General features: G+C 39.3%; 3 protein-coding genes across 10 annotated transcripts in view; 1 reads left to right on the top strand and 2 right to left on the bottom strand.

Moving 5' to 3' along the window:
- REEP5 (receptor accessory protein 5) overlaps window positions 1–23126 on the bottom strand; it is a 33755-nt gene extending 10629 nt beyond the window's left edge. Inside the window, exons 1-3 of the mRNA XM_039848464.1 lie at window positions 22921–23126; window positions 22085–22178; window positions 6187–6325 (exon numbers count right to left, since the gene is read on the bottom strand). Of these exons, the coding sequence (XP_039704398.1) occupies window positions 6187–6325; window positions 22085–22178; window positions 22921–23038 (351 nt within the window). The 5' untranslated portion in view covers window positions 23039–23126. The remainder of the gene's footprint in view (window positions 1–6186; window positions 6326–22084; window positions 22179–22920) is intronic.
- Window positions 23127–57589: 34463 nt separating this feature from the next.
- On the top strand, window positions 57590–106586 carry DCP2 (decapping mRNA 2). Of its 2 annotated transcripts, XM_039848473.1 has the most exons (11): window positions 57623–57846; window positions 67773–67924; window positions 73032–73159; window positions 73577–73675; window positions 84712–84864; window positions 84985–85097; window positions 85201–85308; window positions 87207–87342; window positions 93123–93233; window positions 95310–95361; window positions 97060–106586. In XM_039848473.1, exons 1-11 carry the CDS (start codon window positions 57794–57796, stop codon window positions 97221–97223), a joined length of 1269 nt encoding a protein of 422 aa, XP_039704407.1. In that variant the 5' UTR covers window positions 57623–57793; the 3' UTR covers window positions 97224–106586. The 2 variants fall into 2 exon arrangements, with proteins under 2 accessions (XP_039704408.1, XP_039704407.1); XM_039848474.1 differs by lacking the exons at window positions 67773–67924; window positions 73032–73159 and having other exon boundaries at window positions 57590–57846.
- A 2670-nt stretch (window positions 106587–109256) lies between these two features.
- The window catches only part of MCC (MCC regulator of Wnt signaling pathway), a 376346-nt gene continuing 341423 nt past the window's right edge, over window positions 109257–144179 (bottom strand). For all 7 annotated transcript variants that reach the window (XM_039848467.1, XM_039848466.1, XM_039848468.1 and 4 more), the window contains 5 exons: window positions 133791–134025; window positions 128722–128928; window positions 125052–125152; window positions 111931–112053; window positions 109257–110564 (listed from right to left, as the gene is read on the bottom strand). In XM_039848467.1, the coding sequence (XP_039704401.1) occupies window positions 110384–110564; window positions 111931–112053; window positions 125052–125152; window positions 128722–128928; window positions 133791–134025 (847 nt within the window). In that variant the 3' untranslated portion in view covers window positions 109257–110383. The remainder of the gene's footprint in view (window positions 110565–111930; window positions 112054–125051; window positions 125153–128721; window positions 128929–133790; window positions 134026–144179) is intronic.

The raw sequence follows: 144179 nt of genomic DNA on the forward strand, positions 1-144179 counted from the left end.
TTATCAAAACGTAATCCCATCATAAGGAGCATCTGGATTTGGACAGCAGTAAGTGTTTTTAGCATCTACCATCCTAATATGATATTTGTTACATATATACAGAGATGTCTTGCCGTGTTTTATTAATATTTAGGAAATTGATATGGCATTTTAGACATGTAATACAATTTAATTTTTTACCATTTAAAATTGCAAGAAATAGTCTCCTGGCTGGTATTCCTATGTAGAATATGTGATTTTCAGGAATGGATTATTGATGTAGAGACAGATGTTCATCCCCTCTAAGAATTAATTTTTTCTTCTGCAGGACTTTAGAAAAGTCATAAATTAATGTACTTGAGGAAAGTATACAAGACAGTAGTAGTATTACCAAGTTCTTACTGTTGTTGAAAATCTCTGAATTATCATCTACCTATGTAGATATCAACCCTTCAGCAACCTATAAAAGCTGTTCCATTCACCTTTTCTGTATAAATTAAGGCAAGACTACCAGACAGCACCAGAGCCAAGTATCTATATATTTTTGCATCTCTCCCATGTGATTACTTTGTAGGCTATACTCCAGACTGTTAATTTAGTTCTTTCCAGTAACCTCTGGCTATTGTCTTGAGAGAGTAAAATAATTACTGCTCTCTACCTACATCCTTAGCATTTTCCAGTTCTCCAATGAAATAATGTTCTTATATTAAAAATAAAGTTAATTACTGTTCAACTCTCAAGGTGATATTCAGCTGTCAGATTTTACAACTCCCTTTTTAAAAAATCTCTGTAACTATTCTACAGCTCAGGAGTACCCTGAGCTACACAGTTCTTGTCATCCTTTTAATCAAGCTGCCCTCAAAGTGCCAGGTGACGATACTTCCTCAAGGAAACACAAGGCCACCCTTAACCTGCAGTTCAAAAAGTCCCTGTTATTTAACTGAACTCTTGGCACTATTAGCACTGACACACTAAATCTTTAAATTACAAATGATAATAGGACAGATAATTCTGTCTGTGATTCAAATGCTGTCATCATCCAATTTTCCCTTAGAAAGGATATCTCAAAGATAGAGATGTGCTTAATATGCAGTTTGGGACGAGCCTGGTCAGAACTGAGAGTTAATGTCAGAAAAAAATATATTTCAACATTGACCTCTTGATATGCTGCAATCACTTGATCAGAAACATAAATCTTCAATGCAATATACACATGATCTATTATTGAACTGTACACTAGAAACCTATTTGGTTTTATTAATCGATGTCACTCCAATAATTTAAAAAACCCATAAATCTCAGGAAGCCTTTCCAGTAGAGTCACAAAACTAGTGATGGGCTAAAGCTAAAACAGACTGCTCAGAATGCACAAACAGAAGTTTAAAACAAACATGTGAAGGGGGAGATTTCTCTATCTTTTTTGCCAACTACAAAATTAAGTAGAGAAATGTTATGCTCTGTCAATAGGTGAAACAGATCCAGACAGGTGACAGTCTGGATTAGGACTTAAAACTTGCTAGAGTTTATTCAACCTTGTTTTAAAAATCTAAAATAATGATTTAAATGAGGCTGAAGATGAGGCGCAAAGATATTCATTGCACATTAGTTAAAAGAGAAAAATGAATCTAAATATCTATCTATTGGGGAGTGGGTAAATTATTACCTATAAGGAATAGACAGCTACGTCAAAGAATATTAAGTAACATGAGAAAATACTCATTGTGTATTTTCATAGTCTTAACCATACATATATGGTTCCATACATATACGGTTAAGACAATAATATATATATGCACTTCTACTTGTATTTATGTATATAGACCAATATATTTGCAAATTAAAATAGGAAGATGACCCAAATGTTAACAGTGGTAGAATTACAAATGCTTTTTTCTTCCTTCTCTAAAACATGCGTCCACCTCACCCCAGCACACATAAATGTAAATGTAAACAGGATAACATCAGGGACTTTGTTTTATTCACTAAAGTGTCCCCCAGACCTAGGAGATTCTGGCACATAGAGATTCTAAATAAATATCTGCTGAATAACGGAATGAGTATATGCTATTTTCATTATCAGAGAAAAAGGGGATTTTACATTTATTTTTAAACCCTTCTGTTCAGCTCATGATCCACTGTTTCTCGCTCAGTCCATTGTATGTGATCTTCTCAGCTCACCTTTGATGTCAAACCACTAGTCCCTCTTATTTACCTCCAATTTATAGGCTGCTTTAGAAAAATGAAAAACAGTACAAAACCACCAATATTAATTCTGCAAAAGATAAAATATTAAAACACGTTCTTATTTGCAGGCCTTTCTTTACCCTCCCATACAATCACCAGGTGAGTATAGCAATGGCTTCGGTAAGATCTATGCTAGTCCTTGACCTGGGATACTCTCCCTTAAAACAACTTCTACATACTCTGCAACTCAGAGACATTCTCAGTCAGTTCATTAAAGCCACTCAAAATATGTTACGAATGCAGGTGGAAAGCATTTTGATTGACAGCATAAACAATTTTAAATCATCTCAAGTATATTATCTACTTGAAACATATGCAGCAAATTCACTCTCATTGCCATACAGCAAAGGATTACTAATGGACGCACATTCGTTTTACTGTTAGGGAAGAAAATTTGCTGCCAAGCACTTTTTGTAATGTATTTCAAAACAAAATATAAATGATTTAATGATCATCTCTTATTTTGGATCCTCTCTCTACCTCTCCCATTAGCAGAGGTGACCAGGAGCAGGCTGTCAGCCGTGCTCATGTTTCAGAGGTTTGAGGTCAGACACCGGCCTGATGGTTCTGCTAACAAGATACCGTCCACTGCAGCAAGCAGGTGGACTCAAGGCAAAGGCCAAGTTTCTTTCCAGTAGAGAGAGTATTGTGATGTCACTACCATTAGATGGATCTTATGAAGGGGTTCAAAATTATTTGAATTTTAAAATATATGGAATCCAAATTAAAGATTATAAAAATATTTTTATAAGTGCTAAATGTCTTTGAATAACAAAAACAAAAAATATCTAGCAAGCTCTGAAATCTTAAATCTTCCCATAGACCAATTTTTTCCATTTGTTTAAAAGGAAAATTCTTCAGCTGTCTTACGAGGCCTTCTGTGGTAATGTCATTCAGAATTAAAAAGATAGATATACTATAATGAGCATGTTTTCATTTAAAATTTTAAACTATTTAGCTTCTTGTTTTTATTTTTACCATGAATGATGTCATACTGTATATAACGTTCTGTAATTTATATAATTTTTAAAAATTTCTATATCCGAACATATGGATCATTTCCTTCCCCTTAACTGGATGTACTATTAATTCATTTAACCATTTACCTGCTGATGGACTTCAGTTGTTTATAATTTTTAGTTATAACCAACAATGCTGTAATAAATATCTTTATACAGCTCTCTTATGCAGAGCAAATATCTCCTTAGGATACATACTTAAGAACTGCTAGAAAGAAAATTTTCAATTTGACAAGTAACTGTCAAAAGGTCCCTTAAAAGGCCATTCCAATTTATACCGTGACACCACCACCACACATCCATTTTCCAATATATTCACCAAAAACAGACAATATTAATCTTTTAAATATCTGTCAATTACATAAGCATAATATGATACTTCACAATTTTAACTATCATTTCCCAGGTCACTAGAGAGATGTTAACTGGCTACTCATATTTTTCTCTTCTGTGAAATGTCTATAATTTTTGTCCATTTTCTTTTATCTGTAAACTTTTTTTATATATTCTATATACTAATTCCTTGTTGTAAATGTTGTAAATATGTCCCCCTAGTCTGTTATTATTTTAACTTTGTTTATGCTGCCCATTGTCACATAGACATTTAATTTTTAAAAATTTTATCTAGTCAAATTTATCAAATCTTTTTCTTTGTGACTTTTATGTTTTGTCTTTGCTCCATTACCTCCAAGATAAAAAATTATCTCATATTTCTTTGTAAAACAAAGGTTTTGGCATATTAGTCCTGCCTTGTATGGCACTGAGGAAAACAGATGGGGACTAAGTTGCCAGGGCAGTTCCTTCTCAATACCTCCTGCTCCAACCCCTACAGATGTGAATTGCAATTTAACAGTATCTCCTTCTAATACTGTTTGGGGAGCAAAGGGTTACACCTTGACCTGAAAAGCTGTTTTCTGAGGGAACAGTGATTAACTGTGGTTCCTCTGCTGCCTGGGGCTCCCTACCCCAGAACTCACCCAGCCCTACCAAGAGCTTATTAGGACTGGCACAAATTGGAGTGTGGCCTTTCTCCCAGTACCCAACAGAGTAGCTGATAACCCTGGAGGAAAATGGGCTTAGAGGCCAAAATAAGAAGGTATTTGAAAAGTACAACCATTTCAAAAGAAAGACAACACAATCAACATGGATCCTGTCAGCGGCAGAAATATTAGAACTGAATGACCAAGAAATTTAAATTGGATCACTAACTATATTTTAAAAATGTACAGCAATATGAAACAAACAAAAAACAAATAGGAAAGAGCCAAGCAATAATATTAGGTATGAAAAATATAATAGTTCAGATAAGGAACACAATGTATAACATAAATAACAGAATGGAACAAACTTGAAAATTGGAAGATGAGACTGAGAAAATCTCCCAGAAGGAAAATATAAACAGATTTCTAAAATAGCTAAAACCAAAAAACAAGAAAAAATATATCCATAATTACCCAGAAATAAAAATTGAGATAATATCAACATAGTGGTGGTTACAGTGAGGGAGACCAAAGAATGAGAGAGCTTCCTGTATCTAATTTCCTAAATCTAAATTTTTTTAGATAAAAATTTTAAAAAGTAGAAATGCAGAAAAAGTAGGACAAATTGAAACAATAAGGACATGAGACATAGGTCTCATAAATAAGAAAACAATGATTAGTTCTAGGGGAAATAAAATACTGCAAGAATACTACATGTATACTAGAAGGCCCAACTAAACAGTATTTACAAAGTCATAGTAATGTAAGTGGTGAATGTCTGCCTACCCAAAATTATGATGCAGACACCTGAGGAAGATGGGGATGTGGGAAGACTGCACGTGTTTGGCCGGCATAAGAAGAGAGCCAAATCTTCATCTTCCAGTGAGAATCAAGAGCTAAAGCATAAAATAGGAAAACTAAAAGATGACTAAACAAGAATGTTACTTAGACACATAGCAAAACAATCTGCCATAAATGAAGGGATAGTGGTTGCTTTTAAGGAAAACAATACATGGGGCACAGGGATGCAGAACTGCTGTTCTTAAAAAATCTTATAGAACTATTTGAGTCTTTAAACTATGTGATGCAAAACTTGTATTAAAACGAATACTTAAGACTATGAAGGGAAAGAAGAGGACCTAGAATTCATAAGGGCTGGACACACCACCCTCTCCAGCTTGGGAAGTCTGGCCCTGGGAACCAAACTGTTTACATCTTGTGCAACTAATGGGAAGCAGGGCCGCTTCCATGGAAGACACTTGAGGAATCAACTGAAGACAGCTTGTCCCATTTAGGGAGAAAGAACCACTCTATGAAAAGGTGTGAAGTTTCTTATTCTCATTAACCTCTGGTGCAAATCTGGAGTCGATACAGGCCCCATTGGGAATGAATTTCAACTTCCTACTCCTTTTCCACACATGGTGGTAAAGGGGCCATTCCTCTGCCAAACGAGGTGTGTCAGGCTGCACCTGCCAGCTATTAAAATGACTTCCTCAGAGAGCCAATTTCATATTTTTCCTCCCAACCTATATAAGAAATAATGGGGTATGGCCTTCATCACTACAGAAATAATGATCCCGCTCCCCATTTTGAATAATCAATGCCCTGCCAACATTTGCAATGCCTTCTGCATGAAATGTAGATAACACTGCATGAAGATAAGATCTTGGCAAACAGCAGTGTTTGTGCTAAGTCTTAGTATTTCCATCTTTTATCATTATCAAACACATCTTAAACACACAATTGCTTTGGCTGTTTCCAAGACAGCATACAAAAAAATGTTAGACATGTTGAATCTTGTCTTTCTGTTTATATGATCTAAGGCAGAGCCACAGATATCCAACATTCAAGCATTCGTTCCTATTCTTTGTTTATTGGTCCTGAGATGGAGTTTATTTTAGGGGTTGGGAGCAAATCAAATACATAGATGGAAGGAAACAGCAGTTCAGGAACAGCCGACATACCTTTAGCATGTAGTAGAAGGGGAACCATGACAGGAAGAGGTCGGAGAAGAATTCGGCAATGCTGAACACACCATACACCACCCAGTAGGTGAGCCACTGGGTGTCGTCTTCTTTGTTCGGACTCTCTATGGCTTTAATTCTGAAAGGCAACACAAAAGCAAGCATACCATGTAGTAAGATGTCAATGAAACATTTTCAGACATTACACTTTCACAGCCTGCCCACCAACACCAACTGAGAAACAGGAAAATGTATGCAGTGTGTCACTATACACAAGAGTACAAGAGACAGAAAACAATGTGGAGATATCAGATCAAGTCATTATAACTACATGTTCCAGTCATCTTCTGGTCACCAGGGAAACAAGCACCAGCCGTCGCCTGAATCTCCACCCTGCTCAGCATCCACCTGGGCCCCAGGAGATGCCACCAATGACTGGGAACCCGGGGAATTCCCACTCCCCAGGGGATTCCCACCACCAGGGATATATCAAGAGCTGTCTCATGGTAACTCAATTCTTCTGCACTTTTAATAACTGGAGTACAGCATGGGTGAGTAGGAATTTACATAAAGGAACTTCTGGAACACAGTGCAGGCACTGCCCAAAGTCCATAACATAGTTCTTAACAAACAGTTGAAAACAAAAAATCATGGTGTCCATGCTGTTCTATCATTATGCAATCCTCAGGCTATGGTCTTTCCTCCCCTCACCAGTTAACAACATGATTTTTCTCGGTACCAACTACTGCTCAAACAAAATTCATTCTAAAAATGAAGAGAAATAAATTTAAAATAATCTTTTACACTTTTTTTATTACTGTCCCCTACTCCGTCTCCTTTGGTAACCATCAGCTTGTTCTCTATGGGCCTGTTTCAATTTTGTTTATTCATTTATTTTGTTTTTTTAGATTCCACATATAAGTGAGATAATATGGTATTTGTCTTTGTCTGACTTATTTCACTCAGCATAATACCCTCTAGGTCCATCGATGTTGTGGCAAATGGCAAGATTTCATTCTTTTTTATGGCTGAATAATATTCCATTGTGTATATATACCACATCTTCTTTATCTATTCATCTGTTGATGAATATCTAGGTTGCTTCCATATCTTGGCTATTACTAGTAATGCTGCAATGAACATAGGGGTACAAATATCATTACAAATTTGTGTTTTTGTTTTCTTTGGATAAATACCCTGAGTTGGAACTGCTGGGTCATAAGGTAGTTCTATTTTTAATTTTTAAGGAACCTCCAAGCTATTTTCCATAGTGGCTGTACCGACTTGCAATCCCACCAACGGTGCACAAGGGTTCCCTTTTCTCCACATTCTCACCAGCACTTGTTATTTGTCGATTTATTGATGATAGCCATTCCGACAGGTATGGTTTTAATTTGCATTTCCCTGATGATTAGTGACATTGAGCATCCTTTCATATGCCTTACATCTGTTTGTGTTCTTGGGAGAAAGGTCTATTTAGGTCCTCTACCCATTTTTTAATTGGACTGTTTGTTTTTTTGGAGTTAAGTTGTATGAGTTCTTTGTATACTTTGGATATTAACTCTTCATCAGGTGTATAACTTGTAGATATCTTCTCCCATTCAGTAGGTTGTCTTTTGGTTTTGTTGGTTTCCTTTGCTGTGCAAAACTTTTTAGCTTGATGTAGTCCCATTCGTTTATTTATTTTCTTTTGTTTCCTTTGCTTGAAGAGATAAATCCAAAACGACATAGCTAAGAGTTTACTGTGTTTTCTTCTAGGAGTTTTGAGGTTTCAAGTCTAACATTTAAGTTTTTAATCCATTTTGTGTTTATTTTTGTATATGGTATAAGAAAGTGGTCTAGGTTCATTGTTTTACATGTTATCTGTCTAGTTGTGCCAACACCACTTACTGAAGAGACTTTACCCCCACTGTATTCATTGCCTCTTTTGTCATAAGATTAATTAACCATATAAATGATGATTTATTTCTGGGCTCTCTATTCTATTCCATTCATCCATATATATTTTAATGACAGTACCATACTGTTTTGATTATTACAGCTTTGTGGTACAGTTTGATTATCAAGGAGCATGATACCTCCCACTCTGTTATTTCCTCAAGATTTCTTTGGCTATTTGGGGGTCTTCTGTGGTTCCCCCACAGATAAATTTTAGGATTAGCTGTTCTAATAAAAAAACAATCCTCTTTTACTTCTGAAACACAGAAATTTCTTCCAGTCCTGGGAATCTCTTCATTCTAAACCTGAATTCCATAATTTTTAAAATCCTATCCTAACATATGCCTAGGTATTTGTAACTGAGCTCGACTAAAATAGTAAACTAGAAGAAATATGAATCTTGTGTAGCCCATGATATGGATTAAGTATTGAAAATACATTGACTACTTGGTAAAGTGGGTTCCCCAAAGAGACAGGCTACTGGATCATGCTGAGTCATTCACTAAGAAAGACTCTGAATTAATTAGAAACAGCAGTGGGTGAATATATGTGCGTGCATGCATGCGTGCATGAGTGTTTTAGGAAAATAACCAAGAGGAGGGGAGCTGAATGAGATGACTGTTACTGACATAAGGAAGAGAAGGAGAGGAGGAAGTGATAAAGTGAATGTTGCTTTGATATCAAGACTGGACAAAAGTTTTTTCACTTTAAACACAAGAATCATATAAAATGAATTTAAAAGAGCTAATTATAAAATAATGGCTTATAAGATGTAGACTACATTTATGTTTTAGCATTCCTCAGATAGAGCTAATATAATAGAAGACCAAAGAAAAGGTGTAGGCAAGCATGTTAACCAAAGAACTTACAACAGTACACCGTTTACACTTAAGTTTTTTCCCTCTGTGCTTTTATTAGAGTATGGTCTAACACACATGATCTAGAAAATACACATATCCACTTATAAACATAAACTGCTAAACATTTCATGAAATCATTCTAAATGTGATATCTTCAATTCCATTCTATCATTATTTTTTAAGATAGTACTCATGATCTGCAGATTCAAAAATAGAAAAACTACCCTAACAGTTCAAGTTCAGAGCTTCAAGGAACAATTAAAAAAAAAAATGGTTAGTTCCTTAACTTATCAACAATGTGAATTCAAGTTTCCATGTTAATATACCTGGAACAAGATAGAGTAACACTGAAAAGTAGAAAGAAAAGAACTCAAAACTGAACATACACATTGATCACTACTTTATAGAAAACCAAGGCAATGAAAGAAGACAAGAAAAGATCAGGGTCTTCTTAAAGTGAAAAAAAATTTTTTATAGCACTTCTCATATTATTGAAGCATTTAATTATTGTTTTAATTTAAAAGAGCACAACATTCCTTTTAAAAAAATGTCTACATGTCATAACATAAGCTAGTCAGAACAAGAAAGAACATTACAGACAGTCTCACCCACTCAGTTTACAGTTGAAGAACCTAAAACTCAAGAAGGAAGAGAATAAAAGAACTTAAAACGGGGAGTTCCATAATGCTGTTTACTTATACATTTTCTTGTCCAAGTGAGCAAATATAGGTGATTCTTCAACAATACACTCTACTGCCTTGTACATATACTGAATCACATTTCATCTCATGTATCAGGAAGAGGATGTATCAACTTAGGCAACGTAGGAAATTCAAGAAACCATGAGATTTATTCTATGTCCTTAGGTCATCTGCAGTCCAGCCAAAATGGCAAAGCTAAAGAACAGGAGGGGTAGGAGCCTTATAATTATTTAATTTAACCTTCATAACAGCCATATGGAATAGGTGTTATTCTCATTTTGAGAGGAAGAAACAGAGATGTGGCCAGAGTGCAGAAGATGGGTGGCAACACTGTGGGAGCAGTTAGCAGTTCTAAAAATTCTCTGAGCAGAACTGGAATTATAGAATATGGAATTGGAAGATATCTTAGAGGTGGACCAGTTCGAATTCCACATTTTACAGACAAAAAAAATAAAGTTCAAAGAAGGAAGATTGATATTAAAATGAATTTCAACTCAAACTTTAAGATGACAGAAGCATGCGTTCACATATTTTTAAGGGCAACAATGAACCATTTAAATGCATTTTCGTGTATCCATACACTGAACTATTCTGAAGGCTTTAAAAAAGACATTGATGGGGAAAGAGGTCCAAGATACAGTGTTGAGTGTACAAAAGATTACTAATTTTGCATTAAAAAAATCCCAAAACATATTTGTGTATGTTTACAAATTAAGAATGGTGTCCAGAAATATTTATTTCAAATTGTGTAAAGTTAATCCTGCGTATTGGAATTGCAGAATTTTACTTTTATAAAGGTCTTTGCAGTGAGCATGTACTAGTTTTTATAATAAAAGGAAGGAAAAAGGTTTCTATTTGGAAAAAAAAAATGGGCTCCAGACTTTCTATAACTACTTCCTCCTGTGAGATTAGGTCTCTCTTTAGGGCTTTGTTAAAAACAAACACTAAAGTGAACATCAGACACATTCACTTAATTTCTCTCTTGAGGAAACAGCTCATGAAACAAAAATCTCTAACAACGACCAGACACATTCTGTTGTGTTTTACAGCATTAAAAGGACGTCAATACACACACATGCACAAACAGAAAGATACAAAGAGTCATACAGCCCATCACATGAAACTGACTCATTCTAGTTTTCTATTTAGACAAAACAAACTATCAAAAACTATTAATTACACTGAACTATGAAATAGCCAGGCTCTTTCCTTCATTTCTTCCCAATGCTCCTCTGGCTTTACATCATTTTCCCATTCTTAGCTTGCAGCTTTCTATCCTGGTTCTACCTCTTAATAGGTATGTGACCTTAGGCAAGTTATCCTGGGCTTCAGTTTCCTCATCTGTCAACTAGGGATGAGAAACCTCATTGTGTTGTTGTGAAGGTTAAATTAATACATGTCAAGCACTTAGAAACAATGGCTGGAACAAAGTAAGTATCACTAAATATTACCTTAATAGGTAATAATTACGATATGGTAATAATTTTTACCATCACAAGGCAAAAGATAAAAAACAGAGCGATAACACTCCAGGCATTGCGGCTAAGCAGAGCTAGTAAAGGATTACTAGCATTGTTAATAGGCTAAAAGAGATTAGAGAATTATCCATGGATTTTAATTATACCTCTCTCTCCAAATCCCAAATGCTACAGAGAATAAAGAGTTAGCTGAAATCCCCAAAATCCTATTCGCAGGTCAGCGGGAACGAATTTGACACTACTGAAAACATTTTTCAAGGCACACGCTGGAAAGGTGCCTGGCCAAAATTCTTTACATTCATATTGAATTGGTACAGATATGTCCATAGCCCACTGGCCAGCCCGCATCCAGACCACTGGGCCCCAGTGACTGGTACTGGCTGCCTCCACCGTGGCCCATCTGTTGTTCACATCTTTGCTGCTGTTTTCTTAAACCAAGCACGGCTAAAGGACAGCATTAAATGCAAAGTCCATGTTTGTTATGTGTAACATGTAATAGTATTCAGAGTTTTAAGCAATTAACAAATGCAAAAAATGTCCAAAAACATCCAGCTCGACTTTTACCTAATATTTATATTATAAATATTCTATTATTATATCATGAAGAAATTAAAAGTAGCAAACAGGAAAAACAGATATGAGAAGGGAAGCGATTTTTGTTTTTGAGATGCTTCTCAGTTATAATTACTGATATTTCCTTCTTTCACCAAAGACAACTTCAGTTATGTTCTACCATTGGGATGAATGTTATATTCTGTCACTTCGATGTAGTTATAAATTAAGCATTTCTGACATTGTATTAACTCTTTGAGATTCAAGCTTATTCCTGGTTAATGGGTATTTCAATACCGTCGTTCATGTCATTAAACTGAAAAATGTCAATTTCCTACATTAGAATGGAGTATATTCTTCATATATATTATATTTATGTATTATACCCACACACATGTATACAATGAAAGACAAGCATAAGATAGATGATAAATCCAAAAAGTTCACTGGGAAGTTTTACAGATATTCATTCCTATATCTTATATTTCAAATGATATAAAGATAACTTCTAAACAGGAAATATGACTATTACTTTAATCTTCTTTACTTCGTTATAATTTTTCTTAAGACAAAAAGGAAATGAAAAAAATAAGCAGTTATTTACGTATTATTTAAGAAGTAATTATTTACTATCAGTACAAACCAAAAACTTGACTGGCTATACTTTTCTCCACTAAATTCTTAGTGGTGGGGAATGAAGTGAAATGGCCAGAGAAGCCTTGTATAGCTTATCCAGCAAGATGCATTCAGACATAAGTCTATACCAAAAACCGACAAAGTACCTGACACTGTGCTTAAGCCCTGGGGCCAAAACAATGATTATCAAGGACCTAAAGTCAACAGTCAAAAAATAATTCCACTCCTAATTAAGTAGCACATGTGTGCTTAGGGAGGGGTCCTGCGAAGGAGGTTAGAAAGGTGGAGTTACAGAAACCTGGAAATCTCAATGGAAACAAAACAAGGTAAACAATGGATTTAATATTTTTAAATGTTCTTTAAAATTATACCCCATGCTTAGGAACATATGTACCAAAAGAGAAGAAAACCACTAGCCATACCACATATTTACAACTGGGAAGAACAAAACTTTATTGTACTTTATTGTTCTTGAATGGTGTTAAGCTGCTGATATAAGTAAAAAAAAAAAAAAGGAGTACATGGAAAAAAATAAATGAAAGAAAATAATTGGGAAGGTTTTCCTTAATCATTTGAAAGTTCAATAACAGTTAGAGAACCATGACTGTGATTAAGTCAGTTTTCTTCTCTGTATTTTAAAAGTAACCATGCTTAATTAAGCACTTATTGAATGCTTGATTCTATGCTGTTTGACATATTCCCTCCTTTTACATGTGAGAAAATTGAATTTTGTAAAAGTTAAGCTATTCGCCCAATGGTTAACATAGCTAGTAATTACCAGCTCCATATACGTGGCTTCTGATCAATCACACAAAAAGCAGCTCAGGTATATACTACCTGTACTGTACATGGTTCAGATGAAACTTAGTCACTACAATTGAAACTAGCCAAATGACATAAAATTAAGTAATATTAAATGTCTTCAAAGCATTAGCTTTACTACCATAATCAGTCGTACCCATCGATAGGATTTTAATTTTAACAAGTTGATTTATATTACCACACTGGCAGTGCATCAAAATAAGCAGTAAAACAATAAAAACTTTGAGATGTGCTGTTCGTAAAGAACAGAAAGGAAATTGCTTTGTGGTCCATCTGCTTTATTTCTAATGTGGTAAACTATGTTTAATAACAAATAGTCCAGAGTTCAAAGTAAATTCTTTGAAGCTCGAATATGAAGAATGTGAACCATAATGTTTAGAATCCTTTTGATACAGCAGACACATTAACATGACCATCTACACACGGGACACTTTTGGTTGTATTTATCAGAGAATGTGAAGAATTCCTGATTAGCTCAAAATGGTTTTCTTATTACCTCTGTTTAACAGTTTGCTGCTGCAAATCTTATTTGATGCATATGTACATCGAATCAGAAGGAAAAAAGTCATGTATTTTAAGACATAAACACTAATTTATTTCTATGCCAATAAGGAAAAGATTTTTCTTTTTCATGGAAAAAAAGGTCAGAAACTATGGGTGCTCAGAAAGTTACACTTGTTTTTCACTGACAAGTAGGTGTGTTTCAAAGCAAGAGGAAGAACAGAGCGAGAGAGACTAGTGAAAGAAAACAATATATAATAAAACCAATCTGCTTATGTACTATTTATATCATGCCCAACCCTCCTCCCCAACCCCAAAGATATGAGATAGCTAGTGGCAAATATGCTTCTTAAATACATAAACTGTCTTCTAAGATGACTATCTATATACAATAAGAAACATATCATGCTCCTTTACTCTTGAATATAGTTTCTACCATAGTATAAAATGACCAATTTAATGAAATGCATAACATACAATAAGCTAAATTTACAGGCAAATACATTTGAAGATGAGTCTATAAAACATCTCTAATGGAGACGAATTAAAAAAAAAAACAAAAAATAGTCATTCAGTGGACTCTATACCTATATCTGACTTTGCCTTAACAGACTTGTGACCCAAGTCTAGTAACTCCAGTTTGTGGCCTTGGTTTCCAGATCTGTTAAAGATGGCTATAACCCCAGTAGCTTGATCTCTAAGACCTCTCCCAGCTAACATTTTATAACTCGAATCTGAATGCATTAAACTATTTGATAGCTAGATGGTTAAAAACAATTAATGCTCAAAGCAATAAAACAGCACATGCAAATCCTACTGGGACAAGCCTGTCAATAAAATTGATGGCTCTATAAATATATCTATAAGTTTGACTTAAGCTCAAGTACCCTTACTACCAACACAGGAACAACCTAAACTGACCTTTCTCAAACAAAAGGGACACATCAAGATGTAGATAGCAGTCTAGCATTACCTCTGACATGTAAGCGATCCTTCACTAGATCACTTGGCATAACTATCAGAAGCAGCAGGATATATATAGTGGCCATGTGACTGAGAGGGGCTGATGATAAGCTCTACTCCCAGGAAATCAGAAGCATGAGCAAGTGATAGAAGGAAGTCAGGATAGTTTTCTACAGCCCCCATTTATATTTCAAGTGCTACAAAAGTAATTTCATTAGCAATTTTTGAAATTTAAACTTCTGCTGTACTAATTAATTCATTGTTCCTCAAAATTAATTAACTGGTAATGTTATTGATAGACACTAAATACCTTAAAATGTCCCATATGTATTTACACTTGTTTTAAGTGCTATATGAGGGTTTAAGTTGAAAACTAAGTCCTCATTCACAGTCCTGAAAAAGAGAACTCCAGGACAGAGGGAAGATGAAGGCAGCTCGAAAGGAAAAATAGACCGAATATCCAGGGCATTCATAAAGAGAGGAAAACAGTTCACTAAAGTTCAAAGGGACACTGCAGAACAGGAACGAGATCTCCTTCCACATTGGCATTAGAGTCCAGAAACTATATCATGAATAAATAATTTAAATCATTATTTGCTCCTCAAAACGTCCTTTTCTCTATGACACAGGCAAAGGGAAAAAAAAATAAGAACATAACCAAAACACTGGCTCTAATTATCTACAAAAATAGTCACAGGGTTGTTATAAGGATATTTTATTATTTTTTCAGTTTTCTCCACAACTCCTCCATCTTAAAATAGCTCAGCAATAGTAGCAGTATTACTAAAGTGGAAACATAACTAGTAAAAAGCTGACAAAAGTAAAATATTTAAATGTTTAAGGTTTCAATGTTGCTGAAGGCAAAATTTGTAGAATGCCAGTTATGGTTTGATCCAAGTTCACAGCTGGCTAGAATATTTGTATGTGCTTCATACTACCCAGAGAAGGCCAAGTGTGGGCGGTCGTTTCTCTGCTCTTAAGCACTCTAATGAAGAACATAGTTGCGGAGAGAAAAGCTAGTGTAATAGGAACACAAGCAGCTTAGTAGAAAATATTTCTGCTCCCAAGTTCTCATGAGTAAAAAAGAAAGAAACATTAATTATAAGTTCTGAAAGGAACACAAGAAAACAAACACACCCCAGACTAATGAGTCTATAAAGAGAACCACATGCGCGCACGTACACACGTGCACGCGCACGCACACACGCGCGCGCGCGCGCACACACACACACATGCACATGCACACACGCACTTCCTCCAGCGCCGTTAGGGGAGGCTAGCTCTGTTTCTGATGACTTGCTCTTCTGGGTAAGTAACCTGTTTAGGAGTCTGCCATTGCAAATCTTATATTAGTAGATTTCAATCCTTCCTTTTTCTTTTTGATTTCAACCCTTTCTAACGTATATTCCCTTACTTTATTTGTTGTGCATAATTACCTAAGAAGATGCTGTAGCTTTTATCTGTGGTTAATTGTATTGAAACTCTCGTAATTATTTTGACAGTGTTTTTTGTTTTTTTCAAATTTTCCCCCTCACCATCCCCTTCCCCATCTGACCTCAAGGGGTCATACGCAAACATCTCCCCTTGAGACTTGTTGGCTAACAAAGAACTAAAGGCAAGGCTACACTCCCTCATAAATCCAATCCACTGTGCCATCTTCAGGTGAGCTTGTCTTGTTAAAACAGCAACTCTGCAAATGACTATTAATATTGCTGCTGTCATAAGTCAAAGCTACAGCACAGACAACAAGAGAAAGAACTTGTTAGTAACATATTGTAACTCATGTTCACAAAACAATGGAAATGACATTGTGTGCAAATATATTATTTGGGATGGCAGGGCCTTATTTGAGTAGAAATATACTGCATGAAGGTAATGTACTAACAGTGTCAAACTGATACAAGAAAGAGTTAACATTGACAGTTTTATTTTCATCTCTACATAAGGTTATGGCATATCTCTGTGGGGCACTCAAAGAGCCACTTGAGAAGTAGTATAACATTAAAGTTAAAAACATGGACTTTGGAGCCAGACTCCCTGGGTTTAAATACCAGTTTTGCCATCTACTAGTTGTTAAACCTTAATCAAGTTACTTCTTTTTCTGTTTCCTCATGTGTAAAATAGAAACAATCATAGTACTTATGTTGTAGGGTTGTCAAGAGAATTACATGAGCTATATTTATTTGTAAAGCACTTAAACAGGGATATATAAGTGTCTATTAAAGTGTTGAACAGGTGTTCGGCAGCCATGCAAAGAGCTAAAAGCTGTTACACTCTTTGTACTGATGGCAAAGCTTAAAAATGGGCCGGTGAGGACACACAGAAGAGAAAATGACACATCCCTGAAGTGGGCATGAGATTTCCAAAGCGTGACCGAACATTAGATTACATATACACACCAAAATGCTGGACTCTAGACCTTTAATTCTTCGACCTTGGTGCTAGAATGTACCTAATGTGCTTTCACATTGCTGTGTAGTCACTGACGGTTCCAGCCCAAATGGCCTGTATGACCTTGAGAAACATACTCTATCTCTCTTAGTCCCTGGATCATTTCAAAACTAAAGCAATTAATCCCCTAAGGCCCAATTCTGATAGTCCCAGGAAGGTGGCAGCCTGATCCTTACAAAAAATATAAAGTAAAAAGAAGACAATTAATAGACATTTTTTTATAGAAATTTAAACTAAAAGGTTGTTGAGTAGAACAAATAGAGCACTGCCTCCCTTTCCCTTCTCTGCAGAGCAAAAATAAAAGTAGAAAATAAGTTATTAGACTTTCCTTCATAATTCCATTTGAATAAAAGAGCAAGGAGGAGACTGGCACCCATACTCAAGGACTACTGGGAGGGGGTTACCTCAGGTCCCAGGAAACAGACTCTGCATTTAATCTCTAAGGCCCAACTCTGATAGTCCCGGGAAGGGCAGCACAGCACATGCTCCTGACAAGCCTCTCAGAAAGATTATCTGTTCAATGTCAGTAAAAGCAGGGCTGCACATAAACAAAAGACTACAGATTGTATGATTCCATTTATATGAAATGTCCAGAATAGGCAAATCCATAGAGACAGTAAATGAACTGGTGGTTTCTGGGGATTAGAAATGGGGAGTGACTGCTAATGAGTATGGGGTTTTCTTCGGGGCTGATAAAAATGTTTTGGAATTAGATAGTGGTGATGGTTGTACAACTTTAAGAACATACTAACCACCAAACTGTACATTTTAAAAAGGTTGCATGTGAACTATATCTCAGCAAAGTGGGGGTGGGGGGGCAAATCTGCCTTAATAATGGAGGTTCCTATTATTATCCAATAGTCCATCTTCTCTTATCAGGAATAGAAGTAAGGAGATTAAAGTAATTGTGTCAACAGCTCTTAATAACGAGAAGGCTGGAATTAGATTTCAAACTGTTTATACAGGGTGGCCAAAAAGTCTGGAAATGACGTAGAATTTTAAAAGCTCTGCTCTCAAAGAGTTTAAAGGGAAATTACACCGAAAATGAGAGTAACCAGTAGCAAGTGGGCACTTGATAGGGTGCTGGTTGCTCTCCATGAGCACCAGCCAGGCCTTTGGATTCTGTGGGCTCCAGCACACCAAGACCTGACCTACAGCCAGGTGCCCCTGAGCCCCACCCACAGATTTCCCACGGTGGTGAGTCATGAAAAAAGTTAGGAAGCCAAATGAGCTTTTCCAAATTTTATTTCTGCACCCTTCTAGAAGTCATAGCAGCCAGAATGACCTCTGTATGGTATCATCTCACCCCCTATTTAAAACTGAGCCACGGTGATCAGAAAACATGCAAACTCCCTAAAACCACCTGGAATAAAATGCACACTTCATGTCCCAGCCACCAGCCGTGCCTGGTGGCGTCCGCACCTCTCAGGTCCCCCACTGCTCTTTCCTCTCACAGAGCTTTCACTGCACCAGTTCTTCCAACAGCCTAAGCAACTGCTGCCATGGGGCTGGCACAGACTGCTGCTGCTGCCTGGCTCTGCTCTTGGCTGGCCCCTTCTCACTCCTCTGGTCTTAACTCAAACAGGATTTCAGATAAATACAAAAGAGTCCTTCCTGTTATTCTCTACCACAGCTCCCTGCTGATTTTCTTTGGAGGGCTTACCACACTCTGTCACTACTTTACTATTTATTGTGTTTTGTTTTGTTTTTTTTTTCTGGTAGACTGTTCAAAGAGGACAGAGAACATGTCTACCTTAGGCCCTGACTGATGGCTAGCATTTGATTTTTGCTAAATAGATGAATCTGTAGTTTTAAAATCAACTCTGGCTAGGGAGCACATGGAGAATTACAAGAGGCAAGAATAATAAAGTGAAAGTGATCACAAATCATACTTTAAGTAATACTAATTAATTAATGCTATTAATTAATCCTACCATTTTCAAGGACTTTTTCTGACAATTATACAATCACATTGGTTAAGCCGTGAACAGACTTAATTAGACAAATGTAACATGGATTGCCTGAATGTTTACTAACTGGGGGGGCTGTATGCTTTATACTGTGCACGTAGTCCCATGTCTCCTTTTGCGGGGATGAAAATGTTTTGGAATTAGATAATGGTGATGTTGTACAACTTTATGAACTTACAAATCAGAGGCCAGCTAGGTTTCTGGACTATTCCCAGGGTCAGCAGGCCATTTTCCCTTCCCTTTCACCCCATCTTCAAGTGTAACAAGCGCAGGTTACTGCTGTCACTCTTCACCAGGTATTCTCAATATTCACTGCACATTAGAGTCCTTTAAAAATTTGAAAAGATCGAGGAGGCTTTAAAAATCTCAAAACCGAGGCCACACCTCAGACCAATTACATCAGAATCTTTGGGTTGGGTCCCAGGCATGGGTACTTTTTAAAGGCTCCTCAGATAACTCCAATGGGCAATCAAGGCTAAGAACCACTGTTTTAGGGAAAAGTCCAAGTATTCACAGTAACCAACCTCCACTTCATTCTCTTACGGTCACAGAATCTTGTATTTATTTTAAAGGTAAAAGAGTTGGGTCTACCCAAGGAAAGTATCCTATGAATAAATACTAATCTAGAAACATTATTTCCTGACTTTTTGCTTAAATCATTAAATTCCTTTTATTAGATTTGTAAAACCTTCCCCAAGTCCTGTTAAGTATACTAATGTCACTGCCTCAGAATATTCAAAAAGAAAAGAAAATGTATGTACTTGATGAATAGAACTCTAAAATATGTAAAACCCACTTACCTGAACTAGTCAGAATATGACTCTACTATTTTACAGAATTCCTAGCAACAGACCAGGAACATTTAGCTTCTTCTAAGTAAAGAGAGCCAGAAATATTCAACTGGCTATGTAAAAAACATGAATGAAAGAATGACAAAAAAAAAATGATAAATTTGAAATTGGCTGGCTTGAAATTACTTTAAAATATGACTAAAAAAACAGCCCCTGCTGGAATTAATCCACTTTAGGTAAGGAGAAGCATATTCAAGTTGTGTCCAGATCTGTCATATCCACTTCTACACATACATGTATCTACTTATCTCACCTAGAAACAGATTTTTACCTTTCTAAAGCCCACAGCAATGATCTCATCACACGAACAGAGAAAGCAATGTTTCTCATAAGATTATATACCAAATGGCACTGATGTGGAAAAAATTTTAAGCTATTCAATATTTTAAAAAATCCATATGCCTTGCTAGAAAAAGTTTTTTATGCTATTTAGTGTTTTTAAAAATCTATATGCCTTGCGGATTCAATGTAATTCAAACAGCGAAGCAGTATTAAACTGCCACACAAGATTTGTTCTAAATGTGATCAATAACGTCTAGAGTACAAACCTGAAAAATGCTTCAAAATCTCTTTTTAGAAGAGCTCCTCCAAGTGGACCATACAAACCCAAGAAAAGTAAAGGTATGTACTACTAGATGATTTTGTCTCTTACCACACAGTGATATGCGAGCCATTTTGAATCAAGGTTGTCTACAAACTTTCTACATGTACCATATATCAGTAGATTATATTTTATGGAAAAGTGCTATTCTTGGATATTTTTCACTGATCTGAAAGCCAAACCAGTTTTTCTGATCTGCCTTCAGAATCTTTGGTATTCACATAAAACCTGGAAGGTGCTTTAGCAGATAATGCTGGAGAGCATAAAAGCTTTTCTCATCCTGAAGACTGAGCATCTTCAAATTCATAATCAAGCAGTGTCCTATATGTAGATAGACTTTCTGGACCAATGCTAAGTGTACCAAACTAATATAGTAACTATTACTTAATTTCAATTTCATTATTTAAATCAGAACTAACTTCTAAAACACGTTTCCTTCCTTCCAATGATAGACACAGATGAAATAATGTGTTATCTGTGTCTTTGCTTCCCAGCTGAATTTTTTTTTTCTTTATTTTTGTCCCTATGGTTGAGGAAAGTTACAAAAACCAATTCAATGAAAGTAAAACCCACCAGCTTTCTTGGAGAGAGCTGTATAGTAACACCAAATTCATTTGTGGTAGGGATTAATTCCTACTTCAATGAATGGAAAAATGAAATTGTAGAGTATTTCCAAAATAAACACACTGTAAAAACAACCTCAACAAATAAAAATTCAGCTCCTAATCTAATAAGATTTGTAACTTGGTTTAATTACAGAAGCCATTTATATAACCAAGGAGCTACGTTAGAGGAGATGCATTTCATAAAGTTTTTGTTTTTAATCTTAGGGTGTTTCCCATTTACCTGCAATAAGTGGCCTTTTTATTATTTTTTAAATTAAATTTATTGGGGTAACATTGGTTAATAACATAAGTTTCAGGTATACAATTCTATAATACATCATCTGTACACTGCATTGTGTGCTCACCACCCAAAGTCTCCTTCCCTCACTATATATTTGACCACCTCTACCCTCTCCATTCTCCCTCTACCCCTCTGCCTCTCTGGTAACCACCGCACTATTATCTCTACGAGCCTGTTGCTTTCTGTTTTATATCACGCACATGAGTGAAATCATATGGTTCTTGTGCAAGCCTTTATAAATCAAGAAGACAGAATTCTCCCCAGTGTCTGAATTAACGTTAATTCAGAATTAAGGAAGTCTTGATTGATGGGGTTTTAAGTATATGAATATAATGTGAAATGCACATTAAAAGAATTATTAGGGAGAAAGAATCAGCTTTCTGTACCCATTGAGAGCTCCCCACCAGTAAAGGCAGGGCGACTTAGTTGTAACACTTTCCATTTGTGCATCAATTAGAAGGTACACAGCTTGCCAGTATAATCTGATGAAATATACATTTCGGCTAGTCATCAGGAGATCAAGCACCAAGTTAAGGCTCTAAAATGTGTAACCTGTGGTGCTTTGACTGCTGTCTCAGGGAAATGGAGATATACGGTAACTAGGGCATCCTTAGATGGGGGAAGGGGAGTGGAGGGGAGGATGGATGGTTTCAGGGAGAGTCACTTACGAGATGTAGGCTGGGTAGCCAAATCCTATCAGGTTGCAGAGGAGAGAGGCTCCACAACCGAATACCAGGTACAAGGCCACCAGCCCGATGACACCTGGAGACACGAGAAGAGAAGTGGGTCAGGTGGCACGAGAGGCACTCAAGCCTGGCAGCCCCCCACCCCACCGCAAGGCTTAGCCTGTTCTAGGCAGGCGTTGGAGAAAAACATACCAAGCGAAGGTTGGGCCTGCGCCTTGGTAGGTTTTTGCCTTCCGTCTGGGAATACCGAGCAGCCCCCCAACTTTGTGCCCTTCCTCCTGCCCTTCCTCCACCATGGTCTCCCGCCGAGCTGCACACCAGCCCGGGAGTCTCACTCCACTGACAGTCCGCAAAGGCCCCGATTCCCGTGCACGCCCGCAGCCCTCTCCTTTGCCGAGGAGACACCGCTTCGCGGTGCAGAGCTCCACCCGGGCTCTGGGTGGACTGGGGACCTCTGCCACTGTGCCCGCGCGACCTCCCGCTGGGGGCCCCCAGCCGCTGGGCGCCCTGCTCACTGCCCCGGGGACACGGCGATCACAGACACGTCAGCGCCGGCCCTTCCCTGATCCTCGGGCGCTCCGCCACCTGGCCGCGGGCACAGGCCAACCGTCCCCCCAGCTCTGGCCGCCCCGAAAAGGGGCCATCTCCGGCCCTTGGCCTTTCTCGCGGCCAGTTCGGTCCCCAAGGATGCGCACGCCCCTGTTGGTCACAAGCGTCACCTACCCGGAACCCTCTCCCCGATCGCTTCCCCAGCAGCTGGTAGAGCAGCTGCTCCCGGGCCGGGGGAGCAGCGGGGACCCCCGGCAGCCCACACCCACCGAGTGCGATGTAGCTCCGGTTCACGCCGGTCTTGCCCTCGAGCTTGGCCAAGAGCTCGGTCATGCAGTTCTTCTCGTGCAGGAACTGGTCGAACCTCTGTCTCATGGCCGCAGACATGGCGGGGACCGTCGTGCCGCCGCCCGGGGCTGCTGCTAATACGGGTGGCTGCCGAGCGGGGTGACGGGCGGGGCCGGCGGCGTCTGCGCATCCCTCCTGCGCGGCCCCCTCCTCGCCCCGCCCGGCCTGCGCCACCCCCCGCCCCGTCCCTCCCCCCGCGCGCGCTCAGCTGCCAGAGCCACACCTGGGGCGGCGTCTGGGCTTGTGCAGCCCCCCGCAGCTGCGAGGTGGCGGGACCTGCAGCGGCTCCCGGCTGAGCGATCGCCCTCCGCGTCTGTTAACAAACAGCCTTAGTCCTTTGAGGGTAAAAAGGCTGATGACTCGGGCTAATCCGGCTAATGCAAAAAAGCAGATGGAAAAAGAGGCGAGCGCCCGTGCTCCTGCCTGCAGTGTAGTGGGACTGATTCGATGGACTTACACTGCCGTGCTCAACCTGCTGAGACATTTTAAATCTAAATATTGACATGTATAACCATCCTGAAGGAACTCTGGTTGCAGACCAGCTCTTTTCTTAGTTGCCATAGCTTTTCTCACCTACAGATGATAGTGTTTTTTAAAAAGACCCTTGAAACCTAACTCAACCTCCTCTGGGGGACACCTTTTCCAAGAAAGTACTGCACTACTTAAACCTTTTCATGGTGGGCTTGAATTTGCTTGATGTCTGATATAATGGAAACGTTTCCAAAACTCCTCAACGGAGACAACAGTTTGCACTTGCCTGCAAGCAAGAGTACCCTTAAGAAGGTCATTGCAAGCTGTAGGGCAGGACTTCACTTTACTTCCTTCAGAATGCTGTGCTCGCGCTCTCCACCTAAACCTAGGCTCTTGTTATTTCCCACCCGTATTATTTCATGAGACTACTTTGAAACTATTGTTTCTGACTACTATGATCTGTACACTACTGAAAAGTTTTTCTGATTGCTGAAGCTTCAAAGGCACTCCATTAATTATAGACTAGAGCTCCGATTCCTTCGCTTGGTATTCACTGATCCTGCACACAAACTAGTCACCAACAGTCTTTCTTTTTCCTACACAACTTCTCTGTTCTTTGAAATGGACTTAATCACCATATTGCCCTCTACTTCCGCAAAACATCTTACCCACTCCTAGCTTTTTCCTTTTACGTTAATTCTTCCTCTTTTCTTCCCCAGAGCTTCTTAGCTCAAGTGTCTCAGCGCTCCCACCAGCATCCAGCCAAATGAGTGAACAATTTAAATTAAACCAAATTAAAAATGAATGGGATTATTGTGATAGCCTCCCAACCGTGCTGTTCATTTCTGTCTTTCCACCTACAGTCAATTCTCGATGTGGCAGCCAATTGGATGGTTTAAAAATGTGGGTCAAGTTGTGTTAGCTTTTTGCCCTTCCCTCAAATGGCTTCTGACATGCCTAGAGTGGCCTCAAAGTTACAGGAGATGTGGTTCATCCCTCTCCCTCCTAATTTCATCTACTGCCTGTCTCCCTGCTGTGCTTCAAACAAGCTGAGTCCCCATTGTCCTCCCTATTCCCCCTAGTTCCTCCTCCCCACAGCTTTCACTTTTCTTCTATCTTAGTGGTTCTTAACCAACAGTGATTTTAGGCCCCTACAGGATATGTGCCAATGTCTGGCGACATCTTCAGATGTCAGACAGAAGGTCACAACTGGGATAGTAGATGTTACCCGCTACTGGCATCTAGTGAGTAGTGGCCAGGGATTGCTGCTAAACATACTACAATGTACAAGACAGCCCCCCACCCAATAAAAAATTATTCAGCCCCAAATGTCAGTAGGGCTGAAGTAGGGAAACCCTCCTACATCTAAAAAGCTCCAGATAGCCACATAACTGTCTCCTCCCATTCTTTAGGTCTTTGGTCAAATGGCACCTCTGTGAGGCCCTCTCTGATCCCAAATTGCAAACCTCAGCGCTATCTAGCTCCTGTCTTGCTTTACTTTTCTCCATAGCACTTATTACAGTCTTACATTCTATATGTTCTACTTTTTTAAAAATTTATTTTAATTAGTTTCAAGTATAGAGTACATTGGTTAGACATCTATATAGTTCGTAAAATGATCCCCCCAATTGCTCCCTCCCTCCCCGACACTCCACCTAGCCAACGTATTAATACTAACTGCATTTCCTCTGCCATGCTCCCCATCCCTGTGACCATCCATCAGCCACTAATTTGTATTTCTTTAACCCTTCACCCAATTCTCCCAGCCCCCCCCAAACCCCCCTCCTCTCTGTCTGTCACCAAATTGTCCACTATTTGCGAGTCTATTTTTGATTAGTCTATTTTTGATTAGTTTGTTCTTTTTATTCCTTAGATTCTGCATATAAGTGAAATCATATCGTGTTTATCTTTCTCTGTCTTTCTTAAATACCTTCTAGGTCCATCAAAGCAATATCTTTTTCCATCCCCTTCCTTTTAGTCTCTGTGCGTCTTTTAATCTGAAGTGAGTCTCTTGTAGGCAACATGTAGGGGTCTTGTTTACTTATCCATTCATCTACTCTATCTTTTAGTTGGAGCATTTAATTCTTTTCCCTTTGAGGTGCTTATTGATAGGAACATAGTTGTTACCATTCTTTATTCCTGTTTTCGATACATGTTTTTTCTTCTTAAAGAAGTCCCTCTAACATTTCTTGTAATACTGGCTTGGTGGTGATAAATTCCTTTAGCTTATTTTTGTCTGGGAAGCTCTTTATCTGTCCTTCAATTCTAAATGATAGCTTTGCTGGATAAAGTATCCTTGGTTGTAGATCCTGGATCTTCATCCTGTCAAATATTTTTTGCCAAGTCCTTCTGTCCTGCATACTTTTGAGAAATCAGCTGCCAATCTTATGGGTGTTCCCTTGTAGGTAACTATCTGTTTTTCTCTTTTGGCTTTTAAGATTCTTTCTTTGTATTTAATACAAAGAAATATTCAGCCCCAAATGTCAGTAGGGCTGAGGTAGGGAAACCCTCCTACATCTCTTTGGATCCCTGTGTTTGGGGGTTCTCTGAGCTTCCTGGGGTTTTATGTCTATTTCCTTCACCAGGTTAGGGAAGGTTTCCATCATTATTTCTTCAAATAGCTGTTCAACATCTTGTTTGCCTTCAAGTACCCCCATGACACGGATATTTTGACCTTTAATAGTGTCCCATATGCTCCTTAAATTATTTTTATAATCTTGGCCTCTTATCTCTTGCCATTCTGATTGAGTGTCCTTGGCTTTCCTGTCCTCTAGATAGGCCATTTGAGCCTCTTCTTTATTTACTTTGTTTATTCCTTTGTTTATTCCATTTAATATACTTTTCATCTCAGATAAAGTTCTTCATTTCTGACTGGTTCCCTTTTATAATTTCCATTTCCATTTTTATCCTTTTTATCTCTTTGTTGAAGTTCTCACTGAATTTATATACACTTCCCATAAGTTCATCGAGCATCTTTATAATCAGTGTTTTGAACTCTGCATCTGTTAGATTACTTGACTCCATTGTATCTGGATCTCTGTTCTGTTCTGTCATATGGTTTCTGCTTCTTTGTCTTCTCATTTTGGTTGCCTTTCCGTGTCTGTTTCTATGTACTAAGCAAAGCTCCTAAGTCTCCTGGTCTTATTAGTGTGGATTTGTGAAGTATGTGTCCAGTGGCACAGTCCTGAGAGGGGTTCGGCTGCAGGCCAACTTTAGCCCAAGCCTGTGCCCCTCGGGGGCCACCTGTTAAGATTCAGCAGGCGATCCACAGATGCTGTGCTTATAGTTGCCTCAAAAGGCCACACCAGAAACCAAGGCCTGCTGCCTCCAGTGTGAGTCTAGGCGCTGCTGAGCAAGGAACACTTGATTCGCTGAGGATAAACCTGGATGTGGCTTGGGTGGGGCCACGAGTAGGGGGAGGCGGGGTTTCAGGGAATCCTCTGGATGGAGCAACCTCTGTTATCTAGTTTGATGACATCTTGGCTATGGCAGCACTGTGTCCCTGCACTGGGAGTGGGGAGGGCTCAACAAGGAACAACGGATAGTTCAGGAACTTCTGTACAGAGCATGTCTCACCTCGGCCCTCACTCCAACAATGTCTCCCTGTAAGTCCCTGGTGCCCCTGCACACAGTCCAATCAGCACTGGTACTCAGAGCAATCAGCTCCATCACCACAAAAATTCACTCTTGGACACAGCCCCTTTAAGAGGCTTCTGCCGCTACCACAGCCTCCACCTCACTCAACCGGGTCGCCCCGCGTCCTTGCCCCGTCCTTGCAGGGTGATTTCTTGGATTTCTCCCTAGTCGTATGGCTTGTTCATCTAGATTTCAGGTGATTTTTCCTTACTTTTTGTTCCCTGTTTCCATCATAACTTTGATTTAGTCGCCAGAGGGATGAACAGAGCCTCTATCATCTACGCCATTTTTTTCCTCCCCCTATATGTTCTACTTTTTGTTTTTCTTTTCCCACTAGATTATTAACTCCATAAAGTTAAAAATTTTTTGCCTATTTTGTTTTCTCCTGTATCTCTAACACCTAGAACAGTGACCTGCACTTAATAGGTGTTCAAAGACTATTTGTTGAGTGAATGAATATTTGACATGTATTGTACTAACTCAATATTCTAATTCATTCATGCATTAATTCATTTAATCCTCACAATAGTATGAGGCAGGTACCATCTGTTTTATCCTCATTTAAGGGAAGGAAATGAGGTACACCAAGGTCTCATAATTAATTAATGTCGGAGCTAGAATGCAGACCTGGGCCCTTACCTTTATATTACACTGCTGATATAGATTGATTGTGGTCCCATTCCACCCCCCCAAAAAATATGTTGGAGTCCCAACCACCAGTACCTCAGAATGTGACCTTATTTGGAGACAAGATCTTTACAAAAGTAATCAGGTTAAAATAAGGTAGTTGGGTGGGCTCTGATCCAATATGACTGGTGTCCTTATAAAAAGGGACATTTAGAGACAGATAGACACTCACAGAGAAAAGACAATGTGAAGATATACAGGGAGAAACCCGTCATCTACAAGCCAAGGAGAGAGATTTAGAACAAATCTTTCCTTCACAGCTCTCAGGTGAAACCAACCCTCCTGACACCTTGATCTTGGACTTCTGGCCACCAGAACTGTGAGACAATAAATTTCTGTTATTAAAGCTACCCAGTTTGTGACGCTTTGGCACGGCAGCCCTAGCAAACTATTATAATTGCCTACGAAATAACTGAATTTTGAACTTTTTAACCACTGTGAGTTTGTTTGATTTCCCACTAAGTGAATACAGTAATTATTCCCTTATCTGGAAGCCAAGGTCAAGTTTTTCAGTACTTAAAATGACTCACAATTTGATAGTTTTATTTTTTAATCTAAGGAGAAAATTCTTTTAAGTTAGATATTCAAATCAGCCTAAATTTTTATCATATTTCATACAGTGTCAACATTTGTGCTATACGAACTATGTATGAAGTATCTGGAAATATACTAGTCTTTTGGGTATATATTGTATATTGTTCTCTTCTCAATTATCTCCAGAGATTCTAAATGCTTTCTTTCCTCCATCATTCCACCTAACACTAATAAGACGAGGCAGCATAGTAAGGCATAGTGTATGAAGCACTGTCTCTGGGTTCAGCCTGTATGGGTGAAATCTCAGCTGCACCATTTAGCTGTGTGACTTTGGGCAAGTTCCTTAGGTTCTCTGTGCTTCTGTTCCCTCATCTGTAAAATAGGGATAACAGTAGTACCTATTTCACAGGGTTGTCATGTTGATTGAGTTGTTATTTGTAAAGTTTTTGGAAGAATACCTGGTGCAACATGTGTTTGTTAAATAACTTTAAAAAGAAAGAAGGGGGAAAAAAACCACAGCTAGATGCTAAACTGAGACAGAGGAATATTACATAATTCTTGCCTTTAGGAAATTGCAATCAGGTTGGGGAGTATGGGACCCTTTGGTCAACTAGTCATCACTACAAAGTTTAGACTCTTTCCTAGATGAGAAAAGAGATGCAGAAGAACTCTGCTTGAGGTGTTAGACTATTTACTCACTCATATTTATGGAGTATATCTATGTGCCAGACACTTCTAGACCTGGGAACCAGATGGGCCAGGTCTCTGCCTGGAAAGCCACGAGGAAGGCTGGCCTGAAGCAGGTTGACTTTAGCAATTCCTAAGAAGGAAGTCAAACCAACTCAGGGTGATGCAAATGCTATTACTATAGTACCTTTCATGGGCTAGAGAAGAATTTTTGCCAGAGACCTACAGTCAGGTCACTTTCGTTCTCCACAAGCTGCTTCTTCAAGTTAAGATAATTTCTCAACTACTCATACATGTTCTAACTCTCATATATGTTAAGTAGAAGATATAGAGTGTAATTTTTTTATTACCATCCCTCGACCACACATTTGGAGGGGACCATGGCTTTTATTAGAACTGGGCACCGATGAGGCAGCCAGTCTTCTCAATCAGGACACCCTCAGCCACTGATGACACAGCCTTGTCGACATTCCCAGCTGATGGTGACATGTTATCAAAATAAAAAAGGGAAAAGACAAAGTAAACAAAACCTGAGACAGACTTGCAAGGTGACAGGATGGAAATGCAGAAGCTGAAAATAATTTAAGAAAGAGTATGAAAAGAAAGAATATGTGAAAAATTATCATGGCTCATTGAATACATTTGAATTACATTTTATTTGCCTCATTTGTCTTAAACATTTTCTACTGAAAATATGGACAAAGCATTTTATTATATGTTTCCATTTATCAAATGGGAAGTTGAATTTTAGAAAATTACTGTTCATGATTGAAAATAAATCAACCTGGAGATATCCTTTTGTTTAGCAGAGTAATTTTATTCTGAAATTAAATACCATATGACATTGTTATCGCATGTAAATCTAGACATTTTCACCAGGTATAACGTGCCTTCCGTTTCACTCTTTCATTTCTCTAATGATACCTGCATAGGTGATAAATAAACATACGTCTGTCACTCATAGGTTGTTTCTCTATGTTCCAGACTGGTTAGTCCAGTTCTGGACAAACCATGATGTTTGGATTCCATACTGGGGTAGTACTGTGTTCACTGACCTTGGGGTATGGTTTCAACCAAAAGAACAATCCAGATTCATTTCACAACCTACAGGGTGGCATGCACTTTTCTTTTCTTTCTTCATAAGAGAAAGACCAGAGTCAGACAATTTGTGCATTTCCCTTTGTGAGCATCAGAGGAATTTAGCTAATTTGAATAAAGGAACTGACTACTAGTTGTATTAGTTTCCTGTTGCTGCTGCAACAAATTACCACAAACTCGGTGGCTTAAAATAACACAAATTTATTATCTTACAGTTAATACATCTCTATGCCAGATGTCTGACACAGGTCTCACTGGGCTATAATCAAGATTACATCGGCGGGGCTGCATTCCTTTCTGGCGGCTCAGGCGAAGATGACATGGTTTTGTTTGTTTGTTTGCTCATTTTGAGTTGTTGGCAGAATTGAGGTCCTCATAGTTGTGGGACTAAGGTTTCCATTTCTTTCTTTATCTCCAAAGCCGGCATCATTGGGTTGATAAGGCATAGTGTGTGAAGCACTGTCTAGACGGACTAGATGCAAATATCCTAAATAAGCCACAAAAGGCTTGAGTGCAAAATTAAGAGGAGAATATGCCTATTATCTTGATAAATTATTATTATCTTAATAAATTAAAACAGAAAAACAACACTGGCTTAATTTCAGAGTAATGTTTTTGAAATAGGTTATTTAATGGTTACCTCAAATCACTTTTTCCAGTTTTATTAATTCAGAGGAGAATACTTCAAATGTCTCTTTTTCTTCTGTCTCATCTCTCTGATCCATCTGCCTTCCATTTCCATTTTTAAGGTCTCATGTGGTTAGATTGGGCCCACCCAGATAATCCAGGAAAATCTTCCTATTTTAAGATCCATAACCTTAATCACATCTATGAAGTCCCTTTTGCTATGTGAGGGGACACATTCATGAGTCCTGGGCATGGGCATTTTTTGGAAGTCATTATTCTGCCTACCACACCAGCCTTAGGTGGGGGCTCCATAACCAGCCTCAAGGTTTCTGGAAAGAATGAATACGTTGCAGTTGATCAGCTTGGTATAGTCCTACCCCTCACTGAAGGCCCACCCAGGACATGGAGCAGGCTTCAGGCACAGGCCTGGGAGCAGATGCCCTGCTTCGTTATTTGTTAGCTGTCTGATCTTAGGGAAGTTCTCAAACTGCAAAAGCCTATCAAATTAAGATAATGTTGGTTGAAGATACCATAGCCTGAATGCTTGTCCTCCTCAAATTCATATGTTGAAACCTAAACTCCAATGAGATGTTATTTGAAAGTGGGGCTTTTGGAAGATGATTAGGTCGTGAGAGTAGGACCTTCATGAATGGGATTAGTGTCCTTATAAAAGATGTCCCAGAGAGCTCTCTCACCCCCTCCACTATGTGAGGACACAGAGAGAAGATAGCAGTCTGTGAGCCAGGAAGTGGCCCTCACCAGACGCTGAATCTGCCAGTACCTTGATCTTGGACTTCTCAGCCTCAGAACTGTGAGAAATAAGTGCTATTTAGGCCCCCCGGTTATGATATTTTTGCTATTGCAGCCCAAGTGGACTAATACACTACCTCATGCAGTTGTTGGGGTAAATGACATACTCCATGTAAAGCAGGATATAGAGTGCCTAGCCTCATGGAATGCTGATGAAGTTCTAGCTAATCTGAAAGACTCAGATATAAATGAAGTAGACAGACATTAAAAGTTGATGCCTAAAATTCCTCCCTCTTGTCTGGCTCCTTTGATTCATGAATTTGATATTTGTGAAAATAAAAACACTCAAAGAAATAAGAGCATGTTTTTATCAATAATTTGACTTTAGGAAAAAGGGAGAAAAATGAAAATTTATACCAAGCACCTATTTTATGTTAGGAAATTTAGGTGCATAAGGATCTGAGAGGTATTTTAATGGGGTGGGTTCAGCAGGTGCTTGAGGATTAAAGCGGTAGGCTTTCCCCAGGCACAAAGTAATAAAATAAAATTGTTGATTTCCTAGTTTTGTCTAGGACCTCTTGACTAATCTGTGGCCAAAGGAAATAGATCCTTTAGGTATGCACAGATGGGAAGAAGGAACTGACCTAACAGAGTGTCAGGTCAAGTCAGGCTGTTCTCTGACATTCAACAAGCTGATTTATGCAGCTCCTTATCACTTAGCAGTCTCCAAATGCTTCCCCTCTCCTTGGTCTCTGTCTTTCAGCCTTTTTTGGATGAGTTTTAGCTAAAGTCATCCAGCTCTTGGCCATCAATCATGCCATTACCACACTGGTTGACTCAAGGACAAGCCTCTTCCTTTGAATACATAAATAACTTTAGCTTTATTATGAGCTATGCCATGCAGCAAGGAGAGAAATAACCTGATCATGTAGACTTTTGCTGATGACCCTTAAAAAGGATGAACTTTAAAATCGATTCCAATGTAGATATAACTAGCTAGTATTAGAGGATTTGGAATAAGGTTTGGGGAGACAGCCTTGATTTTTTTTTTTCACAGCTTTGTTTCTAACAACTGTTTATTGGCCACCGTAACAAAACTCTGCTGAAAGTGGGATTTTATTAGTCTAAAAAAAAGTCACAAGTGTTGATACTTTTGATCCTTCTTATGAAAACTGTTAGAACTTAGAAAAATCAATCATTATAACTGTAACTTCTAATTTTGTACAATAGAAATTAAACTTATGTTTAACACATATACCTAGTTTGTATCACACATAGTATATTTAGTATATTTATAACTGCAGACAGTGGTATATGGAATAGATTAAAAGAGGAGTCTCCATTTCTAGATTCTTTTGGAATGTGATTATTTATAACTTGAATCTTTAACATGCAGGAGGAACTTAGAGTGCTTGATATCAAGTTCACAACTCTTATTTAATATTAAACATTGCCATGATCTGGACTAGATGCAGATATCCTAAATAAGCTACAAAAAGCTTGAGTATAAAATTAAGAGGAGACTATACGTATTATCTTGATAAATTATTGTTATCTGGGTAAATTAAAACCGAAAAACAAAACTAGCTTAATTTCAGAGTAATGTTTTTGAAATGTTATTTTTTAATAGTTACCTCAAATCACTTTTTCCAGTTTGTATTAATTCAGAAGAGAATAAAGAAAGAAATCATCTTGTACTGCTGATTAATTCGATAGCCTTCTGAAAATGAGTATAAAATCCTTAACAAATTCAATCATCAGGAACCAAAACAGATAAAGTCCAAGTTTTATGGATCTCTTAGTAGATAATAACCATGGCAATATTCAATGTCTATCATTGAGAGATGGAAAAAAAACTTTAGTATCTTAACCCAAGATATATTTTTTATCACTAAAAAAAAACTATTATCAATTTTTAAAAACTTCTTAATTTGACTGTCGAATGATATCACATGATATCATTTGTAGTCTCTTTACCAGACACCGTTACTCTGCTGGCAGCACAGCCTTTTCAACTCTACCAGCTTTCTCTTCCCTTTCCCCAGATCTAACAGGAATTGGGGGAGTGGCGACTTCATGGTTGAGTCATCATTTTGCTGCATTATGTAATAGATTCATGGATACTAACAGTGGAAAAAAACTAAACAGTGGGGAAAAATCCACTCTTTACCCCTCATCTTCAGTTTCCCAATACTTTCCCAGTAGGGTCACTTGTGAAATGATGAGATCCACGAGGAGTGAGAGAAAGAGCTAGTCACTGACCTGACCAAGCGTCTGAGGATAATACACTTTTTATTCTAGAAGGAAACATTTAAAATTGTATAAATAGACATCTTATTGCTTTACCTTAATGTAAAATGTGTTAGCAGTTAGCAATTGTTTGTTATACCAGTCGACTAACATCTGTCAACAATGAGATTCTGGCATCCCATCCTATATGAGTAATTCTGAGGCAAGGAAGCCAGAATAGTAGAGTAGCGGTCACCCCAAAATAGCCCTGAGACTGCAACTTTGGGCAGAATATCCCAAAGGCAAAGCTCTGAGGCAAGCAGAGCTGTTTACCCACTGAGTCATCTGTTTTACACACATCTATATAGCGGCTGTGGTGTGCTAAACATTATACTTAAAAATGAACAAGATGCACTTCCTACCCAAAGAAATTTATAAATTTTAGCTTCCTTCTCCTGACTTTTTAAAAAATCTCTATACACCACATATGTCCAGTATCCTGGTATTCCTTGTTCTTTGCTCTTTTGATTTTCCTATTAAAAATTCTTCATAATTCGCTACAATTTGGGAAGAAACTAATCATTAAATCATGTTAATGTGTAAAAGACTAATGGTTTAATTTATAGTAGTCTACTACCTTTCTGAGAGGTGCTTGCATTTTCAGAGAAAGGAACCCCTTATTCTGAAGCAGTGAAATCAATGGTAGAACTTTAGGCACTAGTGAAGCAATAGAGGAACTTTTTTCCCCAACTATATGTAATTTTCCAAGGTCCATCACTCATGGATAAGACCAGGGCTGACCTTGAGCTCTGGATGCTCAGTTTACTTTTAGATATGTGCCCCAGCAAATTGTCAACTATGTTCGTGTGTGTGTGTATGTGTGTGTGTGTGTGTGTGTGTGTGTGTGTAATGAAACCAAAATCTTTCAGGTAGTAGTTCACATTTCTCGTTTAGTCTATAATTAAAGTTTTCATGGCTTTTAAAAATTTACTTTAATGTTCATTTATTTATTTAACAAATGCTTGTTGAATGTGTATAAAATGCCAGTCATGCTGTTAAGCAAAAATAAAATTTTCTTTTGGTATTAACACAAAACATAAAATACATAAATATAAATTTGACAAAACATGTGATAGATATATTTGAAGAAAACTATATAACTCAACTAAGGAACATAAAAGACTTGGCATATATTCAATATTATAAATATGTTAGTTCTCCCCAAATGTATTCTTAAGTTTAACACAATCCCAAATTTAGGATTTGGCAAAATTATTCTAAATTTCATCCATAAGAATAAACATGCAAAAATAACTAGCAGCATTCAAAAAAGAAAAGTATGAGGAAAGTTTGCTTTACCAGGTATACAGAATTATAGTAACTAAGACCATGGATCCTGGTGTAAGAACAAACAACTCGGAGAAATAATATAAGGACAGACACCAATAGAAACATGAAATTAACATGTGTAAAAAAGTGGAGGAGAGTGGTAAAAAAAGGCAAAATAAACAAAAATCTAAAGGACAAAAAGCAAATCTGGAAAAATAATTCATACATATATCATAGGGTTAATAACTTTATATATAAGCAGTTATTTTTAAAAAGTAGGAAAATTCCAAGAAAAGTGGACAAAGTACATAAATAGTATAATTCACAAAATAAGAAAAACAAATGTACAGCAAGCATGATAAACATATTTGATCTCACTTTTAACAAAAAACATGATAAAAACAATGAGACACTATTTTTGGCTAGTGGAAAAAAATATTAAACTTGATAATACACAGGGCTGATGAGAGAGTGCAGAAAATATGCACAAGTATACCCTATCAACATTTTAAATATAAAAAGATGGGAAACTGCCTAAAGGCCCATATGTAGACAATTAAATGATGCTGTAGTATAGCCATGCAATGGATTTGTATAGAACAATTGAAAATGGTAACATAAACAATTTTAATTGATATAAAAAGCTGTTATGTATGCTTTTATAATTTCCGAAGTAGTATATGCATAGTTTAGAATAGATAATACAAATACATGTAAAGTAAAAATTTAAAGTGTCCTTTACTTACCCCCACTTCCACCTATTTCTTGTTAAAATTTTGATTTGTATCCTGCCATATCATTTTCTACATAAACAAAATCATATATCTGTGTATCTAGAGTTATATTTGTGTCTAGGTATAAATATATAGAATTTTTAAACAAAATATGGGTCACGTTATAAACATAAATATTACTCAGTAACTTCCTTTCTTCATTCTACAACGTACTAGGAATATCTATGAAATGTTAAGAAAAAATAAGTTCTAAAACAACATATTTAGACTGATCCTGCTTTTGGAAGGTGTGTGTGTGCATGCATGTATGCGTGTGCATGCATGCACACACACATGCACATACTCATAGGCAGAGAAAAGTCTGGACATGTAGATTTCTTGGTGAAGAAAGTACAGGTGATTTTTAGTTTTTTTTTTAAAGAATACATTATTGTTTAACTTTTTAAAATAAAAGTAATACTTTTTAAATGTTATTTTTATAACTAGAATAAAATCTGGTTACAAAGAAAAATGATATTACTGAAAAATGAGACAGAATTTGGCTGAGGTCTTACTGTTAAATGGTGGATTATTGCTCCTATGATCTTCTATCCTCTCGCAGTTTGCGAATTCAAATTAATTTTCTATATCTTTGTAAGTCAAAATGTGAACTATATTATATAACATATAATTACATAATATACAGAAACTGTATATTTAAAATGAATTAAGACTACATTTAGGGTTCCTGTTTCCAGACGAGATGGAGCTTAACTTTTCGTGGTTTTATTGACTGGGATAATTATTTCTAATAAATCCAGCAATTACAGGACAAACTAAAGCTGCCACAAGAGGAAGAAATTTAAAACCACAATCATCTTGTTGCCTTCTTTGTTATTGCTGTAGGTGGTGAGATTGATTTCCTTTTTGCATCTAGAGAAGCGAGCTATAAATGAACCTTTCAAGGTGAACAGAGAGAGCATGCCTTTCCACTCAACCTTCTGTATTCTCTGTCAGCGTTTTGCTATGCTGCCTGGCTACAAGGAGAAGGTCCTGGTACGTCGAATCAGTTTGGGCTAAACTGGGGAATTTTCTCAGGCATCTCCTCAGCCTCTTCCACGTCCTTTCTCCTCTGGGGATGGATACTCTCTTCCACTATTATCCTCATTTTCCTTATAAAATCTGCTTTCAGAAATGTAGTCTGAATTAAGTGTCACTTTGACCCAAGGTATTTGTATCCAAATAGTGAAAAAACCTTAAGGCAAAGCAACGACTGGAATGACCAAGTCTAAGGGGTCTACAGACCTTGACTCTAGTGACAGCTGAAGAGGAAAGCTTCAGGGGAACTACACTCCTATCTCTATATAGAATCGTGAATTTGTAGCAGTAGTAAAAGATTTTAGGCCATGAAATTGTGGCCCTGTGGGTGTGGGTGTACCCTTATGCCTTTGTGGGTGTCTGTTTCTCCTCTATATCAGTCTTTGGCCTTGTTTTTTGTGCCTCTATTTCCTTCTCTCTCTTCATTTTTTTTCCTTTTTATCTTTTCTCTTTATCGGCCATAAATATTGAAAAAATGTGTTACTTATGGACTTTATCAAATTACATTTTCTATATATTTTCTGTTGAGTAAAACTCAGTTGTTGCTTATTTAGGGATTTGAGATCATCATACTTTATATTTCTTTATAGCAGTTATCACTGTCATTGCATTATGCATTTATTGGTTTATCTCTCTCAATAGGATGCAGACTCCCTGAGATCTGGACCCTTGGTCTTGTTCTCCGCTATACCCTAGTTGGGTCCACCCTCCAGCCATACCAGAGTTTCTGCATTTACCCTGTTCCAATCCCAGTCCTTTCCCTTTCTCCTAAAATTAATCACATCTTGACATTTATGGTCATTTCCTTGCTTTCTTTATAGTTCTATCATCTAAGATGTATCTCTGAATCCTATAGTTTAATTTACTTTTTAAAAAATATACATCTTTTAAGTCTCTTCCAATTCTCTGAGTACCTTTCCATTGTCCTCTTGCTCTAACTTTTTCTTTGCAACTTAGTTCCAGAACTAACTTGACTTGTAGAGTTTCCCATTTCTGGATTTCGATGATTGTATTTCCATGTAATTTATCATGTTCTTCTGTCTTCTGTATTTCTTATAAATTGGTAATGGGATTATAGACTTGACCAGATTCAGGTACAATTATGTGACAGAATACTTTGCAGGTGGCATGTAGGAGATATGTATAGCTCTCCTATACATGTACGTGATGTAGGCAGCCATTAATACATTAATTCAACAGGAGTTGCAAAATGATGATATTCGAATTATGCATTCCTTCTTTATTTAGTTGGTAAAATACTTTCATAATGAGAAACTTCTCAACTTCTATTTGGTTACTTTGTATAGCAAAGGCAGCATAAATGCTTGATGAAAATACAATTTTAGATATACAAAATATAGGCATTAAACGTACGAAAATAAAAAAACTTACTAACCATAGACCTATAATGAAGGATCTATTAAAAGGTGTACTTCAGTAAGAAGAACAGTAAATAACCCAGGAAGAAGCAATTAGATGCAAGAAGAAAGTTAGTACAGAAATTGATAGATTAAATGGTAAATATAATTGACTATTACTTTTTAAAAAATAATTCGAGGGTTAAAAAACAATATGAGTGTATTTAAAAGGTCGTTAAAGCATGTTTAACTCTGTGTCTTGTTTAGGAGAAAGAAAAAAACATTGAATAACTTAAGACATTGTAGGGAAAATACAGAAATAAATAAATATGCATATTAAAAATTAGAAATATAGTGCATAGCTTCAAAACCAACAAAAGAGGAAAAAAGAATATAGACACATCATCAGTCCCAAAGAAGAGAAAGGAGTAAAAAGAAAAAAAGAAAATGGATAATAAAGAGAAAACCCAAATTAGATAATAGAAATAAATCCAAATATACTAGGATCGCTATGTGAATTAATTGAATAGAACTCATTTATCAAAATGAGTTAAAAAATATCCCATTTGATTAAAAAGCAAATAAACAAAAAACAAACAAAATCATATCTAGAAGAGACACACTTAAAACAATCCAGCAATTTGAAAATAAAAGTAAGGGAAAATATAACAAATACAAAAGAAAAGAAAAAATATGCAGAAGAGTAATAGTATTTAATGTAATTACTATTAGACAAATGGAATTAAGATTAAAAACATGTGGAATAAAAAGCAAAGCTCTTTGATAAAATAATAATAATAATAATAATAATAATTTACCAAAAGATAAAACAATCAAGAACCACAGAAAGATGATTAACCAAATTACAATCATGAGAGAAGATCTTAACACCCTTTTAACTAATAGATCAAGTTGACCAGAAGAAATGAAATTAATGAGCTTAACTGAACTGATGATCTAAAACAGAGGGCTCAGAGCTTTCCACTTGGTGAGCTACAAGATGGTGATCTCCATACGTTAGTCAGGGAGGGCAGAGTGTGGGTTATTGAAGTCTGTGCACTATGACGGACTATGTTAACACTAATCACAAGAGAATGTGAGGCAAATGGGCAGTTTCATGTATTGCTGGTGAAAGTCGAAATCGTTACAACCATTTTGAAAAGCTATTTGGCATTATCGACGTTTAAGCTATGTGCACTCAGCAATTTCACTTGTAAGTATATACCACAGAGAAACATTTATGTATATGCATAAGGGATAGGAACAAGAACATTTCTTGTAGCATTTTTTGGAACCTGAGAAAAACTGTAAGTAATTTAAATGTGCATCAACAGGAAAATGGGTTTACTAAATTGATATTCTAGATAGTTGAAGTAAGTGATCTAGAGTTACCTTATTAACATGAGGTAAACTAAAATATTTATTGTAAAGAGAGAAAAGGGAGATTGCTGAATAATAAGTAGAGTATGATAACATTCAAAACTAAAACATGCATGCACAGCAATAGTATATATTATTTACGGATACATACTATTAAGGTAAAAATATGAAAAATGCATGGAAATGATATACGGCATTTATAGAATGATTTTCTAAGAAAGAGAGAAAGTAGAGGCTTTCAATACTTTAAAATAAATATATCTATAGAGTGATTACTTATAGAACAAGTACCATATTCTATAAATCTATTAATAGAATATGGGTAGGCTCAGTTATGTCAAATTTATACAAGTCTAAGAAAATAGCCCGTGGTTACTATAATGGCACATGAAAGTGTGTCAGTTTTTAGAAATGCTTTATCAACAAGGCGATAATCTTATTAAGTGGTTTTATCAACAAAGGCGATAATCTTATTCCTTGGGAAACCTGGCAAATGGGAATCACACATTGGTTTTAGCTGAGATGTCCTTCATTTATTTGTGGTTTATAAATAGTACACTCATGTTAATTCGGATTTCATGGCTTAAGTAGAATTAATCAGTTACACCTGGATTGAGTGTTATATGTGGAAGGTTCTGTAGAAAACTCAAAATAAATATAAAATATTTTCCCTATACTCAACTTAAAATCTAATTTTAGAGATAAGACAGAGAACAATATAACACCAAATGCAGGCTAACTTATATGTCGCATGTTATAAAAATTTAGAAAAGTTGGAGATCAGGACGAGCTCAGACAGCAATTGGTAAAGCTTCATGAAGTGAAATCCAAGCTGGGCTTTTAAAAATGAGAAAAATTTACTCTGGTGCAGAGATGGTATTTAAAAGCAAGGCTTTTCTTGGGCTGTTCTCTTTTTCCAGATCTAAGGAAGATTAATTTCCATCAACCACTGGCACTGAATTTAAAAGCAGCTCAACTCATAAACACTGGTCCAGTTGGGGAGCTGGGGTTGGATAACTTAGTGCTCAGCTCTTTGCCTGTCCCAGCTCTTTACTAGGTTGAGACTGAAATAAGAGCAAGGATCATGCCATCCCTCTTTCTGTCCTCCTCAAAGTCTGGAGTAACTTACAGCAGAGAGCAGAAACACACTCAAGCATGCAAAAGTTAAAACAAGAGCTTATTGAGCTGTTACTGAGGGTTAGTGGACATGAACAGCCAAGATTCAAAGGGCCTGTGAAATGGAAAGTCAGGTTTAAAATCTACTATCTGGGTCTCTCCTATCTCTTTGTTCCCTTCATTTTCCTGTTTTTGTCTCTTATCTTTGTTGTCTGGCTTCCTCTGTTCACTCATCTTGCACATAGCTCAAAATGATCTATCAAAACTTTAGATGTATATTCCTTTTGCTTTTGCAAATCAATTTCTTGGAACTTCTATTGTAGATATGCTCGCACAAGTGTGCAAAAATAAATGTGAAAAGATCCTTGAAAAAAATAAAAAGCTAGAAGCAATCTAAATGGCCATCGATAAGGGACTACTTAAATAAATTATGGTATATTCTTTCAATGACATATGTGTTATATGTTAATGGAGTTCACCAATATGTCTTGATCCATTTTCCTTCTGAGTCCATGGGAGAAAGATCCTTTTCTGCCCCTTTGAGGTTGAGTATGCTGATGTGATTTGCTTTGGCCCCTGAAATTTGAGAAGCATTTTCAGAGCCCCTGTGAGATTCTCCATGTTCTCTTCTGGTGCAGCAATTGTAGACCACACATTGGGGAGGGAGAGTCATGAAACAAAAGTAGCCAGAGCACTGAGCCTTCACAGCGGGGACAGCAGACTTCACATGCACAATCAATTAACTTTAATTGTGTAAAGCCATGGAGATTCTGATGTTTGTTATCATGGCATAACCTAGACCATCCTATCTGAAACAGTATACTGTGCAACCGATAAGATAAATGAGAGAGAGATGTATGTACTGAAATGGAAAATGTCCAAGATATATTAAGTGAGAAAGACAAGAGACCTTACTTTATATAAAATTATTCTATTTGTGATTTTATAAGAATGTTATCTATAGAAAAAGAAAGACTGAGGAACTCTTCCAAATTAAAAGAGACTAAAGAGACATGACAGCTAAATGCAATATATGATCTTAGATTGGATCCGGGACCAGAAAAAAATTATTCTTTTGCTATAAAAGACATTAGTGTGATAATTCATGAAATTTGAGGTAAGTCTGTAGATCAGATAATAATATTACATTAATGTTAATTTCTTGATTTTTATAATTATACTCTTTGTAAAGGAAAATGTCCTTGTTTTCCGGAAACACACACTGACATACTTAGTGATAAAGGGCATCATATTTGCAATCCAATTTCAAATTGTTCAGAAAAAAGTACATATAGAGAGACAATAAAGTAAATGTGACACAGTGCTAATGTTTGAGGAGTCTGGGTGAAGGGTATGTGTTTTATTGTGCTATTTTTATAATTTTTTTATATCTAAAATTATTTCAAAACAAAAAGCCAACAATATCTCTTTATACATATGTATATAAGCTTGTATATGCTTAGAAATTTTAAAAATATAGTTATCTCTGGGTAGGTGGATGGGTAGATGAAATTAGAGTTCTGGGGTGGAAGAAAGACTTACTTTTGGGGGGGTACCCTTTTATTGCATTTCAATTCTCTAGAAGTAATAAATGTTTGTTGCTCTTTTCAGACACAAAGTTTTGAGCTAATTTGTCTGGCAGCAATAGATAACTAATACACAAGATCACTCCTAGCAAAATACAGACTGCTGCAGGAGAAATGTGACAACCTGAACCACAACTGAAAAAGTAAGAGAATGTATCAAGATTCAATTACAGCATGTAAGAGGATTTCTGAAAACATTAAGCAGAAGTTCCTAATTTTAAAATTTAGTAGATAAATTTAAAGAAAAGACAGTAATGTTGAAACTTGAATTAGTGGTCTGGAAAGTGAAGGAATGGTTTCAAAAAATAGAGGAAAAAAGTAATGGACATGGTGAGCAAATAAAGACATGAAAGGCAGATACTGGAGATGCATCATATAAGTAATAAGATTACCAGAAGGGGGAAAAGGAACAAGTAGAGGAGAGGCAATAATTGAACAAAAAATAAGGAAGAAAATATATCCAAGCCAAAGAACATTTTGAATCTGAAAATTGAAAGGCCTTGCTGAATTACAATCAGATTGCTTTAAAAAATAATGATAACGACAAAACAAACCTCTACTCACAAATAAGCATATTCTGGTAAAATTCCTGAACTCTAAGAATCAAAAGTAGTAATCTTAGAATTCGTCAAGTATAAAGAGAAAGTTACTTAAAAAGAAAAATCTCAGCCTGTCCTTAGATTTCTTATTAAAAATCTGAAGCTGGAGAGAAAGAGATAAAATCCACAGATTATTGAGGAAAAAAATAAATAATCAAAAATCCTACCCAAGAATCTTCACCCAATTCAGATACCATTTATATGTTAGGGTAAACGAAAGGTCTGTGTGGATCCACGAAGCTTAAAAAAGCACACTGCAAAATCCCCCATAGTGATACAGCCAACAGCTGGATCAGAACTGGGGTCAAGGGGCCAGCACACTTATTATTTACTGTGAGATATTAAGAAACCTGACTCTGGTCCAGAACTCCTCATGTGCACATTCAAGATAAAATCAACAAAGATAAATATTAAAAACCCAGCAATCACTTTTTACCAAGATATGATGATTATATATATAATAACTTCTATGGCTGGTGGCAATAGAGGTGACGGCAGGAGAAGACACACTCTATACATTACATTTGGAACTATGAATCCAGTACAGTTTTATTGAGAAAGCAATCTGGCAGTCCTATTAAAAAAACAGATACCTTTGCCACAGTAATCTCACTCCTGCTAGTCCTTAGAAATAAAGTCACCAGTTTATAAGAAGAGGCATAAAGGACTTTTATTGCAGCACATTCTGTAGGGACAAAAAATTGGAAACAAAGTGTATGCCCATCAATAGAGAAATAATTGACTAAATTATAGTATATCTAAATCATAGAATATTAAGCAACACAGAATGTTATATATTCAAGAGAATGAGTGAGCTCTCCATCATTTGACTTGGAGAGATTTCGATGTATTTTTCCTGAGAAAGGAAATGCAGAGAATTTTATCACCCTCCTTTTATTCTGTAAAATAATGAATAGGAAATCTCTATGTATATATGTTTGTCTAATTAAAATAGTAGGGAGAAGGTGTGCAAGGACACACAGAGGTTGTAAATTTGCTCGGAGAAGGGAGGAGGAGTCATGGGGGAGGAGGAAAGAAAGAGGAGGTAAGCAAGATGAGGTCATACGCAGGGCAGGGAAAGTAAGTAATCATTCATGCAGTATTTCATGATAAGCTTAGCACCTGTACAGAGTGGGCTGATGCTTTGCAAATAAAACTTTAGATTTGTGAAAACTAACATATGTTTTTTGCATGGCTTTTATGGAGCTCTGGCAAAATGGCTGTTTTACCTTAATTAGGGATGCCTGCTGTACATTCCAAGTTTAGCGATGCAAATTCTCTTCTGTAGAAAATTAAATAAGCAGGTTTTAATGTATATACTAAAATAAGGCCAGACCAGTAGTTCTTTTGAAACCTGGCAGTCTTCTACCTGGTCATTCATTATATGCCATTCTTTTCCCCCCAAAAAAACACTTCTGAAGAAATAGCACTCAAAAGCCAGAAGTAGATAATCTTTAAGACTTACGTAATTTTGGAAACTGTAAGTTTATGACTCACATACCCCACTATCATGAAAATAATGATATACATGGGCAAATGTCTGGAAATTAACACTCCATTTTTGCATATTAATAATATTATGGCTTGGGCTTTTTAAGTATAAAAATTGAATATGTTATTTATTTTCAGAGTGAATCTTTCATTAATTTAAATGTATTTTTCATACTTAGAGTTAGGAATATTCACTTTTAGCAAGTCTTTTACTAGTAAAAACAATGAAGCTCATTTAAATGGTAAAGTAGAAGGCATTCAATTTTTGCTTAAATAAAAGAAATTTCTCAATACGAATGTCTTTATGAGTGATGAAGTTTAATGTATTACTGCTCTTCCTGGACATTCTGCATTTTTAGAAGGGAATGAGCCTTAGGACAAAGGAATAATATTCTATCATATTCTAAAACAGTATTTCCTACATTAGTGAAAACGGAGGTTTTGCCCCTAGTAGGCAGGGAGCCTTCTATCATGCAAAAAACTAGAAACAAGAGAAGTGAGCCCTGTCCTTTAAAGCAGCTCCACTCCCCAGAGCCCTACTGACAAAGGCCAAATGTGGACCCTCCAAGTTTGATTAGAACAATACCAAAATCTTTGTTCATTTCCAACCTGAGTTTTTATTACTCTGTCTCTAACTCAGAAAGTGTAACCCCCTTGCCCAACACCCCTCTTTCCAATTCCATACCTTTCCATCAAATTCTGGTTCTGCTTAGGACCATCCAGACCTGGTGTTTGGACCTGGTCTGCTAGGTGCAGTTTGACTTTCTACTCTCTCAAATGGTTCGTTTTGATCTGAACTCTACCCGCTCCTTTGCAGGGCTGTGCATCAGCCTCAATGGTGCTGATGGAAAGCTGCTTGGCACATAAAATTGTAGTCGTAAGGTTGCTTGAAGTTTGAATTGAAACGGAGCCTAAGTTCAGTGATTTTTATTTATTTATTTTTAAATGCCAGTTTATTTTTTTTCATACTATATATGCATAATTTTTTTAACATTTTAGTTTTTTATTTTCCCCCTCCCTTCTGGTAACCACTAGTCCATTGTCTATGTCCATGAGTCTCTGTTTGTTTGTCTCAGTGATTTTTAAAGGTTAACGATCCTATTGGAGCCATTATGTGGGAGTAGCGCCAAGCAGATGGTCAAGTTGGCTACTCAGTGAGTCTTCAGTCTATGGGACTTGAAGGGGCAGTGCCAAGTGCTGCATCTCAGATCTCTTTCAAGCTTTCCTCTATATCTTGTTGACTCATTGTTTTTTTAGAGATGTGAATAATGCTAGCCAACTCTCTGATTCAGTTGTTCCCACTTGAACTTATGAGATAGTTTTCTGTAGATATCATATTTCATTCATGACATATTGCTTTTATTAGTGTAATTGGAGTGTTCCTAAGTTCTCCAGGTCTCAGAGGTTATTCTTGTTTAGGGCCAAAGTAGTGGGGTCTAAGCTCCCATCTCCATCCCAAGGTTGCCCTCTTGCTTTGGACCACTGCTCCATTCCTGCCAGTCATCCCTTGTTCTCCTATAACTTTTCTCGTGTCTCTTTGTTCCCCTAATAACCACACAGTTCAAATGTAGATATAGAACTCTTCCTTGATTCCCCAAAGCACCACAGGACCAGACTTAGTGTGTTAGTTAGGACTCAGGGTTTCAAAAGGCAGACATTCAACTAAGCTGGTCTTAAGGAGTGACACCACCACCACCAGTAAAAGAGAGTGTGCTAGCTGTGGTAAGGACAAGCCCGAAGGCTACACATAGTCCAAAGCCCAGTGAGACTTCAGGGCTCAAATAGCACGATCAGAAATTGGTTTCTCTTCATCTCTTACCCTTGTTTCCTCTTTTTTGGCGTTGCTCTCAGGCAGAGTGTCCTGGGTAGTAGCAGGGAAGGCACGGAATCTCCAGGCTTATGTTCTTAGCACTTTAGCAAGCTGAGCAGAAAGAAAGCATTTCCCAGTAAGTCCAGAAAACATTCCAGCCTTGAGTCTTTTGAGCTTGGCTTGGGTTCCTACCTTATCCCTTAGATAATCACTGTGACAAATGCTCTTGGGGATTTAGGGCTAAGGTGAAGGAGTCGATGGTGAGGAATCGAACCCACCCAAATGCATGGATGAGAGTGAGGGAGGAATTACTCCTGAAGGAAAAAAGAAAAATAGCTTCATGTTACCAGAGGGTAATGGCTGCTGAGAAATTTAGAAAAAAAAAAACCCACACAGGCCCATACTCAAGAAAGAGGTGGCGGGGGAGGGGGAGGGGGACACGGAGGGAGGCTCACTACACCGCTATACTTGGACATCAGCAAAAACAATTACTGTGCAAAAAAGAAAAAGTACCCACTTTAAAATTAATACTTACCTGGCTTCTAGATTCATCTCTGCAGAGGGCTTCTGCAAAGGCTGTCATTCTCCTTAGGCACCTGGTGGCAGGGGCATCTTCGAGAGAATAGATGACAGATGTGGGAATCTTAAACTTAACTTTACTCAGGGTGCTAGCCCTCGACTAAACTTCCCCCTTTTTTCCTTCTAAAAAGAGAGGCAGTCCTTCCTTCCTGCTCCTTCTTCCTTCCTTCAACATTATAATCCCCTTTCTGTGGAGCCTCAACTCCACTCAAAGGAAGATAAGATTTTGCATCATTCCACAGAGCTGTTTACCTTCCAACCATCTCAAACTCTTCAGTCGGTAATCATTTCAGGCTTTCAATTTCCTATGATCAAAAGGCCTATTGAATTTTTTTTTTCCCAAATCAAAGAGCAATCTCAAGTCTCAGATGACAACTGCCTTTGCCTCCAGATAAGAAGACTGCTTATGTTAGTTTGGACTACTGTCTGCATATAACAAAAAAAAACAACAACTCAATATCATGGCTTAAACAAGCTAGAAGTTTGTCTCTGTCTCTGTCTCTGTCACTGTAAAAGAAGTCTAAAGATAGGCACTCCAGGGCCGGTTTGGGGGCTCCAAGGTCATTGGAGAACACAACATCTTCTATTTTGCTTCTGTGGCCAGATGGACAATTGCTGGCCTCAGGAAGTGCAAAGAGGAAGGACTGAAGAAAAGCCTTCCAATTCCTTCCAGAGACTTCTCAGAGGCCCTGCACTACCCTGTGCTTATGTTGTTTTAACCAACCATAGTTGCCACACCTAGTCAAATATAGCTGTGAGAAGGTCCAGGAAATGCAGGCTTTTAAATGAGCCATTTACTGAAAGGGAGGAGGAGAATGGATGTTAGATGAGGCAGCTAGCAGTCGTAGTGGTATCTGTCACATGGCTGATGACTTCTGGCTATCGGGGTGGCTGACACTGACTGCCCTGCCTCCCCACTGTGCTGCTCTGTCTCTGGAGTTCCCGGATGCCTCTCTGCTGTCCTTTGCACTGCTCCCAATTCCTTATTTGACTTTATATTTTGCTAGTCTGTCTATGGTTCCTAAAATGTAGTTAGTACAATTTTAGAATTATATCAGACAGTATATTTGACAGCTCTGAAAAATAGGTTTCAGTAATTTTAAGCAATTGTTAATAAGTTCCTAAAAAGCTGAGAGGAAGGCATATAAAAGTCATGAAAATGTTTTCATTTAGAATACACAATAAACATTTGATACCCAGACAGAAAACACTGGCAAAAAAAGGACGACATGAAGGATCTCTATGGTGATGAAAACGTTGTGTTGATGTTGATATCCTGTGTTGATGTCGATATCCTGGTTGTGACATCCTGCTGTAGTTTTGGAAGATGGTACCGTGCGGGAAACTGGGTAAACGGTACACTTGATCTCTCTTCTTGCAACTAGATGTGAATCTACAATTTTCTCAAAGTAAAAAGTTTAATTTTACAAAAAGTCAAAAGCATTTCTTTGTAAATTATATCTCAATAGACATAGAGAAGGGCTATAGAGCAAGGTTAACGAGTGTCACAAGCAGAGTTATGTTTGGCAGTGTTGCAATGACTACAGAACAGTGACGAGAAGTCTGACTTTAAAAGGGAAGTTTTCATTGTGTGGGAAAGGGGTTTTTCAGAGATCTGCGTCAATTAACCAGAAAATAATATAATTACCCAAACTTTTTAGAAATGAGGTCCTATGTATGGTACAACCTCAGTTTTCCAGTCCTGCTTTTGTGCTAAAAACATGAGTCAGCAATATGATGTAAAATTTTAAAATGAAAAAAAGGAAGGGACACCCTCTGCTGGTAGATATAAAACATACTTTTGGTATTTTGGATTCTGTTTTCTTTGTAAATCTGGGAAAAGTTAGGGCTGCCCTGGCCTGTTACAGGTTGGGCCTCTCTGTCTGGAGAGTGACAGACCCACTGTGGACTCTGAGCCCCATGTGGACCATGTAGAATAGAGTTATGAGGACAAACTGAACTGATTATTTCGATAAAGAGTGATTGAAGAAGTACTTGGATTTGTTTGTTTTTTCAACAGAATATCTTCTTTTAAGGAATTCAGTATGAGATGTTTTGAGACAAACAGCTTTCCCAATTAAGATGTTTACAAGGTCAATTATAGAAAGAAAAACAAAGCAGCCTCTAGCATGCTTACTCAACAATAAGATTTATTCAAAGATTCAACACAGTCAAAATTTTAGTAAAAAAAAAAAAGTCCTTTTGTCAGTGACTGGGAATTAAGAAGCTTCTTAAGAACTGCTATAGAAAATATATTTCTGATTTAAAAAAAATAAGGAATTAATTTCAAGAAGGAAAAATCCCAAAACAATTTTCTTTTTCCTGATTTGTCTCTCAGGCAAAAGAAAGTTGTTTACCACTAGATTAGAGCTTTTTTATTGGGGTCTGACAGCTTCATTTGTCTCCTTTCAATTGCCTCCTCCCATTCTGGGCAAAACCCCCAGAGCATAGGAGTTAGACATAGGGGGGTGGCAGGCAAAAGAAAAGGAAGATATTCTAGAGTTCTAGAATCTAGAGTTGTTTTATATACACACACATATATATTTATATATAATATGTTTTTATTTAGCATGCATAGTTATATATTCTACATATTTATTATAGCATTTCTATTTATATTATTGTATAACATATTACATATATTTATATAAAATGTTACATACATTTATATAATATATACCTGATATATACACACACACTTAGAGAGAAAGCGAGCCCTGTATTAATTAGAATTCTTTTGTGAAAGTAACAAAAACCCGTCTGAGCTAGAGTGAGTTAATCTTTTCCAACAGATTTCTAAGCACAGATTCACTTTTTTAAAAAAGAGATTCATGCTTACTCATATTAAGATTTTGCATCTCGTCACCTCCTCCTCAATAACCTCAGCACATATTTGGTGATAATTTCCTCATTTGCCTATTCTTTAGTTAGCAAATGTTTATAAAGTGCCTACTATATGTTGAAGATGTTCTAAGCACTGGGGATTCAATGAATAACATAGAAAAGATTCCTGTACTCTTGTAATTTATAGTATAGTGGAGGAGAGGGAAAAATTGATTGGAAAAAAAATTCAGATTGAGGAAGCATAGTATGAAAGAAACAAAGGAACGTGGTAGATAATGACGGTAGGGACTCTTTCGATAGAATGGTCAGGGGAGGGTTTCTGATGAGGTGATGTTTAAGCTGTACATAAAGGATAAAAAGGAGGGAATTATAGAAGAGGGTGGGCAGCATTCCAGGTTGAGGGGATGGTATGCAGAAAGAGCTTGGAGTATTGTTTGATGAATTAGAGGAGGACTACTGTGGCTAGAGTGTAGTGAGAGGGAGATGAAAGTAGGACATAGAATGAAGCTAGAGATAGGCAGGTGTCCCATCATGTACAATCTCTTAGGCCTTGGCACATACGTTCGACTATAAGGGCCATGAAGATTTTTGAGCAAGAGAGTGATGTACTCAGATTTATGTTTTAAGAGCATCAGTCTTGCTCTTGATAGGTGAAGGGTGAATTAACATGGAGTAAGAGTGGAAGGTGGGAGACCACCTAGGAACCTACTGAAGTAGTCCCGTGCTGGCTGGAAAATTACTGCTTGGCTATCGCCCATGGGAACATAGGCTATCACCCATGGGAACATAACATTCTAACAATAAGCTTTCTGCTTCTGTACCCCGGCTTGCACACCCAACCTGTGGGCTGACAGGTAGTGAATAGGAGAAAAATAGACCTTTGTGTTTAAGATAGAATGAGGGATGGGATTTAGGGCTTAAAAACCCTGCACCTTTACATTTCGAGGCTGCTTAATTTGGGGTCTGCGTACCCCTGCCAGACCCAGCTGGCTGAATAAAGAGTGTGTTTCCTATAACTCACTGGTTTCTGGTGGTCCGTGTGTCTTTCGGGGGCTGGCGGCTACAACAGTCCAAGTGAAAGATGAGATGCTTGGACTAACGTAAGGCAAGTGGAAGTGAGAAAAAGGGTATGGATCTTAGATGTGTTTTAGAGCTAGACTGAACAGGAATAAATGATGGATTAGACATGGTAATGTGTGAGAGAGACAAGAATCAAGGTTCATTCTTAAGTTTCTGGTCTGAGCTACTGGATGGCAAGCAGACATATCAATTGGAATGATTTGGACTCAAGTAACAGAAAGCTTTAGGTGAAACAAAAAGAAATGATTGGGTTCATGTAAGTTAAAAGGTAGGATGAGCTTCAGGGTTCACTTAATTCCAGTAGTTCTTGAAGTGGCTGGCTCACGGTTAAAGACCTATGTGTGATTACTCAGGCCTAACCATAGGCAATTATGAAAGGTATGCCTCACGGGGGATTAACTGCTCTCCCTAAGCAGACTTGGTGCACAGCCAATGCTTTGCAGGCCTCTCTGACTCATATTCTTCATATATTTGCATTCCTAGCTCCAGGGCTTTCAATCCTAGGTCTCTTTATCTTAGACCTTGGGCAGAGGTCTTCTTTAGGCTCCTCTCCTGAGCCCTTTTTATAGGGGAAGGAGAAGTACTTTTCCACTCCTAGCCCTTGCCCTTTGAAGCCTTCAGGTCCATAAAACTGCTGGAACCTTTGGCTCAGTGAGACTACCTCCAGTGGTAGGTGGATCTGCGCTGATCCAGGGCTCTGGACCAGGGCTCGTTCCATGGGGAAAATGAAGGGAGCCTGCTTTGTCTGGTTTTAACTTTTTGTTCATACCATCACAGTGATTAAAGGCTTAACTTTCTCATTTTTGGTCGGCTAGTTAATCAGCCACTCTAATACCTGATAGCTGAGCTCACTCTCGCTTGCTAGTTCCCAATCTCTCTAGCACTTGCTGGCTCGCTCTCTCTCTCCTCTCTCCTCTCTCTCTCTCTCTCTCTCTCTCTCTCTCTCGTCACCAGGTCAGGACATGATGTCTGAAACTGCTAGGGCGATCTCACCATCATCCTGAGGATAAATGTAACACATTCAGAAACAAAGCTGAAGACCTGTAGAAAAATGGAGCCAGAGCTGTCAGGAGCTCAGCTGAGCTGGGGGAGAGGCCATTTAGTACGTTAAGTATTTTTTTAGACTTGCATGACAACTTGTTTTGCTGTGTTAAAAAACAAAATTCAACAGAGTAAATTTGAACATCTAATTGGCTTTATTAAGTGATTCATGAATTGAGCAGCATTCCATTCAGTAACTAGAAGGGTGGTCTGAGAGGGTGTTCAAAGTGGATTTTATAGGAAGAAGGGTGGGGCTAGGGAGGTATTAACAAAAGAAAAGAAAGGATTATCCTTGGGCCTGGACATCTCTTCTTTTAAAGAAGAGAATGGAAATGTCCATATCATGCAGACTGTCTCTTTTTCCTATGGCGGGTGGAGAGGGCCCAAGTGACAGATTATCTTAGAGGTGCTTGACCAGAAAATTCCAGGCTGACTGATTAAATTTCTGGAAGAGTTTGAAAATCCAATTAGATAAACTATTAAATCTAGGTTTGATATTAATGTAGAGAGGAGGCAAGAGAACTAAAGTGTTAAATCAAGCTAAATTCAGAGACTGCAATATGCTGATCAGCCCTACAGCCAGACTTATATAACTAGGAAACCTGCAGAACAAGGAAGATTTCTGCTGGGATTGCAAACAGACCATTTCCCCACACCCTGAAAAGAAAACAGGAAAACAGCCTTTATGTCGTGCCCTACGCAAAATCATTCCATCCCTATGGCTAAAACCTTGGGGGACTCTATGGATCAAAGACTGAGAACTGCCAGCGGGGCTTTTCAAGTTACATATTCTTACATTTTGATGCTACATACTCTTATTCTTTCTCACTTTATGCCTATAATATCAAAGAAAATGGGTAAACAAAGTCTTTAAATTGTAATTCACAGAAACTAAAGAATGATATGTAAACTGGATTCTTGACAGTCAGGGCTTTTTTCCTTGTCTTGACTTTTTGTCTTTGCTTTTTCTGTCTATGGAGCATTACTCATTCTCTAATAAACTTTCTTTTTGACTCCAACTCTGCCAAGCATTTGAATTCTTTCTTGTGCTCAGCCAAGACTCACCCTGCCCCCATCTCCCCCACCCCCAGAGTCTGTCTCTGTGCAGGGTTTGAATTCCCCTCTGCTCAGGAAAATTTGCCCCATCCTGCCCATATCTTAGGCTTTTAGCACAAGTGATGCCATTTTGAGTTTGCGGGTTTTTTTTCTTTATCAGTTGTGAGGATTATTGTCTTTGAAAAGCATTTTACATTATAATATGTTGTACAGACATTAACAATTATTGTCATTCTCCCTAAAGCAGAATTCTTATTGTGAGTTCAGAAGAACTGAATTCTGACACTGGGCCCATTATATACAGTGACTTAATTTTTATAAATCACTTAATCTTTTTAAGCCTCATTAATCTGCCTACCCCAGGTAGTTATAAAGACTAATTGAAATAGCATATTTTAAAAGTTTAAAGGTGTTAAACAAAAAATTTTAATTTCCATGGCAGAGAGTCTTTTTAAGAGAGGGTTTATTAGGCCGTTGCTAGCAAAAAAAGACAGGTCTTGGGGCATGGGGTCTAAACCACCAGCAACATGGCTGGGTGGGAAAGAAATGTCCATCATCCCAGTTTTCAAGCATTTTTACACATCAAGTTGTGGGGAGAGAGGAAAAAGATGTAAGGCTTGAAAGGATTTTTATTAGCTATAGACAGAGGGGATGGGAGAAGGTGAAGCAGGGTTAGTTCTAAGATAGGCACAGCTGAGCCCACAAGGAAGAAGTGTCCACTCCCGCGGATTGGCTATGGGCAGCAGACTGGAAAAGTTCAAGTATAAATAAGAAGTGGAGACTCTTGGAGTTCTGTAGTGCCTGGCTATTCTCTCTTTTGGATAATTGAGGAAATAGCCACCTGGAAATTAATCCTAAATTCCAACAGACATACAGGAATGTGAACAGTCTTTTGTCAGTTGGCCCACAGCTATTAACAGGTGAACTGTTCTGTCTCTTTATCTCACTCTCCAGCTGTTGTAATTTTGATTGAGAACATCTCCGAATTTTTTTTGTCAAAAGATTTGATCAACCCAATTATTTAAAACTTGTATCACTATTATAATTTAAGAACCCTAGCATCTCCTTTCCCCTCAACTGCAAACTCCAATTTATCTGCCTTTCTCAAGACAAGCTCCTGGGGCCTGTGGACAGTTGGACTTGAATGAGGTCTTGGGTTCTATGGAAGTCACGGCTCAGAGGACCGCTATAAGGGCTGCTCAACTGTCCACTAGCCCAGCTCCTAGAAACATGTATGTGAGGAAGCAGGATTGGATCGGCAATGGGCAAGAAAGTAGCTGGGAAGATGCTTGCCCCTAGACATCTCTGGAACTCTTTGTCAGGGTGATTAGTTTAGCACTGTATGAGAGTTTGGGGAATTCCTGGCCCCTAAGAACCAAAAAAGGAGTTGTATAGCTGCCCCTAAGCTGGGAGACTACAAAGAAATAGGAGGAAGGGAGCAGGAAGACTTCCTCCAGGACCTTCAGCAGGAACCTGGTAATCTGCTTGTTTGTATACCATCTGCCCCTTGGGGGTAAACACCACTTTGCTTTCCACTGTTGTTTCACTGCTATCATTTAGAGCAGCAGTCCCCAACTTTTTTGGCACCAGGGACTGGTGCTCCTATGAGAATCTAATGCCTAATGATCAGATGGAGCTAAGGTGGTGATGCTAGCGCTGGGGAGCGACTGCATATACAGATGAAGCTTTTCTTGCATTCCCACCACTCACTTCCTGCTGTGCGGCCCAGTTCCTAACAGACCACAGATTGGTATTGGTCTGCTGCTTGGAGGTTGGGGACCCCAGATTTAGAGTACTCCATAAACTAGATTTGAGCTACAAGTATACAACTAAGAAAAATAGCCGCTACGGTGCCACCCAGAGAAAGAAAAGTTCAGGTAGGACAGGTAGAATATGCACCCAGCAAAACAGAATTACCAACAGGGCTCACCCTCACCTTTACCAATGCATTACACTACATTGCCTGGACTTCCAACTGCTAGCATTTGCATTTCTTTGCCTAAGGGCTTTTTCTGGCCACTAGAGCCTGCCTTGCTGCCCATGTGGTAGGCTGGGGTATAGGCACCAGGAGCAGCCCTCAAACAATGGCTGATTTTAAAGCTATTATGTAAATATTTCATCTTCCTCACCCCTTCAGTGGTATAACTCTAAGGTGTGTGTTTTATACTCTTGTCCAAAGTTCTCCAGCAGGATTAGTTCCAGTTACCCACAATGCTAACTTCCTTGATATTAATCTTTTTATTGGCTTTCCTCTCTTCCTTGAGTCACTTCCCTTTTCTGCTACCCATCTTTCCCAGGATCACCTCCCACTTGCACTTAAATCCTTGTCTCAGGGCCTTCTTCTTCAGAAACCCAAACTAGACTTTACAGTGCCAAGAGGGATTGAATAAAACAAATGGAATACTCCAGCCTGTTATACCCAGGATACTTCTAGGTTGGCCTGTGTGAATGAAAGAGGGACTATGTAATAAACTTGACAAACTTAGAGGGCCACGTGCCAGCCTGACAAGCTCATTGACCAGAAGTAACCACACAGGATGATCTGATCACAAATTCCTAACTGGGCAGGTAATAGCAGATAGTCACGTCCCAGGTCTGTAACTTCCTTAGCAAAGGTCAATCTTTACCTAAAGTGAGCTCTGTCCATTGTTCGTATGCATCTAGGATAATATATCTTTAAAATATCAGAGTAAATTTCTTTTCCTGTTCCTTAAAGTCACAACTGAGGGCACCAGAACATGAGACCACAGAACCCCTCATTGTTATCCTGTTCCTTGCATACTGTCTTTATGTGCTGTAAATGTGAATTACTAACTATCCTGTACCCACCAATATAAAAGAAGTATGTGTTTCTCCATTTGCCTTTTATCCAGTCCTAGAGCTTTCCCCACTATGCTTTCTCCTGTCTCCTTTTCTACCACGAACGGATTTCATGCACCTCTTTACATTTTCTCTTTTGATTCTAATGTATAAAATAAGCTGCAAAACTGCCATTCTTGGGAGTATCTGAGAGCTTGCTCCATGGCATATGTTGTCAGTTTGGCTCAAATAAACTCATAAAAATTTCTTACGTAGACACCCCGAAGGATCTTGTCTTTATGGAATTTCACCAGCTGAAAAGAATGTCCTACAGATACTGATGCCATGTGTTCCCAACCAACAGCCCAGCCAGATCATCCTACAGAGACGCTCTCAGGAAATGAGCCTCATCAACATGCTGGGAGCTTCCAATCAGTCTTTATAGCACTTAACTCATTTTTTAGTTCCCTATTGTTGAGTGAATACAGGCATACCTTGGAGATATTATGAATTTGGTTCTAGACCACTGTCATAAAAGAGTTTTGCAGTAAAGTGAGCAGTAATCTTTTTGCTGGTGTGCATGTAGGGTCTTGTCTTCAATTTGTAAAAACAACAACCAAAAAAAAAAAAATGCAACACCTATGAAGCTCAATAAAGCTAAGTGCAATAAAAGCAAACAAGGTACGCCTGTAGTTGAGGAACACCAGAAAACTTCTAACATGATAGACGGAGATCTAATTAATAGCAAAATGCAGCTGAGAGGAATGTGAGGCTATTCAGGAAGAGAACTTTAAAAATGTATTAATATCCTCATAGAGATGGGAAAATTTATGAAGGCTATGACACTACAACAGAGATATTTGAAGAACAAAAGAGAACTCTAGAAAAGTAAAACTTGGATAGATGGCTGGCTAGAAGATAAATTTGAGGAATTCTCCAATAAAGAGCAAAAAGAAAGGAAACAGGGTAAAATAGATAACAGGGCTCTTACATAAAGTTTGGGCTTGATCATACATCAGAAGCCGAAAAAATGTAACCTGTTCATATGTGAACAAAACCAAACAAAATGAGGTGGACAGTCGTACAGGCCAAGAATGGAGGCAGAGGTACTTGGTTTGGCAGCTCTTGCACTAGTGAGGAGAAATAACGTGAACCTGATGTAAAAGAGGGCAATTGGACAGAAATTAAGAGAAACAATGGGACATTAAATGGGACATTAAAAGAACGGACTAAACTTGTGACCAAGGGGTGTGTGTGTGTGTGTGTGTGTGTGTGTGTGTGCAGGGGGGATGTGAGTCTGACGTAAAAAGAGGAAGTAGGATCTCAGATGAGGAGTGAATGAGGACTAGCAGGTTGGAGTGAGTTGAGAGTGTAGAGGCAGAATGCAGATTCCCGAATTCAAGTTCAGTCAATATCTTCCAAGATCTCATTTCGTGTCAGATCCTGGGATAAAGCGCTTGTCTTCACCTACGGGGTTGGGTGCCTGAGAAGGGACAGAGGTGAACCACTCCCAAAATGACAGCCCTCTTCAGGAGTTTGTAGTGAAAGGAGGCACAGCCCTTGGCTTGGAGGCAGTGGGGCGGCTGCGGGTCGGCAGGATATTCGGTGACAGAAATGGTGAAGGCACGCTTGCGCAGAGCGGAACGCGCCCGCGAGGTCGGCGGTGGAGAGGAAGGAGAGACTACTCAGTCACAGAGAGGACGTACAGGCCACGCCCAAGTCCTCGTGTTAGTCTCGGGGTCTATAGGGAAGACCTGAGCCCTCTAGACTTCCTCGTAGCGCAAAGGAGTCCTGGTGCGCGTGCGCGTACCCACCCCAGGGCTCCGTCAAAGGCGGCGGGAAGTTGGTTTTCTGAGTAGCAACTGAGTCCCTTGAAGACGGATTGGAGACGACGGACCAATAAGCAAACGCCTCATTGGCCCAGCGTGCTCAGGCTCTCGATTCTCCAGCTTCCCATTGGGCTGTTCAAGCAGAACAGGGGCGTTAAGTGCCGGGGCTCCGCCCCGCGCCTCGGCCCAGCCTCGGGGGGTCCAGGGCTGAGGGTGCGGGACGGAAGTGCGCGGGTCTCGCCCCTTCCCCCGCTGGTCCTCGTTGGAGCCGCCGCCCGCTCTCCGGCGCGCCGGAGTCTCCGTGCCGTACCCTCGGTCCCCGGCCGCGCGGAGCCGGGATGCACTGCTCCTGCTGTGGGTCCTCATCATGGAGACCAAACGGGTGGAGATTCCCGGCAGCGTCCTGGACGATCTCTGCAGGTACCGCGCCGCGCCGGCCCTTGTCCCCGTGCTCGGATGAGACGACTGCAGAGGCCTCGGCGCCTGCTCCCGCCGCCCACATCCTTATCCTCGCTTTCCGGTCCCGCCGCTGCTCCCTTTCCCGCGGCGACCCTTTTCTGGGCCGACACCACCCCTCTTTTTCCGCCGCAGCCTCCCTGTTTCTCACGCCCCTTCCATCCTTCGCGGAGCTCTGGGATTTCCCCATTTCTTCAGTTCCGCAGCTGGTTCGCTTTCCCGCAAGCGAAGCCGCTTCGCCGAAACCTGGGTCGTTAGCGTTTTTCGGCCGCCCCCTCCCCTTCCCATTACTTTTTCTGTCTCTCTGACTTTTACAGACCGTTTTCTCCCCTTCTCCCTTCATCTCGTTCGCTACTACTGTCATAAGACCCCCCCAGGGTCTTAAACTTTAGAATTCCAGTTCCCCGGACCTACGCAGGGAGCAGTTTTCAAACGTACCCCTTTTCTCGTGGCATTTTCCGTAAATTGCTATAAAGAATTACTCTGTTGTTCATCTCCAAACTTATCATTGGAAGGAGAAAACAAAATCGAGTTGCTCTTTTCATCCCTTAATTATCCTTCTTAAAGGAAATTCTTAACCTCAGGGTTTTAATTCGATATACATTTACAGGAGAAATCTTCATTCTTTCCTCTTGTCAGTTATGATTTCAGGTAGCCAAAAGTGTAAAATAAACTTAAAATGTTTTTTTTTTCTTTTCTCGGAGCAAAATTTTTGGACAGTAATACCCTGAGGAGTTGTCAGGTATAAGTGGGTTGTGAAATAAATTATTTCAATTAAAAGCTCTGTTAAAATAACATCTTTTACAGTTGATGTGTTTTTATATCTAAAAGTCTGTGTCTCCTTCACGCTTTTTTTTTTAAATGGGAAAAAACTAATATTCGTGAGATTACTACTGTGTGCCAGACACTGAGCTCTCCCTTATCTTTATTTAATCCTCGAAACAACCCTATTTGGTAGGTGCAGTTACTTCTATTTTCATCTGACAGACCTTTGGAGGTTGTAATTTGCAAGGTAACATTCATTGTAATTCAGAAAATCAAGATTTGAAACCTAGGCCTTTTTCTCTACAGTGCCTGTGCTTTTTCTCCTATGCCAGGTGCATGCAATAGGAAATCAAGTCTAACATTTTAAACTTCACAAAAGAAGGGTACATGTAGATAAGTAAATAGAATAGTTTTGCAACTAACAAGAATTATTGTCACTCTTTCTTTGGTGGACATATGATTGTAATATTTGGAATATGATAGATTCGAATGAGCCATTTAAAAGGCACTTTTGATTCCAAATATTTTAAGAAAAGAAAGATTTGATATATGTATGTCTGTATGGCTCAATGACTAGAAAAAGTGTGGCAAAAGTGGGATTATGATTTTTACCATGTTTTCAAGATTTTTAAAAGGATGTGCATTTATAGTTAGAAAAATATTTGGAAAAGTGAGCAATAATTATGTATGGATTCATAGAGATACAGATTTATTTAGAAAAAGATGGATAATTATACGTTTTATGGGAATCTAAACTTCCTACTAGTATTGGATTTATTTTGTATATTACAGAGGATTACATCATTTAAAGAAATATCAACCATTATAATTGATTTTACGTGTGGAACCTCTTTACACACAAAGTAATTGTTGTGTTTGTAAACACTATGTTAAACATCTGTTGAGTGTTAAATAATGATTCTTGGTTTTCCAGTGAGTGTATTTTTGTTCCTTTAAGAATTTTTTTGCTATCGTTTTGGCTCTGTAAGGATAATGTGTTTAAAGGTTGAGGCTAGCTATCTTGATTAATAACGAAACCGAATAGTGGTTTCTTTAAAAAATAAAAATAATTTTCAATTACAGTTGACAGACAGTATGATATTATTTTCAGGTGTACATCATAGTGATTTGACATTTATAACTTACAAAGTGATCACCTAGATAAGTCTACTAGCCATCTGACACCATACATAGTTATAACAATATTATTGACTATAATCCCTGTGCCGTACTTTACATCCCAGTGACTGCCAAGTAACCATTTCTTAAAACTTTAGGTTTTAAAAGTAATGCTGTTTTTAAGTTAATATTTGTAATATCTTTGTTGATTAATTGATTTTTATTAACAATTCAGGCTTTTGATTGTGGGCCTTTTCAGAAATTTTTACACTTAGAATTTATGTTTAATTTCTATAAGAATGAAGCGTAAGTTGAAAAAGGTTCATTTTTCTTCACTTCTTTGCTCTTTTAAGTACCTTTTGGTTTATGAGTTTGGTCTTGATTCTCGTTACTCCCTTTATATTTTCTCCAGTTCTGCTTATTAGTAGTATATTTAAGAGGTTTTTTGTTGTGTTAATTTGATTTTTGATAAATTACATGTTCCTGCTAATTGTGCCTACTTCAGTTATTGATCATATATTAATAAGTTTTGGAGAAAGTTAAAATTTGAGATTGATTTTTATGTGAAAATTTGAGCAAGAGACTTAAATTTTCAAGATGTACTTTGTAACTGTTAGACTGCTCATAACCTAAGACATAGACTGTTATTTTTCAAATGGTTTAATATGCAGCATTTCATTTACTGAAATACTGTGCAGCCATTAGAAATTTCTAAGGAAATTAGCAAACAGTAAACTGAAAGAAAATCTTTGTGTCTTGAAAAGAGATGTAGTCTACTATTGAGTGTAATAATGTATTTAGTCATTTGATGCCTTTTATTAAAACAAATTTTTAAATGTTTTCTGTATTTATGTTTGTGTGTATGTGTGCGTGTGCACGCGTGCGTATAACTTGACTCCCCGCAAAACTTAACTACAAATATCCTACTGTTGACTCCCCCCAAAACTTAACTATGAATATCCTACTGTTGTATTGGAAGCCTTACCAATAACAATTGACTAGCATATTTTGCAAGTTATACGTGATATATACTGTATTCTTAAAAGGAAGTAAGCTAGAGAAAAGGAAATGTTACTAAGAAAATCATAAGGAAAATACATTTGAAGTATTTATTGGGAAAAAATCTGTGTACAAGTGGTCCTGTGCCATTCAAACCCATGTTGTTCAAGGGTCAACTGTACACCAGACTGATAACACTGATTATTTCTGGGTGGAATGGAATTAGAGAAGAGAAGACTCTAGTCTAAAATGTTCTAGTGAACACAAATTGCTTTATAAAAAAAGTATGTGTATATAAAAAAGGAACTGTGCACCAGGTTTATGGTGATACTTGCCTTTGGTGCACCATGATTTTTGATATTAAAAGTTAAACAGTTTTTAAAATTTTGCTATTTAAATTAGCTTATTAAAGAATTGGAAAGCATGTTTTTAAAGTAAAAACTGAAAATACAGTTTGGTAAGTTGTTTCTCTTTTAAAGAGACGTTTGAAGTATTTTTTAAAAGCCCCTTTAAGAAATAGTGGTGGGGCTACTCTGTTAAAAGGAGAAAGATATTTTCTGGTTACAAATGTTGCTGCTATTTTGGTGGTCTGGTAGGTTCATTATATTGTTCTCATTTTCAGTTTGCCATTTTAGTGTTCAATTCTACTGAAACATTTTTGTACTAATTGGCAATCCTTGTGCTAATATTCTTTCTATCTTGGGGAACATTGAAAATATGACATTTTGTGAGATGGAGAAATTTTCCAATAGCAAATTATTGTGGAAAGCATATTTTTCTGTGTACATATATGTGTATATACATACATACTTTAAAATCTTTAAAACAGTTCAAAAACATGCACAGAATGAAAATTGAAGTGTAATTTTAATGTGCTAAAATCTCCTTTTTCTTAAAGAAGCCAGCTTTTAATTGTTATGAAGGTATACTCATGTCTAAGGTTTAAAAAAATCAAACAGTACAGAGAAATTTATAAATGAAAAACAGCAGTCTCCTGCCCTACCCCTTTCTCAGTTCAACTCTTCAGTCTAGTACCTGTTTTGTGTTGAATTCTGGTGAATACTTTAATATTTAAATATATTTGCACCGATTTCTTGTTTCATCAACTTTAGATATTAGATTGAGTATTTAGTTTACCTTGGTAAATACTAGGTGAGGGTTTGGTTTACTGTGCCTGCTGTTGACCTTGGCCTCCTTCCAATATACTTATATCACTATTTTAAATTGTTACATTGGTTACCTTTGGTTATACTGTTGTATGAACTTACAGTATCTCTTGAGTCTGTTTGATAAGGGGAGGCAATTAGTGCCCCATCTTTTCTTCCATTTCTTTCTTACCCAATTCCCTCAGCTCTCCAGGCAAACTAAAATAAAAATTAAGATAGATAATATTTACGTTTCATTTTGTAACCTTATGAAGTCTGTTGATTGCAAAAGCTGAACTATAATAACATTTGTTATACAGTATAACTATGTACATATATTTCACTGTAGAGGCAAGGCTACAGTAGCTAAGATTTTGTTTTTTCCATCAGCCCATAGTCACCATACCTTGATAAGGATCTTGAGAACGTCCCAATGAATTCTCTTTTCATACATGCTACAAATTGGTCAAAATGATGCTTTCTTTTAGTTTTTTTGTTTGTTTGTTTGTTCTGGAGGGGGATTATTCCTTGATTCCTTCGAGATATTCTTGAAATCTTTTAAAAAAAATTTTTTTTTATTGTCTTTCTGTTCTAACTTGGGTGTTTTGCTTCACATTTTTTTGGGCCATGATTCTGTTGTACATCTTCTCTCCATCAGCACATCCAAAGTTTCTAGCTGCTCCCTCCCGCCGATCTGCTCCTTTATTATATCCTCAGTTGCACACTAAATTACACCATCTTTTCTACAGAATTCTTTTCTTCCTCCAGAGTGCCCTCTTGGAGACTCCCGCCCCTCTAGTTTAGTCTGGACTGGTTCACTTGCCAAACAACTGGTGTACTGGAATTCCCTTTCACAGCTCTCCCAGTGTCTCTCTTCTCTTGAATCTTATGTTTTCATTCTTGTTTTGCTGGTGCACATTTCTAAACTAATTTCCTTTGAGGGGGTTATTAGAAAGTAAAACTTCCTTAGTCTTTATATGACTTGACTAATGTGTCTGTTTCTCTTCTCATACTTATGCTTCTAGGTGGCCCAGGGTCCACACTTTGAGTACCAAGGTTCTAGAAGATATTCTCAACATTGTCTTTTCTTGAAGGCCAGTTCTTTAACTTTTTCTTTGTCATGCCCCAGATTTTCCTTAGGTGTTGGTGATTCTTGGTGGTTGTTTTATATGTGTAAGATAAGGCAGTAGAATGGCTTATGGATAGGCTTCTCTTCTATGTGAGTAGATAGAAAGCTGGCTCTGACACTGGGGGACCCTTGAGAACCAGCACGGGGGAGTTTTGCCTTGTAGGAGAAACTTCTATAAAGAATAAAAGGAGTGAAAGAGTAGACGTTCTTCTATGACATAAACAGACCTTGCTTTCCTTCCCCTTTTTGGTCCTATTTCTTATTCCTATCCTCCAGCTTACCTTTCTTCATTTGGAGCTTTCCTGAATTGGGATGAGGATGGGATTGGATTTGTCTTCATCTTGGGCATTTTTTTTTTTTTTTTTACCACCTTTTAGGTTGTGGTTAGTGTCTTCTAGATTTTGTTGAAGTGGGAATTTCTAGTTAAAGATAGTAGATTGAACACAAACATGTACTCACTATAAAGTAGTGTTTTGTTTTTAAATTTTTAAATGCATAAACCCACAAGGAAAAGAAGAATGGGTGAAGAGATGAGCAACAGAATTTGGAAACTCAAGCAGAAGGAAAAGTGGTATAGACCCGAATGAGAGACTGCTGCAGTAGCATCATTGTTCTTTAGAATAAGAGAATACTTAAAAGTGGCAGAAGTTAATTTATACATCCTGTATACATAACTGAAAACTTCAGCCCTGTCCTCAAGCTCAGCTTCTAGAATTTGACAGCCGGGCTTTTACCCTCCTGGTAGGAGATTAGAAGTTTCTTCTTTAGGTTATTTGACTAGTGGTTCCTCAGATGGCTCGGTCTCATCATCTTCAGTGGTGCCTCATAGTTTGATGAGCCTCCTAGATAACTTTGTGGTCTACCACACAAATATGAACATCTGAAATAGGCCTTTTAACATGAAATATAAAGTTTAAAACTAAGATAACTTTAAAGATAAAGTTTAAAACATGACTTTATAGTGAGTACATGTTTGTGTTCAACAGGAAGAAAAAGCTGCTGGGAAGAATAAAACTATGCAGTTGGTAGAATACTTAAAAAAAAAAACCTACATTGATCTTAGGTAGATTTTTACAACCATGAAATGACGCAATAATCTATAAAAGCATAATTTAAACAAGAGCATTTGGAAATTAAAAATATGAGAGCAGGAACACAGAACTCTGTAGATGGCTTGGAAGATAAAGAACTTTTCCCAGAAAATAATAGGGGAAAATCAGATGTAGGAAATACCAGAGAAAGGTAAAGAATCATAAGAGGATCGTCATGAGGTCCTTTAGCACTAAAGGATATGAAATTTCAAATAGTTAAGGTCCATTGAATGTCTGTCTGGTGCCATTGATGAAAAATAGAGACTGAGAAATTTCAGAACACGGGGAACAGAAGGAAGAACCTAGAAGTTTTCAGACAAAAAACAGATCATAGAAAAGATTAAGAATTGGAATGGTTTCGATCTTCTTAACATCAGAATGGGAAGCTGGCCGGGGAGAGCGCTATCTTCAGAATTCTGAAGGAAAATCATTTCCAATCTAGAATTTTTTACCCAACCACATTATCAAGTGTGAGTAAAGAGTAAAGATACTTTCAGATGTAGTACAAGACAGAGTACAAGAAATATGAGATTTAATATAGGATAAAGGCATAGGGAACTATAGGATGCTAGTGAAAGGACAGCATAGGATGATGTGTATCAGATATAGATGACAACCAGTCCAGATTGGTACAGATCAGAAGGCTCCTGGATAGTCTTCAAGATGAAACTGATGCATCTGAATTAACATCAAAAAAAAATTTTGGGAAACCAGTGGAAGGTCGAATTAGTGATAAATATAGAGAAAATGAAGCAAAGACAATGACAAAACCTTTATTAATTGTGGGAGAACAAGTTTGTACAGGAAAGGAAAGCAGCTTACTACATGGTTTAGTTGTGAATTGCATTTACAGAGTTATAGTACTATAAAGACTGAATACTGTGGTTATCAACCGGGAGTGATTTTGCTCCCCTCAGGGAACATTTGGCAATATCTGGACATCATTTTTGCTTGTCAGCACTTGGCAGGGAGTGCTGTTGTCATCTAATGGGCAGAGGCCAGCGGTTCTACTGAACGTCTTACAGTGCACCGGACACCTCCTCTTGACAATTATCTGCTCCAAAATGTCAGTAGTGCAAAACATGACTAACAAAAACTGATATAATTTTTTGAAGAGGATGGAGAGATCAGAAAAGTGTGTAGAACAGGAGCAGAAGTACAGTTAATTATGCATTTTTCCATAATGGAAATAGAAAATGCCTCAAACTGAGGAAAATAAGAAATAGCAGACAGGGCTTTTTTAGACATGGCGGTAAGAGGTAAGTTAAATAAAGTGAGATGAAAGAAGGCTAGTTTTTGCAGTGCCTTTTCCCTGTATGTACTGCCCACTGCCTAGTCTTTGAGACTTGGGCATTGTCTGTCTCACAGTTCATTTCACAAAGTTTGTGGTATGTTGTCTGTAGTCTTAATCCAAGCTTTTGCAGCTTGGGGTTTAACCCGAATTCATAAACAATTTCCTGAGGTCATTTTCCCGAACTGCTCCTCTGCTATCTCCCTGGCACCTCTCAGTTCCTTGGATCTTCCCTTTTTGGTCCTATAGCCAAAAGGCCACTCTGTCACACACTTCATGTGAGTCTGCCCATGTCTGGTACCAAGCGACTGGAGTATTAAAAAACAGTGGAGATTGGCTCTTCTTTTTTGAGATCACACAGCTCTTGGAATTGGAGAGGAAGGTTCCTGTCCCTCAGTTTTAGCCTCTGTTGTGGGTCCCTGTTACAGACACTGTTGCTGCTGCCACCTGTGTAACCACAATGGTATTGCTTTGGGGCTGGGACATGAGAGAATGGGGAAAAGAAAAAAAGGGGGGACTTTCCCCCGCTGTCTTCGAGTGTTAGGAGTTGCTTTGAATCTCCTTTCTTGATCTGGAGCTCTTTCTCTGTCCTTGCTGGTGCCCACTTCGACCCCCTAGTCCAGCCAGGGGATACTAGAGCATGGAAAATGGTAAATTCACTTTGAATACGTCTTTCCTCCCAAACTTCTCGCTGCTGTTTACTTTTCGCAGTTCTCAAATAGCTGCTCCATGCGTTTTGTCCAGGTTTTACAGCTGCATTTTATGGGAGGGGCAGAGTGGAGTGTGCTCTCTCCATCTTAACAGAAATAGGAACCTGTGTAAACATTGAAAAGATATAACTATCAGTATGTCATTAACAGTTTATGTCAGATGGTTTACTAGACTATGGCAATAAAAATATGCAGGGATATAGTACATTATTTCAGGGAACTAATTGGGAAGGGTTTGTGGACAATAATAGTAAAAATCATGCAATTGCTGTAATGGGGTAGGAGTGTGAAAGTGTGTATAAATCTGTTTAGAGGAGTTTGGTATACCTACATAGTAGTGTTTGTAAGTCATGAAGGATGAATCGGAGTTTGCTAGATGGGCAAGAGAAGGGGAGTATAGATAATAGTATGTGGAAGGCAATCTAGTAGGGTTCCAAGAATTAGATATTGCTAGGTATAAAGAACCTCTTAGAGTGACTTAAAAGGTTGTGCAGATGAGCAGCAACCAGCTCTTGAACGCCACATAGAAGAGTTTAGATTTTATATCTTAGGTAATGCTATCAGAGTTTCATGTTACACATTTTATTCTTAGTGTATATGTAGCTTAAGATCCTTTTTATGTAGTTTTTCTATATTGAAATGTAGATTATTGTACATACATTTGTGCTACCATTTACTTATTACTTCCTCTATTGAAATGTAACATTATTTTTATAATTTAAAAGTATTTTGAAATTTGATTTGAAACTTGGAAACCCTCAAGAACATTTAAGTATCATAGCTAGTGAATAGTGTAAGTGATCAAACAGGGTGATACTATTTTAAACATTTAAGAGCAGCTCTAAAAACCTTTTATGTAGTTCAATCTGTCTCAAAAGTCACTAGAAAAAGTATTACTAAAGATACTATGCAGTAGAAGAAGCAGTGGTTGCTTAATGACTGCTGTAAATCACATTTATTTAGACTTATAAATTCCGACTTGTTTGTTGCACAAGAAAGGGGATTTATTATTTAAATCACATATACATATGTACATATAGCATACATTTATGCTATATGTATACTAAATACCTGTACCCTTCTCCCCCATACGAATGTGCTTGGAAAAGACAATTTAGGATTTTTAAAAGTGAGTATATTTGAAAGTTAGTTTGGAATCAGGTTCTGTAGTTGAGTCTCTTTGGGAAGTATGGTCTATTAATGAGCAGCAGATTTGAATTTTGTAATAAATGTGAAGATTAAGTAGCTATCTAACATCTTTTCTGTTTGATTGTATGAATATATTTGTATATGTTCTTAGAAAATGTTACCAGACATGGGAGGAAATCCTAGCAAAGATTGTTTTTTTGCTCACCTTTACTGTTAGTGGGCTCTTAAGTTTGTTTATCTCTGTACTTGTGAACAGAGGATAAATGACATCTTGAAAAAATTCTGAGTGAAGATACATGTGATATCGTTTTTTTGTTTGCTTATTTTCAGACTCACCTTCCCTGTAGTAATTTCCCCTAAATTTTGCTTCCTTGATTAGCACTGCTTTTGGTCACTTTTCTATGGTGGTGGGGCACGGATGAAGCAATTAAATAGATTTAAATAAGTTATTTTGGTTTGTAAATATAATTTTTATGTTTTTGTTTTTGACAGCCGATTTATTTTGCATATTCCCAGCGAGGAAAGAGACAATGCTATCCGAGTGTGTTTTCAGATTGAACTTGCCCATTGGTTTTACTTGGATTTCTACATGCAGAACACACCAGGATTACCTCAGTGTGGGATAAGAGACTTTGCTAAAGCTGATATCCTTTTTATTACTATAATGACTGTCTTTCATTCCTGTTAGTAAAATATGTTAGTACAAATTTCCTTTTGCTTGTCTTTGAGATTTATAACCTATTAGATGAAACATACTTGATTTCTAAAGATTGTCAAATATAAATAAGACACAATTATTAGTATTTTTATGTAGAAGACCCCTTGAAATGTGAACTGATGATTAGAATTATTTGATTTTCTTTTAGTTCAGAAATAGGGATTAAACAGAATTGGAGAGTTGTAAAGGAATAAGGGATATCTCAGGAAGTAAATGAGTTTGAATTGAGCAGAGGGTTCTTACAAGGATATGATAGGAGATGTGAATGGAAGGTACGTGGGGTCGGGGCGGGAGGTTGTGGCTTCTTACATTCGGAGCCAAAGGCCTTTGATTTTTATTCTGTATGTCATTCTTTTTAACCACAAATTGTGTTCAAATGGCCTTGAACCCACAAGTTCAAGTAGTACACTGGAGTGGGAGTAAATGACCTAAAATAACCCTCATACTTCCTATAATTTTCTTTGAGCCCTTAGGGCTCAATGAAACAAGGGACCCCCTAGGGCTCTGCAGAAAAATGCGTGAATACTGTTCTAGATAACTCTTAACATAGAAAGTTTTTGAGCAAGCCTAAAGAATATTACTCAGGTCATTTTCAAATGTATTCAAGAAGATTTCTTTGGCAGGATAGGTTGAACCATATAGGGTGGATTGTTAAATTACTTGAGCTGTGGAACAGTAAGGTCCTGAACCATAGTAGAGGGACTACAAAGAAAAGACTGAAGAGACATGTCAATGGAATAAATGAGTAACCTGTTTTACTGATTAAATATGGGGAAGTAAATGAGGACTCAAAGTGGAATGGAAATACTACTGAACATTCTTTCTTAAAAGCTTGGCAGTAGGTTCTGTGGAGAAATTATAGAAAACTTTACTTTTAAGAAGCTGTAATCAGGTTATAGAAACATGGTCAAAACTGGCAAATCCTCTTCTGCGGTCTATTTTACATTGACTCAGGGTTCTATCAGAGCAACTTTATATACTTTGGGGTTCTGGATAAGCTTTTGTGTGTGTATGCACGTGACTTTTAAGCTTGCTATTAAATAAAAAACCTGTTTTGTTTCTTTAAATTGAGTTATATGGAGGAAAAAGCCTTGATTACTAATGTGGTAGACTCCTTAAATAGCAGCGTTTACTCTGTGCCAGGCATTATACTCTGAGCATGGTGGATTCAGTCCCTGTCCTGAGGAAGGTGAGAGGGAGGCAGGAAAGGAAATGATTACAGTGCAGTAAGGTAAATTATGATAGGGCAGCACAGGGCTCAAGAGGAACGGAGGAGAGGCACACCCAACCCAGGCTTGGAGCTAGATAAAAGTTTTCTTTGGAGGAAGTGGTCTGTGTGAGAAAGATCCATGTGAAAAGGTGAAAAAAGTTAATATGGTTGGGTTTTAGAGTAAATGCTATGGGACAACGGATGATGACAGAGAGTAAGTCAGGGCTAAAGTTTGTAATCGTCTTGTAGGCCATGTTTATTTGGACTTCATAAGAATAGTAGAATATAGCTTTAAAAAAGTTAAACTTTTTATTTAGGGGAAAAAACTTCACTTAGAAGTTGAAAGATTACCGTGAACCGACATCATACCCGTATTATTTATTCACCCGTTGTTAACATTTTGCCACATTTGTGTTTTTTCTCTCTAGGAGTGTTTTGAAAGAACTCTGTAATAGTGTAGACAGTGTATTGGAGGGAGGCGAGACTGGGAACCCAGTTAAGATGCTATTTCACTAATTTATGAATTAGAAATGGAAGCCTGTGACAGAAGTGGATAGAAAAGATTAAATTTGGATACTGTTTAGGAGATAAAATTCATGTTAACTTGGATGTCTGAGGAGAGGTGGAAAAGAGAATCAAGAGTGGTACTCAGGTTTCTGGTTTGAGCAGTTGAGTGGATGGGTACGCCATTCCATTTGCAGAAAAATAAAGGAGAAATTTTGTGGGGGAATGATGGATTCAGTTATGGACAGGTTGGTTTGTGGTACCTGTGGGATATTGAAGTGGAGAGACTGCATAGAATAAAAGTTACCAGCATGAGATCTGGAGGCAGGTTCCTTGGGTTAGCATTACCAGCCATGCAACCTTGGCCAAATCGTGAGGCTTTTTTTTTTTTTCTTCTTTGCCTCTGATTTTTCTTATGTAACTTGTGCATCATCTTGTGATTTTTCTTCAGTAAACTCAGCAATGTGACTAGAGAATGGGTATCCTGGATTTTTTCCTAGTTTGAGGTTTTGCCAGGGAGCTATATTCAGAGAACGATGGGGCAAAGGAATTTTGAGTATTGCATAGAGATTGATTAAACTGATGGACCATGTTGTTTAGGGAAAAAAATAAAAGCAGAAAGGTGCTAATACAAAGGAAAATAGTCAAAGATCAATGTAGAATAATGATATAGTGCGAGTAATCAAGAGTGCCATAAAAAGTTATGTTCAGGATGTTTTAATCAAATTGCCAGAATACTTCTAGTGATGGCAGGGTACGGAATGTTGCTGCGGGAGTTGGTCCTGGAAGTGGGGGAATGAAACGCCAGGAATGTAAGTAACTGAGGCAAGAGCTTGAGGGGAGACGTCTGTGGGGAAATTGGTATTATCTAAGACAATGGTAAGATTTTGGATGGAGATTACTGTCTAAATGATTGTACCCAAAGCAGATTTTTTCATGTTTTTGCAGGAAAAAAAAAGTTAGAATAAAAGAAGTATATATAAAAAAAAAAAAATCACTGAATTGTTAAAAAGATAGAAAGTGTATGTAACAGAAGTGGACGAGCTTAATTTAAATTCTTAGATTCTTTAATCAGTGTTTCCTTTTTTTTTTTTTCTTAGAATTACTACTGTGTAAGGCCCAGTATCCCAGATTCAAGACTCAAAATAATTTGGTTTGGGGATTAAGAAAATTAGTGATAGAGTAACAATTTTAATAAAAATTAGAAATGATAATTATTCAGGGCATATTATACTATGTTTTAAAATTAAATACATTATCTCATTAAATAAAAATGGTATTTAAAAATTTTCACTCCCATGTTTGAATCGAATTGCTTTTCTGTACTATTAAGTATGAGGGATATAAGAGTAGTCAGTGGGGAAATTGATGTCATTTTGGATTGGATTCTGTTACTTGCTTATTGTGTGGACTTTAGTCAAATACTTAAATACTTTTGCAACAGTAATTCCAAGTATATTTTGAACTGTAGTTGGTTCAGTCAACTCATTTTGTTGTGGTTTGGGGGTAGAAATAATAGATAAACAAAGAGTGTAAATAGTCTCCAAAGTTAAGTTGGTTGATGTAATTTATCTTGATAAACCTTTCTTTTTAATTATTCTCTTTAAAGAAGTTGTTTAATGCATAGAAAAATGAGATAATATTGCTTTGTGGAGGCACTGATGCACCTTGAAATTATTAGGAACATTGCAGGGAGAAGGAAGAGAGAAAAAACTGGATAAGCACCTGTTCTCTGAACTATTGGATGTTGTCTTTGTTCCTGGGGTGTTTTTCTGTGTTTTCCTCTGGTTAAATATTTAATAGAAAAAAAATTATTTATTTAAAGTTTGTGTTTAAATTAAAAACTATCTGTGATAACTTTAAATCACATGAGTGATTTTCCTAAACATCTAAAGCCAATCTTATTGGAAAATACCTTTCAGAACCTTAGCAAGCCTGTGTAGAACCATAGGGCTTCCTGAAATGGTTAATGTTGCGTCCGAACTTTATCCTTTTTTCCCCTCCCCAAATGAAGGCATGGAATAATTATATTGAGATCAACTTAGTGCCTGTCTTTTAATTACAAGGTTGTCATAGATGGTTGACTTCTTTGGGCTTTTTGAAGGCCTCTTCTTAGTACAACTATAAAATCAAAACAAAAATTTAAATACAAAGCTGTAGAACTTATATATTTTCATAAAATGAATTTAGTGTGATTTTTTTTTTTTAAACCATCAGTCACAATATGAATATAAAGCTGACTTCTTTGAGGGTGTTTTGACATTCCCATACTCCAGTTTTTCCAGCATCTTTCTTTGTTCTGTGTGTTAGGAAACCTTTCTATATTTGTTGGGATATCATTTGACCCTCATGCATCAATTGCATGTTAGATTTCTTGTTTTAATTAGCCCAAAAGTAATTCTAGTACCAATATGATCTCTGAAATCAAGTGATAGTACTTGATATACATGATCATCGAATGATAGAAAATATGCTCATTTTGCATGTTTCTAGATTAAAATGCAAATGAAAACTATATATAATCAAAGAGGATTTGAGGACCCTTAAGAATATGTCCTTGGTTTGAAAAACACTATCATAGCATAATTTTGTCCTCACTTTTCATGATAACAGTGTTATAGTGATGAGGCATTTAACAGCATGAAGTATTGGGAGCCTGAACATATACTTTACAGGTTTAGGTTTTTACTTTTTTAAAAAATTATTTTACTCTTCCCAGTTTAGGGGAGTGGCCATACTCAATTTCTTTTGAAATAGGCTATGTTTTCCTTAATATCCAGATTTGCCTTTTTCTCTAATCTTCAGAAAATCTTCATTTTAAAAGTGTTTTTAATTATAGTGCAATACACATACATAGTAAGGAAATATAGCATATAGAGTGATATACTTCATCCCTAGTTCTGCTTCCTGCAGTTAATCACTTTAACTTGTTCTGACAGTTTCTCCCTCTCACCAATATATGTGCACTGTACTTGTTTCTTGCTGTTGGTTTCAGTACCTGTCAACTCCTGATATGATGAATTTGACTCAGTGAGAAGTATTTGAGGTATTCGTGTAGTCCTAAATTTGTTAATAATTTAGGGATCCAGGACTATGAGTATCTAAAGCTTACTTGATTTGTGTATAGTCTAAATGCAGAAGCTAGCAATGACTTGTTCAAGAGAAGGAAATGTGAAAAAACAAAAGAGTGATAAACTTAGATGAAGTGAAGATTTGAGAAATTTCATATAAAATATATAGTTGATTTAAATAGGTCTCTTTCTGTATAGTGCACAAGCAATATTAAGGGAGAAAGTAACTTCCTTAACACTATGTATACTCTTCAGTCATTGTCCATTTTTGCTGCCTCAAGGTGAAGATGTGGAAAAAGTTTTGGATGAATGGAAGGAATATAAAATGGGAGTACCAACATATGGTGCAATTATTCTTGATGAGACACTTGAAAATGTGAGTGTAATGAAGTGAAAGATTCTTAATGAAATAGTGATCAACTGTTTTCATCCTGTTACTAAAATGTGTTATTTCTATAATGTTTAGGATTGAGATTCTAAAATACATAGATTTTTAGTGCTAAAAGGCCAAATTTTGCATATTTTGTTTGCATTCTGTGTCTTAATATTATACTTACTGCTGTATGGCTTATTACAAGGAAGTGTTACTTCATTGTTGAAGAAATACATTAAAATAGATAGAATGCCTTCTTCACACTCATGTGTTCAGAACAATAGAAGATATTTAAACCAAGTACTGTATAAAATTGGTGATAACAGTTACCTGAAGTAAGGAGAAAAACACCTTTGACTTTAGAAAGGAGTATGGGAAAGGAGAGCAAGTTACTTATTTTAATCTTTGCTTGTTTTGTAGGTTCTACTGGTTCAGGGGTACCTAGCGAAATCAGGCTGGGGATTTCCAAAAGGAAAAGTAAATAAAGAAGAAGCTCCTCATGACTGTGCTGCTAGAGAGGTAAATTATTACAGTTTGAAGCATAGCAACAGCCATAGAGACTTGTTTGGACCATCTTACCCTCTTTCCAGAACTTGACTGCATGAAATAACTTTTATAATATAACTGTCGATTGTTTTGCTCACATGTCTCTATCATTTTATTCTTTGTTTCCTTTTTCTTTCATTGTCCATTTTTTATTCCATTATCTCTTTAATTCCCTTTTTATTCATCCATCCATCCACCTACCTACCTTTTCTTTTAAAATTGGTTTTGCAGTTGGTAAAACATTTGGGCTGTTATAACTCTTGTTTTATGTTCATAGATAGACTTGGCTGTCAAACAAATGCACAATTTGGGCTTTTATAAAAATTTTCATTTGTTGCTCAAAACCCACTCTAGCTTCCCACTACCTATAGGATAAGCTTTAATTCTTTATGTATTGAAACCCTATCTCCAACACAAAACTAAGCCATTCTTTGTCCCCTGAATTTGATTGGCTCGTTTCAGCTTTTAAACTTTTGCTTATATTTTTTTCCTACCTGGAAAGTCTTCTCCCTGACTTTTCAAATTCTATTTAGGTACCTTTCTAGATCCAGCTCAGATTATCCTTTTTTTCCTGAAGGACTGCCACCAGCAGCTCTTTGTGTAGGACCTGAGTTTTTTATTTGTAAAATGAGGTTTAGGGTGGATAATTTCTAAAGTTCATTCTTAAAATGCTGTTTATTTTTAAATGTAGCCAGTCAGCTCTAGCCCATAATTGTCTCTGAACTTTAATAGCAGTTGTTTTTATCATTTGCTTGGGATTAATTATATAGTACCTAGTGATGGATTGTGTACTGTATTCATATTATTAGTTCCTTATTATTTATCATCATCATCATCATTAATTTTTGACTGACTGTTTTCCAGCAGTGTTCACTACCTCATTTAATTTTGGGTATAATTACTAGTGGGAGATAATAGTTAAAATTCTTATAAACCACTAGTGGTTATTTACTATATAAAAACTGTTGGTGGTTATTTCCTTTGGAGGAGGATTTAAAAAACAATTGAAAATCCTGATTTAAATTTAGTATGGAGTATCTTACCTAAGTATTTGTAACAAATTATAGACAAGCCATTACATACAAGTAGGTAAAAGTTTATGCACACCCCTTAAACTTGAAAGCTGTTTAGGGAGCGGATGAGGGATTGCCACAGCCTCTAAGAGGTTTCCCTTTCCTTTCTGTAGATGTGTGTGTGATGTGCCGTTGAGTTAGCTCTGACTCCTGGTGACTATGAATGAGTGACATCCACAGTGTCCTGTCCTCAGCAGCCCTGCTCTACCCTTGTAGACTCATGCCTGTGGCTTCTTTCATGGAGTCGATCCATCTCATGTTTGGTCTTCCTCTTTTCCTGTTCCTTTCTAGTTTTCCTAGCATTATTGGCTTTTACAAAGAACCCTGCCTTTTCATGATGGCAGGAGACAAAATGGAGCATTCTTAAGTCTTCCCTTTTATGTCCTCCAACTTTGTAGTCCTCTTACTTCTAAGGAAGAACAAAATAAGACCTGTAGCATCCTACCTAGAGGAGTTTATCTGTAGTCCAGTACATGGAGTTAGACTAGTCCTACAGCAGTGAGATAGTTGACCAGGTCCAGAAAAGACACTACATTAAACTGGTAGAACAAATTAGGCTAAATAGGGTGAGATCAGGTGTCTCTTTAATTGGGTTTTCTTGGGGGGACTTGGAGGAAATCAAATACCTAAACTTGCAAACTGAAGTACCACATACCCAAGGGGTTTACCTGCATCTACCACTAGAATCCTCCATCTGACAAGTGTTATATACTATATTGTGAAGAGTCAGGATAATGCAGAAATAGTATATTTCAGGTGAGTGAGAAAGAGGCAGTTAATCTGTGCACTGAGGCATCCAGATTTCACTTTGGTTTATCTTGTTTGTTCTCTGCTCTGGGATGCTAAGGTGAAGGGTTGTCCTGTCCATGTGGTACTAGTTTTGGTAATACCTATAGATTACCACACGTAAATAAAATTTATTTTTAGGGCATGGGGAGTGGGCGAATGGAGTGTGGATGATAGGCTCTAAAGAGGGTCTTGGGAGGGATACAACTAGTATGGGAGGCTATTACCTCCATTTTACAGGTGAAGAACTGAAATAGCGGTTTAGTAATATGCCTAATAGACTTCTCTAAGTTAGTAAGCAGCAGAATGGGGCTGTAAACCCTGGTAGTTGGGCTCTGGAGTCCATGTTCTTGACTACTATGATTCAGGCAGTCAAGGAATATTTATAAAGGGGTAAGTATTTCTAAAACACACATACACAGATGAAAACAAGGAATTTGTAATTTTTAAGTATTTCTATTTTCTAATAAAATTTACTTTTCTACTTTGGATCAATATGAAAATTTTTGTTTGTTTGTTTTAGAGTTTTTGACTTGCTCTGAGGAAAGCACAGGCATTTTGAGGAACCATACTCCCTTAATTTCAGGAGAAAATTATTTCCTTTTAATAATATGAATTGCTCCAAACTTCTAACCTTTCTGATCTAAATATCATCCTCTTTTAGCTGGTAAAGGACTTTGTCAGAAAAGGTTAACTTTAATTTCTATAAATTTTTGGATTAAAAATTTTAAAGGCAAGGCTTTGATTTTTATTCCTGATTTATAAATGACGACCTTTGTCTTAGAAGTGTTGCTGTATTAGTTACTCAGGCTGCCATAACAAAATGCCACAGACTGGGTGATTAACAACAGAAATTAATTTCTCACTGTTCTGGAGTCTAGAAAGTCCAAGATCAAGGTGCCTGCTGATTTAGCTCCTAGTGAGGTTTCTCATTCTGGCTTGCAGATGGCAGTCTTCTCTCGTGTGCTCATGTGGCCTTTCCTGAGTGCCTGTGTGAGCGCACTAGCGGCTCTTCCTGTTACAAAGGCACTAGCCCTGTTGGATTAGAGTCCCACCCTTATGGCTTCATTTAACCTTTATCACGTCTTCACAGGCCCTGTCTTCAAATACAGTCACATTGGGGGTTAGGACTTCAACATCTGAATTTTAGAGGGACACAATTCAGTGCGTAGCAGTTGCCTGGTGTTTTTTTGAGTGATGAAAGTAGTCATTCAACTAGTTCTAGAGTTGCAGTATGTCGTTCTGCCACATGGTGGTGCTGCAGTGTAATAGAAGCTGCACTGAGGGAGAGGGAGAACCACTAGTGTTGTCTTAGTTGAAAACTAGATTGTTATTCCATTCTTTATAGTTTATGTTAATATCACATTGTTCCTTTTAATTTTCACCTTATTAACATATAAGAAGTTTTGTCCTAATTTGTTAGACTTAAGTTGCTAATATTTTAATTTAGTCATTATAACATTTTATTTTGGTTTATTATAGTTATTTTAATGTTATTATTTCTCTCTATATGGCTGTCCAGAGGTGTTTTGTTATGCTATAGCAGAATTTGACACACAAGGACTGTGTATGTGGGCTGAGCTGAAAGAAGCGGTGGCAAGCAGGCTTCTCAGGAAGAAGGATTGAATAATTGTTGATAGAAAGCTAAAGACCATCTTAGTTCGTAATTTCCAGTCTTCTCTTTGATCTTTTTGGTTCACCTTTTTTAATTGGGTTATTTCTGATCACTTATTCAATGAAGCAGATTTAGGACAAAAATGAAAAAACATTTTCTAGATATTATTGAAAGGATGTGTTAGGATAACCTTAGTGTATTTGTTGTCAGTTGTGAAACAACTATTTTTGAGACAAGCAAATGATACTTGGCAATTCACTTGTAGTTTCACAATTTCATATAGTTTATTATTTGGCAAAACAATATTATTTTATTGTAATGAAACCGACTATGTGTTTATATGATTTTACCTTTGTAGAATTTGTACAGAAGAACTATCGGTTGGCTTATTCCACCTCTTCTTGTAGGCTTAAAGGACATAGAGGATTTCATCATCTGTCTATGCTGGTGTTCTTTGGGTAGCACAATTTTTAATATTAGGAATTTTTATCTGATAGCATTTGAAAAGTTAATACTAGTGCATTAACTATGTATTACAATTATTAACATTAACTTACAGTACAGGAATGGATTTGATTCACAGGTGTGATATTAAAATTTTTATCTTTGATGTCTACATGTAAGATTAAAATTTTTTCCTAGTAACTATTTGATGAGAGTGAATACCTAATTTTAGAGGCCAATTAGTCTTTATCTAAACTTTTCAAATCAAAAGATTACGTCTGTTACTTTATTATATTCATTCTCAGTTCGGTTGTACAGGGTTTAAAGCCTCTCGTGTTAGCACTGATGGCCCTTTTCATTTTGCCTCATATTGTACCTCTTCCGCCCATATAATTTTTCAGTTGTAGCCATTCTCAGCTATTTAAAGGGAATGATTATTTCTTCTTACCTATCTGGCAAACTCTTCTTCATCTTTTAAGTCCTAGCTCAAGTATATCCAGCAGAATAGGAATGCTCTCCATGCCAGCCTTCCAGAGGTGACCACTCCAGCTCACAATTCTCATCTCACCTTTACCCAGGGCTGAGTTAGGCATCCTGATTCTGTACTCCCACAGCACCCTCCTGTGTCTTGGCATATATTTCATATTACAAAGATTATTTTCATTTTTAGACTGACTCTTTAAAGAGTAGGGCTTGCTTTATTTATTTTTGTAGTGACTAGGATAGTACCTGTCATTTATTAAGTACACAGTATGTATTTACACTAAAAAGTAAACTAATTACATGTGACACCTTAAAATTGCATTAATATTGAGATAATTTCAAGTATGGAGAAAAATGGTCAGAATAACACAAAGAATACGTTACCTGTTAATGTTTAACCATGTTTACTTTATTACTCTTGATACATATGTGTGTGTGGCTTTTATTATTATTGTTGAATAATTTTATAGTAAATTAAATTGAAGACATAATGCCCGTTAACCCCTTATTACTTCTGCATGTAAATTTTAAAAATAAGAACTAGGAAGTTCTCTTATATAATCACAAGTGTAATTATCAAATTCAGGAATGTAACATTGTAGTTGTTATCTATCTCATGAACAGTCCATGTTCAATTTACTGATTGCCCATTATGGTTCTTTTCAGCAGTTTCTACCCCATCCCCCATCGAGTATCCTATTAAGGCTCACGCATTGTACAATTTGTAACACAAAGGTAACAGGCTTTGCTCACAAACAGATTATACAGTTTACTTTTAGCATAGTGTCTAATTATTATACAGACTTAACATGACTAGGTATGTCTATTTCTGATTGTAAGGTATATTCAAAGAAAGGAGCTAAAGAGAATAACTAAAAATAGAATTAACCATATATGAATTTTTAAAAAATTTTATCAGAAAAACAAAGTACACTAATCTTAACAGTTTATTCATTTTGTATATTTGTATAGCTGTGAACCCACTATCCAGATAGAGTATTTCCAGCACCTCAGAAGACTTTTTCCTGCCCCTTCTCAGCCCACATCTACTTCTTACTTCCTTGAGGGAACCACTATTTTGATTTCTATCTTCACTGATTAGTGGAGAAAGACTGTATTTTGTGTCTTTGGCTTAAATGATGCCTGCAGGATCATCCATATTGTTGCGTATACAGTAGTTGGTTCTTTTTTATTGTTCTGTGTAGTATTCCAGTATATAAGTTCACAACAATTCTTTATCCATTATCTTATGCGTTGGATTGTATCCAGTTTTTGGCTATTATGGAAAAAAACTGCTGCAAATATTCCTATACATGTACTTTGAGGTAAGTCAGTCCTCGGGTTTTTACGAGTGGACTTAATCATAGGGAAGCTGCATACCTACTGCTGAAAGTTCTCCAGGTGGTTGTATCAATTTACATTCCCCACCACCTACATATGAGAGAGTTCTGGTTGTCCTGGCCTACAAGTGGAATTTTATCCTCTGTTCATGGATTGGAAGAATTAACACTGTTAAAATGTCAGTGCTACTAAAAGCCATCAATAGATTCAGTGTAATCCCCGAGATTCCAATGGCACTTTATACAGAAGCAGAAAAAATCCTAAAACTTAATGGAACCACAAAAGATCCTGAACAGGCACAGCAGTTCTAAGAAAGAATGGAGTGGGAGGCATCACACTACTTGTTTCAAGCTATACTTTAAAGCTATAGTAATCAAAACAGTATGGTACTGGCATAAAAAAAGAAATAGACCAATGGAACAAATCAGGAGCCCAGATATAAACCCAAACATATTTGGTCAACTAATACTTGACAAGGGAACTAAGAGAATTCAGTGGAGACAAGATAGTCTCCAGTAAACAGTGCTGGGAAAATTAAATATCCATATGTAAGAGAAAGAAATTATTTTATACCATTCACAAAAATTGTAATGTTTTTAAGCAGCAATCCCCAACCTTTTTGCCACTCGGAACCAGTGCCCCTATGAGAATCTAATGCCTGATGATCTGAGGTGGATTTGAGGTGACGCTAGTGCTGGGGAGCAGCTGCAAATAAAGATGATTTGCTCACTGGCCCACTACTCACTTCCTGCTGCGTGGCTGGGTTCCTAACAGGCCATGGATCAGTGCCAGTCTGTGGTCCAGGGGTTGGGTCTGTATTATAGACCTAAATGTAATACCTGAAACTATGAAACTTCTAGAAGAAAACGTGTAAAAGCTTTTGACATGGGTATTTGTAGTGATTTTTTAAATATGACACCTAAAGTACAAGTGGCAAAGTGAAAAAGATAAAGAAGTGGGACAGCATCAAACTAAAAAACCTCTGCACAGAAAAACTGTCAACAAAGTGAAAGACAACATACAAAATGGGGAAAATATTTGCAAACTGAATATCTTAGGGGTTAATATTCAAAATATATGAAGAACTCATACTACTCAGCCAAAAAAAAAAGCCTAATCAGTTAAACTCACAGAGGACCTGAATAGACATTTTTCCAAAGAAGATATACCGATGGCCAACAGGTACATGAAAAGATGCTCAATAGGGACACAGATGGCCAACAGGTACATGAAAAGATGCTCAATAGGGAAATGTAAATCAAAACCACAATGAGATACCACCTCACACCTATTATCAAAAAGACAAGAGTTAACAAACACTGGGGAAGATGTGAAGAAAAGGGAACCCTCGTGTACTGTTGGTGGGATTGTAAACTGGTACAGCCACTGTGGAAAACAGTATGGAGGATCTTCAGAAAATTAAAAATAGAACTACCATGTGATCTAGCAGTTCTACTTTTGGAAATATATCTAAAGGAAATGAAAACACTAACTTGAAAAGCTATATGGACCCACGTGTTCATAACATTATTTACAACAGACAGACATGTAAACAGCCTAAATGTCCATCAGTGGATGAAGTTGTGATATGTGTGTGTGTATATACACACACATATACGTACACGTGTATGTACCATTGTATATATTCCATTGTGTGTGTGTATATATATGTATACATATGTGTAATACTCTATTGTATATATATATACACAATGGAATATTATTCGGCCATTAAAAACAACGTAATCCTGTCTTTTTCGACAACATGGATGGACCTTGAGGCCTCCATCCATGCTAAGTGAAGACAGAGAAAGACAAATACTGTATTATCTCAGTGACAGTTGACCTTTCAATAAATGGTTGAGCTGTGCAGAGTGTTTTCAATAAATACCTGGACTGTTTTCAGTCTGCAGTTGAGAGTCTGTGGATATGGAATGCCAAGTTTGTGTTATTGCACACCTTTTTACATAGTGGACTTGATCATCCATACATTTTGGTATCTACGGTGGATGGGGGAGCCCTGGAATCAATCCCCTGTGGATACTGAGGGGAAATTAAGTTTTTGGGGAGTCAAAAGTTATACTCAGATTTTCGTATCAGGGTTTGACGCCTGTAACCCCTTGTATTGTTCAAGAGTTAGGTGTGAATCTGGAAAAAACTCATAGAAAAAGAGATTAGATTTGTGGTTACCAAAGGTAGGTGGGGTGTGGGGGGACATGTGGGGATTTGGAGGAAGGTGGTTGAAGGTTTAAATTTCCATTTATAAGATAAGTACTAGGGATGTAATGTGCAACATGATTGTAGTTAACGCTGCTTTATAAGATACGTATGACAGTGAAGAGAGTAGATCCTAAGAGTTCTTACGATTTAAAAAAGTTTTTTTTTTTTTGGTTACTTTTTATTCTACCAATGTGAGATGATGGATGCTAACTAAACTTATTGTGGTAATCATTTCACAGTATATGTAAGTCACAGCATTATGCTTTATATCTTATATGATGATGTATGTCAGTTGTATCAATAAAACTGGAAAACTCAGTTATTTTGCAATAATACAAATACCGAATCATTATATCATATACTGGAAACTAATACACTATTATATGTTAAGTATATATCATTTAAAAATTTTAATGGTTTGTCATTGTGCTTTTAATTTGCATTTTCCTGAAGTTTAACATGTCAAACACATTGTCATATTTTTATTGGCCATTTGAATGTCCTATATTAAGTACCCACTTAATATAGGTTACTTATTGATATATAGGTTAGGTTACTTATTGATATATAGGACTTTTTAATGTTTTCTGGATTTGAGTGTATTCTGGTTTATGTCTTTCTTTTTGGCTCTGTTAATGGAGCCTTTGATGACAAGAATTTCATAGGTCATCGACATGTAAACTTTTAGGTAAACTAGTCTTAATTAGTTATAAATCTAATATCTGTCAAGATTGATTTATAATCAAAAACATATTTTAAAGCCATTTAAGCAGTAGAGTAGATCTTAGTTTCAAAGAAAAGGAAAACCACAGCATCTAGACTTCTGCTCTAATGAGAATGTTTAGACACCATACATGAGTTGTGAAATCAGTTCCATGATTGATGATGTAATTACATAGTTTTATATATGTATAAATGGTGAGGTTTGGGAAAGTAGAGAATTGTGAAACCTCTATCACCGAGTATTCTGGAATTTTATTTTGGAAAAGGTGTGTTTGAATGTCAGTTATCACCTCTACCATAGTCAGTTTCTATGTGTATGTACAATGCCAGGTGTAGATATAAAGAAACAGGACAAGAGAACTTTTTTTCCAATATCACACATGTACCCAGTCTGTCATTTCTAAAAAAGAAAATACAAATATTGACATGCGGAGGAGTATACAGAAGTTGATAGAGATGACTTAGGTTTCATGGAGGAACTTAAATCGAGAGTCACAGACTACACAGGCCTGGGAGAAGTATAGACATGGCCCGTTAAGGTAGGAAAGTGTACATGAACTGACAAGAGGAAGAGGGGAGCGACAAAAGGAATGGGTAGAAATAGCTGCTCCACATCCATGCTTTGCAAGAGATTCAGGCCTGTGCGTGTGTTTTGATGTCATCTATCCCACTGATTGATTAGGAGATGCTGAAAATAGAGGAAAGGGGGAGGAGAACTCCAGCATAAAAGGTCCACAGTGGTTTTTAGTCACTGAGGGTACTAAATTTTTTTTGATTTGGAGGGTGAAGTAGGTAAGGATGTTGTCAGGGAAATACAACTGTTACTTGAACTTTAAGACCAGAAGAGACCAGTGTTTTTTTTTGTTGTTGTTTGTTTGTTTGTTTGTTTTTTTAAACAGAAGCTTAGTATGTTGATTAGATTAAGCATGGCTTCTCTGTTTGAGGGAAAAGGTGAGGGTCAGATATAACATTAATATCTGAAGTTTATATTCTCCCAGTACCTCCTCTCCAGCCTTTGAGGCACTACTAAGGAAAGACAGTTTTAAATTCATTAATCCAGTTAACTAGTTTTCAGTTCTTTTGCATTTACTAACCTCCCCCAGTCCCCATACAAATGTGGTTGTAGCTGTACATTTGAAATCTGCCCATTTAAATGTTAGTATTAATCACATGTTTGAAAAGTAGTTTTATTTATGTAAGTTTTATTTTTTAGTCTGCAGCTTAGTATATATGTAGATTTGTGGATGCTGTGAATAAAATCCATATGTGGTCCCCAGTGATGCACTTCCTACAGGTTGGGAACCACTGATGTGTACTCTAAGATCTTAAGGTTTCTGGAGCCAGTTACGATGTGTATGTGGGGTTTCCCCACATCAATAAGAATTTTTAGATACCAGCTGGGTGTCCTACAATTCAACTCAATTCTGATACTGTGTACCGAGCGATAGCATCAGATTCTACGGGTTAAGGGCTCAGTCCCACAAGACTGCTCCCTACTTCAGATGCCAGTTGCAAGTTCGGGTTGTCACCTGTGCTACTTACTGGCCAACTGGCTATAGATTGGAGGTTCCAACGACCCCCTCTTTGAGTTCAATTAATTTGCTAGAGCAGCCCACAGAACTCAGAGAAATGTTTTACTTACAGATCACCTATTATAAAAAGATATAATTCAGGGATAGTAGATGGAAGAGATGGATAGGGCAAAGTATGAAGAAAGGGCATGGAGCTTGCATGCTTTCTCCTAGAGCACCACTCCCCAAATCTCCACATGTTCACCAACCTGTAAACTTTCCGAACTCTGTTCCTTTGAGTTTTTTGGAGACTTTGTGACATAGGCGTGCGTGGTAGGTTAAGTCATTGGTCATTGGCAGTCTCCGCCTCTCTTCCCTCCCTGGAAAGTTCCAGCTCTCTACTCAACTTCCTTGGTTCTCCTAGAAACCAACCCTAGTTCTTAGGTGTGGTCCAAAAGCCGCTTAATTAACAACAAGAGGCACTGTTTCTGCTCTTATCACTTAGGAAATTCTAAGGGTTTTAGGAACTGTGTGCCACAAAGGGGAGGCAAAGACCAAATACATACTTCTTTATTTTCTTTTTCTGAGGCCAAGAAACATAGGCTCAGATATGTAAAGAGGTTCTTCCTTAGTTGAAAAGTTCAGTAGAGGCAGAGCTAGAACTAGAAATAGACCCTAGAACAATCTGACTTCCTGCCTAAGTGTTTTCATGCCTTTAATTGCTTGGATATTTTTGTCTTTGAAATAAATTTTAATGAGCTGAAGGTCTGACCACAAAAACTGAAAATCATTATCCAAACTTGTTATTTCCAGGTCTTTGAAGAAACTGGTTTTGATATCAAAGATTATATTTGTAAGGATGATTACATTGAACTTCGAATCAATGACCAGCTTGCTCGTTTGTACATCATTCCAGGAATTCCAAAAGACACAAAATTTAACCCGAAAACCAGAAGAGAAATTCGGGTATGTAATTGAAATTATTTTCAGGTTGCTAGACAGGAGCCCAATTAAATAAAGTAGGAAATTGCTCTTAGAAACCCCTTGATAATAATTAACTGAATGAGTTATTTTCTTGTGTTTCAGAACATTGAGTGGTTCTCCATAGAGAAATTGCCTTGTCATAGAAATGATATGACCCCAAAGTCCAAACTTGGATTGGCACCTAACAAATTTTTTATGGCTATTCCCTTTATCAGGTATCTTCATATTTCTCGAAATACAAAATGAACCTTCACAATTCTAATAGTCAGCTTCTTTATATAGCCAGGCTTTAAGAGTGAACTCTTTGTGTTTCTATAGACCATTAAGGGACTGGCTTTCTCGAAGATTTGGAGATTCTTCAGACAGTGACAATGGATTTTCTTCAGCTAGTAGCACACCTGCTAAACCCACTGTGGAAAAATTGAGGTAAAGAAATATATTTGTGGGGTTCTCACTTTCTGATAATTTTTAATTCAGTAGTATTTTGCTTCTAAAGTTTGCAGAGATATTGGATTCCTTTTGTAGTTACTATTTTTTTACTGGTCTCACGGTTTTTTTTTTTAAGGTTTTTTGATGAGATGTAAAAGGTTAATTGGAATTGGAAAGGAACTTTAGGCACATTTTAAAAAAGTATACGCAAGGGGATACCAACTTTTTAAATGGATAGAGGAGGAGGAAAAGAAATCTTTTGTATATATACTGTTATTTTTCTGTTATTATATTCTACTTTAGAGATCATTGAGTTTCTGAAGACAGTTGAATGGCAGATATATTGAGGGGAGATGAAAGATGCTCATGTATCATTTATTCAGAAAGAACTGTGAAGACTTGGGCGGGGTTGCTTCTTTTCTTTCCATAGTGTTATAAATAGTGACTATTACACGAATCTAAACCACAAAGAACATTTTCTTGGTTGGAACTTAATAGTATCTAAATCACAATTACGGAGTAGGCTGAGTAAGTAATTTTGTTAAATAAACACATATTTTTAATCAGCTTGCTAGAACTTTGCCTATGTTAGGTTCAGAGAGTAGCTTTTTACACTTCCTTTAATTTAGATGTTTTGTTTTTATCCTAGAGCTTCAAAAATTAATAGGAGTAAACCACAGTATTTTTAAATACACAGAGAATATTTCATCTTAGTTGGGTTTTATGAAGACAGGAGTTTGGACTAAATGCTTTAAGAGCCATTTCTGCCTTTCAGAGTCTATGACTATAATCACCAAATTATATACCAATAGAGTTAAGTGAAACAGTATACAAAAACTAAAGTAGACAGGAATGCAGCCAAGATTTAAAAAAAAAAAGACACCACTAAATAGTTCTGAAATAATGTTTGGAAAAAATTGTATGACTGTTTATGTTTGGGAAAATCTATCTACCATAGTGTGACATACTTCCATATCTTTAGTATTAGGGTTTGTGGTCTTGGAGAATAGGATATAATGAAGAGATAATAAACTAACTTCTCTAACCAAATTTCAGGTTTCTTAGTGAGGGGAGTGTGTGTTTTTAGCATATAGGCTAATGTCTGTGATGGTTTGTTGGAGGAAATATTGGAATTTTGTCTGAAGAAAGAGAGGCTGCAATTTTAATGTAATTTTTAAGTTGTAAAGGGGAAGAACTCTGAAATATTCAGAAGCAATCTTCCTATAATACAGTTCTTGGGGATTAGTGATTCTAGGTCGTATTATATATGTAAGTGGTACTAAGAATGGTATTTCTTTATCGCAGAACTATTGCATGAGTACAATCTTTTACAATCAAATTCTTTTGCATAAGAATTTGAAACTGGGTCTTTTTTTACTTTGCTCAGCCTTTGTCTTGGACCCCGTAATTTTTTGCTTTTGGAATATAGCTTAATTTTTCACGTACTCTTCCAGCATGCATGGGGTCCATGATGTGCAGCATCAAATTCTACACTTTAAACATCCTAGTAAGAATATGAGTTGTCTGCCCTATTAAAAAGGAAAATCTACCTATGTTTGTTTGTTTCAGTTAATTTTAAGAATAATTATTTTCAGAATTTTAAAAGTATCCTCGCTTGTAGTCATACTTGTAGTGAGGAGGTGGATTTGATAGTTTTAGAAAAGTTTAGGATTAAAAATAACAGATTACTAATTTATTCAAGAAATATTGAACACCAGACACTCTTGTGTGCTGGGGATGGTACACAAAGCAGACGAGAACCCCTCCCCTTGTGGAACTTACGTTCCATTATGGGAAGATAGTTAATAAATAAGTAAAATTTGTAATTAAGATATCGGAAGAACTGTAAGTGACAATTTTCTGATCTGGTTTTTATTTTTAAAATCTTGGTATAGTCGAACCAAATTCCGCCACAGTCAGCAGTTATTTCCTGAAGGTTCTCCTGGCGACCAGTGGGTAAAGCACAGGCAACCAGTGCAGCAAAAGCCATATAATAATCATTCTGAAACGTCTGACCTTTTAAAAGCAAAGGTGAGTGATACACATTTAAAGATTTTCATAACTTTAGATCATTTGACTTTGAAATATATCTGAATTTAGAAATTACAAATTAACAGTTATAGAGCTCTGAACTGTCAGTCAAAGGCTCCTATGTTCTTGACTTGTGATTGGAAGCCTGGGTGAGACTCCTTAACCTTTACAGCTGTGCTATAAACCCAGTGTGGTAAGTAATAGGAATTAACATCTGACCGTGGTGTATATGCTGCCAGTGAGAGAGGTTCATTAGCGTGTTGTGTGTTATATTCTAGCATGTGATTATACCACAATTTATCCGTTCTATTTTTTTAATTTTTAATTTCAATTTTATTTTTCAGGTATAGTTGACATACAATATTGTATTTGTTTCAGATGTGCAACATAGTGATTAGACATTTATATGCCTTATGAAGTGATCCCCCTGATAAGTCTGGTACCCATCTGACAATATACATAGCTATACAGTGTTATTGACTATATTTCCTATGCTGTTCTTTACATCCACATGACTGTTTTTATAACTGGCCATTTGTATATCTTAATCCTTTCTCCTTTTTCACCCAGCCCCTCTCCCATCTGGTAGTCATCAAAATGTTCTCTATATCTCTGAGTTTGTTTCATTTTTGTTTCCTTGTTTATTTTGGTTTTTAGATTTCCACATATAAGTGACATCCTATCTTATTCTGTGTGGCTTGTCTTACATAATACCATGTAGCTGCAAATGATAAGATTTCATATTTTTTTTTAATGGATGTGGAATTTTCCTTTGTATATAAGTACCACATCTTTTTTATCCATTTCTTTTGCTTAGAGCATTTAATCCATTTACATTTAAAGTAATTTTTGATAGGTATGTAGTTTTTGCCATTTGATTGTTTTCTGATTGTTTTTATAGTTCTTCTCTGTTCCTTTCTTACTCTCTTGTGCTCTTATAGGTTGATGACTTTCTGTAGTGTGTTTGGATTCCTTTTCTCTTATTTCCTGTATATCTCTTATGTATATCTCTTACAGAGTTTTGGTTTGTGATTACCATGTACTTCATATACCTAGCTATGTGTATAGCAGTCTATTTTAAGTCGATGGTCACTTAAGTTCAAATACATTTTAAAATCACCACTTTTACTGACCCCCTCCACGTTTATGTTTTTGTCATCATTTTGTACTTCTTTTGTGTGTGTCCCTTAATTTACGGTTGTAATTACACATGATCTTTTTACTTTTGCCTTTTAATCTTTGTACTAGTTTTAGTGTTGATTGATCCACTGCTTATATCATGTGTTTGCATTTGTTAGTTTTTTTTCTTTTGTGATATTTTCTTATTTATATTTGTATTTTTTTCTTGAAGTCTTTTTAACATTTCTTGTAATACTGGTTTGGTGGTGATGCACTCCTTTAGCTTTTCCTTGTCTGGGAACCTCTTTATCCCCTTTGATTTTAGATAATAGTCTGGCTGGGAAAGTAATCTTGGCTGTAGGTCCTTGCTTTACATTACTTTTGACATTCCGTACCAATCCCTTTGGGCCTGCAAAGTTTCTGTTGAGAAATCAACTGACAAGGAGCTTTCTTGTAAGTAAATGCTTTTAAGATTCTCTCTTTGTCTTTAACCTTTGGCATTTTAATAATGATGTGTCTTGGTATGGGTCTCTTTAGGTTCATCTTGTTTGGGACTCTGTGCTTTCTGGGCTTGTATGTTTACTTTCTTCACCAAGTTATGGACGTTTCAGTCATTATTTTTTCAAATAGGTTTTTAATCCTTTGTTCTCTCTTCTGGTACCCGTGTGATGTGAATGTTGTTAGGCTTGATGTTGTCTCAGAGGTCCCTTAAACTATCCTCATTTTAAAAAATTCTTTTTTCTTTTTGCTGTTTCGATTGGGTGTTTTATGCTACCTTGTCTTCCATATTGCTGATTTGATCCTCTGCTTTATCTAATCTGCTGTTGATTCCATCTCATGTATTTATTTCAGTTATTGTATTCTTCATTTCTGATTGGTTCTTTTTTATGTTTTCTCTTTGTTGAAGTTCTCATTGAGCTCATCTGTTTTTCCCGTAAGTTCGTTGAGCATCCTTATAACCAATGTTTTGAACTCTGTATCTGATATATTGCTTGTTCCATTTCATTTAGTTCTTTTTGGTTTTTTTTTTCCTTATTTTTCACTTGGGACATGTTTCTTTATCTCCTGATTTTGGCTGACTCCCTGTGTTTGTTTCTTTGTATTAGGTAGATTTGTTACACCTCCCAGTCTTGGCAGGGTGTTTTTGTATAGTAGGCATCCTGTGGGACTCAGTAGCACAGTTTCTCTGGTCACCTGAGCTGGATGTTCCAGGGGTGTTCTTTGTGTAGGTTGTGTATGCTCTCCTGTCATGTTTGAACCTTGATTGCTGTTGGCACGTCAGTGGGTAAGATTGACCCTCAGGCTGACAGGAATGGCTGTGGTTACTGCAGACGAGCTTTTGTGTTGGGTGTGGCCAGATGGAGCAGGATTCGCTTTTGCAAGACTGTGGTGCCTGCTGAGTTTACCCTTTGGATGTTTTGTTTGTGGAGGTAATTAGTTGGTGCTCTAGTGTATTCTGAAGTCACCAGGTGCTCATGTGTGGTCTGGGGCCTTTTGGGCAGGGCTTTGGTGCAGGCACAGATCAGCCACCCTGTCCCTGGCCCAGGGCCACCTGGTAGGAACTACACAGTGATCTTTGGTTGGTAGCTGCCTGTGCTGGGCTTGGAGGTTCCTAGGAGAGTCTGTGTTGTGAACTGAGGCTAACTGCTAACTGTGCCAGGCTGGAGATCACTCTAGCAAGAGCTATGGGGCATGCTGAGGCTAGCTACTGCTTGTTTGGGGTTTGTGGACCTTTGAGAGAATCTAGGAAAGTTTCTAACACAGCTGTGGCTTGCATGGGAAAGCCCCTGAAAGAGGTTTAGGCAGGGCTCTAGAGCTGGCTTGGGGCCGGGTCTTGGAACCCCCCGTGGCAGGGTGAGAGGCATTAGCCAGGGTAATGGAGAGCTCAGATATGCCACCACTCTGTGCTTGCAGGCTGGGTAGGAGCAGGGCTCAACAAAGGAACAGTGGCATCTGCCAGCACTTCTGTCCTTGGAGAGAGCTGCCCTGACCCCTATACCTCCAGCCTTTGCCCCAAAGCTGGTCAGTTCATTTTTTTGTATGTCCCCAGTGTTGTTTTGTGCTTCTACCCTGGTGCTGGAGCTCAAAGTGAGTAAGTCTCTGCTTAGGCCCTTTAAAACCTGCAGTGCCTCAGTCTCACAGCCTGTTGTCTTTCTAGGACAGTATTCTGCTGCTTGTCATAGCCACATGTTGTTGCAAGGATGCCTTCCTGGCACTGGTGATCTGGCCTGGAACCCCCACCTTCACCTCCCCACTTCTCAGGGGGGTCCTCTGTTGCCAAGATATCCCTCCTGATTCTTAATCACCACACTGTGGGTATGGGACTTGCCTGTTCTGCATCTCTGTCTCTCCTACCAGTCTTGATGTGACTTCTTTATAGCCTTAGTTATAAAGATTCTGTTCAGCTAGCCTTCTGGTTCTCAGTGATGGTTGTTCTATAATTTAGTTGTGATTTTGTTGAGGAGGTGAGCACAGTGTTTACCTATTCACCATCTTAACCAGAAGACCTCTATCCATTCTGCTCTTAATGGACATTTGGTTGTTTCTAGTTTGGGGCTTTTATGTCTTTTGGTGAGCATATACTGTTCTTTTGAGCATGTGTAACAGTAGAATTGTTAGATCACTTAATATGCCTATGTTTTTGAGTATATACTGTAAACAATATTCTCAGGTAATTTATATCCCCAGCAAAATATATGAGAGTTCCAGTTGTGCCACGTTCTTGCTAATCTCTGGTATTATCTGCCTTTATTATTTTAGCCATCCATTTTGGTGCCACTTTATTTTCATTCTTTTAAAAAATATACTGGGTTCATCAAAATTAAAAGCATTCGTGCATCAGAGGACATCATCAAAAGAGTGAAAAGACTCAAAGAATGGGAGACTATATTTGTAAATCAAATATCTGCTAATGGATTAATATCCAAAATATATAAAGAACTTCCAATCTCAACAGCAAAAAAACAACCTAGTTAAAAAATAGGCAAACGATATTTCTCTAGAGGAAATATTCAGATGGCCAGTAAGCACATGAAAAGATGCTCATCATCATTAGAGAAACGCAAACCCAAATCACAGTGAGACACCACTTCATATCCACTAGGGATGGATATAATAAAAAAAGAAAATAAGTTGATAAAGATGTGGAGAAATTGGAACCCTCATGCATTGCTAGTGAGAACATAAAATGGTATACTGCCATGGAAAACAGTTTGATGGTTCCTCAAAAAGTTGAACATAGAATTTCCATATTACCAGTAATTTCACTCCTAGGTATGTACGCAAAAGAATTGAAAGCAGGGACTCACAAATCCTAAATTGAGGTCTTAGCCCCTAGCCTACAAGGGATTCATAAACTTGTATACCAGTGTTTATAGTGGCATTATTTACAATAGCCAAAAGGTGGAAACAACCCATATGTCTGTCAAGAAATGAATAAACAAAATATACATACAGTGGAATATTAGCCTTAAAAAAGAATGAAATTGTGATACATACATGTGGCAATGTGGGGGAATTGTAAACACATGCTAAGTGAAATAAGCCACACACAAAAGGACAAATATTGTGTGATTTCTATTATATAAGGTACCTACACTATACAGATTCGTAGAGACAGAAATGTACTTGAGGTTGCCAGACCTGAGGAACCGGGGGTGGGGAGTGGGAATACGAGTTATTTAATGAGTACAAAGTTTCCATATGGGAGGATGAAAAGGTTGTGGAAATGGATACTGTTGGTAGTTGGACAACATTGGAACTGTATGTACTGCCCCTGAATTGTACACTAAAAATGATTAAAGGGATATGTTTTATGTATATTGTGCCACAATAAATAAATACAAGTAAGAGCAGAATGGAATTGAATTGTGTGATGACATGAGTTCCTAAACCCCATATTTCTTTACCATTCTTTATTTAAGTTAGCTTATTTTCAAGCTATTTCAGGAGCTGCTTAATTTTTTCTGTAGGTAGATAAAATGTAAATAAATGTGTTTTTATATATTTTTAAATAATAATAAGTTATTCACACAGTTTCAGCCAGCTCTCTTAAAGAACTGTCCTTTCAAGACCTCTAAGGACAAATTAATGTTTAAAAACTTGTTTTGAGTTAAACTTAGGATTTTTTTTGTAAGGAAAATAACTTATGTTATTTAAAAACACCAAATTTAAAAACACCAATCTTTATTATTTTATAAAAAAGAATATTAATTTTAAATTGCTTATTTATTATTTAAAGCAGATTATAGGGTAACAGTTGATCACACCTGCACGTTTCCTCCTCTAAGAACTGTGGCCAGTGTGCCTTAGTATTCCCTCAGAGAGAGGTTTTATTTTTGACAGTCACTTAAGGTTTTCAAACTATTTCTCTCCTCCTCCCATTGTTTTTTAACTAATGCATTGGAAACAAAATATGTAAGTCAGAATGGGATAAAGCAAGAGGTGTGAAAAGATTTCTGGAGACCTTGCTTTGGGAAACACTATCTTCTATAAGAAAAAATATTGATATAGTGTGGTTCCTCAATGTTTTAGCAAGATTTTGAAGATGCTTTGCTAAACTCTGATTCAACCAGCTAAACAAATTCATATTTTTTTTATTTTCATATTTTATCTATTACATTATACTATAGGTTTACATTTTTTTCTTATTGCAAAAACAGAATCAAAGTATGAGGGGAAATGGCAGAAAACAGTATCAAGATTCACCTAATCAAAAGAAAAGAACGAATGGAGTCCACAGCCAGCCAGCCAAGCAGCAGAATCTCTTGATGGTAAGAATTATAGCTCTCATACTAAGAAAGCAGTTACCCTCTTTGAGGGTGGGGCAGGGGCATTCATTGTCAAAGCACGTTGAATTGTTATATTGACAGGATTTTTATGAAGCAAATTGTGTAGTTCATCTACTAAAAATTTTCGGCTGCTTTCAGTTATATAGGCTTGTAAAATTGATCCACTTGTACATTTAACCTTTGCTTTTTTATTTAGTTACTTAAATTAATTTTAATACTATGAAAACAGTGTATAGCGAATCCTGCTTTTCAGAGCAAGTCCTTGGCTGTTCTATCTAAATTCTTCTAAATAGAGTGTATCTTATTTTAATGAAGTTAAAAGTTCAAAAGAACATCACAATGTATTTTTTTTCCTTTAAGTTGATAGAATTTAGAAAATTAAAAATAAACAAAATACAGCCAGTGCCAGTTATTAGATTAGGCCTAAAGACAAATAGCTGTGAGCATTTAAAAGCATTTACTTCCATTATTTTAGTCTGTGCTCCAGAAAGTAATTCATAACTGTCTCGTTTATCTTTTCTGTAAGTCCTAATATTTGTATGTCGAATTTTTTTTTTATTGTTGCTTCACTTATTTTTGTCTTTATAACAGTGGACGGTAATAGTAATTTTAAGTTTTAAGCAGAAATATTTTATATGAATTCCTGTGGTGCTGTACCTTACCTGGGGCTCAGTGAGTCCATGGCAAAGACATGTTAAAGATCGATTTACTGTTAGACTGCTTGCCTTATACTGTCATAGTTTTTCCTGTCAGATTGGCAAAAATGAAAAGCTACCCAGTTGTGTATCTTGAGTATATTGACAACACTTAAAAATTAATAATTAGTACAACCTTCTAGAGAATAGTTTGGCTATATCGAATGCCTGAAAAAGTTCTTGCCTTGGTTCCCTAAAAGGGAAATGTAAAGAATAGTCACTCTATTACTCTTTTTAGTAATGAAAACAATCTAAATATCCAAGAAGATAATATTAAATACAATATTGTAGATCTATACAATAGAATACCATAATGTAGTCATTAAACATGACAATAGATTTATTGGAAAAGGAATATGTTCACAGTATGTTACATTTTTAAAGTGGGTTATAGAATAGTGTATATTGAATAATTCCATTTTATTCTATAGCTATATGAAGATACATTCACACATACCTTCATAGAAAAAAGGCTAGCCTTCTAGGTTTTTTTTTAAATACTGGAATGTTAATAGTAATTATTTCTAGATTGAGAAATTTAATAAATTTCTTTTTTATGGTGTTTTTATATTATACATGTGATGAAGAACTGAAATTTTAGGCTTAAAAAGTAAAATTAAAACTACCAGTGTGAAAACCAAAACAATAATTCGTAAAGATCTATGCACCCCAGTATTCATGGCAGCACAGTTTACAATAGCCAAGATATGGAAGCAACCTAAATGCCTATCAACAGATGATTGGATAAAGAAATTATGGTTCATATATACAATGGAATATTACTCAGCTATTAAAAAAATGAAATCCTACCATTTGCAATGACATGCATGGACCTAGAGATCATTATGCTGAGTGATATAAGACAGAGAAAGATAAATACCATATGATTTCAGTTATATGTGGAATCTAAGGAACAAAAAGAACAAACTAATCAAAAACAGGCTCACAAAAATAGTGGATAATTTGGTGACAGGAGGAGGGTGTTAGGGGACTGGGAGAATGGGGCAAAGGATTAAAGAAATACAAATTATTAGTTGATAGTTGGGCACGAAGATGGAGAACATGACACAGGGAATGTAGTTAGCATTAATATGATGGCTAAGTGGAGGGCCAGGGGAGGGAGGGAGCAATTGGAATCGTTTTTATGAATGATATAGATGTCTAACCAATGTACTGTATACTTGAAACTAATTAAAATAAATACATTTAAATAAATTTATGTTTTAAAAAAATACCAGTGCAAGAATGGGGATGGTTATTATACTCCTGGTTTAATTTTCTTTGAGAAATTCAATAGTATATCCCCTTATTTATAATAAGTGAAATAACTGGAGATGGTGTATTGTGTATTTTTTTTTAATAGAAATGTGAAAAAAAACTTCATCCACGAAAACTTCAGGATAATTTTGAAACAGGCAAGTCACTTTCTTTTTAAAATATCTGCCTGGTGGGACTTGGTTTGGTTTTAGCCTAACCTTAATTTTAGTGGAATGTGCGATAAATTGTAATATATAAGCAAGAAAGTGTTGTACATGTTTTATAGAGAGAGCTCATATATGTGGTCAAGTTCTCTAAATATAAAACTCGCTAAAATGAACTTATTTAAATGATCAAGGTGAAATTATTGACCTTTTCAATGTGCCGTTTCTTTGTGAATGTCGAGCCTTGGTGCTATGCATGAATATTGTAAAGAAATAGTTGCTTAAGGGTTAGAGAGGGAGTAGAACCTAGTATTGTAAAGGCGAGGAGAACTCATTCTATGTGCAGTGTAAGATATAAGTAAAGGGGAGCACTAACTTGAGGAGAAGAACATCCTTTTTCGGAGGTAGTGACCAGCTTTTTAAGGTGGTACTGAGGATAGCTTTTATTAAAGTGACATTTGGAACTTCTCTATCCTAAGTTATGAAGAGTATGTGTGTGATCTTATTTGGAAAGTAATGCTGATGAATATAGAAAAAGCTCTTTGCTAATACTGATTTAATAGATATCATTCGGAAGTGCAGTAGACTATTTTTTCCTTAGGTGCTATTTTGAATTGTATGAAATTCCCTGTGCCGTAGATAGGTGTTTATTCACCGTCTAATTGAAAGCTTTCATATTAAAAAAAGTCTAAGAAATGAAAAGCATTATAATAATTTTCTTGGAGTACATCTATGATTTAAGTAAGATAAAAGGTATTTTAAAAGAGTTGCTTTAACCCTATTTTAGAAAGTTAAGGTTAACTGAAGAAGCAGGAACCGTTATTAGTTTAGTGTAGATAAGTTATGTGGTTAGAAATCCTCTTAATAGAATATTTCTGGCCACTTTGGGTGGCGGGGACATGATAGGCTGATTGTTTAATTAACGTAAGTACAGAAATAAATTATTATTAAATAAATAAATTATTTTAACACAATCTTTAAGAAGCCCTATGTTCAGGGTATAACTTCGTTATACCCAGCTTACTTGGGCATGATATATGGACGTATAAAGTTTCAAGTTGTCTTGAGAAGAAAGTATAAAAGGAATCTTGTCCTGAGAAATCTCATTTCAGACTTTCTCTCAGCCTCTTGGTATCTATCCCAAACCTACATTCCTAGTCAGGTCCCTGCTCAACTTAAAAAACAAACAAAACAACTCTAATAAGTTAGTGCTTTGTTGTATTATAGTTTTAAAAATATGGATTTTTCTTTAGGTTGATATATTCCCTGAAGAATTGGTAAGCTTCAGCTTTATTTTTCTAGACTTGGAATCTTTACATATCTTATAATTTTAATCTTTACAGTGCTTACTTTTTTTTTTTTTTTTTTTTTTTTTTATCCTCTGTCAAGAAACAGCCTTTATGTTAGCACAGAATATAAATGTCGGAGGTAAACAAAGGTATGCCCATTTTGGAAAACAAGTGAATGGATATTAAGGGTCTTAAAAGATTGAGATTTTGAATGTGTGAAGTAAGCAATAACCGATTAAACTCAACTGAGTTTAGGGAAAGGAAAATATCTTAGTGGTTCTACTTAGATTTAGAGTGTGGGATATAAAAATATACTACATGAATTCCTTCATAACAAATTCCTTAAAACAAAAATATTTTATTTCTTAAGTTACTGAGCTTATTTATTTTGCTTTTTACACAGATGCTGCATATGACTTACCTTGCTCTGGTGAAGACCAGTTGCTGGAACATGCCGAGGGACAGTCTGTGGCATGTAATGGACATTGCAAGTTCCCCTTTTCATCCAGAGCCTTTTTGAGTTTCAAGTTCGACCATAATGCTATCATGAAAATCTTGGACCTTTGATAGCAGCAGATGTGTTCTGGAAGTCCCAAGATCAGAGACCTGTTGCATTTGAGTGGGTGTCTCTCTGAGCCTTACCTTTCTCAGGTGTTTTAAAGAAATGCAGGGAGGCAATGATGTTTCTGCAGAGATTGTTCTCTGCAGAAGAGAGTAGAGAGAAACATGAGTTTGAACTGTAAATGCAGTTAAAACCTTTTATACAGGTGTACCTTTTCAGTGTTTGGCTAATGAACTTAAGTTACTTTTTATGAGGGCATTTTTTTTCTGTGATTGTGGTTTTTATTTTCTATTCTGATCAAGAAAACAGTGTTTGAGTTATCATGAAGTAGCTAAGTTAATGGGAGTTCTCAATCTACCCATTTCAGCGATTGCAATAATGGTTTCCTTACTTTGAAAATTTAAAAGAAACTTAAAATACACAATTACTAAATGAATATAAGAGCTGAAATGTCACAGAAGTCAAGATTGCAGGTCATCTGCTTTGGTGGCATTTTACAAACTTCTTTGCTTTAATCACTTAGGTTCTCTAATCCTCCTCTGCTTGGAGTTTTCTCAAAAGGTTTTATTTAGAGCCAGCATCTGATATATGTTATGTTCACAATGAATTCTTAGCAGCAGTTCATTAAAGGACAAAGTCCTCAGCCTGGAGAAGGACTGAATTGGTTGGGTGGGGAGTTGCTGCTCTAACTTTGCGTTATGCTGCCTGTAGCCAGTAAACCTTTGAGATGGCTGGAGAGAGAGTAGCAGAGATCATGGAGGCCAAGACCCAGCAGCTGCTTTGGTCATGTCTTTACCATCTTGCCGCCAACCCTTTAGTGTTGTACAATGATTTTGTTCTTCTGAAAATTTATTCTATATTACGGTTGTGTAAATAAGTATAGAATACTGACATTATTAGGTTTTACATTGCATCTCAGTGTTGATCTCTGGAAACTAATGTTATATTAGGTTCTAATTTGCATTGTAGCAGAGACTGCCCTGCTTTTACTAAGCATGCTGAAGCCCCTGGATGATGGAGCGAGAATGGAAGGGGTATGCAGTTTACCCAAGTACAAGTAAAGCATTTCACTAGGGGAAGAGCAGATCATGAAAAACCATACAAAACTCCTAGGAATGTATTTTGCTCTTTTAGGATTCTTAAATCCAAATAAGCATGACCATGCTCATTTTTAATAAGGATTTTAGCTATAATTGAGGACAATCACCAGGGCTTTTAAGGGGACTTAAGTGTTTGGGCTGCTTCTGACCTCAATGAAGGTATCTCTCTCTGGAGGGTGGGGAGGGTGGGAGCATATGCGTGCGTGTGCATCGGTCATGTGGGTTTTAAAAATCATTTTTTTACATGTGGTATCCACAAAATATATCTCTGCTTGTAAATTTTATTGTAGAAATCTTTATTCTGTATAGCTAGCCTATTTAATAGGGGTTCTATTTAACCCAGTGGGGCTTTCAAAAGAAATGCTATTGTAAGGAATTCACATGGTATTACTTTGCTTTAGCTTTTAAATGGCCTGATTTTAAAGGAGAAATTCTATTTATTAATAAAAGTGTCACCCTCTTGGTGCTAAGCAGGAGAATTCACAATTACAACATTGTGTTGAAAATTAGATTATTTACAATCCTGCATCTTTTAGTGTGACAAATTTGTGAATCCTTCTGTGACCTTTTTAAAAATGCATTATATGATTATGTTTGGGAGCTCTTACTGTTCTTTCCAGAAATACAGCTGCTTTGCTTGGGTCTCCTTGAGCCATATTTATAGTTGGTCCCAGCATTCCAGATTTCTGTTCAATTGTTAAGGGAGTGGAAACTTCGTTTGCCTGACAGGTAAATCATTTTCACTCATTTACTGTCATCTGGAAACCATTTAACTTTTAGTGTGTGTGTGTGTGTGTGTGTGTGTGTGTGTGTGTGTGAAGTGAATACTATAGTATGATTAGTTTTCTGGTGCCTAGAGCTGGATTTTTCAGCTCTCACAATACTAAAGCAAGAGATTAGAGAGTTTTTGGCTTTTTTGTTTGTTTGTTTTTTTAATCAGAAGTATGTCTTCTAATAGTGTTGAGCCTTTTCAAGACCCAACAAATTTTCTCTTTTCAGTTATGGCAGTTTAACCATAGTTAAATGTTATTGATGTTGTGCTGCTTTACTTAATGCACTGTGGAACAATAAGGGTGTTGGGATGGGATTTTGATAACTTGAGGCTTTTAGCTATCTTGACAGTTTGAGATAAAAATGTTAAAAGATGGGAGTTAAAGTTTGTGTGTGATGTGATTTAACTATGCAGAAAACGTGTTAAGTTGGATGTACCTGCTTTATGTGCATCTGGTATACTTATTCCTTTGAACCTGTGTATTAGTTTCTCAGTGTTCAGGTTGCCTTGAGAAAGGCCATGCTTAGCACAGAACTGGATTTCTTCTTTGAGAATTTTTAGCATGGTTTGAAGAAATCAAGTGATAGAGTGTGCTGAATATGCAATAATTTACTTGTATGTGCTGCATTTTAACAAGCTAGATGAGAATAGTTGTGTTGGCTTCATTCCGCTTATGTCTTTGAGAGAGAAATAGGTCTTTGAATCCACTTTTTAAATGTCGTTATGCTCCAACCTTATGAGTTCCAAGCTTCAGTGCACTGTGAATCTTATTTTTTTAAACTTTGTAGGTGCTTTTATGTATAATGGTAATGATTCATCAGATGTTAAATGAATTGTTTTTGTACTTAACCATTGTAATCCAAAAGATAGGGGTATGGTTTACATGCTTGCACAAGTTTTTATTAAGAAATAGCAAATGAATGGCTTTAGGATTTCAAACAGTGACGTTCTTCTGAGACATGGGCATTTAGAGAAGTCTGAGAATCTAATAGAACTCTTATGAGCATTGGTGAAATTTGATTGAAGATCTATGGAAATTAAGTTGGATTTTCATGTTCATATATAAAGGCAAGTAAGTCTATGCTATCAAAGAACTGTGGTCACTGCTTGCTGCTTTGAGCTTTGGATATCCTTATTTTTCTATTAAATATCAATTAGTATAGATAATGAAGATGTGTAGCAAAATTTTATGCTATAAGATTGGATTGGTACTTTGTCTTTTAGTAATTTGCGTGCACAGTAGTCCCTCCTCATTTGTGGCTTTGTTTTGTTTTCCGCAGTTTGTTTTCCATAGTCAACTGTGGTGTGAAAATAATAAATGGAAAAATTCAGAAATAAACAATTCATAAGTTTTAAATTGTACATTGGTCTGAGTAGTGTGATGAAATCTCACGCTTTCTCACTTCCTCCAGCCAGGGATGTGAATCATCCCTTTGTCCAGCAGATAAACGCTGTATATAGTACCTGCCTGTGAGTCACTTAGTCATCTTGATTATTATACCTACTTGTATCAGTGCTTGTGTTCAGGTAACCCTTATTTTACTTAATAATGTCCCCAAAGCACAAGAATGCTGGCAATTCGGATATGCCAAAGAGAAGTGGTCAAGTGCTCCCTTTAAGTGAAAAGGTATATGTGTATGGGAAAACATAGTGTGTGTAAGGTTGGTACTGTCCATGGTTTCAGGCATCCAATGGAATTCTTGGAATACATCTCCATGGACAAGAAGGGGTCTACTGTAATATCAAGTAAAAGGAACTCTAAGTGAATAAATAGCATCCTTCGAAGCACGGGGATTAAATTCTTCTATAAAACTCAGCATATTGTAGTGGTCTTTAGAAATGTTCAGATCTAAGTGCATGTGTACATTAAAAATATTTCATTACCTAGTCCCTCACTTTCTTTTTTTGGTCTCCAAGTTAACTTCCACAGTAAGGAGCAAAGTCAATTAAAAAACCAGGCTTTTGCCAAATTATTTTTCTTACATATTTTGGCTTTCTATATTTTTGTACCAGTGGACCTCTGTCTGCTCAGATTTTGTTTTGATTGACATCTTTTGTGTATCAGCATTCTCTGAGATGTTATTTTCTTTGCATATTAATCAGAGTTATAAGATCAGACTCATTAACGTTTTTTTCTGATTGCAGAAGAATAAGTGTTACCTAGTAATTTTGAGTTGGATTATTTTCTAGCTTGGGGAATCTATTGTAACTTTAGATTAATGGTAAGCAAGACAATATCTGAAGGTATCAATATCCTTTACCTTTAAGTAACCTGTCTCTAGGTAAACAAGTATTAGTGAAACAACAGTTTTGGTAAATAAATCTTATTCGCAAACAACTGTAGTCATGATGAAGTGCACTGCTTTTTTACAGGAACACAACCCGGAATACACACAGCCATGGTCAGGTGTGTGTCATAGTCACTTCATTTGGTAGCTATACATTTGTCACGAATGGCAATCCATTCCTTTTCATCTAGTTGCCTTGTGACAAACAGCATTTACTATTGAAATAGTGATCTGTAGCTAGGGAAGAGAGTCAAGCTGCCTCTCATGCATGGGAGTGGGCTTGAAGGGCTAGCTTCCATGAGCTTCGTTGCTCAGACTTTAAAGTACAAAGAAGTGTAAATAAAATATTATACTAAAGTATGGAAGTCTTATATCTTGAAAATGTTCATAATTGAATCTTTAATCTGGGTCCCCAGAATAATGAAATCACTGGTTAGAGATTCCATTTGTCTTGGATCTTCTGTGGTTAGAGGGGATGGTCTAGCTACAGTAGCAGTTTGAAAGCAAAATCTGAAAGGAGTTAACCTTGACAAAGTGCTTGCGTTAACTGTGTAGTGTTGGTCAAGAGTACTCTGAGAAAAAAGATTCACTACATAAATCAATTGCCTTTGTAACTTTGTTCCACACGGGCCCTCCTCTTAGTAGACTTTAGTCCTTCAGTTCAGTGATAGAAGAAGGCACTGAATGTATATTTGCTGCTTTATTAGTGGGAGGGTTCTTGCAGGTGTGGTTGGGTGTTTTGGTTATTGGCTTTTGCCTGTTGGGCACCATCTGAAGACCTCTTGTATCTTAATCTTTTTTCTTGGTGTGACTAGCCATGAAGAGGACATGGAGTCCTTCTCCCCATTCTCACTACCCTCCTTGTCCCTTATGTAGAAGAGTTGTTTTTTTTTTTTAAATTTCTGCTGCATCTGAATGGCGACTCTGCCACTGGGAATTTGCAAGCAATGATCATATCTTGCCTTCCAAAGTTGATCTCACTATGACCCTTGGGCCCACATGCAGAGGGCTGTAGACACCTGTGCCATTTCGAGTGTCTCAATGCATGTAGCCGTCAGATTGGTTTGGGAACAAAGAAAACTTCTGTGTGGTTCTAGGGTGAAATGGGCAGTGTTCTGGTCCTCAGTCTTAGTTTTAGACTTTTTGAGGTAGAATGTAACTTTTTAATTTAATCTTTTAATTCATTGAATCTGAGGTTCTAAAGCAATCTGTAGGTGCAAACTGGTGTGGAACATTTTGGGCTTAAATCTATATTGTTAGTAATTTCTTAAGCTTTAAGTTGTTAGCTAGTTCTTTGTAAAATGATTTCTTGGCTTATTATGCTTTTGTGATATTTAAGAATAGCCTATGGATAGCACCAAATGAATGCAAAGTAAAGGTTTTCAACTGAATAAAATTGAGAAAGGCAGTAAGTATTCCTCAGCAGTTTGGTTGGTTAGATGTGCTAACACGTTTGGAACAGATGAATAACAGTGGACTTGCACTCTTCATGGACTATACATATGCTATGCACTGATAGAAAGCACAAAAGACGACATCTGCTAGAGTTTTTGTGCAGTTCGCCATTGTCCTACGGCACTGCTCTCATTTTAGGTTTGTTTGGATCTTGCACAAGTACCTTTTAATTTCAAATGCAAGTGTCCAAGAACCGTCTTTAGTTTTACTTTTTGCTCATATTTCACTTCAGGGTTAGATGAGGAGACATGCTAACCTGATTTCCATTTTATAAATATTATAAACTCTTTTTCTTCAGTTACAAATGGGGAAGGAAAATAAAACCATGAACTATTTTACATAAATATATTTGTGTGTGTGTGTATGTATGTATGTGCACACACTTTTCTTATTGTTTTTGGTTTGCTTATTAGTTTAATACCTTATAAAATTGCCTTTGGGTAGGTATTCATATAATTCAGATTTTTAATTTTACTCGTTGGCTTTAATGAAAATTTCTAACCATCTTATTTCAGAATAAAAGGATTAATCAAGTGGAATTAATAGTTTATGTATTAACTAACTTAAATGCAATCCTCTTATGTAAGGTTGTCTTCTATCTAAGCAAAATAAGGACATATAATTTAGTTTGGATGGGAAAAGGAATAAGAATTGATTTCTTTTTATACCCTATTTCCAAAACAAGCTATGAACAAGTGTCTTTTATGCTGTAGGGACTAGGTATGTTCATGGAAGATATGTAATCTTCAGTTTTTTGGGGAGTAGTTTGAGCCTGAAAAAGGTAAAGATATTTATAATGAGTCATTTCAAACAAATTTTATTTGGAACTTAAAGCTGGTAGAAAAATCGAAGTGGTTTCATTAAATATATGAGATTCATTTGAGGAAACGACTTTAGAATAAATGCGATAGATTTGTAAACTATTCAGTAATCATTTTTGTCTTATGTGAAATGATTTAACATTAATTTTCGCCTTAATTGTAGCAAAGTTTTATTTACCTTAGGACATCTTAATGTTAGGAGAAAGACTAAACCATTGGTGTGATTCTGTCTATAGTAGAAGTAAAATTTTTGGTGCTTGTTTTGGCTAATTGTCAAACATTTAGGGAGAGTAGAAAAAGTATCAATTCCAAGATACCTGTCTGGTTCACTCTGTAGTTACAAGAATTGATGCCTTTAGAGCAGGTTTGTTTTTTTACTGGCTGAACAGTAGCTTTGTCTCTTTCCCTCAGTGTTGATGAAAGGCTAAGGACTGATTTTTCACTTATATTGGGTATGACTATCAGTTTGTTTGTGAGATTACTGCACTTCCAAAGTAAACTAGAAATGCAAGTCCTGTGTCTTAACAGTTATTGTGTTTTTTTTTTAAAGCTTTTTGATGTAAATAACACCAGTTTAGAAGTTACAAAATACAATTTGAGTGACGAAAGGTTTCCTTTGTATTTGAAGACTTTTTCAGTTGATTGGTCAAATATTGGCTTTCTGTAAAAACATTATGTTAAATTTAGATGGTTTGTAGTGCAATATCAATAAATTTTGCTGCTTGAGCAGTTTTAATTACTACCTTAACCTGTTTTCTGCTGTTACTTACTTATTATAGGTTCCAAGTTGTTCATATTTTGGTTGCATCTCTTTGGAACAATAAAAAATGACAAGTATGAGATAAAGGTATGTTTATATGATAGAAATACTAAAATGTAGAGTATTTCTGCAAAAATGAAAATAAAGAACTGGTATGTATTTTCCATGGCAAACAATTACAGTTTGGTCATTGCTTTATAGGAAGATTATAGTGTTAAATACATAAAACCCAGCAATTCCAAATTTGTGTTAGAAACCAGGTTTTCTAAATAGAACGCTGACAGGCCTTGAATCTCAGGAATTTTTATTTAAAAATTTAAGAGTGACCAACGTGTTCTACTCATGTCGAGGTACTTTGCTTTGATAGTGAGCAGTGACAGCAGTGCATTGTCTTCTAACATTTTGCAATGCTGTTGCATTCTTTGATATTCATGTATGACTTCCTTATACTTCCAATTCTCAATTATATTCCCTGTTTCAGTGTTTTTATTTTTTTTTTTTAGAAAGGGAGAAATCCTTTTAGATAACTTCATATTCATACCAAATTTGAAAAGGCAGCCAAATAGAACTTGGTGATAAATGGGGTTTCTTTGACTGTTTTGACCTAATATATAGTCTTTTAGCCCCTTGTGTTTACTAGGGCTTGTGATTTAATGTGAATCATCACAGATTCGATTATTCACCTGTTAGACACACAAATAGTATTACAGAAGGACAGCTTTACCCTTAAATGAACAGTTAAAGTACATCATGGGATTAGAAATATTTATTAAGAATGTAAAATATTATAAACGTCTCTGTATAAATAAATGGAGTTCTTTTAAAAAACAACTATATCAAATAACACAAAGTAGCTATTTTATAGCAGCTAAAACTAAAGGCATCATCTGGAAACAGCATACAAATGAAGAATCTAAAACATTACAAGGTATAGAACAGTGTTAAGTGGCAACTTTAAAATGAGACTTTGTATTCAAACAACAATACTGACAAATGCAAACTTAGTCACATGTGCTTTAATAACTGACAGTACATTCAAGCAGTTTTTCTAATAATTCAAGTGGTTTAAAAAGTAGCATATTTTCAAATAATAGGAAACTTATTAAATCTCATGCAAAGTAAATAAGTCTTGACAATGTCTAAAAACTCATTAGAAATAGAAAAGAAGGGAACATGTTTCATTATCTTTGCATTAGGTTCAAACAAAAGTGGATTCGGGGCTCTCCTTCACTGGGTAGTCCTGACATGAGCACAAGTGAATACTATGAGTTCTACAAACAGAACCTTTTCCATGTGGATTTGATTTGCAAAAAGTGCAAAAGTGGTAGCGCAGGGACAACTGAGCAGGTCATCAGTGTGTATGTGGGGGGACTGTGTAGACAGCTTGCTCTGTTCTGAGCTGCTGTTTCAGATTAGTGGATGAGTGATTTGTATCCACCTCTACTATGGAAAAATCAAGTACTACTAGTCAAGGATGTGGTTTAGCCAATAGCAGTAACTGGGACAGAATGATTTCTTGTTATGGTCACATGCAAAATCTCATTCAGATGCAGTGTGATAGAGAATGTATCCCATAGAACTCTTAACCAAAAATGTAATTGTTTTCTATATGTGAAACTATCTTCCTCTATACAGCAATTAGCAAAACAGGTATTTATGAACAGCTGCCATTCCAACTTGTACCCTTTTCCACTTTAACAGTCACTTAGTGCTCATTGATGCTGTGGTAGCAGCAGCCAGCATTACATTAATTGATAATTCTGGTTCTAGTTCCAAAAAGTTAGCACTTGACAGAGTAAGGCATATATCTATTAGTGAATACAAATGTTGTCAGACAGTAAATGTTTGAAATGGGAGAATCTAAAAGGCCACAGGTTCAGAGCTAACTTCACTCTGACCTATATACACACAAGCTTCCAATTGACTAAGATTTGGATAAATTTAGTAAGAACTGTATATACAGCGGTCATAATTTTTTAACAAGTTTTACTTCTTACAAAGTAGTGCCCAGCTTCTGAGCACTGGATAGTTTGCAAACCTCAGAAGTGGTAATTATTTCTTATTAAATAGGCCATTCCATTGGATAAGTAGAAAAATAATTGCTATGATTTAATAGTATCCCCTCCTGCAGAAAAAAAATAAAAATGTTATCCCTTCTCTTCCTCCAAAAAAAAAAAAACACCTCGGCAATCCTTTGATTACAGCCTAATTAAATGCAAAAATTTCAATCATCAGAGGACTCAGTCTCCTTTTGCCCTTTAAAAACTTTAGCTTTGTTTGCTACATGAAATAGGAATAGCTGTAAACTGAGTTAACATGAAATTTGTATTTTAGTTTCATGGATGAGACAGTTATGTATTTGGAAGTGATTTAAAGCTTTTTGGAACCTTACGACTTTCAGAAGTCATTCATAAAAGTTTTTTTTTTCCATCACTTAAAACACAAGCATGATACCCTAAAATCTTGAGATGTTTGAGTTTTAATAATTGATGAATTAAATTGATGAAGGTAATTTGTGGGCCATAGGAAAACACCATTAGAAGGGAACAGGCAACTATGGAGGGTCTTATTTCATGGCAGTTCAGCCCAGATCAGGTAACCATGGGACTTTTTTTTTTTTTTTTTTTCATTTGAAATGTAATCTCTATGCAGCTAAGAACTAGGAGACTTTTACGTTTTTCTTAGAGTAGTAAAATTCTTACTAGCCTCATCCTAACAGTTTTTAAGAAAGCCTTCTAGGCTCTAATTTGGATTGCTTTCTGAGTGGCAGAATGTCAAAGCTCTAATTTAGAGTTCTCGGAGGTCCCTGTAAAGTATTGCTGTAGGCTCAGAGGAAATCTTAGTAAGAAGTGCATGTATCTCAAAGGGAAATTAAGCAATTAAGTTTAACTGGCATTTAATTTTTTATTAACCTAACATTCCAGTTTTAGGCAGCATGGATATTAACTTCAGAAACCTGACATGCCAGCAGAAGAGAGTGAGTATGAAACAGTTAATTACCTGCGTTGGCAATGATGAGACATCTAGTGTCCCTCTGGGGCTAGAGTGTGAGAAGTAGGAAGGGCATGATAAATGTCAACTATCTGATGACGTAAGATCTTTAATCAAATAATTTTTGGTGAAAGTCTCTAAGAGGAATCTTACCGGCTACAAGTCCATGGCAGTTTTGGAACCTGTGCATTTAGGGTTGGACAGAATATCAGATCCCGTTGGTAGCCTCACGTTGATGGCACTGCAGCTACAGACAGAAGTCTCTTTCGCCTGTGATTTTTGCCTCAATTCAGTTGTGGGAAATATACTCCAGAAGAACTGAAATGGGTCCTGTCTTCCCATGCCCATTTCTCTAAGAGCCAAAAACTGAACTCTGAACAGAGACGGTAATCGCCTAAAAAGGGTAAGTAACCATTGAGCAAACTGGAAGAAAACAAAAATATGAAAGTCTGAAGGTTTTTAACATAATACAAATTAGAATTAAGATCACTGTTTACCCTTGGTGGAGATATAAACTAGCTCCTTCTTAGAGAAAATAAGGTTATAAAAAAGGAAAATTATCCAGGTTACCTGCAATCATTTACTAAGCAATGTAATTTTAGTAGGCCCTACAATTAACATAACCAAGTACCTACTTACTGGTTCACGTTCAACAAGGATTGTCCTAGGGAGTATTTGAAAAATACAAGGAAAGGAAAACCATCTATTTAATAGCTTTTTTATTCTACACATTTATAAAAGTAACAGTTTTACTAGGGAAATAGTTTTCACTCATTCACCACATATTTAAAAAAGTACTTTGTTGAAGTATAAACTCAAACAAAATGAGGCTAGGTAGGATCAGTAAATACAGGGGCTCTTAATGGAAGAGCCAAGACCTTCTGGGTCTGGAGGGCTTACGTGAACCTACGAGGGTGGGTTCTCTGTTTGAACCTGGAGCAAGAATGGTAGACAGGTTAGCAGACAGCATTTATTCCTGCATCGGCTACACTTTACAGTGGTGCTGAAAACCAAAACCGTTGATGCCTATTCAGTCACAGGAGAAAGCCATAGGTTCCCACCCTGCACATTCCGAGTTTGCACGGGGGAGGACATTTCTCTGGGAAAGCCGAGAAAATGGGGGGAAAACCATGATTTTGTCTATTAAATGTTTTTTTTTTTTTTGCATGTACTTTTTAGTCAAAATATTTTCCTTGTGACAAAATGAAATTTTACCCAAAGAATAAACTTAACAACAAAAAATCATAAGAACCAACTTTGACTAAATGATAGACTCATCACGGAAGCCAGTGGGCACTTTAACAGTGATCAAAGCACCCAAGAGCTGGTCCTTGCAGACTGATACCAGTTGACTTTGAAGATAGGGCAGCCTTACCGCTTACCTGAGAAAGTAAGTTGGTTGCTTTTGGGATAAAACTGCTCTGCCCTCCAAGGTGGTGGCTAGAGTGTCCTTCCCCATAGTGCAGAAGGCTAAGGAACTTGTATCATGCTCTCTGAAAACACATTTAATTCATGGACATGTAGACTCTAATGCAATGACCTGGTCATAAGCAAAACGTTGTGAACTGTGGCACTGGGACATTTCTCATAGGGCACTTTGGGTGGATCTTCAGGTGGTACAGAATAAATGGCAAGTCCTTTCAATGTATTAGCGTAGGGCAACTATAGAAGAAAGAGTAAAACAGTGCCGGTTATAGCAGGAAAGGGACAATGAATTTAAGACGGAAGCCCTTTCTGAAAGAGTTCTGATATGCTGGTCCTGGCCAGCTTTGTCAGCGTTTTGTTTGAAATGTAACCTGCCTAAGCACCATATACATATGCTAAACCATCAAGTCTCTGGGGGGCGGTGGGGTAGGCGGTGAGGAGATAAAGGAGGCCTCAATGAGGACCATTCCTTCCTCCCCTTCATTACAGTGGGAGCAGTTTGGAACTGGTGGTTCAGTAGCAATATCTTAAATAGGTGGGGTCAGTCTGCAAATATCTATTCAATGTCCTGCCTCTTGCCCTTAAAGAAATAGAGGCAAGTCCAGCGCTCCCTACACATACCTATGTGGACAAGCTTTCTTCCATGCAGGACAGCAATGATGTAGTTCCCCGGGGGGCAGAGTGGGGGCAATAATGATGCTTCTTTGCTCTTGAAGAAACTGGGTAAAATTTTAGTTTCACTATACATAGCAACGGATGCTCTCACTCTAAGCCCTGACCATTAATAAGGTTCCACTTGGGGCGGTTACATGGCTGGGGCAGAATCAGAAGAGAGTTTCTTGACCAGTGCTGCCTCCACAATGAGAGCTGAAGGAAGTTTCAATCTTCTCTGCAACCCTGGGGTTGCTCTCCCTGTAACTTCAACTATCCAGGACTGGAAGTAACCCTGTGTATCAGTCTCCTGTAATCTACCTCCCAGAGCAGCTCTGAGTGACAGCCTGTATCTTAGAGTTGATACATGAGACTTGAAAACCAAAGCCTGGTTGCAACAGGCAAATCTAGATGCAAAGACAAATACACACCGATGTATGTGTGTGTCAGTTATCCCCTGAAGAAGGAAAGAGGAGAAATTTGGGATGCTAGAGATAAGATTACTGTCTAATGAACAGAAGAAAAGAAGGAAAATCTTATAAAACAAATGCCTGGGACACCACTGCTGCACAATCTCCAGAACAGAAAAGGTGGGAGAGCGACAGAACCAGTGCCAAAAGCAGAAGCAAGGCCTGCTGAGCATGGCGCACAGAGCAGGTATTTACATGCTGTCCATGGGTCCAGGAGGGGCAGAACGGGTTCTTCTGGATACAGTCTGCACAGTTGTCACCAGAGCCACTCACCCCCGGGGCTGAGTCCATGGCACTCCATGTCCAAGTGCTGACCTACCTGCCAGCTTTCTCTTTTCTCATTCTCCCAGCAGGTACTCTGTCCCTCGGGGCCTTTTCTCTCCGCGACCTGCTTTAGCTTCCATGGGCAGAACTTTGGTGCCTGAGTGCCGATTAAAGTGAAGTTTCATTGGTGTGTGGCCTTGAGTTCTCCTCCTCCAGCAGAGCTATTCTTTGCTTGAGCATCCTCACTTGGGTCTCATGTCTTTCCACCATGGCCATCATCTGAGACTCCAGCTTCTTCAGTTTGTTCTGATGCTTCTTCTTTGCTTTCTCATAGGCAGCCACCAGGTTGCTGTGTGGGAACAGAGGGAAATGAGAATGAAGATTTTAAGTAGCATTGAGATACACACTGTCCTGACCATTAGTAACCAGGTCAGTAAGCACCACTTTGAAGAAACAGGTTATTCAGCCTCTTCAGTAAGAATGTGAAATCAAGTGGTTAGTATTTGAGCACTCAAGGCCATTCATCTATTGGCTTAACCATGGTTCATTCAGCCAGACTTCTCGAGGCTTGTCATTAACATATTAAGACAGTCCAAACTAGCCACATCCAAAATAGATAAGCAGATAAGGTAGCTGAATTCTAGAAATCTGTTATTTAAATACAAATAGTGTGTCCATTTGTTGTTCTATGGCTGCCTGCGATGTGCTTGGGAGCTATGGGAGAAGGGTGCCTCACCTTGGATGGGGGCAGAGAGCCTCCCAAGAATTCCCTTTGTGCTTTGGGCTGGTGAGAGTCACAACACACAAGCCATACATCAGCTAATGCTGCCAGAACTCAGAATACAGGCCTCTAAACTGTCCCGCCCCCCCTCTCCCCCTCGGCCCCGGGAGCCTGGTGGGAAGAGGGCAAGGGTTGAGCCCAGGGCTGGGTAAGTCCTGATACCGTCTCTGGTCTAAAATAGCACCCTAGATCCCTTTTGTGTACAGCCAGGTTCTCGAAAGCGTCGCCTGAGGACCAACCCCTGGAGATTCTCGAAGCCCTCTCAAGGGAAGTCTGTGAGGTCCTGTATTTTCTACCTACAATCTATAAAGCTAGGTTTTTTGATAACAAAACAATATGTTGCCTGTAGAAGTAGATGCGGAATCCAGCAGTCTTCTATTCAGCCCATTAGAGATTTGCAAAATTGTAAAGACAGTGCCAGTCTTCTTTTTGTAAGTTATTTTTAAATAAATGCCATTTGTATTACATGTGAATTTGTTTAATAAATGAATGGAAATTTTAAAAATTTTGTCCTCTTTTATGAGTATAAATGAGTCCTGAGCCCCCAAAGTTTGAGACTGCTGTCTTAGAGCAGTACTTCCTGAAGTATTCTACCGGATAGTAAATGTTGCTCAAATAAAAGGTGCTGGAGCCAGTTTTGTTTGGAAGACATTGGCTTAAACAGATTTTAAAAATGGTATGACTTCAGAACATTCACTGTATGAAGTTCTGAGAGGATGGACCACACCTGGTAGGCTTTGTTTCCCAAGCACGTTTGGCCCAAGGACTTGCCTTTACCAAGCACTTCTTAGGTTTTGATGGAACACTTGGAGAATTTTTGCCATAGGAAGACCAGGCTAAGGCAAGGACTCACCATTCTCAAGAATAGTTCCCAGCAGTTAAGGAAACATCCTGGTGTATGAGGCCAAGTACCATCGGGGATTGGGGATTTTACCTGTTGGCCCGCTTTAGGTCATTGACGAACTCCGCTGATTGCTGGTGTCGGATTTCACTGCTCTTGGTGAGTCTTTCCAGGGCACTCACCAACTCTTGAACTCTGGCCTTTAACTTCTTTTCTCTGTGTCAAGTAAATAAATACCATGAGCAACCTGAGATGATGGTGAAGGTGGCTGCTACCCTAGAAGTGGTGGCAGGAAGGTTTCGCTCACCCAGGCAAAAGGCAGGGGTACAGAAAAGGAAGGTTAGTACCAGCGGGCACAAGAGCTCCCTTCCCCCTCCACACCTCACCACAGTGATCTGGAAGGTAGACTTGAGCCTGCTTTCTTTAATGAGAAGGGCCCTTAGAGATTTTGTGTCACAAAGGAACAAGGAAAGGCAGTTGTTTCTAGTCTTCCAGATGGGGAAACCGCTAATCCAGTTTTTTCTGACATGGGCATGCCAGATGCAGCCTGACCACAAAACCCTGTCTCCACACCCTTTTCCAAGTGTCTAAGCATCTCCTGAACCACTCAGGGATACAAGAACAAACCTTGTTCTGGGAGGCCTACCTTGGACAAATCTCACTGAAATTCACATGATCTTACCTTGCCAAAAAAAAAAAAAAGATGAAGTAGAATCGATATATTAACTTTAAAGGTCCTTGTTTCCCTTTAAAGTACGTAAGTTATATTTGCACCTTGACTCCCCCATTCCATGGCTTAAAGTTCAGGCTTAGGAGTCAGTTTCGGGAGGTTTCTAGTGTCCATTCAGCTTACTGCCTCCCTCTGATTCCCACAGGAGCACACGATCCAGGCAGGGAAACAGTGACCACCCTGCTTTGCCCCTGTGACATGCAGTGTCACTCTGCGTAGTGTCAACATGTGTCACAGCACAATCCACCATGATCTGATTTATGTATTTGAACTCAGTGGCCTCCCCCATCGGCATGTGGGCTCTCGGGAAGCATATAATACAGGGACGAGGCAAGAGAATTAAATGTTAAATCAAGCCATATTGAGACTGCAACGTGCTGGTCAGCCCTGCAGCCAGGCCAGGAGGACACCTTCAGAACAAAGGAAGGTTTCTGCTGGATTACTAATAGCCCATTCCCCGCACCTGTGAAGGGGAAACAGGAACCAAGAGTCATTCCCTATGGCTAAAACCATGGGGAACCTAAGGATTACAGGCTAAAAACTGCAGGGAGCCTTTCACTCTACATATTCTTTTCAGGCTACACACCCTTCCCCTTCCCCTTCCCCTTTGGCGTGTGTGTTGAATTCTTCACTCTCCACCAAAAGACCCTCTTCTCTCAGTAGAGGATTTGGTCTCCCGGTCACTTGGGGAAATTTGCCCTGTCCTGCAATGCAAGGACCCTATTTGGTCTGCTGCTTCCCCCATGTACCCCCAGTGCTGAGCACCATGCTTGGGTGACAGCTTCTCAGTGACAGTGGTGGTTAAAGCAGCTTCAGAACAATGCATTGAGGGTATTTCGTTCCTTGGAGCATACTGAAAAACCAGGCTTTATGGAAGAAAGTCCTCTAAAAAGAACTCACTGTGAGAGTATGAGGAATGTAAATTAGCCCATTTTAGAAGGCAATTTGGCAGTATCCAGCGAAATGAAAAATGAACACATCCCTTTTCAAAGCAACTTGACTTCTAGGAATTGTTCTTACAGAAATAGGAGTGTAGCTGTCTAAAGATACATGAGATTACAGTTACATTTACTTTAACATTGGTTACAGCAGCTACAGTGGGAAACAACCAGGGGGCTGGTTAAGGAATATCTGCACTGCTCTGCAACGTAAAAAAGCAGATCTAAATGTACTGGCACGGAAGGGTATCTGATACATTGCCGAGTGAAAAGGGTGAGTTCTATGAGATGCCATTTTTGCAAAAACAACGAAAAATTTGAGTGCGAATAGCTGATTAGCAAGAGACCAGAAGGCTAAACTCAACAAAAGTTAACTCACAGAAGGGAGACGATGGAAAGCTTTCCTTTTCTACCTTACTGGCTTTTGCACTGCTTGAATTTTTTATAACTTTTTATGCTTTTGTAAAGTATGTGAGATGAGTCTCAGTGCCTATGCTTCCTGTAAGAGGGGCATGGGAGGGGTATGACCTGGGGGTGGAGGACTCTCAGGTGATGGTTCAGCAGCTGGTTCTTCCTTTTCAAATATCTTTTGTTTTGGCTTCCAGCTACTATAAGTGCAAGTCAAGCTTTCCGAGATGAGTAATAAAGGAATTGCGACACAATAATCCAGGCCTGCTTTTATGAATGAGGATAGAGGGGGAAAGATCTTTTCAAGCAAAGCATAATCACCAACGGAAAGTGCTATGAGTCGTAGTTCTTCAGGGAGTCCTCCCTCCCACCCTAAGCTAAGCACAGAGCCTCCCCACGTGTCTCCCACTTGCAGAGGGATGCAGGCTTTCCCCGGGCCCTAGCATCATCAGGAAATTGGGTGGCATTTCCGGCAGAAATCTGAAAGTGGCACCATTTCCTACTAGACCAGATGTGAGAATGGTGTCTTGGGAGGTCGGCTCCCACCTTCCCTAACCCATCCCCCCTTCAGCCTTCCAGGCAGCCCTCTGTCAGCTGAGGAAGGTTAGGAAAACTTGATATTTTCCCCCCCTTCCCTCTGTCTAAAAAGGATAGAAAAGAGTTATTTGTCCTGCATTTTGTTACTGTTTTGCTGCTTTTATCTTTCATCCTAAAGTTGATTAATACTGCAAAGGGAAAAAATTGTGAAGAGAATTTAAAATATCACCATGAACTCAATAAATTCACAACAAAAAAAACTTCCCAGAGCAACTGCATCCACACCCCTGCCCCACCCTGCAGACAGGGAGGGGTATGGAAATCTCGGTCTGCCCAAAACAAAGGGCTTTCTTCCCCAGTACCCAGGCCCTGAGGGACCAGATTGAATTTGCCAGTCCCGGCAGGCTCTAATGGAGGCCAGAACTCAGGAAGGCAGGAGAGGCCCTCACAGAGCCTGCCCAACCCCAACTAGGGCTGGGTGAGGGGGAGCCTCTGCCAGGAGCTGAGAAAACTCCCTAGGCCTTAGAGAGGAGGATGGCAGCGAATTGCTCATACAAAGTGCAGGACACAACTAGGGTGCTGATTTATTTAACGATATACAGGCCAAACCTCAAACTTAAACCTAAAATGTGGGTTACTTTGCCTGTTTTCATTTGAGCCAGGCAGACGCCTACAGAAAGTCATGCCTCCAGTGTTGCTCAGCTGGACAGAAACCAACACTAAACCACTGAAGTAACAACTCTAGACCCAGGCCTCCTACGGAGCAGCCAGAGCCTGGGGTGGCTGGTCCGAATTCAGACGTGCTCTAGGTATAAAACGCACACTGCGATTTGAAGACTTAATATGAAAGAAAGAATGTAAAGTCTCTCAATTTTAAAAATATTACATATTGAAATAATATTTTGGGTATATGGGGTTAAATATGTTACAATTTCAGTTATTTTTTTTTTACACTTCTAAATGAGGCTACTAGAAAACTTAAAATTACACATGTGACTCGTGTGATACTACCAGTGGACAATGCTGTTCCAGAGCACGCGTTTACAGTAACAGTACCAGGTATCCCCAGATTCCAATGCACTAGGTTTGGGTTGAGATCCAGGAACTGCAGTGTAAGAAGTGCCCTAGGTGATTCTTATTATCGGGCACATTTGGGAATCTGGTCAGGCGGAAGGGCTCTTCACTCGGGTCTGCGAATGAGCTTGCTGTGGTCTTGGAACTCTGAATCTACCTGCACGGTTCCACGCACGGCAAACTTCCCTGAAGTCTACGGCCTTCCTCAGCTGCTCGAAGGATGACCTGGATGAGAACCATGTGCCTGCTAACAATCCACGTCACTTTGGAAACTCAACCATTCATGTCCTGTTCCTTCTAGTTCCTAATTTGAATTTGCTTCTTCAGCTAAGGAAGAATTTATATGGTGGCAGCCTGACCTCTCCTGACCATTTCCTGCTTGATCCAGTTAGTGCCTGACTGCACCCTCCATCCCAAGACTCGCCGGCTGACAAAGTAGTGCGAAAACCCACTTAAACGATTAAGCCGTTTTCCCTTATAGTTTGACGGACAATCAATGTTCTCCTTATGTTCTCCTTCCTTATATGGAATATCTATAGCTGTTTAGCAATGTGGACGTACAAGATGGTATAAGACTGCCCGCCATGTTTCAATTGGGGCTCAGCCTTTGGATAAGAATCCGCTGAGCTGGTGCTGGCATCAATCGATGCTGCTTCCTGCTTATAGCCTCGGTGTCCCGTCTCTCTGTTCGAGAATACTACAACAATATAGTTTGTCTAGGTAAGATAATAAGGCTAAAATGAGCACTTTCATAGGCTCCACACAGATGAGAAAGTAAAAATTAAACACTACCTGTTCCATTTGCCCCCTCAATAGTAAGTCATTTCCTACACTATTACACTATTTTCTGGAGTGCCCAGAACCGTGTAATCCCTTCCTCCCTTCCTTGTGTTTTCAGTCAAGACATATGTCTATATCATCAAGTAAAAAGACGATGCTGGATTACCCTTGCTATGAAAACCCAAGTCACCTGGAACACACATGGATTTCAGCTACAGGTCTTGGTCTTCCCACTTCACCAAAAATGAAGGTTATTTCTGGTCACAAAAGGTCCTATGAATATTACTCTAACCGCACAGCCAGGGAAGTGCTTTCTTCTCTTTTTAACTGACACAGTTCTGGGCAGTGCATCTGCAAGGTGGACTGCTTGTGGCAGTTTGCAGGTGATAAGAAAAACCAGGTGGCTTGCCAGTGAGCTGGGCGGGAGACCGAGCTATGTGGCCGTCTGCGGTGGTGCCGGTCAGTGTGCCCGGAGCCTGGAAGGAGGGCTCTTCGGGACATCAGGGAAGAGACTGAACTCTCCCTGAAATGAAAGGCCATCAGCAGTTTTTTATCACAAAGTCCAAGTGCCGAGCTGAGGGGTCAACAGGGCGAGAGCCACCTGGCCTTGATGAGGTAGTGAGTGGCTCTGCAGCCACCAGGAACTTCTCATAGGAGCTGTAATCAAACCAGACCGCAGGGAGTCACAGCCACAAGGTCTAGAATTTCTTAGCAATCGCTCATTACATGGAATTAGTCATTGAGAGAATCGTCTTCATGCGCAGTTCCTCCTCACCTTCCACTGACTTTTAACCTGACCAGGTTTCTGTCTGCACTGAAACTACTCGTGAGGTCACCAGTGATCGCGGCGTTGTTGCATTTAAGGTCCCACTGTCTGATCTTCCTGTCTAGATTTACCTTGTCTTGCCAGCTGTTCCTTGAGTCTCCTGCATTGACTCCTCCTTGCTCTCTGCTCTGCTCCAACCCTAAATACTCAGAGTATTTAGGACTTGGCCCTGGACCATACTCTATAGCCTACCCTTTCTTTACCTGATACTCTCCATTCCCATTTATTTTCCTAAAAACATGCTAAAAACTTCCAAATCTGTATTTCCAGGCCTTTCCTCAGATCCCCGGACTTGTCTATTTGGCATGTCTACTTAACAGGCATCTCCAATTACACATGTCCAAAGCAAGACTTTTGAGATGATCTCCCAAATCCACTCTTGCTCCCTTGCCAGCAAATGGCAACACCATTTGCCCAGTTCCTGACCCTAGTCTTGAGTCAGCCATCATGCCCCCTTTCCCTTGTCCTCCATATCCACTCAACGGCAAACCCCATCTACCTAATCCCGCCTTCTCTCCATTTCTGCCACCACCATCTAGGGCCACTGGTTCTCACCTAGATAACCACCGAGCCTCCTAGTGGCTTCTCTGCTGTACCCCTGCACCTGTTAGTTTGGTTTTCACAGAGCAGCCAGAATAACTTTTTAATGTGACAAACTGGATCGTATTACTGCCCTTCAGTGCCTTCCACCTGCACCTGAAATAAAGTCTGTGGTCTTCCTTTGCCCTCTGCAGCCATGCTCAACCTGGCCCCTGTCTACCCGGTCTTTGGCATCCCCCTCCGCGTTGCGTGCTGGAATCCTATCAGTCCTCAGCACACACCAAGCTCCTTCCCACCGCACAGCCCTGTGCAGTCGGTTCCCTCTGCTTGGGAGGTACTTCTTTCACCCAGCTACTTTCCCTCCTCATTTCAGCTTAAATGATACCTCCTCAGAGAAGCCCACCCATCTAAACAAATGTCCCAGAGTTATGACATCGTAGCACTTTGTCATTTCCTCCGTGTTACTCATTGCAATCTATATTTATTTTTTAAAAAATCTTCACAGCGACTCTATCACATCACCCTATTTATTTCCTTTATGGTAAACATCACAATCTGTAACTACTTGTTATTTTTTTGAAAATCCAGGCAGTGAGTGACAGCTGTCTCTAAGTCCTTCACAAGGATAAAGTTATTTAACTTTCAACAACCTTCAAGGTCAGTACTATCATCATTCTAATGTTATAAAGAGGAACTTGCCGATAACCTGATAACCTGCGGAGCTGCCCAGGAATCCACTTGCAGAGCCCGAGCGCCTCAGTGTCTCGTGGGATACTGTCACCGACCAAGGGCAGGCAGGAAGACCTCTGGTGCAGAGCACAGGCCTGCAGAACCACGACTGTCCCCAGAGGACGATGCTCCACTGCAGGTACGTTTGCGTGTGGCTGACTTTTGCCAGGAGTAGCAGCAAGATGATGGTAACAAGACTTTATCTTTTTTTGGCCCAGATTTTCCCATAAACATGTTTCTTGCCCAGGAAATGCATCTGTAGTGGTCATGTAGTGTGTCACTGCCTTTGCCTATGGCTGCAGGGTGCTCTCCATCACTCTGCTTTTATAAGATGCCAGGGAAGGCCTTCTGTCTGAGCTTTTGGAACATGGAAGAATGACATGAAATGAAAAGAAATCTCAGTTACCCAAGTGATGTTCACCTCAAGCCCTGGAATGAGCCTCAGTCTTTACCTGAGCCCTTGTAGGAGCTCAGCTGTCTGTTAGGTGATAACGAACTCACAGGTGTACTTTGTATTCCATTAACGTCCCACAGACCCATGTGCATTTGTGGAATTCCAAGCTCAATTTCCACTGCTTGATTGCTATTATAAATTAGTCAAATATGAAGAATCAGCAAGTGTAAGTTCATAAAACAGCACCTTTTAAAATAATGGGCCTTCTACTAATAAAGCAGTGAAGATTCTGCTGTGTGTCTTTAAAAGGACCCCATCCAGTTCCCTCTTTATTTCATTCTACTATCTGTATGACTCAAAAACAGTGTTAATCCATCGTTGCGGAAATAGGGACCAGTCAGTGCCATCTTTTCTCCCTCATGGCCAAATGTTGGTTCCTACAAGTCGAAAAGATTTCTAGAGCTGGGCAGACACTGTTGGAACTTGGACATGGATTTGAACTCTGAGGAGGCTTGCTGTGGTTTGTTCTAAGGCTCTTTAACAACCAAGTGCTCTGCGGGCCACTGATGGGTGGAGAGTGGTCAGTACCCCCAGGGATTCGGGGAAGAGTAGGACGATGGCAGAGGTGACTGAGGACGCTTCAGGAAGGCGAGCGTCCTACTGGAAAGGATGAGGAGGCGGGGCCCACAGGAGAGCCGGGGGACAAAGTGAAAGGCGTGCTCTTGGAAAAATGAATTGCCCTGAGTGACCAGACTACAGATTATATACAGGAAACACTTGAAACATGGGCGAGGAAGTTAAGCTAGAGACCCACAGACAATCATGAAGGCCAAGCCGTTGAAGGTGCTTCTGCAGAGCAGAAGTGTGCTTCGAGGTATTTCTGGCAGCAGAACAAGATGAGACTAATGGCAAAAAGACCCATCAGTATGTTACTCTGAGTTCTGAGGAGCTGAGGTCTAAACTTAGGAGAAGGCAATACAAATGGAAAGGAATGGACGGGATTTTAAGGGAAAACACAATCTGATCTGCTGACAAGAGGTAGAGAAAACTTGTAAGCCTGGATCATTAGAAGAATATAATTTTTAACATAAATAGGAATTCTGAAGCAGAGGCCACCATCAAGTGGCAGGAGGGAACAGATGAGAATTTCCGTTTTGGACATGCTGCGTTTGAGGCCCTGGCACGATATTAGGGTGTCGACGTGCAGTGGGCAGAGAGACATGAGGCTGTGATAATTTAGGGACCATGTGGAAGGAACAAGGCTAACGGAGTTGAAGTCCTGTACCTGAGTGAGTAAGCCACGATCCCTGCCCCAAGGGCATCTCTTGGGTTTGGGGGGGCGGGGTGCGATGATAAAAGGGAGGAAGGAAAGGAGTGGAACCAGGCACATAAGAAACAGAGCATGACGGGTTCTGTAATAGAAGGAAATTCAGGGCACACAGGAACAACAACAAAAAAAAAAGTGGTGTGTATGGGATGGTGGTGTCACTTTTGCTTGAAGGTAGAAGAAGGAACTGATACATTTGATAGACAGGTGGCATTACAGTTTATAGACTGATGTGAGTGCTTGGGGTGTGGGCTTGGGTGGGGTGAGGGCAGGAGTCACGGCCCAGAGGCACAACGGAGTATTGGTCTGGTTGCAGCTCAGGGCAGAAGGGGGCAGGTGACAGAGGCAAGGGCAGAGAAGCAGGCAGGGTCAGAACCCACACTTGCTGAAGAGTTTGGACATGGACAGCTGGAATCACTGGGAGGTTTAAGTGATGAGGTGTAGTGGTCAGTATTCTAAAGCAGTTCCCAAAATATTGGCCCCTTAATGTACACACACCTCTCAGCTATTCAAACACTAATCTAGGCGCTGTTATAGGGCCCCAAACCAATTTTAAGAGGTGATTATTCCAGGTAGACCTGATTGAATTAGGTGAGCCCTTAAAAAGGACGGGACTCTTCCCGGAAAGAGATCTGACGCAAATAAGGGATTGATGAGAGGGAGGTTCTTGTTGCTGGTTTTGAGGATGGAGGGGCCTGTGCAGAAGGAATGCGGACCACCTGTAGGAGCTGAGTTACTGCTGGCCAACAGCCAGCAAGAAAATGGGACCTCAGCCCTACAGCCACAAGGAGTCAAGTTCTGCCAATAGGCAGAACAAGTTTGGAAGCATATTCTTCCCAAGAGCCTCCAGAGGAGAGCGACACCTCAACGGCAGCCCTGCAAGACCTTAAGCAGAGAAGCCAGCCATGCTGTACCCATATTTCTGGCCCACAGAAACTGGGAGCTAATAAATGGGCATTGTTTTAAGCCTCTAAGCTTGTGCTAATTTGTTACACAGCAATGGAACACTAGTATGGGGGTAACCATCAGATTTGCATCTTACAAAGTTACTCTGTGACCCTGAAACATTCCCCCCTTGTATTGAGTCATTGTCAGGAGCACACAGATGTCTCCATTCTTAGAAAGAGTTCCTTGATAGTCCCGCTTCCTGCACAGCAACACCTGTCACCGCTAGGGCCGGAGTTCGGTGTCACCCCTATGGTAGTGGGGAGGGATAACAGTGCAGAAGTATAGTTAGCATTTTTCTCTGTTCTTCCTCATTGACCCAGTGAAGAATCACAGGTCAGCGAGGTTTAGAAAAGATTTTAGAAAGACAAAGGAGGCACATGGTCCCAGTGAAGAGCTGTAACAGAGCACTGTTACAAAGGGGCCACAAAAAGACCAGAAGTGGGAATGTCAGCCTTATAGTTGGGCTGTGATGGGTGGTTCCAAAGGCATGCCTAGGTGATTGGCAAGTGAGGTCATTTTGATTGACACCTGGCTGCTATATAACTCTGCCTAGTGCGCATGTGTGAACCCAGAATTCTACTACCATTGGGGTGTTCTTTGGGCGGTCTCTAGGCTGGGCCCCTATTCCTTTGGTCCCTCCTGCCGCTCCTGTCTGACTAGCTACCTAACACCTCTCCAACCAGCTGTCTCTACTCCTTACCTCTCCCCTTCGCCCACTGTAATGTGAAGTGGTTGGACTCCTTGCTTTGAAACACTTTCTTTGACTTTTGTGTCCCCCCACTGGTGGATGTGTCAAGGTCTGTCATCTGCAGTTTCTCCCATCACTAGTACTTCAAACAGCAGTGGAGGCCCACAGGCTAGGCCGAATGAGGTGGTTCCACTCCGTCTCTTTGAATTTTGAGACGCTGCCTTATGTGCCTTCCTACCTGGGCCAACTCCACTCCCAGATGGGGCATGACTAGGTCCTCCTGATCTGGTCTCTTGTGACCACACTAATCAGCCAGGGCCCACCTGCCCCGAATGTCCCCTTACAGGGATCCGACATGCAGCCCTCTCCATGCAGCGGCGACTTGCTTGTCACTCATTAGCAAGATAGAAGGAAGTCCATGCACTTCTCCTCTGCTTGATGAGTTGGGCACATCCTGTCCCTAAAAAGAGTGGCTACTATGATTTGTTGACTGCCCTTACCTAGCATTTTACAGAACCATCTGGCACACATGCAGACACATGTGGCAGATCCCAGGTCCCTAAAAGCCTTAGCAGAGCCCCCATTGGCCCGTGACTAAGTGACCACGGCCTCCTGCAGAAGCAGGCGGCTGACATTTGCTGGTGGCTGTGTGGCAGCTGGAGCCAAGTCCTGATCCCCTACTGGGTGAGATGCTGCCCTGCTTCGGGACCCAGTTACAGAAGGATGTGGAATCACCTGAGGTGCTACTACATGCTGCTTCTGACCATGTCACGAGCCCCTTTCCTGACTATTCTCTGTCTCCCGGCGCTGAGGAACACAGCGTCCTTATCTTTTAACCAATACGACCTGGGGTCTGTGGGACTGAGGAAGTCTGTCCCCACCCCCGGTACTTCATTTGTCCCCAGCAGTTGGTGGACAGATGTGCGGCTGTGGACCAGGAGTGCGGAGGCTCCTGTGTGCCCAGACCACACACACTACGGGGGGTAGAGTCTTCAAGTGAGTCCACATGAGTGAGCTCAGCTCACACGCATCTGTAAGCAAACCTCCGCCAGCACACGTGGTCCCGCAGAGAAGGTGGAGACACGCGATTCTGCACTGCCTCACTGTGTGACCTTGGGAAACCACTCAGCCTTGCTGTGCCGGTCCCCACCTCCACCCCTCACGTGGAGAACACCACCTGTTCCTCACTGCCTCCCAAGACTATGACGGAGATGAAACAGTCTGCTCCTCTCAGCTGTGCTCAAGTGCCCAGGGCAGGCTGCACAAAACCATGTAAGTATAAAGAAGAGGCATTTCTGAAAATTCAGTCTCCTTAAGTGCACATTTACAGTTTACTTCTTTGGTACAAAGATCATTCAACTAAATTTTACTAGGACCAAGAGCAAGAGAGGGATCTGAGACGGAGAAGGGTTTTGTGGCATGCAGCCTGTGTGGACAACGGCAAAAATAAGCCACCCTGATAAGAAAAGCCCTCATGCGCAAGACCAGAAACCTGGTCTTCCAGACGGTTTGATGCAATACCAGAGCCAATAAACCACAATAAATGTTTATGGAAGTGGAAGGATCGAAATCAGGCCAGATGGAGGTTATACAGTAAATGTGTGATCGTGTGGAACCCTAGATTGTTCCAAACAGAAGAAGGCTGGGAGAAGACACAGTAAGACAGCAGCGTGGGCTGGCAAGGTCCGGGGGAGACAAGGCTGGGGTGGGGCAGGAATCTAGAGCCAGTGACTGAAATGTCACAAAGTATCTTCTTTAGAGGTGGCTTGTTCTCCTCAAGAAAAGGCCACTGCATAGCCTCTTCCCTCTCCCCTCCCTGCACCTGCTCTCTTGAATCTAAATACCTGGGCCCACAGATTCCTTTTTGAAGGGAGAAATATTTCTGAAAATCCTGGGAAGTTTCCCTCATCTGACTTCGACCACTAGCTCGGTGGTGATTTAATACCGTCAAAGATAGTGTTAGTTTCCACTTGATTTTTAAAAATAAAACCATTCCCAAACTTCAGCCCTCAGGTATTTGTATTATATACCCTCATGAAATGATTATTTTAGTTTCTACAGTATAATTGTATTATTGTCCTTTTTCCCGTAGCCCTGCGGGTTCTTTCTTGGCTTCATATCTCTGGGTCTTTATTAGAAATCCATGCTAACCAGCTCAAGGCTGGTTATTGGAAATCCATGGTGACTGACAGAACAAATGAAATCTCTTTGTGTTGAGTCAGCAGAACCTGCATCCTACTTGTGCCAGCAAAGTCCTCTGAGGTTTGGGGAATTTGAAAAATTTAGGGGCTTAGCTTGCAGAGACATCCAAACGGCTCCCAGTAAGAAGCAGGGAGTGGATCTGCATCCCATGCTTCTGGCACAGTCAGGCCATTGGGATTTGTTGAGGGCATTTTACTGTGCTGCTTCTCTCTTCCCACCTCAAGCCAAGCAATTACAATTTAACCGCATGGCCAGGGGTGCTGGCAATGTGAAAACAGAGCTATTACAACTTGGAAGGAAAGACAAAAAGTGACAGCGAGTAAGTCAGGAAGGTAGTGGAGCTCCCACAGGGCTGCCTTCGATCCACGGTCAGCCTGGAGGCCACCGTATAAACTAAACAGCCCTAATGGGCCTGACAGAACACACTGTGAGGGCACTAGCCTTCCCCTCTTTCTCCAAATTTCCAGAAATGATGGGAAATGTGTTTTAAAAAAATCCTCAAGCATGTAGAAAGCAGAGAGTGTTCTTTGTATACCAGAGATCATGAGCAATTGCAAAAATGGATAGGCAGGTTTTCTATTCTTCCTGGAAAAGGAAACCACAACTCGGAATGCATACGGAAGGACAGTGCTACAAAAGGGAGAAGGGGACTCAGAGGTGCTGGCCCGGAGGACAGGAGGACACCAGGTAGATGCTTGGGTCAGATATGCAGCCCAGAGAGCTGTTTTCAACTGGGTGGAATAGAAAGCCCAGCTGAGCTTGTGAGCCAACACCAAGAAAGAGTCACAAAGCTCAATTCTAAAAAGAGTTTAGAGGTGAGGAAACAGTGTTAATACAGCAGACAAAAAGCATTTTGGAATCAGTATAATAAATATCCACGGAGAGAGCAAGAGAATACAGTATCACTAAAGAAATGCTAGATTTCATCACCAGAATCAAAGTCAACATGTAAGCTGAACACCACAATGGATACAGCTAACGCTCCTCTTCCCACGCAGGCCTAGAGCCATCCAGGAAGCACTGACCTGAGTGGCCAAGAAAACTTAGAGCAAAGCCGTCACTCCTGGAATAAACCGCTTATTGGGGTGCTTACCGACGGATGGCGTTGGCGAACTCTGCAGCCAGCTCACTGTCGCTGCACGTGGTCCGTAGGTCAGCCAGTGACAGAGCTGGGGAGGCAGTGTCGGCACACTCCTGAGGACAGCAAACACATTCTTGTTAGATGTGGAGCCGAGCCTGGGAGCACCTCATGAGCGCATGTCTGCTCTGTGGCAGAGCAGGCGAGGTGAGGACTGCAGCTCTGCCCCAGGAATCTGGGACCTCTGCAGGCTGTGGCCAGCGGGCGAGGATGACTCCTGCAGACTCTGAGCACTCCCTGCGAGCCAGGGGCTAATATGAGCGTTCGCACACGGGTCCTCTCCTTTAATCATCGTGATGACCCTCTGAGGCAGAAACCATCATCATTCTCTTTTACCAAGGAGAAAGCTAAGGCACAGAGAAGTCATACCGCCCCAAGGCACCAGGGAGGACAATGTAGAACAAGGATTCGAACCCAGGTCGGCTAGCTCTGGGTCACTGCTCTTCACCACTGAGTTACCCTCTTGTAGTTCACACAAGACAACTGGGAAATAACACTTGAGGACCCTCAGCCCCCAACCATCTTCTCTACATTTAGGAGCTTTACGGGGTTGGGTGTAGTCACCTAGAAAAGCCAGGAGAGGCAGAGGAAAACGGAAGTGCACCCACACCCATGTCTCAGCATTACACAGGAACACTGACATGTAAACCAAATTCTCTCATTCCACAGATGAGGACATACACGGACCAGAACGCCAAATCCCAAAGCAGGTTATGACTATTCATAAAGCAGGGATCATACCTGTCTGAGGGCTCTAGATGGCGGGCAGCAGTCACGCTGCATAGTAAAGTGGCCCGGGGAAGGTGCGCATCAGATAATTTACTCAACAGACATTTATTGAAGATCTATCACTCCCCACCCCAGGCTTGAGAATAGAAAGCTTGTGATCTGTTGCAGAAGACGGAACGTAAACAGAAAGTTATATCGTGATGGGATGAGAGCTACACAGAAGTGTGAATCCAGTGCTAGAAGTCCAGATGACCAGAGGGCACAGTGTCACCCTCAGCCCAATGACACAGAAAAGCCACCACGCCCAGGGCGTTCCCTTGCAGCATCACATCATCTGGACACCCTTCCTTCTGCCGCTCCCTCCGCCTGCGCTGCTCCCCCTCCTCCTCTCCATCTGGGTGTCTCGCAGACCCAGCCCCGCATCCACCAGCCTGTGGACTCTGTGATTCCAACATCCTCTCTGTATATCAACTCCCACATGATGTGAACATTTCCTAAGACGCCTTAAATACAGGGAGAGCTTTGCCTCACTGAACATGTCTGGTAATATCTGTTGCACACAGACAAGAAGTGCAAAAACCTAACGGAACTTGGATAAGATCTGGGACCCAGCTTGTTGGCTGGAGGGAAGTTTTAAAATAAGCAGAACACCGACCCTATGGAGCAAAAGTGGATGTTCTAGATTCAAAGCTGGCCTGCCTGTTTTTATAAGGCCCACAGGCTAAGAATTATTTTTCTATTTTCAAAAGCATGAAAAAAATCGAGAGAATGTTTTGTGATGTGTGGAAATTATATGAAATTCAAATTTCAATGTCCATAAATAAAATGTTACTAGAACAGAGCAACGCCCATTTGTGTTTGTATTGTCTCCTTTCAATTTACTATTCTGCGATGGCCAAGTTAAGTAGTTACTTACAGTGAAGTATGTATGACCTAAAAACCCTAAAATATTGACTCTGTGACTCTATAGTTTGCCAACCCTGGCTCTGGACTGTTTGCTTCATCTATCAAAAAATGAGACTAAATGAATAGCTCAGGAGATTTTATTGAAACAGTAAGTGGTTCCAATATTTGAAAGATAATCAGCTTACTCTAATTTCATTACCCAAACACTACAAGGTACTCTTATAAAGCTTCTTACTCTAATGTTAAGAAAAAACAATTATCTGGCCTTTTCTATTTGTACTTTGAAGCCATTCCACAAAACACAGTGCTTCCCCAGGCAAAACAAATACAAGAACTAGAGGAAAATGCTCAGTTCATGGGCCTTCTGGCAAGAATCTGGCAAGTCCATTTTCACCACACCCCAAAAGCACACATGCAAACACTGGAGATCTGTCTCTCAGACTCTGTCCCCAAGTGACTGCTAACAAGCTCAAAGGGCTATATGAAGATTTTTTTAAGGTGTGGGCATGGAACAGAAAACCCCATCTTCCTGAGCCCAGGTACTATCATATGAAACAGCATTACCCACCCCCACTTGACACCCCAAGCATCAGGCAGATGGTTTCATGGGGCACAGTAACCTTTACAGAGCCTAGATTCTATCATATCCCCTGGGACACTCCTTTCAGCGATTCCTTCCTGTCCTCAGGAGAGCACAGCTGGCTGACCTCTCCAGCCAATGCATTAATTCCTTACCCCCCAGGGTGCTCCATCGGCCTAAAGGCCTACAGTGGACTTTCTTCTCCTCCGCTGGCCCTCCTCGTCAGGCTAGCTCCCACTCTCCACTGGGTCTCAGTTCAGGAAACCTGTCCTGAATCTCCAAATCTGGGTTCTCTGTTCTGCCTGTGGCTTCCCATCACACTGAGAATCAATCCTTGCACTCAAAACATTGTGTCATTGTGTTATGATCCTCTGTTTGCCCTTCAGTGTCCCCTACTGGAGTGTAAACTCCTGGAACTGCCCCCAGCACCTCGCCAGGACCGAATCACATTTATTAAATGAACAAATGACTGAGAAGCAGCTGGAGTCTCGGGGGTGCTGGCCCAGCTGGGTGCCACAGCCATGGACACCCTTAGCTCCTTGGCAGGCGAGAGGTAGGTAAAGGGCAGCTGTGGCCCTCTGAGAAGCATGGTTCAAAGTTCCTAGCTATTTAGGGAGTGGCAGTTCACTGCCACAAGTGGTTTCTTTGTCAGAGAGTCTACGCAACTCTCCTGGAGACACCCTGCATTTGGGCTGTGAGAAGCCCCCATTAGACCAGCCTGTCAGCTCATCCCCAGGAGTCCTGGGTCAGGAGGAGCAAGCACTTAGTAGGAACAGAAAATCTCATGCGCAGCATTTCAGTGCCCTGAGACAAGGGACGTAATTCTTTAGGGTCCAGAGCTTTTTAGAGGAAATGCAGTATTTGGAAAGATGGAAAGAGCTTGGATTCTAGGGGAAAAAAAAAGCTAGTGGGCTAATGAGAGTGAGTTTGCAAGACTACACCACCGGACAGCCTACTCTCCGTGACAGCCTGTGTGTAAGGCAGGGCCTGACTTCCTCCTCTGCCTCAGGCCGCTTCCTGCTTCCCACCTCGCTGGTGGCAGAAATGACATCGAGCAGGCAACACAGACAAGAGGAGGGTGGCCCATTGGACAATTGCACAGATCACTCCCCTGATAAGACCACAATATGTGTAAATGATTTTATGTAAATAAAGTGAGATTTTAAAAAAACGTGGATTTGATTTCTTTGCACTCAAATGTCACCTCCTTTTAGATAATCTAGAATGGCTTGCAGTTCCCATGCAAATAAGGGAACTGAGGCGCAGGGCAATGCGTGGCAGTGGGAACGGGGCAGGAAGTGAGGCCCGAGCCCCGGGCATCGCCGTGTCCCTTTGGCCTGAGCCCCGGGCATCGATCGCCGTGTCCCTTTGGCCCGAGCCCCGGGCGTCGCCGTGTCCCCTTGGCCCTACCTTGCTGCACTTGTCTTTGCCGCCGCTGCTGGTGGAGCTGAGGGACCGCATGCGCTGCTCCTTGTGCTCCTCCACCTCGGACTTCAGGTGCTCGATGTGCACCAGGTAAGCTTGCTCCTGGGCCTCCCGGGTGCTCAGCTTCAGCTCCAGGGCCTTCTTCTCTTTTTCTAGTAAGTAGAGCTGGGCCTTCAGCTCGGCCATCTCCTCCTATGGAGCACAGAGCACATGAGGTACCCAGGATATGCGAGCAGGGCTGGGCGTGGGAAGGCGGGCAAGTGTGTGTGTGTGTAGGGCGCGGGGGAGGTGGGCAGTCTGTGCCTATAACCATGGATCTGCAGTAGAGTTATCCCCTTGCAGCCTGGGATGAGGGGACTAGGCGGAGGCACGACAGCTGTCTCCACACATCTGAAGGACTGATGTGTAGACAAAGCCATTTGCTGTATCACACTATGGACCAGAATGCAGATAAGTGGGTAGAAGATACAGGGAAGCATATTTTTGGTTCACTATAAGGAGAACCTTTCTAACAACTGAAACATTGCCCCCTACACACACACACCAATGGGCACACCTGCCCTATTGGAAACCAGTTTTCCAGGATGCAGAAGCTAAGCTTCATCAGTCAGAGGTCAAAGAGGAGGGCCACCACACAGGCTTGGTCTCACTAGGTCTCTGCCAACGCCCATTTCCTTTTCCATTTTCCATGGCACCAATCCTCACATCTAACCATCCTTGTTGGCACCCTTGGAGCCCTGCAGCTGGGCCAGGCAGGCGGGGGGCACAGTGGTATCACCCCCAACTCTTATCTACTTCAGAGGATCTGAATAAAATCAATAGAAAGAGTCCTTCGTGAGTGATTTCTCATCGGGTAACTTCTCAAATATTTTAGAGGACTCAAATCACCGTTTTCTGTGGAGAATCAGTGACTCTAAAATGGGACAATGCCATGCAGGGAGCAGAAGCCAGATAACAATGATAATAACCACCAGCATTTAGTGAGCAGGTAACACTGTTTTCAATGTTTACACAAAGTGACCCATGTCATCCTCCCAGCCTGAGGAAGGTATTATGAGTATCTCCATTTATAGATAGTAAACTGAGGCATGCAGAGAGAAGTCCACCTGCTCACAACTACTGGGTAAATTGTGGAGCCAGAGTTTGACCCCAGGCCATCTAGCTCAGAGAGCGTAGACTCTTGGCCACTAAGTCTACCCTTACGAGGTGAACCCATGCATCTCTCCACTCCTCACTTCAGCTAGAGGTTGAGTCTACTGTCAACTGATCACCAGGTCTGTCTGTCAGCTATCTGTATGACCTTACTAAGAGGATTCTTCACAACACTGAGTCACTGCCTTGAGAGAGATTCACCACGGTCACTGATTCTAGTCACCTCCAAAGTAATAAGCCGTACACCTGGAGTGCGCTCCTGGATAAACCAGCCCAGGGGTAGATATTCTCACCCTCTAGGGTGGAGATAAACTTAGAGGGGACTCACTGTAGCTTGTCATGCTCAGGGCTGCGGGGCGTTAGACATGAACGAGGCAATGTGCTCAGTGACTACTCAAAACAAGACGCCAAACCATTTCTAAAGATGAGGTATAAAACTAGAATGAAAGGTACTTCCACACACTGAAGGCTTCTCATCTTTTGCCATTAGAAGCAGGATTCTGAAGGTTCTGAAAACATTACATAGTAAGCTTGTAGACGGTCACACCCAGAACGAACACACAAATGTAAGCTTAAATGAAGGAACGACGAGTCCACGGGTGCCAGAAATGGAGAGGGAACACCTCCCGACAGAAAGGTGAGGTGGCTACAGCGCTGGCCCGCAGAGGCTCAGACTGGTATGGAGACCCTGATGGCAGCCAAGACTCTCAGAGAAAGAGACTGGGAGACTTCCTTTGTGGAAACATGGCAAGGAAACTTGTCATCACTCAGACTCTAGGTGAGAAATGAAAGAAAAAAGCCTTTTGAGGAATTAGAAACACAAACTTGTGTCATGTGTAGATGTGGAACAGGAATCCTAAGCCAAGAACATAACAAGAACTAATTCTAAACTCTGAAACCCACAGGTCCCAACAGATCTGAGCATAGAGCCACATGCAGGGACATCTACAACCCTGGACCCACAGGCTCCCATGGAAGATACAAGCTGCACTGAAGATGAGCTGGTCCAAACGATCTCCCAACACACACGCAAAGAGAAGACGGAAATAAATCGTGTTGAGGTAGAATCAACATTTACCTCAAGAACCAGAAATAACAAGTGAAAAACTAGAAAATAAATATTTAAAACAGCTAAAGAGGTCAAAGAAGAGGAGTCATAACGAAAGGAAAGGGTATTTAAAAAAAGAAGAGTGGACATAAAAAGGAACCGAGTCAACCATCTAGAGATGAAAAGGTGTTTGCTAAAGATCATGTACGAGGAGTGAAAAAAACGAACAGGAAACTTGAGTTTCTCAGCAGTTGTGTTCTAGAACAAAATGGTGAAATCCGATATAATCTTCTGCTAATGGATTTGGTAGGGGTGAGCACACATCCTTGAACACACTGCTAGGGACACATGGGAAGGGAGACGACTGATGTTTATCCTTCAAAACATTCAAAGGAAGGAAAAGCGAGAACCAAGCCAGAACGCAAGCAATGGCTGCCCCTGGATCACGATATTATGGGTTTATTTCTATCCCAGCTTTTAATAATTTCTACTCTTAGAAAATTTCTATGATGTGTACATATTTTATTTTCAAATAGCAAAGGGAATATTAGCACTTTATTTCACCAAAAATGTCTCTCCTGGCCAGAATAACACTGAATTTATCATATGACATATTGGCCTGAATATAAAAAGGAATATAAAAATCCTTAGTTTTTGGCCAAAGGAAACATGATGTTTGGAATAAGTGATGGAAGGGCAGCCTCACAGCTCATGCCACAGGGTACCAGGGCCCATAGTGAGGGCTCCTGACTGGCGGGGAAGCACTAAGATTATGGACACGATGTCCAGCTCATGGGCAATGGAGTGCGAGATTGGCCAACGCCGCTTGAGGGTCCTCAGAGGAAGCACGAGTCAGGTCTGAGCTGCATGGCTGGGACTGAGATAAGCTGGCTTGGAAACCAAGGCAGGGTTGTTTCTGCACCTGTTGCTGCTGCCCAGTCTTCCCAGGCTTAAGTGAGACTCGACCTCATGCAGCCACCAAGGTTGGGGACGTGCTGAGCAAGTCGCCTAGAGTGTGTCGGGGATGACCCCTGCAATGGCTCCCCATCCTCTGTGAAGGTGGTGTAACCGGAGGTGGGCCTGGTCTTTCTTCTGAGGACAGTGCTGGTCCCAGCAGGAGGGACCACTTATGAACCATTAACTCAGCACCACTGTGACCCACCCTGGCCCAACGGACTTGCGTCTGGTTCCTAAACTGACAGTGACCCAGCTTCAGCCTGAGAGCCCCTTCCTCAGGTCTCAGCACCGAGAGCCAGGGACAGCGCAGAGGCCAAGGCTGTGCAGGTCAGGCCTTTGTGCACAGGAGGGCAGAGCTTAGAGAGCAGCCTTGGGAACAGGGCTCCCGGCCCCGACTCCCCACATCAGTGGGCCCTGCGTGAGCTCAGGACCTGAGAGAGTAACCCCTCCAAGTGCCCACCTCTGCCGTGCGCCTACCGACGGCAGGTTGCAGCGACATAGGACCGTGCTCCTGGAGGGCAGTTATTCTGTTTCCACCCTAAACTGCGTATACACAATACAACTCTGACACAAACTTCCTGAAATCTTGCAAGACCCCCTGCCTCAAACACACACGCACGCACGCGTTACGGGCACAGGCCTCCACACACCACCCTCATTTCAGATGCCAGCCACAAATCCCAGGCCATCTGCACTTCTCACCAACTGCCTATGAATTCAGGGTTCCCACAACCCCTTCAGGATCAATAACTCTCCAGAAGAACTTGTAGGACTCAGGAACGCACTGTACACAGTGTACCTGGAAGTCCTGCATGCAGGCCTCTGTGCCCTCTCTACATCGGATCAGGGTGCATCTGTCTACTGGCACATCTACACACTCATCCACCAGGAAGCTTCTCTCAGCCTTAGCATACAGATTTTTTATTGGGGTATCATGACATAGACATGATTAATTAAATCATTGGCTGTACAATGGAACTCAATCTCCAGCCATCTTCCCCTCCCTGGAGGTCAAGGGGCTGAATGTGTCAATCCTCTAGTCATATGCTTGGTCCCTTTGGTGACCAGCCCCCAACCTGAAGCTCTCTGGGAGCCTACCATGAGTCACCCTGAGAGCATAACAAAGACACTGCTGTCACTCAGGAAATTCCAAGGGTTTTTGAAGCTCTGTGCCTGGAACTGGGGACAAATACTAGACGTATTCTTTATCATACCACAGCTGTTTTCTGAGAAAGCCTAGTGCTTGGCCCCTGGCCAGAAATGAGCAAAGTGTGTCCTGCAGAAGGGTGGCAGTTGGACCACTTCCTGATGGGAAGCATCAGCTTTCCAAGAAGCTCCCCCTGCTCTAGAGGTGCCAGCAGATAAGTCAGCTGGCCAGCAGATCAGCCCAAGATCTTATCAGGAAACGTGACCTGAACAGCACCAGCAAACCTCACTGGAGTCAGTGATGAGCTGAGCAGGCTCCACAAGGCACCAAAGGGCCAAGGGTGTCAGGAAATCAGTGGCCTTGCCCTGCTCTTCCCCATTTCAACTCAACATCAGCAGAATCAACCTGAGAAGCACGTGTAGGCTTCTGGAGACAGGGGTCCTTTTTGATGGACAGAGGCTGCTGCTCCAGCTGCAGAGGTCTGAGCTGCTTCTCTTGGAGAATGAGGTTTCTCAAAGCTGAGCATCCTGGGCATTCAACTCACCCCTCCAGAAACACATCCAGCCCAAGTGGAACTGCCCTTGTCTACTAATGAGGCTCTGGCTCTCCTCTGGGGAGAGGCGACTGAGCACGGGTGGGGGTGATTTCTCATCAGCTGACCCGCTTGCAGGGACCTTTTTGTATTCCCTTGTGATGATGGTGGAGTGACTAGGAACTGGGTTTGAGAGCGGAACCCCCACCTATAGATACCTTCATGGCCATCAGCTCCTGCATCAGCACGGCGTTTTCGAGATCCAGCCGCTGGCTGTCTCCCCGGGGCTTGACGTCGTAGCTAAGAGGGTCGATGTGGATGCTCTCCAGCTCCAGCATGGTCAGCTTGACTGCGGCCCTGTCGTTCTTGAGCTGCTGGATATAATCCTTCAGCCTTTGTTCATCTTCTTTAGTGAACTCGGTATCACAGCTACTGGCCGTGGAGCTGGTTGTGCTGAGAAGATAAAGAAATCCATCATGTTTCCAAGTCATTGCTAACAGGTCCTTTTTCCTTACTCCTTTTCTAGTCTTTTGTCTCTCCAGCTGTAGTTAGATGGCAGTCAAAAAAAAAAAAAAAGTAAAAAGCGTTCTTCATGGCACAGTGAATTGATACCACCTGCTTTTAGGAAATAAATATGAAGAATAATAGAAATGTTTATACCCTTTAACACAATGGTGTGGACCCTAGGAAAGAATTCTAAGAAAATAATTCCACAGAAGCAATGAGATAAACACACATACAAAGACGTTTCAAGGAAAATAGGGTTTAGTAAAGTATAGTGCACAGCAAAAGAAGGACAATTATGTAGACGTTACAGTAGTAATTATGACAATGGTGGAGATATTTTAAGTGAGGAAATGAGATGAAAAATAATTCATGTGTAATAAAAACAGGTGTATATGTGGACAAGACTGAAAAAAAGGGATATGTTAAGGGAACAAAGCAAGCTGGAAAACAAAAGACCTATGGCATGATCTATGGATTGTGTGTGTGTGTGTGTGTGTGTGTGTGTGTGTGTGTGCGCGCACACTTACTCACACGTGCACACGTGTCCTGGACTGCTGACAGCAGTCCCCTCAGGGTGAGAGCTGGAAGGAGTGAAAGTAAAGGAGGATGCTTTGCACCCTGAAAAAATCATAGGTGTGTGTAATCACATCTGAGAAAGCAGGGTGTTCCCAGGCCTCACTGGCCATTCCTCCCAAATCATGACTCATGTCCATCACAAGGATTCAGGCCAGACCACGGGGCCCTTGGTCACCCATGCTAAACAGTGACTGGGCAAGGGCTGCCAGACCTGAGAAGTACCTAGGGCTGAGCTCTGGGCACATGTTGGTCATGAAGGCTTCTATGGGACCCAGATCATGAAAGGGTGTGCCACAGGAAAACTGAGCTATGGCTCTTAAGAGGGTTTTGGCTTTTTCCAGCAGTGGGCAGCCTGCCCCTACTAGCTCAGAGTGAGGTCCGGTCCACCTGGTCAGTCCTTGGGCATCTGAGGCCAGCCTGGACCTATAGCAGCTTCTCTGGACCCACGGGACTCGCCTACGCTTGACAAGCCCTCATGGAACTGGCTTTGGAAAGACAGCAGAAAAACAAGCAGAGGCCCATTGAACTCTCAACAAAACAGGTCAGATTGGCATTATCATCTCTGTGGTTACAGATTTGGAAACTGAGGCTCAGAGATGTTAAGTGACTTGCCTGGTTAAGAGGCTGAAAACTGGTGTAACTGGCCCTGGGCCACACACAGCCTTCTCACTCCACAGCCCTGCCGTTCCAAGATCTCCGTCTCGAGGAGCTCTGCCAGGAGCAGGGAGTGACATCCACAGGCTGTCGGCTGCCCTGAGTCAGGCCTACCCTCCTCACCTCACACTGGAATAGGGGCGATGAGGCCCTCAACTAACCAAGGGCCATTCTACTCTTACATGTGACACATTACCGAGCTGTGTACATGAGAAACGTCTTAGTGACTGGGGTGGTCTTCAAGTCAGAGAACTCCGACTAGGAAGCTCTAGAACACCTGAAGCGCAATCACCCATCGAAGGAAGCAAGATCAGTTGGCCAACACACAACACCTCTTCAGAATTTGTGACACTTAATTTCATGTATCGACTGGGTTAGGCTATGGCACCCAGTTGCTTGGCCAAATACCTGTTTTAGGTGTTGCTGTGAAGGTAGTTTCTAGATGTGATTACCATTATAAATCAGCAGACTTTGAGTAAAGCAGATTAACCTCCATAGTGTGGGCAGGACACATCCAACTAGTTGAAGGCCTTAAGATGGATCTCCAAAGAAAAAAGAAATTCTGCCCCAGACAGTCTCCAGACTCAAGAATGCGATATCAACTCTTCCTTTGGTCTCCAATCTGCTCGCCATATAGATTTAGGACTTTCCAGCTCCCATAATCACATGAGCCAATTCCTTAAAATCAATCAATCAATCTCTACATACACATGCATGTACACACACACACGTGCACACACACACACCTCTATTCGTTCTATTTCTCTGGAGAACCTGAAACAGAAGCACCACCTTTACCTGCGATCCCGGCGCCTTCCACGCTTTGCAAATGTAGAGGGCACGTGACTCAACCTCTCTGTGCCTTTTTGTAAAATGAAGGCAACGACAGTACATGCTTTGTAAACTTGTGGTAAGAATAATAAGATAAATTATTCTTCAGAATAGGGTTGTAGGAAAGGCCCGCAAGATGAAGTTACATTTGAGTAGAACTGAAGGAGACAAGAAAGGGAGCCATGTTGATATTTGGAGAAAGAGTGACCCAGGCAGAGGGCTTGGCAAATGCAAAGGCCCCGAGGTAGCAAACTTGGCCAGCAAGAATGAGATTCTGGCTGAATCAGAGTCAGCTAAGGGAGAGGGAGGAGGAGAAACAGTCAGAGAGGAGGGTGTGTGTGGGAGGGGCAGGGTTCCAGGTCATGCAGTGTTTTATAAGGGTTGTGACTTTTTCTCTAGCATTAGAATAGAAGCCACTGGAGTGTTTGTAATAGAGGAGTGACATGATCTGCCTTACATTTGAACAGGATCCCTCTGGCCACTGTGGTGAGGAGAGATACAGTGGGTAAGGAGACGGGGAGCTATTGCAACAATCTTGGGGAGAGACGGTAGAAGCTGCAAAGGTAGGAAGGAGGATTAAATTATTAATCAGCGTTGTCATGTTTTCTCAAGCTGTATTTTAAAAAAAGGATAAGAAGGGAGGAGCAACACCTTCCAGTTGGAACACTCCAGGTGCAACAGACAAACGAAGTGCTCAAGAAAAGCGTGGAAGAGCAAAGATTATCCCAGCAGAGGGCATCAGGGAGCCTGCCAGGGTGTCTGAGGATGACAATGGCCCGAGAAGAGGGTCTTAGCCAAGGGAGAAAACATGGGTCCCCCTCTCGGCATCTCAGCTTTCTTCAGTAGAGACATAAAGATCTGCCTGCAAATAGCGTGGTGGTAGGCAAAACCATTCAAGTAGGACTCAGAGTTCACTTTCAAGAATTGTCAACATTGACATGGAAGGACAGACATCTCATGTTCCACAGACAAATGGACAACAAAACGAAAGCAAACTGAAGCGGTGGCACCATTCGCAAGGTGTTCCACAGGGCTGAGCGTGAGATGTGCTCACAGGTGCGGGCTGTGAGGACAGGGTGGTGCTGGGGAACATCAACACCTCCCTCCCAGGGCATCGGGAGGCGGCTCCGGATATGAAACCCTTTCCTGTGAGGCTGGGACTCAGGATCAGAGGTCCCCTCTACAAGCCTAGTCCTTCCTTTCATTAAAAATCATTTTGAAAAATTTAAAAATACTGAAAAAAGCAGAGAATAACCAACAGCCATGCATCTACCACCTAGATGACCTTTTGTCACATTTTTTTTTAGACTATTTTTAAAAAAAGATGACAATTATACTTGAGGCACATTTTATTTACTTTCGCTTTAAAAAAGAATTTCAAACTTCAGAGAGCGCTTAGAAGGTGGCGTTCTCTATTACGCAGGCACTGAGGTGACGCTGTTTTGGCAGATTTTCCATTTAGCAGGGTTGGTCTACCCCTGTGGCTGTTAAAGAGTAGTCACTGGGCTGGCCATAGTGGCCACCTGGGAATGTGCTATGAATGCACATTCCCAGGCCCTACCCCTAAGCACTATAGGAATTGGGAACTCCGGAGTGGGGCCCAACAAACTGTGTTTTAACACACCCTCCCAGTTACTATGGTTTGAGGACAACTGGTCTACCCCATAGAATAAGTGGGCATTTGCACTGCAGCCTGTGAGGTGATAGGACTTCATAACCTTCAAATTCTCAAGAAGAGGCCACTATGCTATGCTCTTGGGCTGAACCGGTGGGTGCCAGTGATTACGAACAGGTCTCTGACATCGGCAGACCCAATTAAAGTTATTTGCTCTCCACTACCCAGCTTTACGTCCCACAGTAAACTACCCAAGCTTTCTGGGCTGTGGTGAACTACAGATACTAATAGTTCCCACATCACCAGGCTGTGGAAAGGAGACAATGGGCCCAGAGGCAGGCAGGTGGGGAAGACTTTTGTTTCACTATCTCTGCTAAGGGTATAGTTTTCAGAAAGGAAGAAAAAAGAACAAAACCTCTCCTTGAACAGATCCCACCCTTGTCCGAGGCTCAGAGCTTTAAAATGCTTTTATCAGGGGAAAGTTTAATTTCAAGATAAGCACCACAGCCCCACAGCCCCTCTGGCTTCTCTCTCTTTCTTCCAGGACACAAGTGGGGAACAGATCAGGCGAGGTTAATTACAATTCTGCTCTGCGCTTTTAACGTTGCACTGCAGAATACGATTATGACAGTGGTAAAAGGAGGAGAAGCCACCGGTCTTTTCTCTGGCCTCCTGCAGACAAAGGCACTGCTGGTCTCCCGAGGGCCTGCTGCCAGTGCTGGGCAAGGGTTAAGTCATCCATTAACTCTCCCAGCTTGGAATGCTGGATGATCTCAGTTGTCAAGAGGGAATAAATCACTTTCCATGTGGTCTGGGTTACTCCTCCTCTCCAGGGTGGGAGGCCGTACACGTTTTCTGAGAAGCACTGTAGAAAGGGCTGCAGATGGAAAACCCCACAGCCCACCCCAGGATGATGGAGCTGCAGTTTTGCGTTTTGCTCTGGTTTTGCGAGGAGTTCAGTCAGATCGCGTGGGTTTGCCCTTACTGTGACACTCTGCCTGAGCTCCCCTCATGCTGGTTTTGCTCTGCGTCTGTTAGTTGCCAGTGAATCTTTTGTTAGATTGCACCCAGGTGGCCTGAAGTGGGGGGAAGCCCACAAGAGCCAGGCCTTGGACATCCCACCTTTCCGCCTGCCCTGGACATAATGGAATGTGGACACAAATTTTTTTCAAATATCTTTTCTCTGTTCCCCTCCACTATGTCTCATCCTCATCCAAGACAACTCTCCATCCTGCTTTTCAGAAGAAGAATTTGTTTCTTTAGCTTCCTTGTCTTGTCTTGGCAGAAAGCTGGAAGGGCACATTTTTTTTTTTAGTGCCTTGAAAACCAGACAGATTTTTTCCTAAAGTTTTTATTCTTTTACCTGGCCCCAGTTGAGATCTCATTGCACCAAGGAGCAGCTCTTTTTCAGAAGGAAAGTGCCTTGGGACTGGCCTTCTATTATGCTGGGGACTTAGAATTTGTTTGGAGAGGTCAGCCCAGGTGATAGTTGGCCACATTAGCCACTCCTAAGTGGCTCTAGCCCTCCAAGCAGAAGGTTAGACCTTGTCAACTGCCTGTGTCTTTTAGTGCTATACTGGGAGTATCCTCCCATCTTCTCTCTTTTTCTTTTTTTTTTTGACAATTCTTGTCACAAAGGACCAAAAACACTAAACACAATCTAAACTTCTGAGATCTGTAAGCCTTGGAATGATCATCAGAATTCTCTAGGAGAAGTAGAGATTAAATGAAAGAGAATTATGTAACAAAATACAGATATGGGGAAATCTGCTGCCAGATAATGAAAGTCCTCAAAAACTGTCTGGTGCCAGAAAGCTCCTAAGGACTCAGCTGACAGTGGAAGTCAAAATGAGAAACGGATATTTAGGAGACAGATTCTACAGCTGCAGCCATTTTTAAAGATGCCATTATAATGGTGTTGGGAACCAGGCATCTTTAAAAAAAAAAAATACCCTCTCCCTGATTTGGTCACTGATAACACACCAAGATAGACACCATTAGGCTTGACAGCTATACTGATACGCTTTCTCCGGCATTAGAAAAATTAAGATTATAAATGATTTTCAATATCACTAATAAGATACATATTAAAATATTAAGTTCTTTTTTTTAGGCCTACAGTTATCCAAATTGAAAAAATTTATAGTACCCAGTTTCAGAAAGGGTGTGGAGAAAGAGGCCCACTCACACACTGGCTGTAGGAAAACAGCTGGATCATGCATAGAAGGCTATTTGACGGTTGAAACTTTCATCATTTTTGTGCCAGAAAATTCTGCTTCTTTGAATTGGTCCTACAGAAACTGCACAAGAGGGGCAGGTAGAAGGACAAGAATGCTTGGCTTTCTTAGGACACTTGGACATTGTCTTAGGACATTTTTAGGACACTTGGCTGTAGCAGTGTCCTAAAAATGAAAGACTAGATACAAATGTCCACCAAGAGGAAATTGTTCAACTACCTGATGGACTGCCATCCAATGGAAAGCTGTGCAACTACTGAAAAGAAGGACTACTCATGGAGAGATATAATGTACAGAGGGAAAAAGCAAGTTTCAAGGGAGTCCATATGATAGGATCTTTGTTAGGTTAAAAATTAGATGCAGTCATGTTTTTAAAGTCATGTTTTGGTCTGCTGAGTACATATCTTCTCTCTTCTTCTGCGACTTATCCTTTTTTTCCTCCATGTGGCTCCTGTGAGAACTGCCGTGGCCACAAAAGACAGGGGTAGGCACTTGAGCCCAGCTGGTCAAGACATCCCTTCTCGGGTTTTTCTTGCTTGACATCAGTGAACCAGGCAATCTCTTGTACAAATGCAGGTTGTGTGTTGGTTTTGTTGTCTGGGGATCCTGCCTGCAACAGGGAGGACGTGAAAGCCAACTGCAGGGGCCGTACGGGCTGGATTTAAGTCTGGCCTGGCTGTGCTCAGGTGCCCGGTTCTACTGCTGCTCGGGCTCACTGTAACCTTCTGCCCGCAGCCTGCGTATGCAGTTCCTGTGTGGCAGACCCAAAATCCTTCCATCAAGACCCCTTTTTGTTTAAGCTATTTGAGTCCTTTCTGTCATTTGCAACCAAGGGTTTTAACTGATAAAAAACAGAGTTAAATCTGTGGAAATATATCCCAAACTGTCTGCAGTGTCCTTTCCAGGGAGAGTCCTAGCATGGAGAACTTTATGTAATACTTGGTTTTAATTTTTCATTTATTTTTACAACAAGCATACAATTCTTTTGAAATTAGGAAGTTAGGTCTTAAAGAAAAAAAAAATGCACAAAAAGCATTTCAGGTCTCTACCTAGTTTTCGTAAAACCTAAAAGATAAGCGACAGGGACGTTTGAGCAGGAGGCCTTAGCACCACGCTGCCATGTTGGGGAACATGTCTGAGCCGGACTTTAGAGTTTACTGACCCTTCCAGGCATTAATCCCGAGACTTCAGATGGGCTCTCTTGAGACCAGGATGGGGAACACGCCTCTCCTTTTTGGAGGGAAGTAAAGATGACTATTACGACAGCAGATCTGGTCCGACGCTCATTCTCTGAAGCTTGCTGATGGTGGGGGGACAGGCCTTTCTTAATTGGGTGGCTGTTTTAATCCCATTCATTGTTTCAGTGGACATGATTCCACTGTCCTCGACCTTCTTTTCTACCCCAATAAAACTTCATCTTAAGACTAGTTTAGAGGGTATTTTGAGCTCCACCGCCCTCCAATCCAATTTGGGGATTATGCCCCCGTGTGAGTGGTCAGCCAGGTGGTGTCCTGGCTCCTTGGAGGTGCCCAGGGCTCACCACAAGGCTCCAGTCTGCATTCTCACATGGCTCACGGTGGTCCCCGCCTGATGGTAGGACAAAAAGAACTCAATTCCAACCTCTGTGAGGGCAAACTTGCAAACTTGAGATTTAGTCTGTCTTGGCCACATGTCCTTTTGTAGATTTAGACTGATGGCTGTGCTTCCACCAAGTGAAATGACATTGTGACGCTTGACAAAAAGAGTGGGCTTAATTAAGAATTCCCATTCCCGCTCCCCAACAATTTAGTCCATTTGCCTCTCTGTTGTGATAATGTTGATAAAGCTATCTAGGCCATCAACATTACCTAGTTACTCTTTCCATTAAGACGATTACACTTTCTGATGAGGCCATGGCTGTGTTTTTCAAAAGTGAAACAGCAGCATTCCTGGGCTCCTGGCCAACAGTCAACTGATGGGCTAGCTACCATTTTTTTTCTCCTTGTTGGTAACTACTCTTCCGCTGCTCCTTTTAAAACCACGATCTGCCTGTCTTCGGGAGCTGTCTGTGTGCTTCCAGGAAGGCCTCTGGGGGCCTGAGACTCAGCATTTCTTTCTTGAGTCCCTGAGGAACAACTGACACTCTGATTAGAATTCTCATACACAGAGAACAAATGGATAGATGCCTGATGGGAGTGGGATTCGGGGCTGGATGAAAAAAGTGAAGGGTTTAAGAAGTACAAATTGATAGTTATAAAATAGTCATGGGGATGTAAAGTATAGCATAGGGAACATAGTCAATAATACTGTAATAAGTATGTATGGTGCCAAGTGGGTACCAGACTAATCAAGAAGGATCACTTCATAAGGTATATAAATGTCTAACCACTATGCTGTACACCTGCAACTAATAAAAAATAATATTGAATGTCAACTGTAATTGAAAATTAAATAATTAAAAAAAAAATGCTCTATGCCAGGTGGTTAGGAAGGGGATTTATAGAGCCATATGAAGCTCTGACACAGAAAGCTCCTTTTCTTTCTTTCTTCCATAAAGTTGACATAGGAGAATGTCTGAACTGGAATGACAAACAAAATTAATTATTGTGGTTATGAAAGGGATTGGTGGTTTGAGACTTCCTTCTGAGCCTGTGTTAGGGTAAAGCACTCTGAGTTGTGTCCTGCCCTAAGAATGCTGGGGCACATGAAAGCCCTGTGTGTGGTTCTTCCGTATCCACTCTGGTCTGCCCTGATTTGGGTGGGAGCGTGAAAGTGAATTTTCAGGAGAACTGAAATCTGAGTGAAAGTGAAAATGAAATCTGGGCTGAACTCCTCTGTACTTTGACGGGAAGATCCTATTGAGATTGAATTTAGTTCAAGGGTCATTCTTTAGTGAGGTCATCCTTAAAAGAGATTGTGCTGAATTGACCTCAACTTGCAGAAAAATATTAGCTAAAATTAAATTTCTCTTAGAAGACTGCCTCAAAATCAAGGCTCATTTATACATTAAAGTATTTCTAACAAATATTCAAAACCAGGATTTCTACTACATGGATGGTAATACAAGAATTTTCTATTATGAGAATTACCACTCCTGAGTCCAAAATTGTCTCTGATTTGAATTAAAACAACAAAATTATTTCTGGGCTGGGGAAGTGTGAGAAAAAATCTGTAACGCTTCCCTTACAAGCTACTGAAACAGCGCACATTTCCTGTCAACCCAATTCTTATGCTCACTAATCAACAGAACAAGATCACTGACAACATGAGAACTACATTACTATTCTCTTGTAAATGAACATGGAAATTATAGATTATACACATCTGGAAAAGCGATTAAGAAGAGCATCTGCTTTTTATGTTTAACAGAAGAACCTGATTTTTAGCAAAAAATAAATTATAATCTGTGTTTCACCGAATAAGACGATTGTTGCTAGAGTCACTTGTGTTTGTGGGCACCTGGCCAAATGTGTTCTTGGGCTTGTTCCTCTTCTGAGGCACCAGGTCCAGGACAGGTAAATGGATGCACTTAGGCAGATGGCTACATACTGCCAATGGAAAGAGATGGAAACATTACGTTGCTTTCAGGCACCAAGAAAACATCAATATTTTTCCTTTGGCTCTTGAGAGTCAATCTACCCTTATGTGGTTCTAGTCACGTGATCTGTAAGCAGACACTATGTTTTAATGTCACGAGATCCAACGTGGTACAGTGGAAAGAACAATATACTTGGTGCCCAAGTCCTGGGTTTGAGTTCTGATTTCCCTCTTACCTATCAGTCACGTGACCTTATTCAGGAAAGTCACTTACATAACTCTGAGCCAAGGTCTTCTCACCTGTGAAAATGGGGTAAATTACCTTTCCTGACTTTTAAAGTTTGACTATCACCTAAGAATCTTTAACAGAAGTACCTTCTACAATGAGAACTGGTGTATAAAGGGAAAGCATTCATATTTTTAGGGCTTCGGTAGCAAGAAATGAGAAGGTGACTATAAAGGTTTTTAATCTGATACTCTATCCCCATCCAAAAGATTCCAATAGCTCCAGCAAGTTATGCTTAGCAAGATCTCTACTGCTTTCTTCCTTGTCTTTTTCAAGTACTCACTTTAGTTCTAGATCCACAGACTTGAACTCAGGTTCATGACTGAGTACCTGTTAGGCCCAAGCTATGAATATGGCATCACCGTACGAGGCAAAAAGAGATGAG

This window comes from Pteropus medius, unplaced genomic scaffold (assembly GCF_902729225.1).
Source record: "Pteropus medius unplaced genomic scaffold, Ma_sr-lr_union100, whole genome shotgun sequence".
NCBI lineage: Eukaryota > Metazoa > Chordata > Mammalia > Chiroptera > Pteropodidae > Pteropus > Pteropus medius.

What these genes read in the sequence shown, in the direction of transcription:
- DCP2 (XM_039848473.1), top strand. Translation starts at nt 57,794, where the DNA reads ATGGAGACCAAACGGGTGGAGATTCCCGGCAGCGTCCTGGACGATCTC. An exon ending in AAGAGACTTTGCTAAAGCTG is followed by an intron (nt 67,925 to 73,031) that starts ATATCCTTTTTA and finishes CACTATGTATAC; the next exon opens with TCTTCAGTCATTGTCCATTT. An exon ending in AGCAGCAGAATCTCTTGATG is followed by an intron (nt 93,234 to 95,309) that starts GTAAGAATTATA and finishes TTTTTTTAATAG; the next exon opens with AAATGTGAAAAAAAACTTCA.